The following is a 144,179-nucleotide window of genomic DNA, read 5'->3' on the forward strand; positions in this document are numbered from 1 at the left end:
TTCACAGAGTTACAAAATCTAAACTACATTCTACTGGTAGTAAAATATGTATTTGATTGATAGACAATAGGATTTTGCATGACATTGCTTATAACATAACATTTTCACTTTTGGAAGCGAGGTGGGTGTCAACATAATTCTACTTAAAATATTATTGTTACATCCACCACAACCTCCCTTCCGAGGAAGAAATCGTTATGTTACAAGATGTGTCATGCAAAATCCTTTTAATCATCAATCATCTTCTACAAGTAGTAAGTAGTTTGATTTTATTAAACAAATCTAACAAAACAGAATTTGGACCTGGGTGCCGAGAAGCTCGCCTGGAATCTATATGTATTTTGTTTGACACCGCATGTTACAAACTCCAGATATATGGCCGATGTCATTATAATCGATTATCGACCTACGATCAACAGATCGACATCAGGAGCATCAATGCACGCATGCAGTGTATAATGTCCCCGAGAGACGTGTCTCTGACTGCTGTGTATCCTCCTACTGTTGTGTAACAACATATCCCTGTATTAGCTTCTGGCATGGAAACATAGCGCATAAGGCGATTAGGTGCTAATGGTAGACACAGGTGCTTGTTCATGTTGTTTGTGATATACAGCTCAATAATGTGTGAATGCCATGAGCTCAATAAACACATTAATCGGAAAGATGGTAATAGGAAGAGCATTGTGTGTTTCTTTGTTATACACGGTTCAGTCTGTAACAGAAAGTATTATATATCTATTCATCAGAACAATTGTTATTGCTTGTTTTTTATATCCATCGCACAACAATAATGTAGACTGTAGAAAATAATGAGTTTCCAGTATATTATATTTGTGAACTTGAAGCTAAACGTTTCTTAGTGCCAATAATTCTACCTTACGAAGCAACAAGACGTAAGATTTCGTCAGCCCATTGATGAGAGGTTTAATGTTTATTGTGTAAGGCTTAAGAGGTTTGTGACCTCAATCTTACAGTGAGTGAGTGAGTTTAGTTTTACACCGCTTTTTAGCAATATTCCAGCAATATCACGGCGGGGGACACCAGAAATGGGCTTCACACATTGTACCCATGTGGGGAATCGAACCCGGATCTTCGGCGTGACGAGCGAACGCTTTAACCATTAGGCTACTTCACCAATCCCCCCACCACCGCTCCCAATCTTACAACGAATAAATCACCAACGAAAATTATGTCCATTGTTCTTGGAAGTGTTTTATCATAACTGATTAACTGGCCCTAGGCTATTAAGTCTATATAAAATGTACTTATTTTGGTAATCTTCATCATGTCTAATACATTTCTCGCGTATCAAATAAGTATGGCCCCCTTGGTGTAGGGCGTTTAATCACCCTCATTAAGGTGGTTATGTAAATAAACTCTGCGAGGACTTTGTTTATTTAAATAACTACCTTGAAATACGCTTTATACTGATTATTCACCACATCCGATACCGTTCCACGCCATTACATTAGCTCCTCGTTTAACAACTGGTCAACAACAGTTCCCCTATCATTCCTTATTAAGTGTAATGCAATTCTTACACCTTGGTCCTGCTTTTGTACCTGTAATACGGCCAATGTTACTTCAAATTTAAATTTGTCATTAAATATAATAAAGCATTATTTAATTTCACGTGTAGCTGATCGTTTGAGGTTTTATATCTTTTAAACACCAAATACATTTTTCTTAGTGATACCAGTGCTATGGTCGCTCGGAAACAACTATAGTTTAACCCTTCCATTTCCTTGCTTTACTGTGCATTTCATGATTTTCCTGAATATATATTTGGGCTTATGTATTATTTTGTGCTCTCATTATTTCTAATAACGAAGCCGACGTGAGTCTGCAAAAGGTATATGTTTTCTCAGTGCAAGGAGTGAGTGAGTTAATACTTAACGTCACATCGGCAATATCTCAGCCATATTGTGACGAGAACATTTAACATTTAAATGGAATGTATACATATATGTTAAACATCTGTCGACAAAGGACAGTAAATAACTAGAACATGACAGATATACTTAAACACAGATATGTAAAACTAGTAATTAAATATAAAACATTTAAGCTAGAAGGGACAGCACAATATAAAAAACAGGCTATAGATCGCCAACAGCTGAAGGTAGATCACCACACTAGGGATCATGGGGACTTACAGTGCCTTTGCTATCTGCATGAACCCTAGCTGGATTTACACCGTCCCTTCAGTCGCTGACGATGGTAAGAATCTTTAGCCAAAATTAAAATAACAAAAATACTACGTTTAAAAGTCCTGGTAAGTTTAAAGTTTGAATGTTTCAGGACTTATGTACCCTCTCAGGAGGACAATAATTTTACAATACTTCAACACCCTTTGAGGGTACTGCCACTAACAATCTCAGGTACTAAGCTAAACTACCAATAATAAAATATTTAATTATTTTCAAGTCATTTAATAAATCTAAGTCCTTTAAAAACGCAATAATTAAATGATAATTGGCATTATTAAAAAGGACCTTCATAGTTCTGGATTTGAAATATGTATCCCTTGTGATGGAATATTCAACACAGTCAAGCAAAACATGCTTGGCCGTGATTCTTTCATCACACTTTAAGCAAATATTCATGTGTACATCTTGTGTGGCCAATGCAACATCGTCGCATGATGACCTCCTCACATCTGGACTGACAACCCAAGTAGGTGTAACCGATATAGAGTTTTATAGCATGTAATTTATTGATACCTACTTGAGTGTCCCACTTCTTCTGCATCAGATCACGGATATACGTTCTATTGCAAGCTTTGCAATCTGAATATGGAATAAGAAGTGGTGTCACAGATTTGTTGGGCGCTGCTTTTGCTGCAAGATCGGCAATCGTATTCCCAGAAATACCAACGTGGCTGGGTAAGCAATAAAAGATGATGTCGCATTGGCCAATAGCAAGATCATTATATAATTCAATAATTTCAATTAAAAGTGGAAATGTTCATAATAAATTTTTAATCGCCTGAAGACAAGAAAGAGAGTATGAATAGATTATATATTGTTTACGCATAGGGTGTTTTTGAATATATTTAAGAGCTATTAATATAGCGTTTGCTCCAGCTGTAAAATTAAACTGTTATCTGGTAATCTAGAAGATATTGTTCTGGATCCAATGACAGTGGCACAAGCTACTGCACCACCATCCTTGGACCCATCTGTAAATAAAGATTTGTAATTGCTATAATAACCTTTTAATTGATTACTAGTAGTATATTCCTGTTTATATTTTAATTCGTTAGTTTCTGACTTTTTTTTAGTGTAGTTAATGTTAGGTCAGCTTGTGGCCTAACCAACTGCCAGGGAGGAGAAGAAAGAAGTCGGAAAGGAACTATATTTTCCAGCTCAATGCCAGCAGCAGTAACAAATGGCTTCATTCTGAGCTCAAGAAGCGGAACAAGAGAAGACCTTTTGTTGTACAAATCCTCATAGAGAGGATTGAAGACACAGGTAGACAAAGTCGTAGTCCTTGGTGGTGAACAGAATCTAATAGTTTTAGGTTGCTTTTACAACCTTCACCATAGACGATGGAGCCATAATCAAGTTTGGAACGAACCAGTGATCGATACAGACGGAGGATGGTAGCTTGATCGCCTCCCCATTTAGAATTTGAAACCACCTTTAGTTTTAAGGGATTTAATGTGAGGTAAAAACGTTAAGTGTGAATCAAAGATTAGACCCAGGAACTTAGCTTCCTTCACAACTTTAACTACAGACAGTTCAGGGTCTTTATGTGGTTTGTATTTACGACACAAATGTATGCAGTTAGTTTTCGATTTAGAAAATTTAACGCCGTTTTCAAGACACCGTGTATTAATCTTGTTTAAACACAACTGCATTTGCCGTTCAATGGTATGCATATTTTCACCATGACAAGAAATATTAAAATCATCCACAAACAACGATCCATCAATTGAATAGTTTAAAACTTTTGATAAACTTTTTATCTTTATACTTAAAAGTGTGACAGACAAAATACTGTCTAGTGGAACACCCTGATCCTGATTGTAGTGATCAGACAGCGTAGGACTTGAAATTGTCTGTTATTTAAAAAGTTGGTTATGAATAAAGGCAAACGACCACGCAAACCGAAATCATGTACATCTCTTAAAATGCCATATTTCCAGGTTGTGTCATATGCTTTTTCAAGATCAAAAAAGATTGACACTGCATGTTGTTTATTAATTAGGGCATTTTTAACTAATGATTCCAAACGCACTAGGTGATCGACAATACTTCTGTTTTTCCGGAAACCACACTGTATATCGGTTATAAGGTTGTTTGTTTCCAAGAACCAAAAAAGTCGATTTTTTATCATGCGTTCCATGGTCGTGCAAACACAACTAGTTAATGAAATTGGTCGATAATTGGACGGATCCTTTTGATCACGTCCAGGTTTAGGTACTGGTACTACTATAGCATCACGCCATGAGGGAGGAAAATTACCCGATGTCCAAATATCATCAACATATTTAAAAGAGTTTCTAAACAGGATTCTGGTAAATGCTTCAGGAGTTGATAATGTATGTTATCAGCGCCTGTAGCAGCATCATGGGCTTGGTCAAGAGTAGTGTGGAGCTCATGAATAGAAAATATTTCATTATAATCTTTCCCATTATCTGAATTGAAATTGATAGACTTCTTCTCTTGTTGTTTTTGATATTGCTGGAATTTAGGCACATAATTAGAAGAGGAAGAGTGCTTAGAAAGAGTTTCACCCAATTTGTTCGCAATATCCGATTCATCAGTAAGTAATTGATCTCCATGTTTAAGATGATGGACACTAGATTTAGTACCTTTACCTTTTATTTTCTGGACGATATTCCTTGCCTTGGGCATGGGTGTTCGAGAATTTATTTTGGATACATAATTTTGCCAAGATTGGCGTTTTTTTTCTGTTTAAACGTACGTCGCGCTTTAGCATTTAAGATTTTGAACTTATTTAAATTATGCACCAAAGGATGGCGACGGAAATAATGTTCTGCCTTTTTCCTTGACTTCCTAGCTTGTTTTCAGTCATCGTTGAACCATTGTTTCCGGATATGTGAAACTACGGTGGACTTTGGTATACATTCATCAGCTATATAATTCAGTTCATCAGAAAAGCAGTTGATAGCGTCAGGAACATCAATAAAAAGTTCAGATTTAAGTTTGTCAAGACACAGGTTTTCATATAAATGCCTGTTAGCCTTTTTAAAATTCCATTTTGATGATGGAGGAACATCAGATGGGGTTGCAGGTTTCAAATGAGTAGGAAAATGGTCACTTCCACAAAGGTCATCACGGATTCACCAGTCAAATTCATTTAGTAAGTTGGAGTCAGTTATTGACAAATCAAGAGCTGAATATGTTCCTGCACCAGGATGTAGAAACGTATCTGTGCCATGATTGAATATACATAAATCACTATTTAAAATAACATCCTCTAGAATTTTACCTTTTGTGTTTGTGGTCGCACTTCCCAAGAGTGGGTTGTGGCCATTCAAATCACCTACGAGTGCACATGGTTTTGGAAGTTCATCATAGAGAGATTGAAGATCAACCAGAAGGAGAGTCGATGATGGTGGAATGTACAATGAACACAGAGTAAGTGTAATGTTAAAAGTAAGTCGCACTGCAACTGCTTGGAGATTTGTTTTGAGCGTCACAGGGCTGTGGATAACACCATGTCTTACAAGAATAGAGGGCCCTTCAGTGGTTTTATCACCTGGAGAATAACAATGATATGTGTTGAACTGACTTAAAGTTATAGAATCTGTCTGCTTCAGATACGTTTCCTGTAAGCAGATCGCAGATGGTTGAAAATTCTGGTCTGGTAGATGAAGTTCATGAATGTTATTTTCAAGGCCTCTGCAGTTCCACTGTACAATGGTCGAAGAAACTATTTCTTCGGGGGATGTATTGGGAATCTACCCCTTGCCTTTCCAGAGGGCGACATGCTATGTGGCCTTTGGGGAACGTTTTCGGACACATCCATGCCCTCCAATGATCCAAACTTGTTAAACAGCTGGATTTTGATTGTTGAAACTTTCGAGGCTCTGCCACTTTGACCTTTTTGTTTCTCCGGGTGTTTTGCACTGTCTTTCACATTTGCTTGAGGATCAGATTTAGATTGTGAGTGAGATTTAGATGCATCCTGAATACGGGTTGACTCTGGGAGTACATCTGCAGTCTGAGTGGATATTTCAGGTGACAGAATCTGGAATGGGGGCGGGGGGAGGAATCGGTATTTATCCATGTCCAATTGGTTTGACAGCTGATAGACATATTGGTTATTTTGTCTGTATCAGATGGTGGTCGAGATACGGAAGCATAAGTTTCCGTGAGTTCAGATTTTTGGACTTGTTTTTTGGCTTCAGCAAAACTAATGTCTTGAGATAATTTTATTTTGTTGAGTTCCGTTTGCTGTTTCCAAATGGGACACTCCTTTGAGCAGGATGAGTGCTTTCCCTCAGAATTGGTACATTTTTGAAGGTGCTGTTGCAGTCATCCGTCGTGTGAGTTTTCTCACTGCAGTGAGCACATGTAACAGATGATTTACATGTATTGACACCACGCCGTCTCTTTGGCATTTAAAGCATCTTAAAGGATTAGGAATTTAAGTATCCACACTGATGTAACACTAGCCAGCCTTTATTGATTTGGGAGCAATAGGACACGAAAAGGAAAACAGGTATGTGTTTGTTTGAAGGGTTTCATATTATTTCTACGAGCTGTGAATCGCTTAACATAAGTCACTCCTTGATCCTTCGTCTCTGACACGATATCGAATTCTGTCATGTCAGCAAACAAGTGATCACGGTCTCGCACTATTCCTTTACTGGTGTTCAAGATTCTGTGTGCTGAGACCGACACAGGAATGTTAACAAACGATTCAGTCGCCATCAGGTTCGTGGCTTGCTGTCGTTTACTACATTCAAAAAGTAGAGCAGTGAACGCAGACGTCTGATGTTTTTCACTTCACCCGCAATTCCTTGCATTCTCTTAGATAACGCAGAAGGGTTCAATTTTAGTAAAAGCAGCGTAAAACTAAACCCACCCACCTCTTTCACTGTCTCTTTTACGGAAACCTGCGCATCTGCCTGCATGTCTGCTAATGACAACATGCAGTACACAACTTCAATCACCGCAATTCATTCATTTTGAATTAACACCTATCAGGCTATACACCATTGACAGAATACAGTGATGTATGGCTCGTGCACCTGGGTTCTATCACAGAGTCACACAGACAGACAGGTGTGATACTTGTTCACATGACATGTTATTATATCTGTGGGTTGCAAACAAACTGCATCCATGTTCCTCAGATGCACGGATCGGACGAAACTGGTGCAAACTCAGACTGTCAGTTTCAAGTTCTGTTTTGTAATTGCTCGAACGACAGTTTCCAGCAACGCAGTAGTTCACAATCTCAGTATTTGTTGATTGGATCGAACGGAAATGAAGAGAGTATGTATTTACAAAACCCACATTATCTATACACGTTGTTTACGGATAACAACTTCTTCTGTTGTCAATGATGCGACTCTAATATCGCTATCACACTGGCTTGACAAGGGTATATGAACCCATACCGAAACCATATTTTATTGTGTACAATGAAAGAAGTTGTTATTCATAAACATCTTACGTTCATATTACTCGTCATACTTCTGAAATGCCAATCAAACAGATCACCTCTATTTACTCACAATGAGCCTTCTGCCTATCATCAAATGAACCACCCAATGAAAAGTCTTCGTTACACTTGAGTGCACCCCCAAACCCCCACCCGCCTCCTGTCTCTGATCGGGCTCGGTCTCCCGGATGCTTCGTTTCGAAGGAAGTAGACCCAAGTACAAACTACTGCACTTTTGATTCGCGATTGTACGTTTATAATATTGTTTATTTGGGTTTTTTTCACAACCAGTAATGTATATTATATATCACGAATAAGTGATGATTGTGTTTTCGATTTGTTTGATTGGCATTATTAGAAGCTGGTGAGTAATAGGAGAGTAAGATTCTTTATGGATAACAACTGCTTTATTACATATGATACGACGTTTCGGCGATGATAAGTGTTTTGGATTCTGATGTTTATGGGCCAGGAGGTTTCACCTACATATGCCTCGCCACAGTCGCACTTGATTTTGAGGACGACACATTTAGGTAGCTGATGTTGTTTAGAGGTGCCACTAATTTTCAGGAGCGTTTTCAGCGCGTTGTAGGACTCTTCTACAACTAAATCAGATCGAAAATCAGAAATATCAGACCACATCATCAAATGTCCCAATCCCAGCATAATTTGGGACAATGTAGAGATAGGATCCATAGCGAAACGTCGCATCATATGTAATAAAGTAGTTGTTATCCATAAAGAATCTTTCTCTCTTATTGTGTTTTCATTAATTTGTTTTGGTTGCAAGTGTCCTTGCAAGTGGTTTGTCCTTTAAAATCCCATTTGGGTAATAACGTATGATCTTATCTTATGCCATCTATAGCCATTGCTAAAGTGATAGCCATGGCGCTTAATCACATTTACGTGCATCGTTTCCGGGGATAGTATCTGTGTAATGTTTCAAATATATTGATATTTAATTTAGACATGATGTGTAGCGAGTTATTGGCTGTCTACAAACCTTTACAAATCTTGGAGTTACACAAGGGAGACGTGACAATCACTACTGACGTCACACAGGACACCTATGGAGATAATAGGGAATTGGTGATAATAAATATATTGGCATCATTACGTCATTGTTTTCATTAAACCACTGGAGATATTTGATGGATGGTGATAATCAACCGTTGTTATGTTATGAACATGAATTTTCCATATTCAATATTCTGCCTCATGGAAGATGATTAGAAAGTGGCGATAATGCATTGATTGTTACATTTGTAATAAAGACATCATCACGCCAGTGGTTCCATCGAATTTGATTCAAAGGTTTTTGTTTCGGTACTAAAACTCTGTAAAAATATCACCTTGTCGTCGGGCTTGACCATAAAACCATTTTTCGCTAGATACACTCCACATGCTTGTTTTCGAGGCGCATTTTCTCTTCTGGTCTTGATACTGGAGGGATGTATGCTTGTTTTGAGCTGAGTATTATGTGCCAGCTTAAAACAATTGTTATATTGTTCACGCCACTGAAATATCATATAAGACGCTTGTGTTTACAATTAACTTGTGGATTGACTGGAGAATCACAATATTGATTGTGGTAAGCAATAACTCATTTGCATGTTATTGTCACGTGACGCCCATGGATGACGGGACATCCGCGATTTTGATTTGTCAATGGTCTGGATAAAAGACGGAACTGACTAATGTCGCAGACAAAGCTGGCAACTGGAGCAACGTCGACGAAGAACGAAGACGTTATCCGTCCTTTGCAGAAGTGATTGGTAAGTTAAGAGCAATAACCTCTCGCTTTTTCTATTTTACTATTTTAACTTAAAAGTACATAATCTGTTCAAATGACCAATTGACGTCCCTCCGTATTCCGTTCGTATATTCAATGTAGCGTCACATAGCAACAGTTAAACTGGAATTATTTTTGTATTAACATGTACTATCACTTGATTCCACTACCTGAAGTCAACAGAATGTCTATCCATATAATAGCACATATATATATATATATATGAATTATTCATAGTGAATAGTGAACATGTCCAGTAATAGGAGCATCAAGGGTTCGAATCCAAGATTCGCCTAAACCCTAGCCAGTGGATTTCGTTAAAGTGACCCGCATTACATCGACACGTCTTCCCACAAAGATCGTTGGAATGCTGTCAAAGAGCATTAAACCAAACTCAGTGATGATTGGTGTTATTATAACATTTAGTGGATTTAAACGTCACCCTGCAGCCTTTGGGAAACTACGTTTTACAACCATGTATATTTACAACTGATAAACTGAGTTTTTAAAGTTGGAAGCAGTCCCCTTATGCGAAAACATGTGTTGTTTTTGTCGTGTATACATACACAGAGCACTGTGTATAGACGTGATGATACCCATAGTTACGTTCATCCATGCCAGCGTTTCTTGTAACGTTTCTCTTGTCACTTGTCTCCACATTATTATTTAATTAATCTTTCACAAACACTTGGACCTAATATATATGTACAAATACCTAACCAGCAGAAAAAGAGTGTTTTGAGGGGCATTTTTGGCCCAAGGTGATTAGAAAATTTTGCCGAATCTGCCGAACCAAAAAGGAACCGAGCATATGATCAAAGCTATATAAAGCCTAAATAGTCACACCAAGTGATATCTGTATATACCCTTCAAAAAAGTAGGGGATCTTCATATTTTTTTATTTACGATTAAAAATATTTAGGAGATTTATAAGAGTCAATCAATGTTGATATCATATTATTGAATGATTTGAGAGTGCATCACCAGTATCAGTACTTACACACCATAAAATGATTTGCAATATGTCTTGCAGTCTGGTTGACATTCAGTATTTCTAAAGCTTGGTCCCTCTGTTCCCTTGATAATCGTGCACGATTCGGTGGATGTTCGGTGGCTCTTCCTATAGGGATGACACCTCGGGATGCTCGTGCATTGACGTTTTCATGAGACACGCGAGACACGATAAACGTCCAAATGAAAATGTCGAAATCTTAACATTGTCGTAATTTTTAAAATATTGCTATGAATATGACCAGCCATATTACAGTGTCATCTATCAGGCTGTTTTTCTTTATGCGCCATGTATCATGTGTTTATATGTTTGTAAAATATATAAGGCTTATATCTAGTTTTGTCGTACAACAAAAATCCACATTTCCCAATTTCGAATGGTTCGATCCCCGATTTGTCCCATTGTTCGTAGGGATATCACAACCAAATCTGCAATAAGCTGTGTGCATCACTTTAACCTTTATTCCAACTTTTATATAATATGTAGTGATACACAGGAATCCCAGGCGCCATGGAACATCACACATTACACAGCTTTTCTGGAATAATAGGATTATAATAATAGGATTACAGAGAATGTAGGCTTCCTCCTACCAAGGACAGTGGGCTCCAGTTATTACTCCTTTCCGTAACACGGGCAGTTAAAATCATACTTATTCCCACTTGCACGTGGATGTGTTTACAACACGTGGCGAAACATTATGATGGGCTATGAAACGGCACAAGTGAAGTCCTTATGTCTTGGGTATAGACCTGGCGCATTATCGTTCTGTGAGCACAGCATACGTTTATGGGGGAGCCTGACGAATCAGTTGTATAGATGACTACTTCTTTCACGTTGCAAAGGTGTCCTTATCAAATACCCGCTGTTATCTGCCCTAGTATCAGTATCTGCTATATCAGCAATAGAAAAGATCAACGTGAATATTCTGAATTACCCAAGTATTGATTACGGCCTAACTAATGACCCTCCACAGTTGACCCTCCACATATCGGAAGGTGTGATTGATCATTCTTTCCCATGTTTTTAGTTTCAACAGATAACCTTCTCGAACACAATAATTGAATATCTGTAGACGGGTAGTTATTTATATGAATTAAGTACATTTGAAGTCAATGTACACTCAATCTTCAGTTAAAGCGTTCCCTCTTTTTCAGACTTTAGAATAGTTAAAGATGTCACACACAGCTGCGTCTATCGCCAATGTAACTGCATCCGTGCTGGTCACAGGAAGTCACGTGATCGGAGAGATACTCGAAAATGTTACCCATGCAATGGATCACCACAAGGACCTTGATCATGGACACCATGGCAACCATGGCAACCATGGTGACCACGTGGAAGTCGCGGACGACCATCACCAGGAACACACGGACCACCACCATGCCGTGTCCTACATCCCATGGAACAACCCCGACAACGTTATCACAGCAGAACAACGAGACCTAGGTCTAACTATCATTGATTGTGGCCTTGTGCCACCCGTGGTATTGTTTGGTCTGATTGGGAACGTGATAACTTTGATGGTATTTATACGCCAGGGTATCAAGGAGAAGACCAACATCTGCCTCTTCGCTCTGGCTGTCTCTGATACTATGTTCCTGTTCACTACTTACATGGAAAAGGCGTCATGTCTCGTGACAAGGATGGACGAGGTAATTGGTAAGAATTGGGCCGCACTACTTCATCCGCAAGGACACTTCATCTCTGTGTACTTCGGTCGCGTCACAAGCCTTCTCACTATGGTTATCGGATTGGAGAGATGTATCGCAGTTCTGAAACCGTTGAAGGCGAAGACGTGGTTGACGGCAAAGCGGATGAGATCCTGCGTCATCAGCGTGTATGTTATCATTGCTCTACTAATCACGCCGATGTTCTGCGTGTACAAAACACGCTGGGAGTATGACACAAGCATTAACCGCACGCGCATCTATCTCGAGACCACACAGATGTTTGAAGAGAACCACCGAGCCTTCGAATGCTACGGTGACATCGCCCTCAGTATTGCACTGCGACAGATCCCCTGTTACATGGTTGCACTATCAACGATTGCCGTCATTTGTACGATTCGAAGGCAAAAATCTTGGCGATCTGAAACCAGAACCGGAAAGAAGGACTTCTCCGCACAGGAGAAGAAGCTGACAAAGATGCTCGTAGCCATTTCTTGTCTGTACGTATTCTGTCTGACCCCAGGAAACATTCTCATGATCGTTCGTCACGTGATCACTGATATCCATGTTGGAAGAAAGAAGCACAACCTCGCTATCCTCCTCACCGCCGCCAACGTCTTCACAGAGATAATCAACTCATCATGCAACTTCGTCATCTACATGGTGATGAGTCAGAAGTTCTTAGCCACAGCGAAGAACATGTTTGGCTGTGATGAGAAGAAAGCTAACCCGAGTACATCTGACAAACCTTCATCCACAAAACAAACGGCGGTCGCAGAAGTATCTTCCAGAGTAGCCACTTAAGACTTAAGATATTCAGACATATGTGAAGCTGTCCGTGAAGTGTTCCCACGTTTATAGAAGCACAAGCGTCAGTTATTAACTGAAGTGATCTACCCATGTGAGGTTGCACGCAAACACTTACAACGTCAGAAATCCCATTACTACTACTACTACTACTACTACTACTACTACTACTACTACTACTACTACTACTACTACTTCTTTCATCTGGTTCCAGATTGGCTGTAACACAAATAGTTTGTGATTTTGTGTTAGTGTTTATTGTTGTCTTTGTGGATGTGACGATGGAGCTGTTTGTTGATGTCATGGAGATTGCGGTGGCGATTGTGGTGATCGCGGAGGCGGTGATGGTGGTGGATGTCGTTGTTTGGTGTTAATTAGTGTCTTTGTATGTAGCTTAATCACCGCATCTAATGCTCAATCAGGAGTCAATTCCGGGAACCAGGGCCACTGTGTTCAGGTTGTGTGAGGCAGTCAGGGTGTGTGACGGTAGCCCATGGATCACATGAGGGGCTACTGAGTTGAGAGGTTGGTTGGTTTGTTGTGTAACGAGACATGGAGCATTATTCTACCTATGAGCATCGATCAACGCAACTGGGATGCGATCACATGTAATAACCAAGTCAACCAAGTCAGCAAGCCGGACCACCCAATCCCGTTTGTCGCGTCTTATGTCAAGCATGGGCCGCGAAAGATAATTTTTGACACGGATCTTCACTGAGGCCCAACACACCTCACCGAGAAGATATGATTTTCACAACAAGATCTGTAGCTATTGACAATGGATACGTGGCTGGAAATGATGAAAACGGCGATAAGCGGAATAGCATCTATAAATATATGTGTTGTCCATGACACTATTTTCGTACTGGTATGTCTTACTTGAATTGTGAACATCACTGTTTGCAGTGAATTGATACCAGAAGAGGATGCAATGGAGGTGTTAATGAGCTGGCAAACATGTGTTGTATATTTTATGATCCTTATACAAAGTGTCCACTAAACGTGTGAAAATTGTGATGTGGAGGCGTGCCCTGACAATATACAGTGTCTGCTATGTAAAATCGAATACAGCAGTGTCCATGGTTATTTGTTAATAAAACTAAGAACTTTCACGTTATAGTTTCTTATTTGTTCAGCTAATCAATGATATTCTCGCCTCTTCAGTGTAATGTTCAAACTTGCTGGTCATACCCAGTTTAAAAAAGCGAAAATTAAAATCAGTTCATTCAGTAAAACAACGGGAATTTGAACGATCTGATGGCGAGAGGGAAATTTTGATTAGGCAATAAGAAATTGACGCTAGGAAAGATAAATACAGAGAGAGAAAATTACAAATTTAACAATTCGAAGGTCAAGCTGAACCTAATATATTCACAGACCTATGTCTCATCTCTTATCTAAGAACCTGAAACATTGATAGATTGTTTGATCTGTCCATTAGAGATTTTATACCCTTCTTCATTCCTTTCGAGGGTTTGTGACAGTTGAGAAATATGGATGTGACTTGTGTGTTCTGGTAAGACTAATCTCGTCTGCTTCACAGATGGTATGCTTCACAGATGGTATGCTTCACATGAGAGGATAGCAATGCTAGTTTGTTTTGATAGGTGCATGCTGTTGAATTTGTGTCCCTTGAATATTGTGTCCGTGAGAAAGTCCGTGATTTATGAGTTAATATTAATGAGGCAATATTTCAACCGTATAGTGACGGTAAATACTGTAAATACATAATGTCTATTGCAAATAGTTAACAACAAGGCATCGAGGGACTGTGAGACAACAAGAGTGTCACAAAAAGAGTTACGACTTGCTAGAATGTACTTTTAAAAGTAGAAAACTACTTTTGACAATGCATCATAAAAATATTGATCGCCAACAACGGAAGGTAGATCGCCATTCTCGGGACAGTGCCTCTGCTACCTACATGGACCTTAGCTGCATGTACACCATCCCTTCAATTGGAGGCGAGTGTACGCACATTTAGCCACAACATTAGTATAATAGTACGAGTACGAGTACGAGTAAAAAAGTGGATGGTTGAATTTTACTTCGAATGTTGAGGATTGTGTGAAAAACGGTTCGGAGTTCCAGATGAACAGAAAATGGATCCGGTACACCAGTGACGTGCATTGGCCGATTATTATTCGCTTCGGGGTTAGTTTTAAGTCGCCAGGCGTCAGGGAAAGGAGACTTCACATTTTCCATGTTCCAGTTCAAAACATTTCTGTGTCTTAGTTCGGTTTCAGGTACTTTTTGATTTGCACTCCATGTACTTATAGATATTTTCATGACATATGAAACATAAGTGTACAACCCTCTCTCCCCAAAAACCTCTTCCACTCACCCCTTTTGAATGTGTGGTTCGGCCAGTGAAGAGGTAGCTATTGCAGGCACGTCATGAAGTCTGGCGTGAGAGATGAGTTTTTCCTGCCATCGTAAAGGCGACAGTTCCATTATCTTTCATTACATCCATCACAGCTGAGGACGGTGTTGCTTTTCAAATTGTGGATGATATCTTACCAGTTTCTGAGGAATCACAGCAAACCGTGTGGTTTTGTTAGTAAATTCATGTTGTTTAACTCCATTTCGACAATGTGAAGACTGATATAGTGTCCGGGGTGGTTTAGGGGTAGTATACTCTAAAGGGAAAGCATGTCCTGACCACCCGTCACGACAAAAAAAGAAATACTCATAATCCAGATCTTTCAACGTAGCACCGATATTATGAGGTAAACACTTTATGGCATACAGAACACAGATCATGAGGGACGAACATGTTTATCAGATATTACACGGATTCAAAACCGAAATGGCATTATTTTAGTATCTTAATTAAGATGTTATTAATTCAAATGATCAAGATTTAGTAAATCATTCATCACTAAACATTTAGCATCTCGATGATAATTTCAATCTTATCTCCTTGTCCGCTTGCAGGAAGTTGGTGTTCTTAAACGTCAAAACCTCCTGAAAAATACACATGCATACAATCACAAGCATTTCAAAACACTATAATGGCATGTATACCATGCTGGAAAAAACAGTTCACGTCATATTCGTACGGTTTTAATATACCGTGAGGTAATATGTCAGGAAGGATCGTAATGGATATGATAGGCAGAAAAGAATGTCGTAAACAGGTCATGATGACATATAGCGATTTGATGAAAGCATGTCACGAATAAGATGTCATATAGAAGCATAGGATACATATTTGATGATTAGATGAATATATGATTAGATTAATAAATGGTGATAATATGAGTATACAAGATGAATATATACAGGTACTACAAACAAAACGTATGGGAACACCTTACAGTTTGATAGGCACATGTCACATTAATCGTAGTGAGGTGATGTGTACTCTGCGGTAAATGCAACATTGTGTGTGCTTAATGAACACTTCAAGTGACATGTTAGAACATGCAGTAAAGCAACTGATTCAATATTCTTTGAGTTTGAGTGAAGTGAAACATTGCTAAAACAGCGACAAAGAAGGATGTTGGAACACATCAGCACCAAGTTTGACTAAAACTCCCAAACAGTTTGAATCAAACAGCCAAATGAATGTAGAAGACACACTTCACCACGATTACGTTTATATATGACTATAACATTTTAGGGTGTTCGCATATTTTTCGTTTGACGTATATCATAAGATGAATACATGATGATGAAATGAATACATGATAGGATGCATGGATATAAGAAAAGATGAATATATGATTAAATGAATGAATGATGATAATATGATTATAGAAGAATATGTAATGATATGATGACTATGTAAGATGAATGTATGATAAGATGATTACATCATGATAAGATTAAATCGATGTTGTCATATCTAATCGCTGCATCGTATTCTGTAAATCCTTTGCTGATTTGTTTTATGGGGTTACGTCATGCCATCGGTCTTCCCACGAGGGGTAGTTTGTGAAAATGGTGACGAAATGCCTTAACAGTTAGATAAACCACATAAAGAGTTCCCCCACAGCAATGCAACAGTCAGTCTTCAGAAGTCCAAGTTTGCCCTTGATTTAAACATATTTTATTCACAAATGTAAACGGGATTGGGGACAAGTTATCCAACTTAAAATACCCACTCCCTAATATTTACATACGTACATTTTTAATTGTATACGTCTTAGGAAAGAACAGAGAGAAGAGATAGGAACATGAAAGAGAGGAAGGGGCGCAATTTATGTAATCACACAAAACGTTTTGATTGTTGAATATAAGTTTGCACACATATAAAAACGTATTCGTTTTGTTCAGTGGTCATATCAGGACTTCCATATAACGACAGTGTGATTGGAGAATCACGTTTTACAGTACTTTTTAGATTTAACATTAATATCTCTCTTTGAATTTTGTACAATTTACACTCCAATAGGAAGTGATGAACATTTTCACAAGCATTGTTACAGTAACAAGAGGCAGAATCTTTCATTTTGAAACGATACAGATAATAATTTAGCTGACTAGTCATATATCTCAACTTTGTATGCATAATATTAAGTTTTCTAATTCCAAACGAGTAATATGATGAAGTTACAGGTTGCTCGCACTCTAAGTACGACTTGAAACTTAGCAATGAAGGTCGGACTCTTTCGCTCTCGGGAATATTATTCCACATTCTTAAAGTTGATGGAAAAAAGGAATCATACGAAAGTAATCTTGCAGAAGGGACGATAATATTGTTAGCACTCCTAAGGTTATAATTAGATCTTGATCCCACACTATCAGGAGTAATATCTTTTATGTATACTGGAGCCAAATTATTTTGAATTTTAAAGAATAGACAAAGTTTTCTTCTTTTTCTTCGTTCATCCAGCTTTTCCCATCCTGTCTCATAATACAGACTTTGTCATGAGGTATATCTAGGTAGTCTTGTTACTATTATGGCAGCTTCTAACAGTAGTTTCTCTAGTTTTCTTTCTGTTGTACAGTACAACCATCCCATAATTCACAAGCATAAGTGTCGTGTGATAAATATCTTATTGATAGTGTCGATTGTATTTCTGTTTAGTAAGTATTTCAGTTTCCATGATATCGTTATTGAGCACGACTTGATAATTTGATTAGTGTGACAAGACCATTTGCCGTTTGCTTCAAATGTTACTCCGAGATGTTGATGATTGTTTACCAAATTAATTTGCTTTCCGTCAAAAAATAATTTCAATGGTTCAGTTTCATCAGTCATGGAAAACAACACTGCTTCAGTTTTTTTCAGGATTATATGAGACCAACCAGTATTTGCTCCAGCTATATAATATGTTTAAACTGGCATTGAGAGAAGTTTCAATTTCTCTAGTACTTTTCGATGATTTTCCAAGCGAGGTATCGCCAGAAAAAGTCTTGTTACACAATCTAATTTATCAGCAATATCGTTAACATAGACAACGAATAAGAGGGGTCCCAATACTGATCCCTCTGGGACGCCAGCTGTTAAATACCTGGGCTTGGATATAGCTCCGTTTACGAGGACGTGTTGACTGCGATCACTTATGTAACTCTATAGCCATTGTAAGAGCTGGCCTCTAATACCATACATCTCTAATTTACGAACGAGTTCTTTGTGCCACACACGATCAACAGCTTTGGATACATCGCAAGATATCATACAATATTTTTCTTTGCTGTCGAGGGATGTACAAATATGATGGTAAAGTTCAATTAATTGATAGACAGTTGAGTAACCGGCTTGAAAGCCTGATTGATACTTATATAAAAGTTTGTTAACATGAAAATAGTTATACAAGTGTTTATATGCCACTCTTTCAAACAGTTTTCCTATACAACTTATAAGAGAAACAGGTCTATAATTGGAAACAATAGAGTGATCACCTTTCTCATACAGAGGCATGACATATGCACTTTTCCGTTTGTTTGGATACACACTATATTGCAATGATAGGTTAAACAGTAACCACAGCGGTTTAGATAGGGAATCAACGGTGTTCCTTAATAATTTATGACCTATTCTATCAGGCCGTGAAGCTTTATTTAGGTGCAAACCTTTCATAACATCAGATACTTCCTTCCCAGAAATTACTATTTTCTCTAACTGCATGTTGGTCCTTGATGGAAAATGTGGTAATGTACATCTTTATCACTCAAACGACATATTGATTCGAAATATGTATTAAGTTTTTCAGCGTTTTACAGATCAGGAAATAGCGTTGGAAATTCATCATCAATATTCTGCTTGAGAGGGGGAATATGCGAAGTAGAGCCCGAGTTTTGTACAATATAACTTAATAATTTCCAATATGAAGATTTATTTTCAGACTATAATTCCAATAGTAGGCCATTAATATTGGAATAAAAGTTTTCTTTCGCACAACATTTCATGTTGTTTACTCTATTTCTCTGGTATTTATAAGCTTTTTCATCGCTCTCTTATTTGTTTTCTTGGCCCTTCTCCATAATCGGTCTCTTTTTCGGGATTCCCTCCTCAAATTAGAGCCATACCATGGTTTGTCATTTGGACGAATAGTGTAAATGCATGAGTTGACATTTGGGGTAAATTTGTTATAAGTTTCACCTTTGACAAGTCTCAGCGGAACGTCAGCGCTGAATATTATGTACTTGTTGCCAAAACAACGCAGATGTCCTTTCAAGTGCTGTGAAGGAATATCATGAAAATCGTGATTTTGTCTAGCGCCAACAGTATAAGACAAGGTCGACTGTGATTGTTAGTGCTATATGAACATACCAAGATGCCAAGCTAATCAACGGCGGAAGGAGAGGCGAGCCATTGGAATGTCGCAGATTGGGGCTTTTACCGACCCTATTACTACAACGCACAAGACAGACTATCATCAGACTAAAGGGACGCATCAGCCAGGTCAGACATCTGACAGTCCTCGAACTGCAAGGCTGAGACTGACCACCCGGCAAGATGTCAATTACTTGCGCACTTTCCAGCTTTGCGACCGGATGCTGACAGTGACGCCATTGGCATCAACAGTGTTGAGTCTTCGAATCAGAAGCAATACAGTGATGAGACGACTGCGTATTCTGGGCATCAGGACCTATCGACATTTACCCTTCAACATCGACGGAACCGTTTACATCTGGCTGGGAGGCCATGGCAACTTCGCACCTGAGTACGATATCTTTCGGTGTTTGGGGAACGTATACACAATGTTTGTAACTGCTACCCCTTTTTCAAGGTTTACGTATGTCGTGTTTTCACAAATACTTTGACAGAACCAAGCGTTTACTTTCATTCATTTATATCAGACGAAGTAGTATTTGATTTTGTCCATTCATAACTGCATGCCTAAGAGGGCTTTCGAAAGAGTACGTTGTGACGTTAGGGTAGTCTGATGTTAAACTGCTCAGTGGCATGAAAAACGTTAGTAGTATGATTGATATTCACTTCATTCTCCTCACTGCACATGATGTCGTGTTGAAGCACAGGTAGGGATGAGTATAGTAAAGTAGCAGGCCCTCGGTCAGATATTGAAAACTAAACCAGGAGAATAGACATTCAAGATGATAGTACGGAAAAGTCATACAGGAGCTTAATACCTTCTCAACGATTGTCTCAAGAACGCGCCAACTGACACTGAAGCGCCTTGAACATGTAGATGTTGTGTGGATATGTCATCATCATCATCATCATCATCATCATCATCATCATCATCATCATCGACAACACCATACAAGGTGAATGTTCGGGCAGCATGACTACGTGTTGCAGGTACTGGGGTCTAAGGGTTACAGAATCGGCGAGGGACCTCAGTTTTAAAGAGACAGGGTTACAATGAATATCTCAGTCTCTGATTCCGGGCGATTATTCTCACAGCTGACAATGAAGGTTAAGGAAAATGAGTGATGCTGTGACTGGAATTGTAGTGCTGAAGATGATGAATGGTGTCAAAGAAGGTAATCATACCTGTGTGCCTGGCAAACATTCTAACTTCACAGTTCTCAGAAGATGAACCAAGGCTATTTTAGCCTCAATGAGAGCTAGACGCATCCCAATACATTTCCTCGGACCATACCCAAACGCTAGGAAGGACAGCGGATGGGAGTGTTCATCATGTCTGGAAAGTAATAACGAGAAATAACCTGAGACATCATTGACAGGAACTATCAAATATCACACGTAAGTCGTTACATGTAAACTGGACACCTCAACCCCCCCCCCCCCCCCCCCCCATCGTCTCATACTTAGCGTAATCATGATGAATGTTGAATGTTCATGGTAGCCGAGATAAGGAAACATGAGCACATAGAGAGATGATGTCTTACAGGGACACCACAGATTCATCCTAACCTGGAGAAATCTAGACTTCCTTAAGGGCTTCAACACTGGAGGACTATGGAAAGACTGTAGGGAAAACAATGTAGGACTGTGAGTCAGACTAGGAAAGAAGTCCACCAGTCTGTGTCATCACTCGTTTACACGGACGTCAAGTAATTGCTCCATTTGATGAAACAGGAAATCCACGGGAAGTACTTAAGTCTAGCTCGTTGAAACAATGAGGACAATACAGTATGAAGTCACACTACACAGCGTAATAACATGGCACGTTTAGCGTGGGTTGTAGAAACAAGACATTGAATCTAAGTCACTGCGATAAGCATTCGCTTATTACAAATAGAATGATATATGCGCTCAAAATTATAAAGCATTTAAGTACTCCCACGGTTAACTGTAAACCTTTTTCTTTGCCAAACTGTTGGAGTAAGTAATAAAAGTACGAAGGCTGCTGGCTTCACAGTGGCCATGGTTTCCGAACGCGAATGCTGATTCAGTAACGCGTTCTCTGAATGCCATTTACGTGCGATGATTTTCTATAACAATGTCCCTTGTTCGCCATGGCATTACCTTTCTGGTCGGAAGGAATCTGGCTTCTTGAAGAACTCCGGGTCTCTTTGCATAGCGAACACGGGGATAAAGATGGTATGACCCTTTTGAATTGTCAATCCCTTGATCTGAATATCTTCAGACGCCCTGCGATGTAACCTAAAACATAGAATTCATGAAAGCGGCACGTCGTTATGTGTGGAATGGCACTGGGTAGTTTTATTGATCAGATCATTCTATCGCATTTGCCCCTGATATAGTCATGTGGTACTAAGGTATATTAGTGAAGTCTGAATGACACTTTTTCATGTATGTACATGATATAAAGGTTATACAATCATAGGAACAGTTAACAGGATTCCTTCAACCAGGTTTGTGTGAGAGACAAGGTAGAGTAGGATATGCTGGTCATTTTGGCGTCAGTTTTATTTTGTCAATAATACAGGTGATAACAACTATGAACACATCAACAGAGTACACTTATTCAGCGTATGAGACTCATCGGTAAGAAGAACAACTGTATGTTGCAATTCTATAAACTTACGCAATAACTGGTGGGTAGAGTCTGAGCGTCTCAGTGATGACGTTGTCAAGATACTTCAGTTTCCCAATATTGTCGTAGTTTGGTTCTTCCTGTTAAAAAACAGGCCATGTCTGACTGTTACCTAGTTCTCCAAACAGAATCTCATTTAACGGTCGTATACATGTAAACCAACTGTCGCGTTGCTTTGAAAAGGTTTAATAGCCACAATGTATTTGCTGTTCAGTCTAGCGCTGCGTCATGAACTATGACGTCACGATGATGAATCAGCTTAGTGTTGAATTAATTGGTTTGATAGTGATATATATGATACATAAATATGTCTTGTCGAATCATACAATGAATCATACAATGAATCATACAATGGGCTTACGTTTCTGTTGATTATGGAAATATTCGTCATTATTCTGATATTACGATGGTGTCAACAGCTATTATCAGGTCTGCCCAGTTGCTGGTAAGAGACTTCTACTAACATTTCCAATCATTTCTTTGATTTCATTGTACACCTGCTCTTGGATATCAGGATTCACGGCGAGGCTGTGCGACGCAAATGTTAGTGTTGACGCTGTTGTTTCGAATCCAGCAGCGAAGAAATTTATGCCTTGGCCAACTACTTCATCTGTCGATAGACCTGAAAATGGCGACGATAGTGTCACTCTTCTATTACAGAGTAGATAGATGATGTCATGTCATACAAGGTTATTGGGGACATTTCTGGAGTAGATCCTACAATCAGTTACAGACACGAAGCATAGGATATATAGTGAGATGTGTGTTGATTCTCGAGTTGAAAGGCAAGTTCAACCGTTATGTGTGTTGATTCTCGAGTTGAAAAGGACAGTTCAACCGTTATCAGTCTTTCAAAGAATTAGTTGTGAAACAAACAATAAAGTAATATGATGTAATTAACAAATGTATTCTAAAACTAAGTTTACGAATTGATAAATGGAGTATACTAGGGTAGAGAACGATCGCATAAAATGATGGTCATCTTGTAGTTTGAAATATACAAGGAATTTAGCAGCTCCCCCCTTTGTACCTAAAAACAGATGCCATAAAATTCTATACCAAGGCAAATAGTTCAGGAATAAGCTCCTTATATCATATTCCAGATATTTCTACACTGCTCTCGGCTCATTTGGACACTGGTTTGAAGCGCAAGTCTACATATAGTACAATCTAAATATATCACACCACTGACCTTAACTGGAATCACAGGTAACATGTTTTAACTTGGAACATTGCTACACACTTAGTTCCACTGCACCATTTTTCACAATGGTGTTACCCAAGTTCCTCGCAGTGTCGTACGTCTCTACTTACCTCTGACTGTGCCTTTCTTAGACTCTCCATTTGCTGTGTAATCATTGTCATCTCTAATTGCGATTTGGGCTGGGTCAAGCAGTCGTTGTAGAATGTAGTTTGTCTGTTTTTGATACAAATGTTTTGTGTTTTAATCAGTGAAACATCTGCCTTGTGGCCTGGGATGTTTGACCTATAATCCTATAGATGTGCTGCATATATGATACAGGAATCACATGGAACTGAGTAACTAGTTAACTACAATGGAACTAATCTGCACTTGTATAGCCAGGCGTGCTAGTCTCTAAACCAAGACCAGAGTTGGTACTCAAACATGTTAAGGATTGTCCCGAAACAAGATTTGCTGTCGCGATGACAACACTATCATCTGTAATGTAACGTTAACCTTTCGCTTTTCCCTCGTTTGTTGTTTCTGCTCATCTATCATCTCTGTGATGTTTCTTCGGAAAAATGTCATGACGCTTTGTGGATAGATTCCAAACCCGCGCTTCCTTAAAGCCCGTGCTAGCCTCGGCATCAAACCTGAAACAGAAGGGGAAGGGCCGTTACTACATCCATAAATGAACATTGAACATTGACGGAACACCTGTGAGGAAATGCACAAACCCTTTCTATTGCACCACGAGAAAACAATCACATGCATCATTGAAAGATGTGGTAGATGAACTGATGTACGTATCAGCCTGCAGGCATGGTCGTCGTTACAATGGTAAGACAGTCTTTCTTCAACAAGGTAATGGGCACAGTACCTGCTATTATCGGCAATAATCTTCGCGCACTGGTATGTTTAAATATTTCTTTAGCATTAGCAACAAAAGGGTTGTCGAAGTCGTTTTGGGAATCAACCTTTACACCAAAGGCAGTTCGTGAAATGACATCCATGGTGTAAGCCCCAAAGTATCTGAAAAAGATTATGTTAACATAAGTAGTGATTATGAATATGGGATTTATAGTATCGATGATAATTAACTGTACAAGTTACAGGAACTCGTTGCTTTTTGTGACGCATGATAGTCTTAACCAAGGTGAAGATGACCTATGGAATGAACGAAGGGGTAGTATCTAGGGTTGTAACGATGCATCTCACTATCGATTAATTGCAATTATGTCCGACAGCAATTACTCAATGGTAGAAAAGAACAAAACTGTTGATGCATCTATAGTATGTGTGACTGTCTATATAATTGACTTCTGTGATAAATACAAGATGTTTGGGTGCAGACTAGCAGCTTCATTGGGTTTATGTTTTAACTGTTTACTTGATCTGGATTTCAGGTTTCTTGTCAGTTATTAAAGAGACTGGAACTACTTCGATTTGATGTTACTTCATATAAAAAACGACTTTCAATTAGACAATAATTCAAGGAGAAACAAACCCTACTGCCCAATTATTGCAATCGTATGTTGCAATAGAGTATCGCTATCGGAATTGTTCCCAATCAATAGTCACCGCTAGTATTTACACGGTCACTCGGTCGACGTCAGTCCAACAGTCTGATAACAGTCCAGTCTGAATTTTGTATACCAGCGACTGGCTTGGACAACGACCCAACCCTGTGGCCAGTCACGGAGGGGAACCTGATATCTGAACGTCAGCTCTTTAGTGTGAAAACTGTGTGGCACCACTATGCTGATTTTGTATCCCCACAAAACTGTTCATGCTTTCAGTCCTGTGCTTAACCAAATGTTGAATGTATTGATATTCTGTGGTACAATATGACAGTTACCGTTACATACAACGTACCGTCTATCTTATACAAAGACACATTGTTTAGAACAGAATTTTGGTTGATTGTTCGTTGGGTAACGTGGCAGGTAGCAATATTCCACTTGGCAATATGGCGCCTGTCTCTAAGAATCCAGTGGCCAACAGCATGGGCGCCGATCTACGCAACTGGGATACGATTACATGTGTCAACCATGTCAGCGAGCCTGACCCACCGATCCCGAAGACCATATCTAACCTGGATCTTTACGGGTCCTATTTATTCTGGCGTACGAATGTTGTTTTTTAATGAATGACCGTTAGCTGTTGTACTACTCTGCATTAGAAAAATCTGTTCTTCTTTAATGTTCTAATTATAAACAAATAAAGTAAAAACGTTTACCGTAATCACAAGAAATGTCCTTTAAAAGCAGTTTCCTTTGTACATTATTATAATCATGACTTTATGAATCATTGTAACATGATACTGACAGCAGATGTTTGCAAACAGTAGCGTGTATTTGGAGCATCACTGGTACCCGTCACAAACACAATCATAGCCAGTTGTTAAACACCATTAGAATTAAAAAGATACTGTATCTTGTAAACTGTATTCCTTAGGCAAAGGCAAATGTTTCTATGGATTTCCTTTCAAACAATAAAATCGTTTCCCGAATTAACAGTACAGCTTACAATGTCTTCACGATACTTACTCTTTCATATTCACCGCTTTATTATTCCCAACGACCTTTGAGAAGTTTTTCACGAGAGTCGTTGCACACTCGTTGATGGCAACACACATCTACAGAACATAAGAGAACTTCTTAGAAAGTATTTCGACCAAACCGACGACCTATCGAAACTTTATCACTTCAAAATGAAATTACAAAATGCAAAAACACAAGATCAAATTAATCAATACGAACACAGCAATGGTTTATGCAGATGTTCAGCAGGTGTTTGCACAATTTAGTAAGAGGAAACACTTCCTTGGGCATCAGAAACTGGATGTGCAATGACAGTCTCGTAATTATTGTGCAGCAGGTATGTGAGACTGAAAAGGGTACCCCTGAAATAGCACGAGTCTTGGTATGATACAGACGGGAATCCCAGTGTCCTCGTTGCTGAAACGTTGCATTGCTCCCGTGTTGCTGTAGCTACCTTGATTCCATGTAGCACGAAGACCGGGTAGACATCAGAATAGTCAAGAATAAGCAGATCCATAGTACCTCCGTCCAGTTGAGACAGGTACTTGCACAGTTTGTGTGTCCGGAATCGACTTCTTACTGTTATGTCATCAGCGACGAATGCCTTTGGGACATATCTTAGTGACCATACAGTGACAGGCGACTCTGGGCTCAAGGAATTAGGGCTTACAGATCTTGCAGCGCTTCATCGTCGTCTAAAATGGTCCCACAGTATAAGATGACAGCAACGTGACTGGCAGAGGGGAGACATCATGGATGACTGCCGGTTGTTTTCTGTACTGCGGTGACAGATCACAGCATTGCGAACCTTGTGACCATGTTCGGGAGAGTGTGCTGCATGACGGAGGGGGTTCCTCACAGATTCGTGGTAAGAAGAGAACAAAACATCGTTTACAGCTCAGCATGACATTCTCCAATATCCTGCCATTCAAGATCTGAGAGAATCAGGGAAAATGGTGACGTACCATACATGACCATACCATACATGACCATACATGACATTTAAATTTCCTTGAATGTGTTTAGGAACTACATCATACAGAATAAAGAAAGTATGCCAAACGTTCTAAACTTACTAGTTTTCTGTTAACTGCTATTCCTGATCGCAAATCAACATGGGTCTTTACGAGTATTTCCACATAGAATGGCCTTCTCATGTCTCAAAACTAGAAAGGCCCCAGAGAGATCAACACACGGGCATGGTCGATGATGATCTTTAACTTTCGACGATAGATTCTGAAAGTGTTTTGACATGCATTGAACGAAAGTCTAGTCAATGAATGCAGCGTGTGCCCAGTCACGATTCAGTCACGACTGAAAGAATGTGAAGGGCTTCACAAAGCATCAACCCTAAAAACACTAAAAACAGAACCGAAAGAAATGTTCTATAGTAGGTTTTGCTTTAGCTACGTCCTAGCCAGTTGACCCTAATTATTGAAAAATCCATTCACGGTTGTTGACTGGTATTTCGAAACACGAAATAATAAGGAATTGACACTGTTGAGCTTGGACAACTGATTAGACCCTCCCATACAGACACTCGCCCTGTTTCCGACACTGATGACAAATATTGACGTAACTCCATGGAAAACATCCGACCCAACGTCTGTCGCCACCACCGAATTTTACGACGGGTCACTGACTTTTTGAAGGTTCTCCAGTTCTTCAAGGTTAATGATCTCCTGAATTGTAAACTAAGATCATTGACAAGTCCTGCAGGCGAAGGCCCAAAAAGCTGTCATTATAAACAAGCCAAAATATGGGATTGAACAATAAGTTTTCAGCTTGTATATGTCGCAAAGCATGGCTGGCCTGGAAGTTTATTTCGTGTCACGTGGAATGGAATTCAGCACGATGATGCGTGACGAATTGTCACAGCTGTTCATGTGAGAAGGACTTTGATATCACAAGTGAAATAGTATGATATAATTTACCTGACATGTGTATGTCTTTCGGAATCTACAGATACAAAGGGAAAGCCTCACCAGTCTAAGTTTGCTGCTGCTGAAACCAGGGCTGGTGATACTTCTCACTCTCTTCCATTGGGCGTCGTCCAGAAAAAACAAACCCAAATTTAACGGGAAGGGTATCATTGGGACTTTCTGCAAAAATTAAGAACACTATTGTGCAAGTCTTAACATTCTTTGTTGACATTATTTCAGATGTTACGTCTTGAGTGCTTTGAGAGCAACATAATTGACTATAGTTTCGACGATTCCTTCTCTTTTCAGTCTGTACCATCACAGCGTAAACGTCGCAAGGAACACGGCATTTGTTCGATGTGAAAATATTTAACAAGTAACATTGCTTACCATCCGGTTCCTGAAAGTGTTGAAACTTTTGACCAAGACCTCCTTCAGAATATCCGGATCGGATATGACTAAAGCTTTTTGGTTCCCCATGAAGATCCTAAATAAAGATATAAAACGTAATAAAGATAACAAAGAACATTTCTTTGAATACTGTATTGTCAGGAGGGAGACTTTCAAGCAAATAATCCTATACAATCCTTCAGGCACATATTCCAATCTTATCGTACTTCACAACAACACGTAGAATTACGAGCCTCGTATAAAATCAACCACGTGACACGTGATGAAGATAATGGAGTTATGTCTTTCTTCCAGGGCGCCCTTAGGCATGCCAGCACCCTGTTATCACCGGTTTCAATTCCAGGATCACTGCAGTTTGTCAGTCATTGTCATGGCTTTCATCTAAACGGTAAACGTCTAATACCTGCATCACTGAGGTTTCCTCACACATCCACCAACGATGTGTTCAAGACGCACACCAATATCACCATGGTCACCCAGTACATGTAAGATATATGTCTGTGTTGGTAAATTTCCGAACTCTCTGTTTCGCCTATACGCCTTTTGTTTCTGAACTGAACATTGATAAATTATTTTCTGGCCTACTTTGGGCTTAACAAACTTTACATTCCAAGAGCTTCCTTAAGTAAAGTGGATGAACCACATGTCACTTTGTATGTGTACGGGGTAATGTACATAGAAAGGTTCTAGCTGTGTGATGCCTGCCATATGTACGTGAATATGGAACAGACAATCCAGAGAGTGACCATCGACCTTCATGTACACAAAAGTAGCACGATGACACGCATTGACCTAATCAGCGAATCTGGCCCACCCAATACCGTTAGTCAGCTTCGGTTGCTGAGGACCTCTTTAAACACTGAAAATCACGGGTGGTATGAGATAATGAACATCCTTAGTACAATACACCTACCCAAATACTCTTCCATACTTCTGTTTCCAGGAGGGGAACTTCGGGTAGAAGGACTGAAAGAACAAAACAAATGGCGATAATATTTTTCCATTAGGTTTAGAGGAAGCGTCACCGATCAGCTCAGACTAGTCACGCGTTGATGAGCCATGTTTCTTGCATGTTCAAGGGCCAGGTGTAGGAGAAATGCCAGATGTTCTGGCATCCTTATGTTAAGTACTCTTACTGGCCATCAGAGATGACATCTAATGAAGAGTGACATTTTCATGTGAACGCTTGACTGTTGTTAAAGAATATAGATATCTAGGGATACCGTTTACACATACACTAAACCAAAATAGATCTATCAGTAACTTGGCAATTGAAGGGAAAACGACCCTACTCCAATTGTTCTGTGTCATAACATAGTTGGGGGTTGTTGGTCGCAACATGTTCTTCAAATTGTTTGATTCCCAACTACAGCCTATTATTCTTTATGGGTCTGAAATTTGGTGCGATAAGGAAGTTTACGTCACAGAAAAAGTTAACCTTCTTGCTTGTAAACGGTTTTGTAAATGTTGGTATACACCCCAAATATAGTGTACGTTGAATGTGGGTGGCAGATTTCCTTGTACATAATTTCTTACTCTCTCTGTTTAAAGTACTGGTGTAAAGTAACGAAAATGTCAGAACATCGTCTGCCACAGAAAACACCAACAATATGATTGTCCTTCGTGATGTCAAACATTTTCGTACCAGAACTACCGATATCTTTAAACAAGACTGACATTTATCTTTATACGAAAGGTCAAGATATGATTGTTTTCGTGAGTTTAAATCTTTACTGGAACCTGAGTTGTATCTATACAACCTACGCAATAAAACCCTTCGTAAGGCTTTCAAAAGACAGAGACTCGTCCTAAATGATTTATCTGTCAATAAAAAAAGATATTCATCTATTATAAAATCACAAAGGTTCTGTCCATTTTCCAATACTGTAGAGGATGAATTACATTTTTTATTTCTTTGTCCTGTATATAATGATTTAAGGCAAATGTAATTTCGTCAATGGCTGCAGTCAAACATCAATGCTACGAAACTGTATTCAATTCTCCCCTGTAAAACATCCATATTTCAATATAAGCTAGTTCTATGTATCTATTATGCGTTTGTATTGAGAAAAAAATCAATATAACGTCTGTGTCTTATGTTGTACATCTGCATATCATATATTTACTTTGTATATGGAACTATGGCCTTAAATTCTCAACATGAGATTTAATACAAAAATAATTAGATATACACCGCGTATGTAATTCATCATCCTTTTTCACAGCCACGTCGCTCTAGAATCAACTTTCGTGCGGAAATCAATATAGGTGGTTTAGCATAAAGTGTCTTATCGTGAGCAGATTGAAGACGTTTCTCTGTCGAGCGACTCATTGAAAACATCACGTTGAAGTAACACGAAGTGATGGCCATATTTAAGATGTACGGTCCTGACGCACAATCAAACCACTCGCGACATATTAAAACTGCATCTGTTGTCCCTGAGACAATCACCGTAGAAAATATTCTGAACTGCATTCTCAATCATTTTCCAATATGCCATGGGAAAGGATAGGACGGCGAGTAGTGAGATGAATGCCCCACAAAGCTGTTTATTCGTTTATGCTAATTTGGTCCAGATTTGGCCCACAAACAAAACCCAACTAATGACGTGACGTAGTGTCTAAGCTATGGGAAGACACACTAAAACGGCACGCTGGCTCGCTTTGGGCGAAATTCTAAACCACACTCACGATCTCTTAAGTTTTACACGAAATCACCTTTCCGGTGAGGACGTCAGGTACAGGTGTCATCAGTAGCATTGGGAAGACACTTTTGCCGCAGTTGTCAGCATTGCGCTGAGAATAGCTACACACAGCCCTGTAACTCCTTTAAGTCTGAGAGGCCTACTTTTGCGCAAATGTAAACCGTAACATTCACGAATATTCAATAACGTTATCTACGAAAATGAACGGGCCCAGCTGAAAAGATTATTACGTAGTCATGTAATGATTGATTATCATTGCTTTCATCTGTCGTCATTTAAAAAGCTTACAGAACTGCGTCATTTAACTAGCACTGCCATATACATCCGCGAAAGTCATGTGTGTTTGGTGTGTGTTTGGTGTGTGAGTGTGTGTGTGTGTGTGTGTGTGTGTGTGTGTGTGTGTGTGTGTGTGTGTGTGTGTGTGTGTGTGTGTGTGTGTGTGTAGTACCTATTTCATATACATGAATTTCATGATTATATCTGCACCTACAAATCCAATGCTGCATCCGATAAGAGGGTAAGGTTTCGGTCCAGGGATGCCCAGCTTCTTGAAGTAATCATAGTCCCAGGTTCCATATCTGTGAAATAGATACCAATTGTACAGAATGCAGCTTTGAAAAAGTATAAACCACTGTGGTGTTTTGCTTGATAGTATTGCCCAAATGAGTGCCAGCTCAAAGATTGTTATTTAGGGCGGATGATGTGAAACACAACCCCCCGACTGTAGTTGAAGACGGTAGATTTTACCCTATATTGGTTACTAACTGTAAAATGGGGGCGTTTAATTTTAGACCTTACCCTCGCTTTGTGAACGTTCATTGGACCTGCAAAGAGTGTTGTCCAAACCATACCAATCCGAACGTTTACAATTTCGACAATGTCGTTCGTTGAAATCGCGAACAAAGACACCTGTCCAGATCCGTAATCACCAAATTGTGTCACAATTCAATGTTCACTAGATATATCAAAGCTGAGAGACAAGCAATAAAGTCGCCGGAAGAAGAGACCGCCTGTGCTCAGAAGTTTTGTTATGCCTTGTGCTTTGCTAATTGCAGTGCAAAATCGCCATCTGATGACGGGGTGGAAACCACCTATCTGCCCTATGGCGGTTCCTTCATGTTCAGCTAACCTCTTGTGTTGTCAGTAATATGATTTCTGATGTTGTGACGACACTTACCTTCCTCCTGTGTCCTGGCATTGCAGTTTAACTGGGGCGTTTTACAGAACGTCAAAAACTCTAACCCTGGCACTCTTAGTATTTCTGGGGGTACGAAATTTGTTGTTGTTTTGGCTTGACGCTTCATTAGGCAATATCCCAGCGATATTTAGTCAATCTGTACATAATCGAGTCTAGACTCGGAAATGCAATGACTGACAACTTAAGTATGGCTCTGGGTTAAGATGACGTGCTTCAACCTCACCAGCGAACCTGACCATCCCATATATAAACTTACGTATAGATCAGACAAGCCGCCACAATGGTGAGAAGAAGATTCAATGGCAAGTCCACCTGCCCCAAGATCTCCATGTTGTTGTGACGGATACACGTCAATCTTCTCAACTACACAATAACCTTTGAAACAACGGTCTGTTTGCTCCGTAAACCAGTGGCTACAACATGTGCTCTCAGAATACCTGACTGTGATTACGGTCACAGTTGGGGTTTACAACCAAGTTGTGTTTGATGATGGTTGTACAAAGGCGTACATTAATTAATGCATGTTTGAGATGAGCAATTTGGATCTATTTAATTGAATACTCCATGGGCAGCCTATATGTATGTCGTGTCCCTGGGGTGATCATAATTATTTCATCAGTCACCAGTACATAGTCCATTAGACACGCCGGTATTACCAGGAAACAGTAAGTGCACTCAAACAACGAACATTTACATAAGATATATAAGATATCTTAAGTTATATAAGATACAGCGAGATATATGGTACGGGATAAACTCACATGAATTTCAGTTTGTATTTTCAATAAATATTTCCAAGTGTATTGGTTTGACACACTTGTCATTTTGAATAAACTGACAAGGCGAAAAAGAGTGACAAAGCCTTTTCCATATTCACAAGAAATATCTGCAGAAAAAAAAGAATCGAGTTTATTAAAAAATATAGTTACACATTACACGTTAGATATATGTAGCGCAAAGGCAGGCACAACGTTCAGTTTTTGTCAAGATATGATTTGGATGAGATATTGACAATTTATTCAAATCATAGCTACATGTAAGACAAACACGTTAAACAACAGTAGTTAATATGACCTGTATGTATATACTACGTGATATGCACTATGCTTACAGGGTAATGACACTAGAATGTGCATATATTCCATGTGTATTTCATGTTACATCACACGCTAGATGTAAGGAGAAAAACATGCCAAACTTTTCGCTTCTGTCAAGATATGTTATGGATTATAATTTGGAACCTATACGTCTTCCGCTTAGCGTCAATCAATGTTCCTAATACCAAATCTATCATTAGCACAGGTGATACAACGATATCAACTGCTTGTAACTACAGCTGTCATTTCGACCACTGCCAGTAGAACATTGAATTGCAGTCTGAAGAAAATGGTATGTGACGCAATATTGTATGGGGAAGATGGATGGATTATCAGTGGATTACCACAAAGAGAAGATCTGATCAACTCACCCAAAATGTATTTTATCTGGCCGATTATATCTCGAGAAATACGACACCCATGCTTTATCATGATATTTACATGTACATTTACATTGTGTATTATATAAAGAAACCAAACGAGTTCTTCTTCACAGTCATTGATAACTATATGATGAAAACTATATTCAAATTGAACGTTTGGATGAGAATGCAATGTTTGCAATGTTGCGGTGTAGGGCAGACTACTTACGAATGTGTAATGTTATTGTTCTTTTATTATGTAATTCAGCTGAAAAATACCAGACTTACCCATCCTTTCATGTTGTGTGCAGCAGGAGCTGTCATTTGTGTAAACAGGTCATGTAGAATATCAGGGATATTGTAAAGACAGGAGGTTAAGAACGTCATTCATTGATTCATTGATCCAAGGCATGTTTGGGTTTTATATATAAAAAATCACATTTCTGTTTAAACCTCTTGGAAATAAATAGATATCTCCTGTAAAATACACAAACACTTAATATTAAGTCCGCACTTAATTTAAACATCAATTTTAGGATCAGATTCCACCTGCTGTAAACAATCTTCATATTTTCTCCATTACAATGTATACAAGCATTAGTGAAACCTGGATATGACAGTACAATCATGAAGGCATGTGATCACTTCACAGGTTTCTCTGAGGAGAAAAACTCTAGGAAGAAAAGTGGAGTGAGTTTAGTAAAACGTTGAAACTGTTGTTGATCAGTCATGCAGGTTTGAGACGATTATTTTTACAGGTTTCTGGCATAAACACTGAAACAAATCCTCACAACAAACTACTGCGACTTGATTCAGTGAATCATGCCACATCTAATTTTGCAACAGTTTTCTCTATCTTGTTATCATAACAGGACTGCTGGTGCCTCTTCACCTTGCTTAGCATCTTGGAGATACTTTCAGCTTGATGTCCTTTTCTGTTTGAAGAACGTTGGCCATCTTAAACGTCAATACTTCCTGTAAACAAACCATTTATGCAAATATTTGTTGACCTTCACATTTAGTCACGTACGTACGCACGTAGGGCCGTCTGTTTACTATACTGAATTTCATTGTCAGTGTTTTGATTAGTGAACTACTTAACGTTATGACTATGTCACAGAGGCGTATCAGACAGGACAACATGACGCTGGTGTCATCAAGTCAACTGTGATAGTCATACTACTAATAAGATCCGGGTTGTTTATGTACATCCTAGCATCATGTTTTTATAAACTTAAGTAGACCCTTGAATGTCCCGGGGTAGAATAGGCCTTCAGCAACCCTTGCTTGCCATATGCTTGTCGTAAGAGGCGACTAACGGGATCGGGTGGTCAGGATCGCTGACTTGGTTGGCACATCTCATCGGTTCCCAATTGCGCAGATCGATGCTCATGTTGTTAATCACTGGGTTGTCTGGTCCAGACTCGATTAATTTACAGACCGCCGCCATATAGCTGGAATATTGCTGAGTGCGGTGTAAAGCTAAACTCACTCACTCACTCACTAAACTTAAGTAATATCATGCTTATCGTAAGGGGCAACAAACAGGGTCTTTGATGCATGTCATAGTATCCCAATTTCGTAGGTCGATGCACATGCTGTTGAATACTAAGCTGTCCGATCCAAACTCGATTATTTACAGACCTCCGTCATGTAGTTGGAATATTGTTGAGTCAGCATAAAAATATACTCACGCATCCATACAATTCATCACATATGAATTGTACAACGATATTGCTTTCGTTGCTACATTGTTACTTGCCATTAATTGTAGCATCTGTAAATTCTTAACGGGGACAGTGATGCATATGACAACCTCTGAGATTACGAGAGATATGATTGGATATAAAAATGCACTATACCTGTGTATCCGGCATACGCTCAAACTTCACAGTTCTCAAAACATGAACCAGCGCTATTTTAGTTTCAACCATAGCCAGACGCATCCCAATACAGTTTCTGGGGCCGTATCCGAACGCTAAGAAGGACAGTGGGTTAGATTTCTCATCATGTCTGAAAAACCACAGTAAATGAAATAATCAGAATAAACTGTTGACTGTGTTGATTAAGATTCATACTTCTGTCATATTTTACACACAACCTACATTTGGCACAACCTGTATTTGAAAATGGAAAAGCATAATTGTACTGCTATGTTAACGACAGCCATTGCTAACTCAGTCAGATAGCAAAGTTTGTTATTCAGTTGAGAGACAACACACTGAAATCTGAAAGGGAATTTGTTATACACAACACTCTGAGGTGGGACATATTTTAAACAAAGCACGTGTAGCAAAAGAAGCAAATCTGTTTAAAACACACTTTACCACAAAGGGAATTTGTTGAAGAAAGTACACTGAGCTAATATACTGAACAAAATAAGTTAGGGATATTGGTATTTTTAGGATTGATATTTTATCAGTATGTCAATGAATGAATACATCATTATTCATTTCAAAATTCACTTAAATCCCTAACAATTTTTGTCCCGTATACATATGACCTGTTGATGAAAGTTGAAGAAACTCGGGTGTTTCTATCAAGAGGATGTTTACTGACACAAACTGTGAACAGCGTCGTGTGTGCATGCGAATGTATGCCATGTCGCATTGCTGGTGAGATGATATGTGAGTCACTACAGCAGAACGATTTCATAGGTGGAATTACCTTTCAGGTTTGAAGGAATGTGGATCCTTGAAGAGCTTAGGATCTCTCTGTAGTGCAATTGTTGGCACGAAGACAGTCTGACCCGCATATATCGTCAAGCCTTGTATTTGAATATTCTCAGATGCTCTGCGGTGTAATCTGGAATACACAATCATTTTTGTATATTTTCTAAAGGGAATTTGTGTGGTCGTGCATATGACTATCACACCGACGGTAATAAATGCGTGAAAGACTTTCCATGTTCTCAACGGGACTGTATTATTGGTGTAACATGTCTTCCTTTCCGATGAAATCCCTGGTAATTCCCCAACTCGAATAAATGACCTTCTTGATAATTTTGATCCTAGAATACTGAAAGTAACGTTTCAGCATGCACTGAGATAAGTGAGATAGTTTGATTGTGTGTTTGTTCACGAATACCTTCCCATCCAAAATGAAACGACAAATGTAAATCCACACTTTGGAATCGAACATTGTTTCAGTTAACAGGCAATGGGTGGCTATACCCGAGAATCCATATCCAACGTTCATAGCATTCGGCTCTCATTTTATGATAGCGTATAGTTCAATAAACTCACAGAAAATATAAATCCATTCGCAAATGCTGTTGTAACTAGTACATATTGCACTTTGTCACATATAACAATTGTTTGTCAAACAATAACTCTCAGCTACCTTTTACAATGTCCTTATGATGATTTGACAGACATACCATTGAAATCTTGTTGATACACATGTATATATAAAATTCACAATGGAAGACATTGCCTGTCGTTACAATTATCTCGGTGTAACCATGATCTAATCGCAGAACAGAACTTGACCACATCGATAAATATATTAACTTTAGCCATACATACCCAATCTGAAAGTGCTTCTTCAGTGACTTGACAGGTTGGCCTCATGAAATCAGCTGTAGCCTTAGAGATTGTTTTGAAACTTACGCAATAACCGGTGGGTAGAGTCTGAGCGTCTCAATGATGACGTTGTCCAGATACTTCAGTTTCCCAACGTTGTCGTAGTTTGGTTCCTCCTGGGGTAGAAGTAAACCTTGATTATCTCTTCCATTGACGTTTTGCTTTATGTAGAAGTTATGAGTTCTAGCAAAATGTCTTTTAACATTAGTTCTTCTGTTTCTGAACAGGTATACCTGTCGACGAGCTGTTTTATGATTCACCAATGTGTCATGTGATACAACGACCTAAAATCCCACACTGCAATATTAACTTATGACAGGTACACGTTTCAGTTCAATTTCTTGACACGATTTTAACTATGCACATTGTCCTTTGCTATGTTACTTACAATTGTCTTTACATGACACAAGGATAATAATGTTTTTGAATGTATTCCGCAATAGAGGGTGTACTAGTAATATATAATAAGGTTACATGTGAACTGGGCACAAACTGACATCTCCAAGCATATCTTTGATTTCATTATAAGCCTTCTCCTGTACATCCGGGTTCATGGCCAGACTGTGTGATGCAAAGGTCAGAGTAGAAGCCGTTGTTTCGTAACCCGCAATGAAGAACACTATCCCCTGGCCAACAATTTCATCCGTTGTTAAGCCTGCAAAATAGTCTTAAAATGAAACATACATACGACAATATTATCACGGTGTAGACGTATGTAGACGACGTACAAACGCGAAGTCTCACATCATGAGTGAAATACTGTTCGAAGCCATGTTAACACTCAGCATGCTCTGAGATTTGTACTCACGTCTGACTGTTTGTGTCTCTGAGGTCTGACCATTGGGTGTGTCACCGTTTTCTTCTTTATCTGCATCATCCGCTATCTCAGCGTCCACCAAGAGTTGCAGAAAGTCGATTCTCTGCTGTAAATATGACATGCTCTCTTGTGTAAGTCTTAAAACAGAAGTGTATGAATTAATGTTTATAGATCGTTTTTACAGGTTTGAATTAATGGATAATGATACCCGCATGCCGAAACCATGACAAACCATGTTGTGTAGAATCACTGGATAGGAATTATCTTCGATTAGAAAGTTCAAAGTAGGACATATTATACATGTGTCTATTAACGTCATAGAAAGCAGTTTATATCAGCTATTATATAGTCGGCTAAGTTACCCATTCCTTATCTACCAAATGTCCTTGGCACGTTATTATTGGTTTGAGAAAAATAATATCTAATCTCTTTGCTATCAGCACAGCTTATAAGAAATAGACCACATCAAAGAGACAACGTTTGACAGTATTGTCTAACCTCTCGATTTTCCTTTGAGTCGTTCTGTCGTTGTTTGATCATTTCCGTGATATTTGTTTGGAAAAAACTCATGACGCCATTTGGAAATATTCCAATTCCAATTTTCCGGATAACCCACACCAATGGTGGGCAGAAGCCTGCAATAGAGGGAGACCATTGGATTCTGTTTCAACGATTGTTTGATTGGAAAATCGTTATGACGACGTGACAGCTTGTTGCGGGAGGAGCGTAGTGATTAAGGCTTTCAGCAGCCCATGCTTATCGTGAAAGGTAACTGACGGGATCGAGGGGTCAGGTTCGTGAACTTCTTGGTGCATGTCAACGTTTACTAAGTGTGTAGATCGATGTTCATGATGTCAGTTACTGGATTGTCTCGTCCAACAAATATGTACATAACGTTGTCATACAGACGATGGAACATGTCTACGTAGTACTAAGTGAAACAACAAACAAACAAAGCAATAATGTGAACAGTTTGGTTGAAATGTAACACAATTCTTTTCATTGTCTTTCCATAACCGTGTGCAAAAAACAGAACCCATCATACATTTCTGTCGATGGTGAGAATACGAGGCATGATCCCTTTTTCAATACAATAAAGATTCAAGTAAAACAGATATCAAAAGTATTGTTATATTATTTACACCGCATTCTTCAATAGTTTAAACATATAAAATGTGGTAGTGTTCGATAGGAATGTATAGGAAGTGTTGTTAAATTAAAAGATGTTTCTGCAAGACGTAAGTAACGTACGTGCTATCATGGGTAGTATCCTCCTCTGCTTTGTTTGTATGAAAATCAGCTTCACATTAGCGACAAATACATTGTTGAAATCGTTCTGAGAATCGACTTTTATACCAAAGGCAGTCCGAGAAATCACGTCCATGGTGTAAGCTCCAAAATAGCTGAAACAAATATTGCAATGTCGTATTACAAGAGCTGACTACAAGTCCAAATAGCATTATGATTACTTCATGAACTGCCAAGTCTAACACGTCCCTGTAAATAAACAACACGGATGAAATAGCGTACATAATTTTACAATGAAGATTAAGTGTGCTGGACGATTGCAAGATTCTTCCCGTTAACATAGAGTAGGCATTCTTGAAACATGTACGCACCCCCAAGAGGAATAGAGACATTCAGAATACCAAAACTTGCAATATCAAAAAGCATCTGTGCTTAGGAAAATGTAATACTAGAGAGAAAGAATATGCATTTCATCGAACATAAAGTACAGTTCGACATGTCAACGCAATACCTACTCTTTCATGACGACCCCTTCCTTTTTCCCAATGGCTTTAGAAAGGTTAGCTGAGAGAGTCTTTGAGCACTCGTTGATGGCGGAGCCCATCTAGGAATCCAAACATACTGGTCGTAATGTTGTAAAGCACGATGCACATAGAAACTGTGTAAATCAAACAAACACAGGACTCACACTCAAAGAATCTCACAAATTTAGATAAATTCCGCATCCCTGAACAACAAACAAAGGTTACTGATTACGTTTTCTAATCCGGAATCTGTACATGTTATATGTAGCCTACGACAACGACGAAAGAGACTCACCTTCCTCAGTTTGCCGCTGCTGAAGCTCGGTGTTATGATGCTTCTCACTCTCCGCCAGTGCTCATCGTCCAAGAAAAACACACCCAAATTAAATGGGAAGGGAACGAGTGAGAATTTCTGGAAACATATTGACAAGACTTGTTTGTAGCATTTAGTTTGAAGATTCCCACCACCAGAGCGAATTTAACAGATCTTTTTTTAACAGTGACATTTCCGAGCTTGTCCTTAACAATAATAAAACATTTGCGTCTGTAAACAATGTCATGGGTAAGATACTTGGAGGTACTGCTTACCATCCGATTTCTGAAAGTGTTGAAGCTCTTGACAAGCACCTCCTTCAGGATGTCCAGATCCGAAATAACATAGGCTGGCGTCCTTCCCATAAATATCCTTAAATAAAGGAAGAAGGTTTGAAAGACACGTAACAATTTATTCTACATGAAAACCAGTGACTTGGCGGGCGTATTATTCTTTCTTAGGACAGCTAGGACCAAAGGAGTTTCTAAATAACCAAATAAGTAGCTTATCTCTGATCGCCGCACATGCAAGTGTCAAGAACAGGATTCTGCTGTGTAGATCATCCGGAAGACGTGTATAAAGTCATTCAGTCGATGTATGTTATGAACCTACCCATATACATTTCCGTACTCTCGGTTCCATTCTTTGAATTTGTGGAAGAATGACTGTAAACAGACAACACATGTTTCTGCATTTAAGTCATTTCAAAAGGATTGTGGCACAATCTGGATACAAATCAACAGTCTAAATGTCAATAAGGTGACTCACGAAACGGATGTTGTTTTCACCGTGGATATGCATATAGTTTCATCATAACAACAAGGGTTGGAGCAGTTTCAACTGGAAGGTGATTTCTGTTGCCTTGTGGCGATGCCTTTCTAATCCTGGTAAGACATTTCTTTAAATCAACATTTTCAGGTAACATGGAGCTTTTACTTGTGCAATTGTGTAAAATCATGTTATCAACACTTTGGTTACATAGTTTGACGATTGTTTGAACACAATAGGTAATTAATAGATTTTTAAAAAATACAAATCACCTATACGTTTCTTTTGGGGGGATAGTAGAGTTTGTACGATGAACATACAAGCACAGATCTCTCAGGCTACACGTGACATTCATATACACAGGATTTCAGATGGAAGTATGATTTCTCATACTTTAAGCATCCGGATTTGCTTCTTTTCAAATTTCAAAGTCCTCAGATGGAAAACAACTTCTCCAATTTCATGACTACACCTGATCGTCATTTCCTGACATTTTTATTGCTTAATCTGGTCAGTCAAATAAAATAAATGTTTCGTATATACATATATAACCATACATCAATCACATGGGTGGCGTTGGGGTGGCCTAATGGTTAAATCGTTCGCTCATCACGCCGAAAACCCGGATTCGATTCCCCACATGGGTACAATGTGTGAAGTCCATTCCTGGTGTCCCCCGCCGCGATATTGCTGGAATATTGCTAACAGCAACTCACTAAACTCACTCACTCAGTAATGACACGTGGCACATAAGTAACTGAACCTACAAATGAGATACTGTTTCCAAAAAGAGGGTAGGGTGTTGGTCCAGGGATGCCCTGTTTCTTGAAGTAATTGAAGTTCCAGGTTCCATGTCTGAAAAATATGCATCACTGTTCTGCACGAAGCCCAAGTGTGAAAAGTTCTTAAGTGTTTCGGACACACTGTCAAATTTTGAAATTATATTCGAACATCGTGTGTAACTTCAGGCGAGACTCTTCACGATTGTGTCTACGATTCCAGGAACACTGCCACTCACAATAACTATTCAAATGGCATGCATTTCTATGGAATAGTATAAGACGGGTGCGATGGTCGAGGTGTCTATCCAGCGAGCTTGGAAGTGCCGGGGTCGAAGACCACCTGTTACCGGGTTAAAACATCTTACTTTGTGCGCAAACTGTTTCAGTGTTGTCACAAAGAATAGTGTGCAGTACATAACCCTTAACAATCACAAGAACCCAAACATCCGTTCCTATATGGCCAAATGCTGGCCACATACTCCAAAGGGAGTTGAAAATACGATTTGCCACTGCGATGGACATTCAGTGATCGGGGAAAAACAAACTGCCTTTGAGCAGTTGAACTGAATATCGGCGCTATACAAATATTTAGTATAATGCCATTCGTGCTACGTTCTTAAAGATTTCCTCTGCACAGATGATCCCTGTAAACTCTAGCGAGCATTTGTTCTCGACCCATATTACAATTCTAATATTTTGTAGTCATACTCTATCGTGCTCAAGCGTTCCATCAAAGTCTCTGTCTCTATGGCAGTTTTCCTGCATCCTGCGTCAAGCTAGCAGAGCCTATGGCAAGCACGCCGTGATATAACTCAAGTGCTATTCAATGCTACATCGTATATAGTGTAAATGCCAGTGTTTATCTCCACTGACGTGTTATTTCGAATGAACTCGAACCGGGCAACAAAAGGCACTCATATTGTCGATGCCTTGTCCGAGCCGTCTGCATATGTATTAATTAACACACCCATTCGTCTTGAGATAAGTAGTCTACCTAAAGTAATACATGTATCGTCTACTCACATATAAATCAGCACAGCCACAGCAAGGACAAGGAGGACATACATCGGGACGTCAAGGCCCATGATCTCCATATTGATGGGTGGACAGATATCTTGCGAGCGTTTTCTTATTTCGCAAAGCTGTCAAAACACAGAACGGGTCAAACGTCAAGTCACGCGCCACTGTTCCGAGTCAGTCACAGCGGTCGTATAGAGGTCAGTTGTACGAAGACCGCTAGACTTACATCAGGTATCTTAAACTAAACTAAGCTAAGCTTAAGCTAAACTACACTAATGCCGAAAAGAACTATACAGCGCAATATATTACAGAAAATTTCGCAAAAATAAAAATGAAGTGATAAAACCATACTGAGCCGTGTCGCACACGTACAGACCCATCCTTTCCATGAGCAAGCGGCGAAACAACTTAAAGACAGGTCTTATAACAGCTGAACATGGCTGCATCCACATAATATAATTTAGATGTGAATATTTCCAAATATTTTTATAGGAGTATAATATGTATTATAACAATATAATATGTTAACAATATATTTTGCAAACGGATGTCCCTGTTAAAGTGATTTGATAGAATTTATGAAAAAAAACACAAACTTCTTTATAACATGAGAAAAATACACGATATAAAGCGTTTCTGACATACATTATGGTAAAAATAAGATCTCGACACACTTGCCAACAATATCACATCAGTGGTCTTGGATGCGGACGAGGTTTTAGTCGACACCCTGAGATTTCAAAAACTAGAAAACACCACTCGCGGTCTTCCCTCTAGGTCTGTTTTTTAGTGAGAGATCGGAAGGCGCTGTGAGCAGGGACACGGTATACATCATTGTCATCAAGAGCAATATACACACTGAACATCAGGAACTCTCTCTCAGTCTATCTGTCCACACAACCGTCCAGCAAACGGTTTACATCCTCACTGACCCTCGTCCAAGAGTGCCGATAGTAGTGACACTCAATGACCACTTGGGCAAAAATTCTACTCGTTCAGCAAAAGCTCTTGGAACTCGTTCGAACTAAGTGTTGTCTGATTTCGAAAAGCTGAGAAATAGTTCACATCCATAGAGGGCATTTTGCTAATTTAGTCGTTTCCAAATATTGGCGCTTACAGTGGTATTGAGACCATTAGGTGAGGGCCAGAAGTATATTCAGCGTGCATGGCCGTGGAACTTCTTTCACATTATGTCTTAGTTCGATATGTGACATTTCCATTTGAGGTGAATAAAACCCCTGCATGTTTCTTCAACTTGTTTCACAATGGTTTGTCCTTGTTTGCATTTAAATGTATGTGCTGCTGCCTCTGTTTTAGCTTCACCTAAAAGAAGTCGAGGTATCTTCACATATCTATATCATATGTCGAGGTCTTCAATTCTTTCATGAGGCCATCAATAAAACAAAAACAGAAAAAGCCATGCAGACATAACTCTACCTTGATCGACACGTCAAAAAAATATGGAATAAATCTAACAAACATAATTGAAACACAACATATGCTTGTGATGTACTGTATGACTGACGGCTAAGTCGACAACACTTTGAGTTTATGCCCAGATCCAACAATTTGCGAAACAAACCGTCGTGTCATATTCGTTCGAACGTTGTGTCGGCATCAACAAACGCTACGCAAGGCGGAGAGTTTGGAAAGGTAAGGCCGTTTTGTCAGTCCATTGCTCTATCTTATTGATCTTTTCATCACCTGAGGAAGGGGCAAGCATTAGCAGAAAAACGTCGTGTGTCTATAATAAATAAGTTGCCCATCCATAGCAATTGTATTAACCTATCAACTTCTAAATTTTATTAGCCCATGAACGCTGTGTTTAAATAATAAAGACGTTGCCCATCCATAACAAGTGCCTTGTATGTCAGGCTACCATATGGTCGATCTACTCTGCTAGTTAAATAATGCAAATCGTACATGCAGTGCATATGCTTGTCCCCACAACGTCATAAACGTGTGTCCTTCATTTATTAACACTAACATAATGTGTCGTGGAGCATCAGCCTTCACGCTTTAGTCTTCCTTCATATTCCTTCATTTTGAAATCTCATTGTACACAAAGGGCACATATGCTGTTAATTTCTGTGGCCAAGTGACGCAGCAATCCTTATCCATCTCTCGTCAGAGGGGAAAGCGCTGCTGTGTGTCATGGACGTGAACAACACCCCTGACCAACCTGTCGTCAGGGTTAATACAGATCTTCATCTATCTGTCGTAACATATAACTAAGCGTGAAAACATGTATCGTAAAGCGTGAACAACACCCCTGACCAACCTGTCGTCAGGGTTAATACAGATCTTCATCTATCTGTCGTAACATATAACTAAGCGTGAAAACATGTATCGTAAAGCGTGAACAACACTCCTGACCAACCTGTCATCAGGGTTAATACAGATCTTCATCTATCTGTCGTAACATATAACTAAGCGTGAAAACATGTATCGTAAAGCGTGAACAACACCCCTGACCAACCTGTCGTCAGGGTTAATACAGATCTTCATCTATCTGTCGTAACATATAACTAAGCGTGAAAACATGTATCGTAAAGCGTGAACAACACTCCTGACCAACCTGTCGTCAGGGTTAATACAGATCTTCATCTATCTGTCGTAACATATAACTAAGCGTGAAAAAATGTATCGTAAAGCGTGAACAACACCCCTGACCAACCTGTCGTCAGGGTTAATACAGATCTTCATCTATCTGTCGTAACATATAACTAAGCGTGAAAACATGTATCGTAAAGCGTGAACAACACTCCTGACCAACCTGTCGTCAGGGTTAATACAGATCTTCATCTATCTGTCGTAACATATAACTAAGCGTGAAAACATGTATCGTAAAGCGTGAACAACACCCCTGACCAACCTGTCGTCAGGGTTAATACAGATCTTCATCTATCTGTCGTAACATATAACTAAGCGTGAAAACATGTATCGTAAAGCGTGAACAACACCCCTGACCAACCTGTCGTCAGGGTTAATACAGATCTTCATCTATCTGTCGTAACATATAACTAAGCGTGAAAACATGTATCGTAAAGCGTGAACAACACCCCTGACCAACCTGTCGTCAGGGTTAATACAGATCTTCATCTATCTGTCGTAACATATAACTAAGCGTGAAAACATGTATCGTAAAGCGTGAACAACACTCCTGACCAACCTGTCGTCAGGGTTAATACAGATCTTCATCTATCTGTCGTAACATATAACTAAGCGTGAAAACATGTATCGTAAAGCGTGAACAACACCCCTGACCAACCTGTCGTCAGGGTTAATACAGATCTTCATCTATCTGTCGTAACATATAACTAAGCGTGAAAACATGTATCGTAAAGCGTGAACAACACCCCTGACCAACCTGTCGTCAGGGTTAATACAGATCTTCATCTATCTGTCGTAACATATAACTAAGTGTGAAAACATGTATCGTAAAGCGTGAACAACACTCCTGACCAACCTGTCGTCAGGGTTAATACAGATCTTCATCTATCTGTCGTAACATATAACTAAGCGTGAAAACATGTATCATAAAGCGTGAACAACACTCCTGACCAACCTGTCGTCAGGGTTAATACAGATCTTCATCTATCTGTCGTAACATATAACTAAGCGTGAAAACATGTATCGTAAAGCGTGAACAACACTCCTGACCAACCTGTCGTCAGGGTTAATACAGATCTTCATCTATCTGTCGTAACATATAACTAAGCGTGAAAAAATGTATCGTAAAGCGTGAACAACACTCCTGACCAACCTGTCGTCAGGGTTAATACAGATCTTCATCTATCTGTCGTAACATATAACTAAGCGTGAAAACATGTATCGTAAAGCGTGAACAACACCCCTGACCAACCTGTCGTCAGGGTTAATACAGATCTTCATCTATCTGTCGTAACATATAACTAAGCGTGAAAACATGTATCGTAAAGCGTGAACAACACCCCTGACCAACCTGTCGTCAGGGTTAATACAGATCTTCATCTATCTGTCGTAACATATAACTAAGCGTGAAAACATGTATCGTAAAGCGTGAACAACACCCCTGACCAACCTGTCGTCAGGGTTAATACAGATCTTCATCTATCTGTCGTAACATATAACTAAGCGTGAAAACATGTATCGTAAAGCGTGAACAACACTCCTGACCAACCTGTCGTCAGGGTTAATACAGATCTTCATCTATCTGTCGTAACATATAACTAAGCGTGAAAACATGTATCGTAAAGCGTGAACAACACTCCTGACCAACCTGTCGTCAGGGTTAATACAGATCTTCATCTATCTGTCGTAACATATAACTAAGCGTGAAAACATGTATCGTAAAGCGTGAACAACACCCCTGACCAACCTGTCGTCAGGGTTAATACAGATCTTCATCTATCTGTCGTAACATATAACTAAGCGTGAAAACATGTATCGTAAAGCGTGAACAACACTCCTGTTCTATTCCTTGTACATCCTTCACCTACTCTCACCAGTGCTGTTATATATCGACAAGGACGAACCTTCCAACGTGTATGACATAGATGGGAAATAATGCTTCCATTGCAGGAAGAAGGCTTTCAGGATGTCGATTGTCAAGCGTGATGAACACTTCCGATGTGTTTGGACTGTTTGCCCGTTACTGAAACGACTTAAATATAGAATCTCAGTGCAGCAGTATACATAGTTGGCTAACCTCAGAAACAATGTCTATTTGATGTACAGGGAAAATTAGTTGTGAAAATTATAAGAATGAAACGCCGAACATTAGTTTCACCAGAGACCATATAATCTATTATATGGTCTATGGTTTCAACCGCCATCCAGCAATCACAATTCTGCATCAGTTATCAAGCTGAACTGGCAGGTTCCACACTTACAACACATAACAATTTTGTGTGGACAGTTAAAACATGTAACACCCAGTGACGCATTATCAAGATCATGGTTACTTTCATGCATTATTTGTCTGGAACTTTTAACTCCTGTGATTTAAACCCATTGCTACAGTTGTTGTTGAAAAAATGTATACGCTTATTAATCATTCTAAACAGAATATGAATGCAGGATGTGTGTAATACGATCAAAACATACATCAGTTTATAAATAACTAGTATTTTGTGGAGCTTATGAATGTTGTTTATGTTTTGCACATTAAAATAAGAAAGCAACATAGGGGATTCGAGTGAACCTGGCACAATAAGGCTGGTAGGACTCAACATTAGCTCACTTGGCGTAGATCAGGAGGTACCAAAACCAAGGGCACCGAGAACAATGGAGAACCTGACGAAAGTGTACTTGGGATGCAAGCAAGACATTTCAAAAACGATGTCCGCATATTTAGCATGTTTTTTTAACCGAATCTTGCTGTCTCAGATATGGCAAGGTTAGGTTTTGGGGCTGGGATATGGACATGTTCAGGATCGTACAGTGTATCAAGCTTATAGCCACAGTCAATGCGAAGACGGTAGTTGAAGCAACAAGCCATGCCATCATGTCTTCCAAGATATACTGTTTGTGCCAAGTAAGGGTATCCACTGACAAGGTGTATTAATATTAATTATTTATTAAAATGATTAAAAACTCTACAACTTATTTTCGTGTGCAAAGTCACGGATGAAAAGGTCAGTGTGTATACAGCGCAGATATCATTGTGATCTGGCTAAATCTTTACTTTTCCAGGGCTGGATGACACATTGTTGAAAAAGGTGTGTAAGCATGTGAAGATAATGTCGTACCGGCAGACAGGTGAAGTCACTTCAAGCACGTCGTCTTACAACTGCCTCGCATAGGGCGTTCCTCTGTAGACAGCTATTTTGATGTGTTCCACCAGAAATACCATACTGTCAAATATTAGTTTACTCAGGATATATAAAAATGTTACCATTACTGTGTCAGAGGTGTCGAGTCAAGGTAACATTCTCGATGACCTTCGTGTTCGAATGCAGAATCAAACTGTCAAGAAGATCACTGGTCATCCACCCGAGGCGCACGTACAATCTCTCGCATCCACCACTACATATTCTATGTAAATATCCACCAGACTAAAATATCCAACCAAACTATACCGTGTCATATATTCCAACCGAAATAAAATGGTTCTTTGCCCAGGGATTTACAGTGACTTGCCACTGATCTAAGTATGATTTAATGCCCAGACAGATACATATACATAATTTCAGTAACTGATCTGAGAGGTCCGGAAATTTTATCTTAGGCGACTAAAGACTACATACGCTGTCCGAGAGGATGAGAAATTCAGTGCTAAAGACAAAATCGATTTTTCGATAGTAGTATAGGGAATGATAGTTCTGGCTCACTTTCAAGAAATGTCTCTACAAAGCCTTGTTTACTAAATAAGGCTTTGGTTGGGTCATTAGCTCTTGCTACTATTACCCCTACTACAAAAAAGTTGGCGGTAATTACTGTGCCTTGGTAGGAGGTAACACTGTGCCGTACGGTACGATCAATAATTCTTCTCTTACAAACCCCCTAGCCGGCCCATCCCTGAAGTAGTATAAGTTAGGTTCGTCGGCTTTCATATCCACTTTATCTATGTTGTAAGTTTTAACTGACCATATAGGATCGGTGGCTCGCTTACGGCTATCACCCTCGTGTTCCCCTATGTTATGTTTATATCGATGAAACAGTTTAACGTGAACCGCCTACGATCTCTTTGGTGTTCATAATAAAGGCTTGCTGGGCTTTTTGTATCCCCTGTTCTATGTACTTTTTTTTCTCGTCCTCGCTGATAGCAGACTTACGAGACTTGGATCGAATATCTTGTTTCATTCCGTTATATTTTTTGAGTTCAGAGAGGATTGAACGAAACTCCTCTTCTGAGATCTTACTGTCAGAGAGTGCCGTGGAAATACGCTCACTCACTGTGTTCAGCTTTGCTTCGGCCAGAACCCTGATCTCGTCGTGTTTCAATGCCTTACGATTAAGTCTGCGTGATACTAATTTAAGCGCCAATCCTGCTAACCCTGCCACCCCTGCCGTTATTTCAATACCTAGCACTATAGGTGCAGCCACGATGGTAGCCAACAACCCAACGCCTGCCGCCCCTAGTCCCATGCTGGTTGCCATAAGGGTAGTGTCAGCCCCGTCCACGATATTGAAAGCTCTATTGTACTTTTTACATAGTGCTTTCCGCGTGTCACGGTCTTGTTCTAGTTGGCGTTTCACATCACATAACTGCCTCAAGCGGAACCCATCTACGGTTTCCAGCGTCTTCGCTACTTCCTCTACGACTGGGTACAGACCCATCCTATAATGTATATTTTGAAAGATATTTTAATTGGGTTTCAGTTAAAAATCTATCAATGAATTTGAAGTCTACAAGTTCTAGACTACTAGTCAGGGCAATAGGTGAGAGGCTAATAGATTTTTCTGTTGTAATAGAAACCCCACGGAGGTTTATTAAGTGGTTTATAGGACCCGTGGTATCCTGTTGTATAACAATACGACAATATTGGTCTATGTAATACCAGCGTATTGAAACCCCGGGTAAAATTTGGTGTACTATTGGGGGAGCTCCATCGAATAAAGCCGTAAAGAAGACTTCTATGATGAGGGTGAAAGGGGAGGATATTCTATCAAGATTACTGCTAAATATTAATTTATTGTGTGGATAAGCACTTAACCCCTTTTTTTCGTAACCAGTAGATGGTATGTGTATTAATGTCCTCTCCGGAATGAAATCCCCGGCCCAGATACCGTTGTTCTTAATCTTAGAGACCAACCTATTATTTAATGTGATATAAGGTGAGGTGAATGTTAAGTTGATCAACCATTTAGGCTCTTTTAAATCTGATAACGGCACCAGTCTGTACACGTTGTCTTTGAAGTGTAGGACGTATAATTCATCTTCCTCACCAGGCTGATCGAATCCCTCCGTATCTCCTAGGTCGTTAAGTGTAGTGTTGGGATGATGACTGGTCATTATTATACTATTACGATATAATTTCCAACTGGTTTTCTGATAATAATTCAGGGGTTAACTTCATACCCATAAAGTGTATGTTGTCAGGCAGGAAGATATTGATTAGTGATATCTTGTTTTCCACGATCACGTTGACCCCCTGCAGACTGGTGTTGGAGTCGACACCCACCCGCACGTAAACGTTGCAAACTTGATACTGGTGTCGTTTCACCCACCCGAGTTTGATCCCCTTCACGATCTCGACATCATTCCCCGATGGTTCCCCTAGGTAGACTTTGATGATCAGTGTTGAGTTTGCCGGTAGATCCTCTAGTATAGTGACCACACCTTCGAATTCAGACACCAACTGCAATTTCACGTTTTGTATGGCTGGTTTACTCGATAGCATGTGGGCTGCTATAGTGTTGACTGGGCTGACGACTATGCTACGTCTCTGAGTTGGGACGTAAGCCACGAGCAGGGTTCCATTGTTCACGACTTTGTTTAGGTGGTTGTCTTTGTTATCAGTGAACACGTAGGGGGAGACGAGTCTAATATTGATAAACCAGTTGTTATCGGGTAACAACACCCACTTGTTATCTTCGGTGAAGACGAGCATATATGGCTTGTTTCGGGCGACGGTAGTGCTCTCAACATCGTCTAAGTCGAACAGTTTACCTCCGAACGATGGGTATATTACCCAATTATTATCACCGGTGTTGACAAGGGCGTACTTAGTGTTGACTGTTGCTCTTGTGGTATCTATCATATCACTTAGGGTTCCACCGGAGGGGATTTCAACGCGTTTGTAAATGTTGTTTTTCAGTTGCAAGGCGTACGATTTACCATCTACTCCGGGAGCGTCGAAACCGCGCGTGTCTCCAAGGTCGGAGATCCCGATATTGACGCATTTTTTCACTCCGGGCCCTTGTGCGCTGGTCATTTTACATGAAGCGTTAAGCTGAGGTATCCTATATTTACAGGATTATGATTTATATCTAACACCGATATTGTCAGCTCAGGTATGTTGCCCTGGGTTAATTTCTTATACTGCCGTGGTGAAAACGACTCGGTTCTACCGTCGTTGTATTTCTCAGTTTTCACCGGCACTGCTCTCAGTAAAGTGGAAGGGTGACCTCCTTGAATGTTGTACGTTGTGCTCACCTGATCGAGATGAATGTACAGCTCTCGGTACGGTACTAGGTCGGGTAACTTCGTGCCTGTGACGGTTGTTGTTGGTTTTATTTCGTCAGGAGACATACCGAGCATCCTTGCTAATGGTCGGCCGAGCCTCAAAGGGTTTCTTCCATTGTTGATTAACACCACTGTACCGTTTGAGTCGTTCATCTTGAGTTCGGCTCCCAGGGGTTTGAAGACCTCGTCGTTTAGAGAGCACACGCTGTAGTAGCCGTCAGTTATCTGGCTGCGAGTTCCACTGACGAACAGCTTATTGTTGCTGATATTGATGTTAGTCCATTGCGGTAGGTAGGTGATATCGCAGAGTGCGACTTCGAGTTGACCTGACGTGTTATCGATCGCGTGCGTCAGCTGAACGGCCTCACCGCTCGTTATCCCTGGAAGTGTTATGTACATGTTAGAGTATATATGCTCATTATATAATAGTTTTAAAATGTATTCCCCTGGTGTGTTTTACCCTAAACTGGACGTAGATTTCTCCCCCATGAAGATCGTGGTTGCTCCTGAGTTGTATTTCAATGCCCAGCTTTTAGATGTGTTCGATAAGTATAAGCTTTCGGTGACTAACATCAAGGCAGTCCACGCTTGGTTCAACAACCCAATGCAGTTCTGGCAGAATCAATTAAACTTTGCCGTGTGGTGCGCTACAACGGGGTGTGGTGTGACATTGACCGACACTCGGCGTGGACCGCTGAGTCAGTCTGTGTTCAAGTTCCACGTGTACTACCAGGTCAGACGCATCATTAAAGAGATCAGCGCCCCCCTCCCACAGGACAAAGCGTGGGACGCAACAAACAACCCGTACGATAGACGGGTCTACGAACGTATTTGCAATGAATTCGAAATAAATCCGAAGACGGATTGGCGTTTGCCGGGGCCGAACCACGGGTTGGGTATTCCTTACAGCGATGGGCTCTCAGTAAAAGCATTTAAGAAAGATTTACTAACAAACTTTATGAAACGAAAAATGTTTAGTCCTGAGAATTTTTTCCGTGAATTAGATGAAATTGTTCCTAAACCTACCAAATATGGGCCAAAACCAGTGAAAGATGCAAGTGATGATTTACTGAAACGAGGTATACTTAGGCAGGACTTTGCTTTGTCGAGTAATGAATGGAGGGATGATCGTATGGACTTTAAAGGTGGTGTTGCTTTCACAATCCAGAAAGTGGAGCAGTCAACCGCAGACGGGTGGAAAATGTTCATGCTGGACACGTCGAAAGGATTCACTCGTGCCGGGGTAGTCAGGTTGAACGACTCGATTCGAACGTACGTGTGGGCGCTGTTGGGTGCTCAGTCGATGACGCGTTCCAACATCATCGGTAAGGGTACTGCTTTCGACGCTCAGAAACAGTTCGTTGCCAACGTTGAGGATGCTATCAATTCTCCAGTTGATCTCCCGCGGGCCATCAACCGTTACCAAAACGTGTTAGAATACGCCAGATCGAAAGTCAACTACGTGTTCGGCGTGGGGTTGTACATGGCTCCGAGTGATATGCAACTGAGAGTAAAAAAAGTGGTGGGTTATAACAACAAAATAGTCATAGCCACGAAGGATCAAAAGTTGGGTATCAACCCCGATATTAACACCCCCTATATCCCACACATCCCACCACGTGAAAAGGGTATAGTGGCGCCGCCCCCGGAGCCTAAAGTTCATGTGGAGGTACCCCCCACACACTCTCATATTCAGGCTCAGCAGCATATTGATAGTAAAACGGCCCTGGTGGTTGGTGGGGTAGCTTTGGGACTTATTTGGTTAAAGATTTCTTAGCCGCTACGTACACCAGACCCGCCACGGCGACGATGGCTGCCCACATGTTTTGACTGAGCCACATGGCAGTTTTAGACAGAGCGCTCAACAACCACGAGACGATGCTACCCAGGATGCCGGGAAGGGCTTCGGCGGCTTTACCAGCCAGTTTAGCTAGGCCTTCCCCGAGTTTTTTTATCCAGTCTTTAACACCCCCACCGCCAGGGGGTGTGGGGGTTCCCCCCACAGGGGTTCCCCCCACCAGTGACACCACCAGGGTTGATATGATGAAACCCAATGCAGTTAGAATGCTGGCGATGGTGATCCCTTGCTCCCGGAACAATATCCGAATCCTGTTGGCTAAAGTTGTATCCTCATTCAGTATTCTATCGATTGTTTCCCGAATGCGACTGATCTGGGATCGAAGCTGTTCACGATTCGAGGAAGCGGATTCCAATCGTGTACGTCTCTCGTCTTCTAAATCGCGTAGTCGTTCATTGATACGACGCTTCATATCATCGTTTTCAGTTTCGTTGAGTTTGGTTTTTTCCCTAGCGATGTGCTCGTCGATTTCGTTCAGTTTCCCCATGTTGTTCACGAGTTCTCCACGCACGCGTTTCACGGCTTCGTCTAAGCCGCGCAGTTCCCTTACCGGAAAGTCAAACCCCGGTAACGGTTTGTCCCAGTAGGTGCTCAACAGTTTTTCTATGCTGTCCGAGGCTTCTGTAGCACGCTGTGGTGTCATTTCATCTCTAGTGGTGAGGTGGGATCTGGTAGCTTGCAGATCTTCTTTAACGGCCTTAGGTATTGCACCACCGTAATCATTCATGTTTAGATTTTTACGGATAAATTCAACACCATAGCGGCTGGCTAGAGTTGACAAGGCCAGTGGTTTTTTATTGCTCTTGTTAAAGAGGTCAACCCCTGGGTCAGACTTAAGGCGTAGAACACCCTTTGTATCAATAAAAAAATCCTTATGGTATCGACCCTGTGGTTCAACGTAGTTTTTATCTCTTCTTAAACTTTCGAAATAATCATTTACCGTTGTTTCCAAGAGTTCTTGGTTCAATGGTGAACTAGTAAATGAGGTCTCCTGCTCATCATCGAATGCCTGGGCACTAGCGCCCGGCATCTCATCCATAGGTATGTCTTCATCCATTAGTATTAAAAATATATTTCATTTATATAACAATGTACGGCAGAAAATTAGATCCTTTCAGAAGATTGAGAGAGCCATTAGGAGCCAGAGCCGTGCGCCAGTCGGTGACCATCACCAACAATCCCAGCAAGATAGACCAGAATCAAACTCTGCTGGTTAGATTTCCAAACCTTGGTGAGAATGACCTCATTGTACCAGGCACTGTTCGACTGGCGTTCAATATCACGTTGACCTCCGACAACGACAAACGCGAGCTAGTGCGGAACGTGGGTCGAGCTATCATCAAGAAAACGACCGTCAAGATCAGCGGTAACGAGGTGCTGAGCATCGACGACAGCGACGTGTTTCACTGCTACAGGGATCTCTGGAAAAGCGAGGGAGAACGAGTCAATGATGTGTACCAGGGTATCAGCAAATCAACCCGGGCGCGCATAGGATACGTCTTCACGACAGACCAGCAAGACAAGCTATCGGCCGGTGAAAAGGCCATCGCTCTAGCATACGGGAATCGATTCTGCGTGCCGCTCGACTTCGAGTTGCTCACGGGACACGCGCCGTTTTACCAGGCCGCGCTGGGTGATAGGCTCGAATACGAGCTCACGTTTAACGACTATAGCAAAGTAGTGCGTACGCCGAACGGTGATGAGGCCAGTTATGCCATAGACAACATCTCTCTGGAGTTCGACATGGTCACTAGCCCGGAGCTGGCCAGGCAGGTTCGAAGTCAGTACTCTGGGAAGATGGCTATCCTGTACGATCGCGTACTAAGGCATAGATCAGTCGTGCGAGATAAGAGTGACACTGTGTGGAATATCAACCTGAACGTGCCGGCGCGATCGATGAAAGGTATCCTGGTCGTCCCCGTGGAGGATTACGAGCCATTCCGGAGGGACAGCGAGAAGTTTTTCAACCCCGAGATTGAAAAGGTGGAAGTGACCATCGAGGGCGTGCCCAACCAGCTGTTCAGTCATGGTATGAGACCACACCAGCAGTGGGATGAGATAAAAAAGCTACCAGGGACAGTGGGTGGGACCCAACATTATATAACAAAGGACCTGGACCTCGGCTCCGTGCAGATCGGTGAATACCTGACCACCAAGTACGCCCTATGGTTGGACATGCGATCCACGGATGATGATAAACTGCACGGTAGCGGGCGCCGTATAGATAACGGCAGCGAAGGGATAACCATCCAGATTACTAAGAAGGCTCAAACCGCTGGTAAGTTGAAATTATATCTGTACGTTATTAAGGACGCGCAACTTAATATAGACAATGGGAGATTCGTGCAAGCCATCTACTAGTGGGGGAGACCCCCACACCCCCCGGGGGTACCCCCACCTCCCCACTGACCCACACTGCGCCATAGTGTGCGGGCAGACTGGCTGTGGGAAGACCGTTTTCGTGTTGGATATGTTGGAGGGTTACTACAAGGATGTGTTCGATAACATCGTTATCATGTGCCCTACTCTGAGCATGAATAAAACGTACGCGCGACCTTGGGTGATGACGGACCCGGACGTACACAAAATCGACCCTGGGACACGCCTGCAGGACTGGTTGAAAGCTCTTCACGAGAAATTTAAAGGGGAACCGACGCTGTTCATACTGGACGACTGCAGCGCTAATCGCGAGATAACAAAAAAGAGAGACATGCTATCGTACCTGGCCTTCTCCGGCCGGCATGCAAATCACAGCGTCTGGGTGCTAACGCAGAAGTTCAACTCTGTGTTGAAAGACCTCAGGGAGCAGACGCGATGGGTGGCCTTATTTCACTGCAAGGACAGGGATTCGTTCGAAGAGTGTTTGAGAGAGAACGATGTGATGAGTAAATTAGAACGGGAACGGGTGAAGAAACAGCTCGCTGAAACTAAACACGCTAAGCTCGTGCTCAAGACCGACCAACCAGTAGCATATATAGTATGCTAAGCAAAGCTAAGCAAAGCTAAGCAAAGCTAAGCAAAGCTAAGCAAAGCTAAGCATAGCTATGATATTTGAAGTATTTGTCGTGTGCAACTTAACCTTCATTTCTCTGTGTTTTGTCTGCATCGGGTATTATATAGTTAAAACTAAATCTTACTTGTTATATTATAAGATGGAGTGTGAGGAATTGCTCGAACAGTTGGGGGTCTCCCCAACGCCGCCGGCAGGCTCCACTGTGGGGGATTCCCCCAAGCGAGAGAAACTGGTGGCGTTGGCTGTTGGTGGTAAAGCCAAACATTACTTTGGAGACTACACTCCAGATAAAATTCACAAAATGTCAGCCGAAGAAATCGATAAGCTGTACGCTAGATACGAGTCCCGGCTCGGAGCAGAAATGACAAAGACAATAGGATCGGCTATGACCCAGATATACACCGGTATTGTATCACACTTCCTTCCCATTCCACCAGAGCGCCGACTTTACCTGTGGGAAGACCTCGAGAAAGACCCTTTTATCGAACACGCCGTGAGCTCTATCAGCTGCGGGCTGTACCACAAATATGGTATGTTGTTGGCTCCAGTGACGGCGGCGATTATCACGGCAAAACATTGTCAATTTGAGAGAAAAAATAATAATAATAGTATAGATGTCCGAGGTGACGGAAGTGACACAGGAAACCCCAGTGGAGGTACCCCCAACAGTGATGGAGGAGACCCCACCCCCAACAGTGACGGTGGAAACCCCTTCAACAGTAACCAGGCAGAAGAATCCTAAGAGAGTAGCTGCCGGTAAAAAACGGTGGTGTAACCAACATAAAGTGACCAACCCAACCCGACTGTTGTTGGCTGTAGGCGTAACTGCTGCCGTGGTTATAACATGGTTATACGTGGGGGTACCCTCCCACAGTGAGGGAAACCCTGGGGGTGTGGGGGTACCCCCCACGCCGCCGGCAGGCCCCACTGTCGACCCGCATATCATGTTATAATTTTAATATTTTATATCATATACATAATGTCTGAGGGGAAAACGTTCGTCAACGACGCATACCACGCCACAGTGGTCGCCAGTCTAGCCGTAGGGTACGCTCGGTTGACTAAAATGGTGCTTAAACAACCAACTATCAAGCTAGATTTCAACCTGCAGGATATGGGTATGCTCATAATGAACCTTGGTATGGCGATGGCCACAAAAGACATCCTAGTAAAACAAGGAATAATACCTGAAAATATAATGAAATAAATATAGGGATGGCCACGATAGCTATGATGGCCGGTGGGGCGTTAGTGAATGCCCTGGCATTTTCCGGGAGTAATTTCCTCCCGACACGATCTCGCTATTGAGAACTTACAAAAGGCACAGGCCGAGTACGCTAAAAAACGCCTCCAGAGGATCGATTTCATTAACGAACAACTCAAGCGTGAAAACCATGCCGTTCAAACATTCAACGATGTCGATGAAGCAATGAAAGAATACTACCTACTAACTGGTAAACAATTGGAACCGCTCAATAAACCCACACTCGCTCAGTACTACACACCATCCAAGGGACAAATGAATCGTGAACTGGTCTTCATAGTGTTGGGTATAGCAGCTACTGCGTTGGTTGCGAAGCAATTAAACTAAAATACCCATATAAGTAAACATGAGACCCGCTCCATACCGATGCGAATACATACTTATGGGGAAGACCGAGGCCTGTGGTAGGAAATGCAGGAATCAGGGGTTCTGTTGTTTCCATATGGGAAGTCCTAACTACACGTGTTCTGTGTGTGGTATCGGGGTTAAAGGACACTACTGTCTATGTAAAGCTCACGGAGCGAACGTAGTCAGACATCAACTCATCTACGAGAATAAAAAAGGCTACATAAAAGAACGTAGGCGACTGCTCAAGATAGACTCCAGTGCGTGAAAGGGTTACCTCCCCTTACTGTGAACCAATTAGACATTAGTTCTCTTAGGTGTAAACACGATGTCTACTGTAAGCGAGCTCAAGCGGGTCGCAAAACAGAGAGGTGTCATCGGGTATTCTCGAATGCGGAAGTCAGCATTGTTGAGATTACTAGGTTTAGAAGCCCCTCCTACGGTAAAACAATTAAAAGCTCAAGCAAAACAGCTTGGACACACGGGTTATTCAAACCTGGGGAGAGCCGGGTTAACCGCATTGTTATCACATGCCCCCGTAGCAAAACCTCCCACTGTAAAACAACTGAAAGTCGAGGCACACGATTTGGGTTTAGGCGGGTATTCCCGTATGAGAAAACCACAGCTTGTAGAATTATTACGACAGAATAGAGCTATTGACCTACAGTTCGTGCGCACCGAGCACGCCGTAGGCAATTATTTGAGAGGTTGGCGCATGCGCGTTGATAGAAACATAGACATTACAGATATCAAGCCTCTGATAGCTGATAAGGTCAACCAGGAACTAAATAACCTAGGAAGTATCAAGTTTCAGATCACAGTGAAAATGTCGCTCGATAAGCAGGTTGGGAGTACCACTGAGTATGTTCAGCCTTACTTCCGAGGTAAACAAGAGGTCGTCACACATACAGAGACCATTGACGCATCAATCGATACAAGTTTTCAGCAGATACGAGAATACCTAGAACGCTACACACACTTAGGGTCCGGGTGGGCTGTAGATAAAATCGATAATGTCTATCTAGACATAGCTAACTACGTGCCGTTCAGAGGCGGGTCATACCTAGCCTTGCCTCCCTACTATAGGAACAAACATGCCATAGTAAACGTTAAGAATAGAGGAAACGATTGCCTGAGGTTAGCTATCAGGTCAGCCTTATTTCCAGCTGGCAAGAATTCAGATAGGCTTTCTAGCTATCCCCAAGACGATGGGCTTAATTGGGATGGTATAGATGAACCCACCCCAATATCCCAGATCACTAAAGTAGAAAAACAGAATAATCTGGCTATAAATGTCTTTGGGCACGAAGGTAACACAACAATAGTACACAGGGTCAGCCCGGTGAAGGATCGCCAAGTTATCAATATATTCATGATCCAGCGAGGTGAAAAGTATCACTACACGTGGATAAAACATCTCAGCCGGTTGTTGCACGACCAGTCGAAACACGTTGGGGAAAAACACTTTTGTGTACGATGCCTACACGGTTTCAGTCGAGCTGATTTATTAGAATCCCACCGGGATGATTGTCAAGGTGTGGGGCAGACGGCCATACGAGTCGACATGCCTAAGGAAGGTGAAAATATCCTAAAATTCAGTAACCACAAGAACCAAATGTCTGTGCCTTATATTATATACGCCGACTTCGAAGCCTTAGTGGCTGCCGCCGGCGAGGCTCCCAGTGGTAGCTTCACCCACAAGACACAAGAGCATAAAGCCTGTTCGTTTGGATACATTGTCGTCCGTTGTGACGGGGAAACGAAAGCTCCGGTAGTGTATAGGGGCCCTGACGCGGCTGAAAGGTTTCTAAAGTGTTTGCAGGAGGAAGAAAAAATTATTAGGAATGCATTGTATAGAATCGCCGACAGGCTAGCTCACGCTAGTAGCACTAACTGTCACGTGTGCGACTCACCACTTAACGGTGATTCGGTGAGAGATCACTGTCACATAACTGGTAAGTATAGAGGCGCCGCTCACAACGCGTGCAACCTCAAGCTTAAAATCAACCCTAAGACAATAAACATCCCCGTTGTCTTTCACAACTTGAGAGGGTACGACTCACACTTGATCATGCAGGCCATCGCGAAAATCGATGGTAATATAACGTGCATCCCCAACAACATGGAGAGATACATCTCCTTCAGCTTAAACGGACTTAGGTTCATTGACTCGTTTCAGTTCCTCCTGTCGTCACTCGACAGTCTGGTCAAGGCCAACAATACCTTCCCTATCACCGATCGATACACAGACGCCGAGACTAGACCCATGCTTATGAGGAAGGGTGTGTACCCCTATGAGTACATGGATAGTTGGGCCAAGTTCACCGAGACCAGACTACCCCCTATTGACTGCTTTTATAGCAAGCTGAATGAGGCGTCCGTCTCACGAGATGATTACTCGCACGCGACTAACGTATGGAATAAACTGGGTTGTAAGAACCTGGGTGATTATCACGACCTGTACTTGAGGACAGATGTACTGCTGTTAGCCGACGTGTTTGAGACGTTTAGGCGGACATGTTTCAAGCAGTATAAACTCGATCCCGCATGGTATTACACCAGCCCAGGTCTGTCGTGGGACGCCTTGCTTAAAAAGACCGGAGTTAATTTGGAATTGCTCACAGATTACGACATGCACCTATTCATTGAGAAAGGCTTGCGAGGTGGGATTTCCATGGCATCCAAACGATACGCTAAAGCAAATAATCAATACGTGAAAGGTTACGATCCTAACAAACCAACCAATCACATTCTCTACCTCGACGCAAATAACCTGTACGGCTGGGCCATGAGCCAGTATCTACCTACAGGGGGATTCGAATGGGTACCCCACGTTGATGTTATGGGGGTTGCACCAGATTCGAACAAAGGTTATATCCTTGAGGTTGATTTAGAGTATCCCAAGGAATTACACACATCGCACAACAGCTACCCCCTGGCCCCCGAACGTATGAGGGTTAACCCAGACTGGATGTCTGAGTACCAACATAACTTGTCAGGTGGGCGTGTGACAGACGTTGAAAAACTCGTGCCTAACTTAATGAATAAGACCAAGTACATCGTTCACTATCGCAACCTACAGCTGTACCTGTCGTTGGGTATGAGGCTGACCAAAATACACAGGGTGCTCATGTTCGACCAGAGCCCATGGATGGAGCCCTACATCAGAATGAACACAGACCTACGAAAAAAAGCCACCAGTGATTTTGAGAAAAATCTCTACAAGCTCATGAACAACTCGGTGTTTGGTAAGACTATGGAGAACCTGAGGAAACGCGTGACCGTGAAGCTGGTTAGATCTAGTGAGGAAGACAAGCTCAGGAAATTGATAGCCAGTCCGGCATTCAACCGTAATAAAATATTTACAGACAACCTGGTTGCCATACACATGAAGAAAAGCCACATAAAATTCAACCGGCCTGTTTACGTGGGGATGAGCATCCTCGATTTATCCAAACACCTGATGTACGACTTTTACTACAACGAGCTCAAGAAACAGTACGGCGACAGGTGTGAAGTACTGTACACTGACACGGATTCCCTGCTGATGGAGATTCAAACCGAGGACGTGTACGAGGACATGAAAAAACACCTCGAATTATACGACACCAGCGACTACCCTAAGACCCATACCCTACACAGTACGGTAAATAAAAAGGTCCTAGGTAAGATGAAGGACGAGTGTGCTGGCACGCCCATAGCCGAGTACATAGGTTTGAGACCTAAGATGTACTCCATACTGAAAGCCGACAATAGTGAGATCCGGAAGGCTAAGGGGGTTAAGAAGTATGTGGTGAAACAACACATCAAACACGCCAGATTCAAGGAAGCCCTGTTCAAGACCCGTACCTTTAGACATAAAATGAACACACTTAGAAGTGATGGACATAAGATATACGGACTGACTATAAACAAGACGTCCCTGTCGCCTATGGACACGAAACGTTGGATAGCTATTGATGGGATAAACACATACGCGTATGGACATGAAAAAATTTGAGGCTATTTACTACAGCCCGCGTGGGTACTGGAAAGGAGCTAACGCAGTAGATAAGCTAGCTAAAATAGCGCGAGTACCCCCGGAGGAAGCCAAAGCGTGGCTTGAAAAACAAGCCCTGTGGCAGATCTATTTGCCGGCACCACGCTACGTGCCTAGAAGGAGGTTCGGTATTAACATACCTAATAGCATTCACCAGGCAGACCTACTGTTCCTACCCCACGATAAGAGGTACAAGTATGCCTTAACCGTAGTGGACGTAGCCAGTCGTTACAAGGAAGCCGAACCCTTGACCACAAAAGATTCGACCCAGGTAGCCAGAGGATTTGAACGCATATACAAACGCAGCCCACTGACGTGGCCAACAGAGCTGCAAGTTGACCCCGGACGGGAGTTCATGGGTGCCGTGTCACAACTGCTAGCCAAACACGATACAAAGGTCAGGCGTGGCACGGCCGGAGCCCATCACAGCCAAGCCATAGTTGAGAGATTTAATAGGACTTTGGCTGAGCGCTTGTTCGGCTATCAATATGCTAGGGAGATGACCACCCCTGGAAAACGATCGACTGAATGGGTCACGAGGTTACCCAAGGTGGTGTCGGCAATCAACCATGAAGTCACCCGTCTCACCGGTAAGAAACCGGCAGACGCTATCAAACTAAAATCAATAGTTGCAGAGTCGGCCGCTCCATTGCGTGGGAAGGAGAAACAGATACCAGATAGGGCCCTAGTGAGGTATCTATACCATCCGGGGGAACACGAGGGCGATAGCCGTAAGCGAGCCACCGATCCTATATGGTCAGTCAAAACTTACAACATAGATAAAGTGGATATGAAAGCCGACGAACCTAACTTGTACTACTTGAGGGATGGGCCGGGTAGGGGGTTTGTAAGAGAAGAATTATTGATCGTACCGTACGGCACAGTGTTACCTCCTACCAAGGCACAGTAATTACCGCCAACTTTTTTGTAGTAGGGGTAATAGTAGCAAGAGCTAATGACCCAACCAAAGCCTTATTTAGTAAACAAGGCTTTGTAGAGACATTTCTTGAAAGTGAGCCAGAACTATCATTCCCTATACTACTTCGATTCTGACTATAACTATGACATGTGTTTATTTAACACCCTCAGACAGTGATCTATTTTTGAAATATCGGAAAGTACGTGCAGATGTTAGATAACATATATTATATTTGAAAGCTCAACAACATCCATTCATTATTCGCAGGTACATCTAATGACTGCTATTCATCAAATAATTGCCAAACTGCAACCTTGCCAGCTCGTCCTTAACACAGCGCTCCATTTGATAGAACGTTGCATTCTCAAGTTTCTCTATGCAGCTTAACCAACTGTTCCCTGTAATGGTTCCTCAGCAACTGATAGAAATTGTTGAAATTTTCTCTTGAACATTTAGAAGAGTCATGAGAATGATCCATGACAGCGTCAGCCAAATGACAACTGGAATCATAACAAAAATTACCTTGCTGTATCACATGTGACAACTCACGATTCTCCCTGCCGAATCATCCCCAATATTAGTAAGTCCATACATGTGCTTGTGAGATATTCTCCATCCACCATCAAACACAACCGAAGTGTAGATCGACAATCATGATGTTTATCACTGGATTGTCTGGATCATACTCCATTTACCGCTGTCATAAAATTGCTACACACAAACACAATATAATTCGTGAGTTATATCTCAATATATATATTTATTACCTACGAGGGCGAACATTTCGGGATTCATAATTTTCATACGATGCTCTAGGGCAAAACATCAATTTGTCATGGTAACTAGACATCATGAAAAATGTCATGACGACACGGTTCTTGTGTGACGTTGCGTTCTACATGCGGCGACGGCGGGTAGATAACCCATGTTTTAAACCAGATTTGAGTTTATTTTCCTCAATTTAACGACTTCGGTAATAAACAGAATATTATATTTGTGCCCATAACATACTATGACACGATACTTATGCCTAAATATCAGCATATCCTTCGCTGTCGCTTGGGAAGTACCAACTATTAGACATTTAGGCAGAGAGTTAAACAAGGCAATTGCAACATTCAGAACCAACTATTCTATGCAAAAAATCGATTTTATTCAACTTATCATATATATACTGAGTCAAGAAAGAAACTTCACATTCCTTCTTCAGGGCACAATAAAAGAACAAGAGATGGTAGAATGGTTAAATTGTTATTATTCCATTGCTGAGATCTGTGTGATGTACTCGATCCCATTTCGGATACATAAATGTATCATCAGAGAAATGTTAGTCATTATTTTTAAGAATTACATTTTGTGGAGTTTCTTTTTGACTCTGTATACTTATATGTTGGGTAAACACGTTAACGTCTGCATGTTAAAGTTAGGGGAAACATACTGAATGTCACTGCTATCTGGCTGGCATTCAGAATACATACACTGACTCTAGAATAGTTTGTAATGTTGTTGAATAATGTATATATGAGGCAAACGAAGATTTCAAGATATACTGTGATTTGTAATTTGTCTAAGGACTGACACTACTCCTTTCTAATACTCAACACACCATATATTCATTATGATACAAAGGCAAGTTATATTTCAATACGGACAAATGAGATATGACGCCAGTTGACATCAGGTGTCATAATCACCCCTGAGCAACAATATGTAATTCAGTGTATTTAGCTCTGGAATATATACATTTGGTTCTAGTTGCTACATCATAACAGCTGAACTACCAGTCAATACAAGTTTGTAATTTCACAATACGACTTGGGGTTTATATGCAATTACGTTTCAGCATGAACATTTCTGACAATATACATAAGTATTTATATTTATATTATATGTGCTTCTGTTGATCATTTATTTGACCACTAAAAGCTGCATTTTCTTGCACAAAAAGAAATATGTTTCATCACAAAGGAGGACTGCAGGTGCCTGTTCTCTTTCCTCAGCATCTTGGAGATACTTTCAGCTTGATGTCCTTTTCTGTTTGAAGAACGCCGGATTCATTGAACGTCAACACGTCCTATAAGAAAAACTTACATGTAGATATATTTGAGGATTCTAACAAAAACCATTAGTCGCGTAATTATGAAGAAAGGGTTGTTAATGTTGTGACTGTGCCAGAGAGGTGTATTTTATAAGTAGGGCAATATGACAATGAGGTACGTAAGCAGACAAGGTTCATCATTATGAACACACTAGCTACGTTCATTGTGATGAAGAGACTAGGTATGTACATTGTGATGAAGAGACTAGATGCGTACATTGTGATGAAGAGACTAAGCATGTACATTGTGATGAACAAACTAGGTATGTGCATTGTGATGAAGAAACTAGATACGTACATTTTGACTAGGCACGTACACTTGGAATATAGCACCACACACCACGTTAACAATCGTTTGCAGAAGATTTTGTTTAACCGTGTAATGAATGAATCAGAGAGTTTGGTATATATGTACCAGTCGTCAGTGTGATAAACGTTGTAGGTTGTTATGTTTGATAATCATACACGGCCTGTAAAGCTTTCCAAATGTCAGTTGTTGTTTGTTGTTAACCCTTTTCACAAAACACAACCTACTTGGAAAGCCTTGTGGTTGAAACAATGTGTCAAGCACAATTTCAATTCCCCGCCATAATATTTACTGGAAAATTAATCTAAGCGACGAAAACACACTAACTTAAATGCATGAGGACCATGTGTTGTCTGTTTAGACCCCAGAAAAGCCATCTATGTTCTTCTTTAATTCAATGCATCAAGAAAGCTTTTGGGGTTCATTGACAGTACTTCCGTTCCCACATTGTTACATGCCATTAACTGTAATGTCTGTCAACTCCAGTAACGGGTACAATGTTTGTCAATGAATTGTTTTCTGAAATCACGATAAAACAGTTGCCTTTCATAGTATGAAAAGTCAGAGAATAATCAGTCTGTCTTATTTATCGACACAGATTGTAACCAACGATAAATTGCTGAGCCCCACAAACTTCGTGTATGCATATGCATACCTTTATCTGCCTTCTGAGTTTTGATTATAGTGCAATGTAGATGCCAGTAATGCAAATGACAGTCGTTGAAATGCCGAAAGAGATGATGATGATGATGATGATGATGATGATTATGAATACGGTATATCCTGTATAACCTGTGTGTCCGGCGCACGTGCAAACTTCACAGCTCTCAGAACATGCACCAAGGCTATTTTGGCCTCAACCAAAGCCAGACGCATCCCAATACAAATCCTTGGACCGTATCCGAACGCCAAGAAGGACAGTGGGTTGGATTTGTCATCATGTCTGAAACATGTCACAGTAAATGCAATATTAAATAACCTCTTTGCAGGCAGAAAAATGAAATTAGTATCAGGCATTTCAGTCTAAGAAAGGAGATGTGTTGAAGCACATTGAGCTATGGTGTGTGTGAAGGGTAGGGTAGGGGAGTGTGGGGGTGGGGGTGGGGGTGGGTTAAGAAGGTGGGGGGAGGCGGAGGGGGAGGTGTCTGCATTGTAAAGATCCAATACAAACTTTAAACAGCGTCGTGTGTGTATACGAATGAATGGCGTGTCACTTTGCCAGTGAGAAAATAGGTGAAGTCACCAAAGCAGTACCATTAGATACGTTTCATGGATGACATTACCTTTCAGGTTTGAAGGAATGTGGATCCTTGAAGAGCTTAGGGTCTCTCTGTAGAGCAAGTACAGGCACGAAGACAGTTTGACCCTCATAGATTGTCAGGTCTTTGAGATGAATATTCTCAGAAGCTCTGCGATGCAACCTAAAAATGGACAGTCAATTCTAAATATTGTTTTAATGTGAATTTCACACGATATTCATTTTATCTCCATTGGACGAATGTGACCATAACGCATAATTGCATGGTAAACGTGGACACCCCTTGCAAAAGAATAACGCCATCTCGCGTTTATGACACAGCGTTATTTTTTTCAAATATGCAAACTTTATTTGAAATAACTTTATTTGAACATATATATCTTACAACGTTATGATGTCTAAGATCAATATATCTCCCTCATAACCCATGTATTTCTGTGCGTTGTTCATGTCTAACGCATATAGCACTTGTCTCGACTGAGCTTCATTGTTCATTAATTTTTCCAAACTTACGCAACAACCGGAGGGTACAGTCTGAGCGTCTCAGTGACGATGTTGTCTAGATACTTCAGTTTCCCTATGTTGTCATGGTTTGGTTCCTCCTAGGATAGAGGAAAAAACGACTATGTCTGCTACTGACTGTTACCGTATGCAGGAGATTAACCCAGAACGTCAAGCAGATCCTCTTTTTTATTGTATATGTCTGTTTCTGAAGACGTATTTGTAACGGGAATGTTTTATGCAATACTGACTTACGAGAGGTGCTCACACATTTCTGAATTCTCATATCCCTGAGCCTCTCCTAACTTTTTAATATTTCTCGGTCAATCGCCGCTTCGATGTCATGTTTACAATTGTTATTCCACTTCGATATCATGTTTACAATTATCTTTTCACTTGAAAAGAACAAGAATGTTTCCGGATTAACGCTCTAGAGCGGGTTTGCTCGTTGTATCATAAAGTTAAGTGTGAAAGTATCAAAACGCATAAGCCTTCATACTGACATTCCCAAGCATCTCTTTGATTTCATTAAAAGCCTTCTCCTGTATATCCGGGTTCATTGCTAGATTGTAGGATACAAAGTTCAGCGTGGAGGCCGTTGTTTCGTATCCAGCTATGAAGAACAATATTCCTTGGGCAACAATTTCATCCGTTGTTAGACCTGTAACAGTAATCTTAAGGTGGAATATGTACATGCAGTTTTCAAACTGTTGACCCTGCATCACCGTGTCGATTCGTGAGGGTATGCAACATCAAGTTAAAATTGTTATCATAAGAAAGATCATAGGCCTATTACATGAAGTGCATATGGTACTGTGTGGGACAGCAAAAGATCCATAATCCATTTCAATTCGTTTCTGCTTATATCTGAAGTACAGCAAATTGGATTTTAAGTCTTAAAGTTCTATGGTTGCCTTACTACGAATAAATTGTTGTACTGAAGGTCGAATATATTGGCATTTACTGATTCTTTTAAGGATGGGCATATAAGGGTGAAATGGAACTGTTATTCGATATTGTTTAAGTTATAATATACCATATCTTTTCATACTTGGCAGTTTTATGGCATCAATATTGAGTCCTGTGAACGAGCAATGTATATTTTAGCACGTATATTTACATATTTATAATACATAAAGTCACTACGACTGAGGTACTGTTCGAAGCCATGTTCACACTCAGCATACTCAGATGTGTACTCACGTCTGACTGTATGTTTCCCCGAGGTCTGACCATTGGCTGTATGACCGTTTTCTTGTTTAACTGTATCATCCGTTATCTCAGCGTCCACCAAGAGTTGCAGGAAGTCTATTCTCTGCTGTAAATATGACATCCTTTCTTGTGTGAGTCTTACAAAAGAATGTGTGCGAATTCATCTTTATAAATCCAATGCAGGGTTTGAATTAATGGATACTAGTACCCACATTCGGTAACAATGAAAAGCAGACTGTGAAATACGATCACTGGATAATAATGATCTACTATTAGAAAGTTAACGTCATGGATATTGTCTTTTCAAACATTTTATAGATGTTTCTATTTACTTAACAATTCTTTATTTAACTCTTGACGTACCTTGTGTTCTAGCGAAATCGATAGTTAACTGACAAAATGTGTGAAGAAATGTTTCACTATTTTACCAGAATTCATCATACTTCTCGATCAGCTACAACACTTGACCAAAACAGAAATATCTAGGTTCTGGGGTCAAGAAAAAAGTCCCATTTGTCCGCCTGTATATTAAGAAACGTTATAAGAAACAGACCAAACCAAAACGCAAGAGTTCGACAGTTATAGCTAACCTCTCGATTTTCCTTTGGGTCGTTCTGTCGTTGTTTGATCATTTCCAAGATGTTTGCTTGAAAAAAGCGTATGGCACTCTGTGGAAATGTACCACCAACTCCAATCTTCTGGATAATCCAAACCAATGGTGGAAAGAAGCCTTCAAAGGATAAAAATAATGAAATTCTGTCACAACGATTGTGGGCTTGGAAAAATATTTATGTGACAGCTTAGTTTCGGAGGAGACCGCGTAGAGATCATGTTTTACCGCAACCCATGGTGGGCGTATAAGTCGGGTGTTCTCGACTCACATGGTCAACCGTTTCGCAGCTAGGTATATCGTTGATCGTGGTGTCATTTACTGGCTATTCAGGTCCAGACGTAATTATTTATAAGCCACCATCACATAGAAAACAATGTGTCATATAAAACGGTATGGCAAACAAAAAAACAATAATATGGAATCTCGAAAAAATGATTAGGTCGAAATGTAAGCGACAAAGCTCTAGCCATAAAAGTAAGACATGTGTAATAAGAGTATAAGCCTAACACGTTGTACAAAATTTGTAGATATCTACACGTTATGTACTTCTGTTCAACATATGATGAAGGTTAATCAGTGGAAGTGAATGGACTAATTTAAATTGTTGAGAGTTTTCTGGTCATCGATGATCTTCTAGCTTAAGCATGGCCATATCCTCGTGTGCTGATTGAACACATGGTAGTGGTTCCATTTGCTGGAAAGGCTTGTGTTAAGGATATCGATTTATCTTTGAAATGGACTTTTGGTGTTACATTGGATGATCCCAGTAATATCTCTCGCCTTGTTTTGGATCGATTTTTATATATTGTTACGAGAATGTATTATCTGTAAATTGAATTAGTAATTAAGTAGTAATTATTACTAGGTCACAATGTATATTGTTTTGAATAATAATTATTACGAGTCACATTTCGTATCATAAATATTCATTACTTTATCGGCAGGTCTTGAAGGAAGTGCTTTAGAGTTACCTCCCCTTTGACCTTTATGTTTTGAATACCTGCATACTTCCGGGAGACTTCTAGAGAATTCCACGTTAGTGGCGATGGTCGTATGTGCTCGAACTTTCAGGAAGTGACTGAATGTATATATAAATGTTAGTTGCCCGTGTTGTCGGTACGGAAATACACACAGATAACTGGAGTATGCATAATCAATATCCGTCAACGCCTGATCTACATAAATGCTGCCTGGCCGCTCGCTGTGTTACATTCTGCATAACTGTTTCTCATTCTCACATCAAGTGACCCGTTACTGTAGATGTGACTCATTTGCATTGTACATGAAACCTCTCTTGTGAATCTTTATATTTTGCCTTTGTTTGGCTGAATACAGTATTGAAAATATGAGACTTCTCAGTGTTGTATTTTGCTGGTTCTAAGGGGACTTCTGACACATTTTGTCATGGCAAATTTGTAACCGTAACATTATCTAAGGACATCAAAAGGGCCAGGGAGATGTCTTCAGGCTTTTCAGGAAAGTTAAATTATATTTTAGAAGTACTGCTACATTACTTTTACTGATTTATTTTATAAGATAAGCATTTTCATTAATTGTGACAATGCTTCCTCTGTCTCTTATAACAGTTATCAAACGTACCACTCCTCCATTTCCTCGTCTTACAAATGGGACATCGTTATATGCGCAGACCCACTCACCTCATGTTAAAAATAGATATAGTTATAAGTGCATGTCCACACCATCGTGTCATCATACGTGCATATCCACTATCCTCGTGTTAAAACAGATAACGTTATAGATACAGATATCGATTTAAGTGTGCATACCATACCGTCGTGTTCACAACATAGATTGTTATACCTCATATCCTCGGGTCAACAACAGACACTGTTATGAGTAAATCCCCTACTTCCCTGTTAACAACATAATATTGTTATAAGTTTATATCCTATACCCTCGTGCTAACAACAAATACTGTTATAAGTGCATATCCACACCTCGTGTTAACAACATATATTTTTTGTAAGTGCATACCCCATACCTCGTGTTAACAACATATAATGTTGTAAGTGTATATACCATACCCTCGTGTTAACAACATATAATGTTGTAAGTGTATATCCCATACCCTCGTGTTAACAACATATAATGTTGTAAGTGTATATACCATACCCTCGTGTTAACAACATATACTGTTGTAAGTGTATATACCATACCCTCGTGTTAACAACATATAATGTTGTAAGTGTATATCCAATACTCTCTTGTTAACAACATATAATGTTGTAAATGCATACCCCATACCCTACTGTTAACAACATATAATGTTGTAAGTGTATATACCATACGTTCGTGTTAACAACATATAATGTTGTAAGTGTATATACCATACGTTCGTGTTAACAACATATAATGTTGTAAGTGTATATCCCATACCCTAGTGTTAACAACATATAATGTTGTAAGTGTATATACCATACCCTCGTGTTAACAACATATAATGTTGTAAGTGTATATACCATACCCTCGTGTTAACAACATATAATGTTGTAAGTGTATATACCATACCCTCGTGTTAACAACATATAATGTTGTAAGTGCATACCCCATACCCTACTGTTAACAACATATAATGTTGTAAGTGTAGTAGTATATACAATGGGGGTTTTAAAACACTTTCAAGAAAAGTCTCTACAAAGCCTTATTTAGTAAATAAGGCTTTGGTTGGGCCCTTAGCTCTTGCTACTATTACCCCTACTACTTAACGTGTGTTGGAGGTAACACTGTGCCGTACGGTACGATCAATAATTCTTCTCTTACCCGGCCTATGTCACGTTTACCTCGATGAAACAGTTTAACGTGAACCGCCTATGATCACTTTGGTGTTCGTAATAAAGGCTTGATGGGCTTTTTGTATCCCCTGTTCTATGTACTTTTTTTTCTCGTCCTCGCTGATAGCAGACTTACGAGACTTGGATCGAATATCTTGTTTCATTCCGTTATATTTTGTGAGTTCAGAGAGGATTGAACGAAACTCCTCTTCTGAGATCTTACTGTCAGAGAGTGCCGTGGAAATACGCTCACTCACTGTGTTGAGCTTTGCTTTGGCCAGAACCCTGATCTCGTCGTGTTTCAATGCCTTACGATGCAGTCTGCGTGATACTAACTTAAGCGCCAACCCTAACACCCCTGCCACCCCAGCTGTTATTTCAATACCTAGCACTATAGGTGCAGCCACGATGGTAGCTAACAACCCAACACCTGCCGCCCCTAGTCCCATGCTGGTTACCATAAGGGTAGTGTCAGCCCCGTCCACGATATTGAAAGCTCTATGGTACTTTTTACATAGTGCTTTCCGCGTGTCACGGTCTTGTTCTAGTTGGCGTTTCACATCACATAACTGCCTCAAGCGGAACCCATCTACGGTTTCCAGCGTCTTCGCTACTTCCTCTACGACTGGGTACAGGCCCATCCTATAATATATATTTTGAAAGATATTTTAATTGGGTTTCAGTTAATATTCTATCAATGTATTTGAAGCCTACAAGGGATAGATCATTACCAATGATAATAGGTGAGAGGCTAATAGACTTTTCTGTTGTAATAAAAACCCCACTGAGGCTTATTAAGCGGTTTATAGAACCCGTGGTATCCTGTTGTATAACAATACGACAATATTGGTCTAAGTGTTCGGTATACCAGTGTATTACCAACCCGGGTAAAATTTGGCGTCCTTTCGAGGAGTTTACCTGGTCAAAATACGTAAAGACGACTTCTATGATGAGTGTGTAGGGGGAGGATATTCTATCAAGAGACCCCGGGATAAAAAAATTACTGCTAAATGTTAATTTATTATTTGATCCAGAACTTAACCCATTTGTTTCGGTATACAAAAGTATCGGAGATGCTAAGTGATTCTCCGGAATGAAATCCCCGGGCCAGATACCGTTGTTCCTAATCTTAGAGATCCACGTATTGTTTATTGTGATATAAGGTGAGGCGAGTGTTAAGTTGATCAGCCATTTGGGCTCTTTTAAATCTGATAACGACACCAGTCTGTACACGTTGTCTTTGAAGTGCAGGATATATAAGGCGTCTTCATCACCAGGCTGATCGAATCCCTCCGTATCTCCTAGGTCGTTAAGCGTAGTGTTGGAACGATGACTGGTCATTGTTATACTATTACGATATAATTTCCAACTGGTTTTCTGATAATAATTCAGGGGTGAACTTCATACCCATGAAGTGTATGTTGTCAGGCAGGAAGATATTGGTTAGTGATATCTTGTTTTCCACGATCACGTTGACCCCCTGCAGACTGGTGTTGGAGACGACACCCACCCGCATGTAAACGTTGCAAACTTGATACTGGTGTCGTTTCCCCCACCCGAGTTTGATCCCCTTCACGATCTCGACATCATTCCCCGATGGTTCCCCTAGGTAGACTTTGATGATCAGTGTTGAGTTTGCCGGTAGACTCTCTAGTATACTGACCACGCCTTCGAATTCAGACACCAACTGCAATTTCACGTTTTGTATGGCCGGTTTACTTGATAGCATGTGGGCTGCCATAGTGTCGAGTGGGCTGACGACTACGCTACGTCTCTGAGTTGGGACGTAAGCCACGAGCAGGGTTCCATTGTTCACGACTTTGTTTAGGTGGTTGTCGTTATCGGGTAACAACACCCACTTATCATCTTCGGTGAAGACGAGCATATATGGTTTGTTTCGGACGACGGTAGTTCTCTCAACATCGTCTAAGTCGAGCAGTTTACCCCCGAACGATGGGTATATTATCCAGTTATTACCGGTGTTGACAAGGGAGTACTTAGTGTTGACTGTTGCTCTTGTGCTATCTACTATATCACTTAGGGCTCCACCGGAGGTGACTTCAACGCGTTTGTAAATGTTGTTTTTCAGTTGCAAGGTGTACGTTTTACCATCTACTCCGGGAGCGTCGAAACCGCGCGTGTCTCCGAGGTCGGAGATCCCGATATTGACGCATTTTTTCACTCCGGGCCCTTGTGCGCTGGTCATTTTACATGAAGCGTTAAGCTGAGGTATCCTATATTTACAGGATTATGATTTATATCTAACACCGATATTATCAGCTCAGGTATGTTACCCTGGATTAACCTCTTATACTGCCGTGGTGAAAACGACTCGGTTCTACCGTCGTTGTATTTCTCAGTTTTCACCGGCACTGCTCTCAGTATATTGGAAGGGTGACCTCCTTGAATGTTGTACGTTGTGCTCACCTGACTGAGATGAATGTACAGCTCTCGGTACGGTACTAGATCGGGTAACTTCGTGCCTGTGACGGTTGTTGTTGGTTTTATCTCGTCAGGAGACATACCGAGTATCCTCGCTAATGGTCGGCCGAGCCTCAAGGGGTTTCTTCCGTTGTTGATTAACACCACTGTACCGTTTGAGTCGTTCATCTTGAGTTCGGCTCCCAGGGGTTTGAAGACCTCGTCGTTTAGAGAGCACACGCTGCAGTAGCCGTCAGTTATCTGGCTGCGAGTTCCACTGACGAACAGCTTATTGTTGCTGGCGTTGATGTTAGTCCATTGCGGTAGGTAGGTGATATCGCAGAGTGCGACTTCGAGTTGGCCTGACGTGTTATCGATCGCGTGCGTCAGCTGAACGGCCTCACCGCTCGTTATTCCTGGAAGTGTTATGTACATATTATAATATATAATTTATATATTATAATATGGACTTAGCACACTTGAAAATCGTGGTGGTAGGTAGTACGGGGTTTAAAACAACCTTTATTAATATCTTTGAAAACTATATCGTGTCCGTTAATAACGCGCAGGCGGTGGTAAACTGGAATCAAAACCCAATGCAGTTTTGGCAGAACCAACTCAACTTTGCTGTGTGGTGTGCGACGACAGGGTCGGGTGTGACACTAGACTACGGTATAGACGAACTGAGTAAGGCAGTCATTTTGTTTCATATTTATTATCAAACGAGACGAATATTGAAGGAAATAAGTGCTCCTCTTCCCCAAGATAAAGCGTGGAGTATGACGAATAACCCCTATGATAAACGCGCTTATGAACGTGTTTGTGGGGAGTTTGAGATTCCAACGAATAAAGACTTTCGCCTTCCTGGTGTGAACCATGGTCTCGGTATAGTTCTCGTGTACTTCTACAGGTCCGGAACATATATGGCCGGTTCTAAAGATGGTACATACAACCCAAACCGTCATACATTTACAGGTCCCACAACGAATGAAAAGATCCATGTCAGCTGCATAAAGCAAACCAATCCTGATGCAGCCACAGCCTGGACTAAAATGATCTCAAAAACATCGAAAGTATTCACTCGTGCTGGTACAATACGCTTGAACGACTCGATTCGAACGTACGTGTGGGCGCTGTTGGGTGCGCAGTCGATGACGCGTTCCAACATCATCGGTAAGGGAACTGCTTACGACGCTCAGAAACAGTTCGTTGCCAACGTTGAGGATGCTATCAATTCTCCAGTTGATCTCCCGCGGGCCATCGACCGTTACCAAAACGTGTTAGAATACGCCAGATCGAAAGTCAATTACGTGTTCGGCGTGGGGCTGTACATGGCTCCGAGTGATATGCAACTGAGAGTAAAAAAAGTGGTGGGTTATAACAACAAAATAGTCATAGCCACGGCGGATCAAAAGTTGGGTATCAACCCCGATATTAACACCCCCTATATCCCACACATCCCACCACGTGAAACGGGTATAGTTGCGCCGCCCCCGGAGCCTAAAGTTCATGTGGGGGTACCCCCTCATATTCAGGCCTCCTATCAGCAGCATATTGATAGTAAAACGGCCCTGGTGGTTGGTGGGGTAGCTTTGGGACTTATTTGGTTAAAGATTTCTTAGCCGCTACGTACACCAGACCCACCACGGCGACGATGGCTGCCCACAGGTTTTGACTGAGCCACGTGGCAGTTTTAGCCAGAGCGCCCAACAACCACGAGACGATGCTACCCAGGATGCCGGGAAGGGCTTCGGCGGCTTTACCAGCCAGTTTAGCTAGGCCTTCCCCGAGTTTTTTTATCCAGTCTTTAACACCCCCACCGCCGCCGGCAGGTGTGGGGGGTGTGGGGGGAACTCCCACAGTACCCCCTGTCAGTGACACCACCAGGGTTGATATGATGAAACCCAATGCAGTCAGAATGCTGGCGATGGTGATCCCTTGCTCCCGGAACAATATCCGAATCCTGTCTGCTAACGTGGTGTCTCGGTAGAGGACTTGATTGATGGTTTCCCGCACATGGTTGGTCTGGGATCGAAGCTTTTCTTTGTAGCCGGACGCTGTCTCCAACCAGGTCTGCCTTTCATCTTCCAAATTACGTATTCGTTCCTCGATGGTGGCTTTCATAGACTCGTCCTCAGTTTCACCGAGTTTTTCCTTTTCATAGGCGATGTGGTCGTCTATCTCACTCATTTTGGCCGTGCTTTTCCAGAGCTGACCACGAATGGTTTGCATCAACAGGTCCAACCCCTTCAGTTCCCGAAAGGTAATTTCGAGGCCCGGGAAGGGCTTGTTCTTGTAGTCGGCCAACACCTTTTCAATATCATAAGTCATGTTTTGATCCGATGTGGCGTCCCTGATGCCTTCCAGACTTTGAACTAACTTCGGAGGATACTGCTTAGGTCGCGCGCCACCGTAATCTATGAAGCCTAGTTCATCGCGGACAAAGTTACTCCCATGTCGACTGCTCAGTGTTGATAAAGCAAGCGGTTCTCTCGTGCGTTTATGCACGAGATCGATCTCCGGGTGAGCCTTCAAACACAGCGTGCCATTGCTATCGAGGGTAAACCTGGAATAGTTCCTTCCCAACGGCTTGAGTTTGGATTTATTTTCAACTGCGTTGTAATAATCGTCGACGGCGCCCTCCATGAGTGAGCCACCTTGCGAGAATGAGGTCTCCTGGTCATCATTGGATGCCTGGGCACTATCGTCCCACATATCATCCATAGGTATGTCTTCATCCATTATTTAGTATCAAAAATATATTTCGTTTATATATAACAATGTACGGCAGAAAATTAGATCTTTTCAGAAGATTGAGAGAGCCATTAGGAGCCAGAGCCGTGCGCCAGTCGGTGACCATCACCAACAATCCCAGCAAGATAGACCAGAATCAAACTCTGCTGGTTAGATTTCCAAACCTTGGTGAGAATGACCTCATTGTACCAGGCACTGTTCGAGTGGCGTTCAATATCACGTTGACCTCCGACAACGACAAACGCGAGCTAGTGCGGAACGTGGGGCGAGCTATCATCAAGAAAGCGACCGTAGATCAGCGGTAACGAGGTGCTGAGTATCGACGACAGCGACGTGTTTCACTGCTACGGGGATCTCTGGAAAAGCGAGGGAGAACGAGTCAATGATGTGTACCAGGGTATCAGCAAATCAACCCGGTTGCGCATAGGGTATGCCTTCACGCCAGACCAGCAAGACAAGCTATCGGACGGTGAAAAGGCCATCGCTCGAGCATACGGGAATCGATTCTGCGTGCCGCTCGACTTCGAGTTGCTCACGGGACACGCGCCGTTTTACCAGGCCGCGCTGGGTGATAGGCTCGAATACGAGCTCACGTTTAACGACTATAGCAAAGTAGTGCGTACGCCGAACGGTGATGAGGCCAGTTATGCCATAGACAACATCTCTCTGGAGTTCGACATGGTCACTAGCCCGGAGCTGGCCAGGCAGGTTCGAAGCCAGTACTCTGGGAAGATGGCTATCCTGTACGATCGCGTACTGAGGCATAGATCAGTCATGCGAGATAAGAGCGACACTGTGTGGAATATCAACCTGAACGTGCCGGCGCGATCGATGAAAGGTATCCTGGTCGTCCCCGTGGAGGATTACGAGCCATTCCGGAGGGACAGCGAGAAGTTTTTCAACCCCGAGATTGAAAAGGTGGAAGTGACCATCGAGGGCGTGCCCAACCAGCTGTTCAGTCATGGTATGAGACCACACCAGCAGTGGGATGAGATAAAAAAGCTACCAGTGGGGGATTACATAACAAAGGACCTGAACCTCGGCTCCGTGCAGATCGGTGAATACCTGACCACCAAGTACGCCCTATGGTTGGACATGCGATCCACGGATGATGATAAACTGCATGGTAGCGGGCGCCGTATAGATAACGGCAGCGAAGGGATAACCATCCAGATTACTAAGAAGGCTCAACCCGCTGGTAAGTTGAAATTATATCTTACGTTATTATGGACGCGCAACTTAATATAGACAATGGGAGATTCGTGCAAGCCATCTATTGACCTCCCCACTGACCCACACTGCGCCATAGTGTGCGGGCAGACTGGCTGTGGGAAGACCGTTTTCGTGTTGGATATGTTGGAGGGTTACTACAAGGATGTGTTCGATAACATCGTTATCATGTGCCCTACTCTGAGCATGAATAAAACGTACGCGCGACCTTGGGTGATGACGGACCCGGACGTACACAAAATCGACCCTGGAACACGCCTGGAGGACTGGTTGAAAGCTCTTCACGAGAAATTTAAAGGGGAACCGACGCTGTTTATACTGGACGACTGCAGCGCTAATCGCGAGATAACAAAAAAGAGAGACATGCTATCGTACCTGGCCTTCTCCGGCCGGCATGCAAATCACAGCGTCTGGGTGCTAACGTAGAAGTTCAACTCGGTGTTGAAAGACCTCAGGGAGCAGACGCGATGGGTGGCCTTATTTCACTGCAAGGACAGGGATTCGTTCGAGGAGTGTTTGAGAGAGAACGATGTGATGAGCAAATTAGAACGGGAACGGGTGAAGAAACAGCTCGCTGAAACTAAACACGCTAAGCTCGTGCTCAAGACCGACCAACCCAGACTGGATGTCTGAGTACCAACATAACTTGTTAGGTGGGCGTGTGACAGACGTTGAAAAACTCGTTCCTAACTTAATGAATAAGACCAAGTACATCGTTCACTATCGCAACCTACAGCTGTACCTGTCGTTGGGTATGAGGCTGACCAAAATACACAGGGTGCTCATGTTCGACCCGTACCTTTAGGCATAAAATGAACACACTTAGAAGTGATGGACATAAGATATACGGACTGACTATAAACAAGACGTCCCTGTCGCCTATGGACACTAAACGTTGGATAGCTATTGATGGGATAAACACATACGCGTATGGACATGAAAAAATTTGAGGCTATTTACTACAGCCCGCGTGGGTACTGGAAAGGAGCTAGCGCAGTAGATAAGCTAGCTAAAATAGCGCGAGTACCCCCGGAGGCAGCCAAAGCGTGGCTTGAAAAACAAGCCCTGTGGCAGATCTATTTGCCGGCACCACGCTACGTGCCTAGAAGGAGGTTCGGTATTAACATACCTAATAGCGTTCACCAGGCAGACCTACTGTTCCTACCCCACGACAAGAGGTACAAGTATGCCTTAACCGTAGTGGACGTAGCCAGTCGTTACAAGGAAGCCGAACCCTTGACCACGAAAGATTTGGCTCAGGTAGCCAGAGGATTCGAACGCATATACAAACGCAGTCCGCTGACGTGGCCAACAGAGCTGCAAGTTGACCCCGGACGGGAGTTCATGGGTGCCGTGTCACAACTGCTAGCCAAACACGATACAAAGGTCAGGCGTGGCACGGCCAGAGCCCATCGCAGCCAAGCCATAGTTGAGAGATTTAATAGGACTTTGGCTGAGCGCTTGTTTGGCCATCAGTATGCTAGGGAGATGGCCACCCCTGGAAAACGATCGACTGAATGGGTCACAAGGTTACCCAAGGTGGTGTCGGCAATCAACCATGAAGTCACCCGTCTCACCGGTAAGAAACCGGCAGACGTTATCAAACTAAAATCAATAGTTGCAGAGTCGGCCGCTCCATTGCGTGGGAAGGAGAAACAGATACCAGATAAGGCCCTAGTGAGGTATCTATACCAGCCGGGGGAACACGAGGGTGATAGCCGTAAGCGGGCCACCGATCCTATATGGTCAGTCAAAACTTACAACATAGATAAAGTGGATATAAAAGCCGACGAACCTAACTTGTACTACTTGAGGGATGGGCCGGGTAGGGGGTTTGTAAGAGAAGAATTATTGATCGTACCGTACGGCACAGTGTTACCTCCAACACACGTTAAGTAGTAGGGGTAATAGTAGCAAGAGCTAAGGGCCCAACCAAAGCCTTATTTACTAAATAAGGCTTTGTAGAGACTTTTCTTGAAAGTGTTTTAAAACCCCCATTGTATATACTACTAGTGTATATACCATACGTTCGTGTTAACAACATATAATGTTGTAAGTGTATATACCATACGTTCGTGTTAACAACATATAATGTTGTAAGTGCATACCCCATACCCTACTGTTAACAACATATAATGTTGTAAGTGTATATACCATACGTTCGTGTTAACAACATATAATGTTGTAAGTGTATATACCATACGTTCGTGTTAACAACATATAATGTTGTAAGTGTATATCCCATACCCTAGTGTTAACAACATATAATGTTGTAAGTGTATATACCATACCCTCGTGTTAACAACATATAATGTTGTAAGTGTATATACCATACCCTCGTGTTAACAACATATAATGTTGTAAGTGTATATACCATACCCTCGTGTTAACAACATATAATGTTGTAAGTGTATATCCCATACCCTACTGTTAACAACATATAATGTTGTAAGTGTATATCCCACACCCTACTGTTAACAACATATAATGTTGTAAGTGTATATACCATACGTTCGTGTTAAAAACAAACGTATTTGTTCAGTGCCCAAAATGTAAACAGAAGATTTATAGTTGTTAAAGGAAGGGAAATGTTTGAAGCATATAACGTACGTGCTACCGCTGGCAGTATTCTTCTTTGCTTTGTTTGTACAAACATCGACTTAGCATTAGCGACAAATACATTGCTGAAGTCGTTTTGAGAGTCGACTTTTATACCAAAGGCAGTCTGTGAAATCACGTCCATAGTGTAAGCTCCAAAGTACCTGAAACATATACCAACACACTAATGTTTTTTAGGTATAAAATCGGTCAGCAACAAGTTACATCATAAACTGCCAAGTCCTCGTTCTCCAACAGTTACTTATAGTTTAACAACGGGGTTAAATGGCACCTTTAGTTGTAAGAAGAAAACCAAACGTTTTCATCGTTGGCACGGATGTTCGTGCTCAGGCAAAACTATTTGTTACCCACATGATCAACGTATTGGTGCGTGCATACTAATCTCGAACCTCGCACGAGTGTCGTATCGCGTAGACCCATCGTCGTAACGACTTGACCTGAGATTCTAATAATTTGATTGGATAACTAATGACTACTCAGTTACGTCACGTTGTGACGGAACTTCGTTGTCATTCATGAGCAACACGTGAATTTATTTATTCAGCAACTTATGTGCATTGTAGGAGAGTAAACATTGCGAACGTTGCCGTGTCGCTGTTTGACTGTGAGCGGAATAGAGACATTAATGAGTAGACCCGTGAGTAGACATAAACAAAATGTTTCCCCCAGTAATGTTAGCTAAGCGATACACGTGCAAACAAAGAAACGGGCTGCTGTAGGAGGCTGTTCGAGGCAGTGACACCTGACATGCATCGTGACCTCGGCTTCCAAGGATGTAGTGACGCCATTACAGTGTGACGTCATGCAAAACGTGAACCGGTTTCGGTTTGAAATTATAAAAATATCAAAACTACGCTATTTTGTCACGTTAATGCATGTAAAACGTGGCTTGTACATAAAATACCACACCCGGCCTCATTACACACGAATTATACGGAACTCGTGACCTTCCTAAGGTAGGTGACATCGTATAATTCGTATGTAATGAGGTTTCGTGTACTATTCTCTATGGACGCACGTCCTAGAAAAATCCCGAAAAAAACAAGCTTGCAGTATTAAAAGGTATTTGTCCTTGAGGGAAGTATCATCAATTTCTTGACCGAACATAAAATGGCCTTCGAACTGTCAACACAATGCTTACTCTTTCACGACCACCCCTTCCTTTTTCCCAAAAGCCTTAGAGAAGTTGGTTGTTAAAATCCTTGAGCAATCGTTGATGGCAGTGCACATCTAGAAATCCAAATTGATAGCCATATATCAGCATACTTCTCGTAATGCTGTAAAACCGGAACATATTCAGAATGTATTACATCAGACAGACACTGCTTGTGTGAAAATGTTACGAATAATATACCTGGGAACGAAAGGACAGGTCCGCATTAGATCTGTGTATAGTGTGACAGGTTTGTTTAGTCCTCAACCCAGTAGAAAAGAAAAGGATAACAAGCAAAGGGTCTTGGTTAGTAATACGTTTTCTAATCCGGAATCTATACATGTTATATCTACTCTATAACAACGACTAAAGAGTCTCACCCTCCTCAGTTTGCCGCTGCTGAAGGTCGGCGTTATGATGCTTCTCACTCTCCGCCAGTGCTCATCGTCCAAGAAAAATACACCCAAATTTAATGGGTAGGGGATGAGTGAGACTTTCTGGAAACAAATTGAACAGCAAGTTTTATGAAATATATGAACTGGTATGTAACACTAAGTTGTTTAAAAGTAGCATATTTAAAGAGAGATATTTTTCGTGCTTGTCCTTAGCAATAAATAACGTAATTGCTTTGTCACAGGTAAGATACTTGAAACCATTGTTTACCATCCTGTTTCTGAAAGTGTTGAAGCTCTTGACGAACACCTCCTTCAGAATGTCCAGATCCGATATAACATAGGCTGGCGTCCTTCCCATAAATATCCTAAGATCAAGAAGTGACGTGGTATGAGAAAATGAGAAATAGTAATATTACATTCAAAACAAAATCAGGTGCAGATTGTTTTGATTGTTTAAAATATTGGATAATTCTATGCCATTCCAAAAATCTCAGCTTTAAGAATATGTGGACCAGTTTTGACAGGAGTCAGTTGTTTCATGCCGCACCGCAACTTATCACATATAGCCACATGAATCAACGACCAGAAACGACACCTAAGGAAGATGTCATACAATGTGGCACATCACAAAACCAGACCATCAGATTCACCTTTTCTCGACTTGCAACAATCATAGATTCCTCCATGCGTAATAATTCCACCCAAGAATCTCTACTGGTAGTGATGGTGGAAAGGTTTGTGTCTGCCTTCAGTTACATGTAACTGATGACAGAAGTAGATGAGACCAAGACATAATATACATATTTACAGTCTTAATTACAAATTTAAAACATCATAATACCACATTCAAAAACAGGGAACGCACTATGTAAACAACAACAACAACATATTGATCTCCGAGAACCCTCAGTGAGTGAATACAGGCCCTGTTCTGTTAAATTGAATCCCAAATACATCGTGAATGGAATTAGTGCTTTATAAGCACTGTGCTCATGATCTTGATCATGATTTTGAAGTTAAAACGTCTTATCATGAAACACCAACTTGGATAAAGGAGGGTTTTTTTCTCTATGACGAAACCTGCGAGCATTTGTTTCAATTGTCGTGGAACAGGATACTCATTCTGCTGTCCAGATCACACTGTAAGCAATATCATAAGTGAACGAGATGAACCTACCCATACACATTGCCGTACTTTCGGTTCCATTCTTTGAATTTGTGGAAGAAAGACTGTAAAATAAATTAAAAACACTTTTGAATTCTGTCATTTCTTAAAACTAGTGCCACTGAATGCAGTTCTTCTGTAAAATATAAATCAACAGATGATAATAAGGTAAGACAAGGATATTCATATTTCCAAGGACTAGACACAACATTCATTTTCAGATGGGTTTAAGGACCTAGGTGTGATTTCCCACACGGGAAATATTTTGTTTTGCTTCTTTCTATACACACAGATGTCACCTTTTCCTGCAGAAAAAAATAGCCAACTTAACATCTTGTTATTCAATCGAAAATATATTTCACATAGTGTATGATCATAAATCAATCGATGGCAAGTAATTAACTGAACCTACAAATGAGAGGGCGTTTCCTAAAAGAGGGTATGGTGTTGGTCCAGGGATGCCCTGTTTCTTGAAGTAATTGAAGTTCCAGGTTCCATGACTGAAAAATACGCATCATTGCATTGCATGAGGCCCAAATGTGAAAGGTTCTTAAGAGTTTGGAAATACTGGTCAAAATGAGTACTTTCAATTCAATGCAAACATCGTACTTGTGATTTCAGGGGAGGCCCTTAACGACTGTACCAACGATTCACACTTAAGGGAAACTAATAAATGACGTACATTTCAGTGGACGTGTGTCCAAATACTATCAATATGGATGCTCATTCCCTTGTCTTTCGTGGTCTGTTTAGTCTACATCCAGCGTCATGATATAACTCATGCACTATCCAAGTCGATAGAAAATCCCAGCACAACACATACCTAGAGTACACACTCGTGTTTACTTCAAAACCTCTATTAACAGACACTTGTTATGTCAGTTTTTAATGTATAATGTTCCAGAGCTCAAATCATGTATAAGCCATTGCTTTTGTCGAAGCCTTGTACAGGCACCTATTGCCATACATGCAATTCGTCGTGAGATAAGTGGTCGACCTAGTAATACATATTTCATCTACTCACATATAGACGAGCACAGCCACCGCTAGGACTAGAAGGATGTACAGTGGGACGTCCACGAGGCCCAAGATCTCCATGTTGAACGCTTTTGATAACTACCCCAAACTGCCAATATACTCCTCAGATTAACCACGAAGTCACCGCGATTGCACAGTCTGTGTTGCGGAACTCCCAGAGGCTGTGAATATAAGTGTTGTTAAAACAGCGCAGTCACGGGGGTCATGCAGGGGTCTGAAACTAGTTCGTTTTGAGACGAGACGACAAAAGCATGCGATAATCAGTATGTTGTAATCGTGGGGACTGACATCACTAGAGTAACATTGATTATCTTATCAAAAATAAATGTCTCTTGAAAACACTCAGTACAATCCTCCTAAATGAGCCCGTACGTAGCCAACAATCCCTGACTGAGATGGACTCCTCTTAATCATTCTCTTGGGTCCTGGAGACCACAAGCAGTACTCCTTTCCTCTTATATTTCAAGTCTACTATGATAACACAACTTCATGTGAATATGTCCAACTATTTTCTGTTTTTCCACATGCAATGTTTGATGACTTTTAATCGTGGACAGAGGACTGCAGTGTACATCAACTGTTTGTAGGCCAAATATCATTCACTGCAATTATCTACCGCGGAATTGTTTGACCAGTTTTAAAACATTTAAGTAATCAAGGTTAAGTGAAAACGATCTCCATGGCCACCTACATTATTTTGATAGTATTTATGAAATGTAAAGTCGCCTCATGACAGGAGGAATGAACTCGGAATAAAGTGAGTGTAAGTGAGTGAGGTTTTCTTTCTCGGAACCTTCAGCAATATTCCAGCAATACCATGGTGGGGACACCAGAAATTGCCTTCACACAATTTGTCCATGTAGGGAATCGAACCCGTGTCTTCAGTGTGACGTGCGAACGCTTTAACCACTAAGTCTGTATTCTGTACTCTGTATTCCATTTAGTGCTTTATAAACTCATATAATCAGAGTTCACAAAATATTTACGACATGTACACACTGCACAGACGTCAGAAAAGGTTTTAGACGTATGAGATTTTAAAAAAACACACTTGAAAACCAGATCCGAGTATGTATTGTAAGCGAACGAGTACAAACAAACGGTCGGGTTATCTATAAACATGACCCAGTGAGACGATAACGCATCCAAGCGACTTGACTAATGCGAAGTCTCTGAATATATATAATTTTGATGGTTGCAAACTAACCCATATAAATTGAAAAGAAGCCCCACGGTGACCAGAGATTCCTGAACCTCTAGCACTGCTTTATTTAGAGCTTTAGCTTTGTAGAGAGGACTTGGCAGTAGTGAAAATGATGTGGTTCAGGGACTGTGAGACAGCCTACCAAGCGACGGTCGTACAAGCAGGGTCAATCTAGCAAGAGTTGTCTACAGGAAAGCAGGCAGGGTTCTCCTCACAATTCATGGGTACGAGTGAAAGTTCAGAAACTGTGTACAGTACAATTTTGCCCATGAGTCATGAGCAAATATGTATAAACAAGAATAGGAAATAATGGACACCTATGTTTGCAGTCACGCCTTCGAATTGTTATCAGAGCATTATCGCCCTTTATCACACCAGCATCGCACCATTGTTAACCTGTGTCCTGTCTTGACGGTCATGACGCAATCCCTATGTATTACGCTCGGTATTCCTATTAGAAAATGTAGTTCCAGTAGTTTGCAGGTTACCTGAAAGTAAAGATACTTTTCAGCGTATTCCAAACATTCATTGTGTGATAGAATATTGTCACGACATTTAAGTTCCATGCCTATTACCCAGCTTGAGAAGAGCACATAGGCGGTTCCAGAGGGCTTGTGTGTGTGTGACCTTTTGTTATGAAATTTCAATGACTATGGAAACAAGAGTGCACCCCCTTTTCTCAATAGTGTGTCCAGTAATGATATGAAACTACTAATCTGTTGCCTAGGCAGGTGGGTATTTGTTCCATTGTATCATTTTGACCTTTTTTCAAACTTTGACAAGAAAACTATTAGAAGCCAGTCAAAGGGAGAGTGTTCCGTACAGTTAATCATATGGAATTATACACGCACCGTTGGGAACTCTAGTTGATTCGTTGTATTTTTCAAGCGTATTCATGGAACCCATCCCCAAACCATAAGATATCGTCGTTTCCGAAAGTCTCTGTAAATCTTGACATGTAAAATAGGTGTTAGACAGTGTGTGTCCTTATTTACTGAACGAGAACCAAGGGTCCTGTTTCACAACGCTTGACTTAGATATTGTAACGTTTCCCGTAGTATTCGTACTTCTTATACTACAACACAGACTTACGATAGTCGTAACACGATGAGAGCTTTGTGAAACGGGGCCCGGGACTCTACGTGGCAAACCATGTCTCGGGCGACATGACCCTCACCAAATGTACTGAGGTGGAAGTTCAAAAACCGTGTACAGCCCAAGATTTGCACTTTCCGGAGCTAGTCATGTAGTGTTAATAGACATGCATGGCCCTGTACCCTGGAAAGAGGTCATAGTCTAGTGTATTTTGCAGTGTGCACTAAGTTACGTTGCGATTACATCCTGTTATCGGCTTTGTGAGCTTCAGGCGTCAACAGCCTGTTGTGTATCATCTCCATGATACACTTCCCAACACGTCTTTTTGTAGATGGTGAATAATATCTCTAATTATTAATTAATTGTAATGTATGCTGTGAGAATTATTAAAGTCATTGTGAAAGTTCACATTAATAGTTAAGCAGGATCTTGACAAGGTCGTGTCTATCAATCGGTTTTGCATACAATACAATATCAGAGTATTCATAAACTTGTAAACATGTGAACGCAACACATACATCATGACTCTTGCTTAACTCTATTTAATTCCCAAATTATCTCAATGTTTATGTTCTATAACAGAACATGTTAGAGCATAGTTATATGAATCACTTGAGGAAAGTGAGAAGTGAATTAATCATTATCGGCATAACATTCGTCTTGAAGGAGAGCATCCAGCTCACTATAGATGTGCAACATGGTAACCTCACTCCATTTTCAGTGTATACATCCTGATTAGCTAATTCCCCATTTTAATGCACGTGCCTAGACAACCTGACCTCCACTTCAGTGCATGTGCCTAGACAACCAGACCCCCATTTCAGTGCATGTGCCTAGACAACCAGACCCCCACTTCAGTGCATGTGACTAGACAACCAGACCCCCACTTCAGTGCATGTGCCTTGACAACCTGACTCCCACTTCAGTGCATGTGCCTAGACAACCAGACCCCCACTTCAGTGCATGTGCCTAGACAACCCGACTCCCACTTCAGTGCATGTGCCTAGACAACCAGACCCCCACTTCAGTGCATGTGCCTTGACAACCAGACCCCCACTTCAGTGCATGTGCCTAGACAACCCGACCCCCACTTCAGTGCATGTGCCTAGACAACCAGACCCCCACTTCAGTGCATGTGCCTTGACAACCAGACCCCCACTTCAGTGCATGTGCCTAGACAACCCGACCCCCACTTCAGTGCATGTGCCTAGACAACCCAACTCCCACTTTCAGTGCATGTGCCTAGACAAACCCAACCCCACTTCAGTGCATGTCTCTTGACAACCAGACTCCCACTTCAGTGCATGTGCCCAGACAATCAGACTCCCACTTCAGTGCATGTGCCTAGACAACCAGACTCCCACTTTCAGTGCATGTGACTAGACAAACCCACCCCCACTTCAGTGCATGTGTCTTGACAACCCCACCCCCACTTCAGTGCATGCGCCTAGTCAACCCGACCCCATTACAGTGCATGTGCCTAGAGAACCCGACTCCCACTTCAGTGCATGCGCCCTGACAACCAAACTCCCACTTCAGTGCATGTGACTAGACAACCAGACTCCCATGTCAGTGCATTTTTTTATCCCCTGGACTCTCAAACCTTGACTGCTGTTTGAAGCTAGTTACTTCTGTTTCGTGAAAACAATGACATTAAGAGCAGATATCACTTTATCACTTGTCTTTGCACGTTTTTCAATATCGTAACCATGTCTCAAAACAGGTGACTGTATATTATGTTTATATCATCAAACACAATACAACCTTTTAATCATGAAAGAATAACATTATAGTACAAGATTTAACCTATTGGTCACATGATCAAAACGGGTCCGGGTAATGAGACGGGTGCTCTGGTCAATTCATAACGCACCCGTCCCGGTATCCGGGTTACCCGCCCCACACCTAAATCTCAGTTCTCTTCCTCGAAAATATGGATTGGTCATGAGATTCCTCTGTGAACATGCCAACCAAATCATAATTGTAATCAAACTCAGAAAAGACTACCTAGCCATAGCATAAGTACCAGTACCGGAATGGGAAATATCAGGAAGGTTTTTCTACAGTCGCCACCTCAGTCACTTGAAGTGTAGGTCGATGCTGATTGTGTGTATCACTTTGTTGCCGTGCCCAGACTCGATTGTTTAAAGACATCCGCCATTTAGATAGAAAATTGCTGAGTACAAGAAGTACTTGAGTACCTTACTTGAGGATGGGATCCACTTTCTTTTTATTTTGCTCGTGATATATACCATGACATTGGGGCTCAAGTACTGAACTTACCTCAATACATTTCAGATGAAAAGAAGTTTATATAGTCTGGTTCATAATTATTGAGAATTTTTCTTCTTACTTTGAGCTATCCTAACACCTCAACTGATACTTAAAACTAAGTAATGGTATAAGGGAGGTAACTCATCTTGGCCTACTGATTATAGTACAATTAGAGTTACCTCCCCTGAATTTGTAGCAGACGTCATTTTCCACTGTCAACAATGTCTGCTGAAGATAAAAGCACCAATTCTCACGAAATGTGCACCAATGGTGTAATGTCGTGTCGATGACATTTAAGTTAATTATATGTGCTTTCTTGGGCTTTACTATGACTTTCATCACAAAGTTACACGTAGAGCCACTTATTCATACTCATAGGGTACGTAGATTTAGTGTTTAGCACAATACTTATCATTATAAACACCTCATTTCACTCATTTTACCCATGTCGCACAATGGGGGTAGTCTAATAAGTCCTTATCGCTTGATCACTATATTCACTGTACTTCAGGGGAGACTGCATCATGGAGACCTTCGGTGCATGTAATATTGACAGACATATACCTCTTTCAAACACCTCACCACAAGAAAAAAATGTGTGCGTTGACATGTTGTCCCCAATTTTCTGTAATCTTCGATACATTTGTTTTGTTTTGAACTTAAACATGTAAAAAGTACAAAGTAAAAGATACATAATGGTCAAAGAATTTGCAAAATGCTCAACAAATTCATATGTAGGCTGTAATTTCATCCCTTAAAGATGCTTTTTTTTTTTGCCGCTGTGCCTATAGTTACTGGAAGAGAGGTTTGTTTTAAGCCTGTAATCTACGATACTGGCCTGCTGTCAGTATCGCACAGTCTGCAGGTGTCTCCACCCCATGTATGGAATTGATGACCAATATACACATACCTTATGCCCTGATTGGAGTCAAATGACACATTATTTGAAAATGTTAATTTAAGTTAAATAAATTACAAGTGTAATTTTCGTGATGTAATTTTCGTTACCACATTTGAGACCTTGTATCCAAGATCCTGGTTTATGATGGTATGCATGACGGGAATGTTTCCTTGTGCAAATGGGAGTTACATCCCTTTGTGAAAATCGCGGTTTAGAGCGGCCATTACACTTTTACGTGAAGAATACGATTTTGAAAAAGTTGAATGACGGAAGGTGTTCTCTGATTGACTATCAACCAACGAAACGGTATGTAAAGTTGTCAATGTATATCTGTATACCATCATAGGTTTTTTGTTCATACATAAAGTCCTTTCCTATTTGTAGTTTTTGGAAATATTAAACAGTGCACCAAGCACACTGATGGTAACGTGATTACGGATGACTGGACTTTTGAAACAAACTTACATCTACACTGTTGAAGGATTATTGTTGAAAGTCCCTTGGTTGTGGTTTCGTATAGCCCTTTATGCAATGAACTTAATGTTTGTATATATATGCGGCACAAAGAAGGCGTTTATTTATACTACACAGTGTAGTAAGGATGAGTAACGAAGATTACAAATATTTCAGAATAAGGTATTCCCGTCCAATTCCAAAGCTGCAGAGACATGTACGTCCATATTTCTAAGCTGGAACACGTCCTCCAGGCTATTGTCTGTTTTCATTGACGATATTTAGCCTTATATGTACGAAACCTATCAGGTTTTGTTTTGCGTTTTCTAAACAACGAACATTACATGCATGGTAACGAAGCTTACACTTTCGATTGTTTATTCCTTTTGAGTACACAATGACACAAAGTTCACTTAATGCTTACATCTTTGCAGAGGGAACATGGGAAAGACAAGGGCCGAGATTCAGAGAGACTACAGAAGGAGGAAGATAGAGAAAGAAGGGGAGAATTATCACAGAAAGGAGAGAGAACGAATGAGAAAATATTATGTTCCAATATCGGAAAGATCACAGAAAGATGTAAGAAAGAGACGTCAAGATGTCCTGAGGTGGGTTCAGAAGCACAGACAGAAGAAAAGAGAAGTAAAGGAAGGAGATACTGCGGGTCATAATTCTACTGTGAGATCAGAGTTAGAAGAGGATGAAAATCAAGTGAGCAGCACGGTTCCCACTCCAAATCCACTAGTGGTACGGTTACCCTTTGTCTCTCCAGACAGGACCAGGACAAGAACAAGGATTAGCAGGATATCTGCCAGACAGAGGAAACAAATCAACAAGCTCACAGCCATGAATAGAGATTTGATGAGAAAGTATAAAAGGGTCAGCAAGAGGTACGAGAGGACGATGAAGAATATGACAGCTGTCCAAATCGATCCAGTTGCAAGCAAGTCATCTGAATCTTCATCTAATGTTACACCTAGGAAGAGAACTGATGGAGAATTAAGGAACAGCGGCATTAGTCCATCAAAACTGCCTAAGGTTATTGTGTGAAAAAACTACTCCTGGCCAACGTTGTAAGTGATGAGCTTAAATGTGCCAGGCAGGAGACTGGCATAAAGGGAAAACAAGTGATTAACCAGATTGTCTCAGGCGAAATTGTGAAGAAATACCGAATGAAACGTGCTTTTAGTCGGAATGTAGGCATGAACAGAAGAACTCTTCGTATTAGCTCCAAAACTTGCTTTGTTCAAAAGAAACGGCGCTTGCAGGTCCTGCATGAAAAGGCAAAGATGTCAGTTGAACACTTTTTGTCTAGAGACGACAACAGTCGACAGATGCCAGGGAAGGCAGACAAAAAGAAAATTGATGATGAAACTAGACAACGTAAAGTATTGACAGACAATCTGAAGAACTTGTTCTTGAAGTACACATCAGAATCACAGGAATGGAAAATGTCCTTTGCTACATTCTGCCGCCTGCGTCCCAGACATTTTTCACTCACAAAGTACACATAAAAAAACAGATGCCTGTGCCAAAAACATCAAAACATGGCTCTGCTTCTGAAAGCTGCTAGAACTGCAGGGGTTGATGTTCCACCTAATCCAGAAGATTATGCCAGAAAGGTTAAGGAGATTGATTTGAATTCTCTCTTGTCCTGTATCCAAGAGAGAGATGTTGCCTTCGAGCAGTGGCAAAAAGTTGATTGTGGTGATGGCAAGAAGAGGATGAAAGTGATTGAAAGGCATCTTAGCAAGACAGACTTTTGTTCCTTTGTCCACAAAAACACTGCTGAGTTTCTCGAACATTCAGTCAGAATAAAGGAGCAGTACAAAGCACTAAATGATCTGAAACACGCACTTCGTTCGGGACATGTTATTGTCCAGATGGATTTTGCAGAGAATTATACCTGTTATAACGCTGATGAAATCCAGAGTGCTTACTGGAATGCCTGCTCTATCACTCTGCACCCAACTGTGGTATATTACAGATCAGCATCAGGGGAACTGAAACACACGAGCTACATGTTTGTTTCAGATGACATCGGACACAATGCAGGAACTGTCTTCTCATTTCTGAAACGTTTAATTCCAAAACTCAAGAAGGATACTGGCGATCTTCAGTGGATCCATTATTGGACAGACAGCCCGTCCTCCCAGTATCGCAACAAAACTGTCTTCTTCTTAATATCTGACCACCAAAACTTACTTGGGATACCTGCAACCTGGAACTACTTTGAAACAGGGCATGGGAAGGGTCCATGTGACGGAGTGGGGGGAACTGCAAAGAGGATGGCAGAGTTGTCTGTTCGACAGAAGAAGTCTGTCATCCAGGATGCCGACGACTTCTTTAAATGGGGATCTGAGAACCACAAAAGCTGCACCTATGTCTTCGTTAATAGTGACGAGATCGGTGCTGTCAGGGAGGAACTTAAGGAACTGACTAAGGATACAGTCCCGTTGAAAGGTACCATGAAGATTCATGCAGTCATTGGAACATCAAAAGGAAACATTATGGCTAGACCCACATCTTGCTACTGTTCTATGTGTCTGGATGATAATTACCACACTGACTGGTTACCTTCCTCCATCTTGAAGACCACAGCTCCACGACCAGGTGTTGTTACACCAGAACCTTTAGTGATACCACCGGTAGAACATACAGCAGAGCCTTCATCAGAACATCCAACATATCTGGAACACACTGATCCTGAGCAGAAGGAAGCTACTGCTACACATCACCCTCACACAGTCGTACCTAACAGTGGTGACTTCATTGCTGTTGTGTATCAAGGAAATTGGTATCTTGGAGAGGTTAAAGAGGTGGACCCGGACGACAGTGATTGTCTTGTATCATTCATGCAGAAAACTGGAGGATCAAATCATTTCAAGTGGCCACAACGTTTGGATGAAATCTGGGTGTCCTTTAAGGATATTCTTTGCACAGTCCATCCCCCTCAAGCCATTGGTCGTTATCGGCGCACGTATAAACTAACATCTCTTGATGAAGCAGACATTACCAAGAGTTTCAGAAATGTGTTGTAATTTACTATACCATACCAAAAAACAGTTAATTTGACTTTTTCGGGATATTTGACAGAACTGATTAGATGTCCTTTACAGCATGATTCATTAGTTACTTGATTACATTTCCTCTTGTTGTCTCGTTGTATTTCAGAAACCTGAAATTTTCGTTTCTAACAGTGGAAATCTACAAGACATTTTCAGAATTGTCGACAAATTGTTATTTTCATTATTCCGCAAATGTTTTTTAAACAATGTTTTTGTTGATGCGTTGAGATTTACCATTATATAAACGTTTGTTTGGTAGATATATGTAGGCTCGGGCTAACTGAAGTGAAAGTGATGCTATCCATGCACACAACTTCTTGAGAACACAAGTTGTTGTTTTGAATGAAGCTGTGTCCTATCTCCGATGACAGAACACATATTCACATGTCCTGTTCATATATCCTGACTCCAGGTAGTTAGGAAGACAGTAATGTCACCTGTGTAATTGCTTTATACAGAAATTACCGGCATGTGAATGCATTCGATGTGCGTAACGTAAATTACTCTAAGAAAAATTAGGGGTCAGCTATAACCAACAGCACAGAATTTACTTTCAGAGTTTGAGTCCTGAATATTCATATGTTTACTTTTAGAATGGTGTACTTACACCATGTTAATTTACAAAATAAAATATTGTAGTTGACTTTTCACAAGTTTGTTATGTTTAATGGTGCACATTTCGTGAGAATTGGTGAAAAGAAGGTTGATTTTTGAGTTGTGTAATCAAGGAATTGATGATGTAAATACATTGGCAGAGAGAACAGGAACTCCTCTTTCTACTGTGTATAGGATTAGGAAGAATTTTAAAGAGGGAAAGGATTTTGGGCACCAGAAAGGAGCAGGGAGACCCAGAAAATTGGACTTCTCAGATCGCGTCCGGCTGGGAATTTTAGCGTCTAAAAAGCAAAGGGCAAGCATCTCCAACATCAGGTATGAAATGATAGAAAGGGGATCAACAGTTGTATCAAAATCTACAGTTAGAAGAAATTTGATTGATCTTGGATGGGAGAAAAAGACTGGAATTCCTTCTCCTCTCATGAAACAAGAACATAAAGACAGGCGTGTTGAGTGGTGTTTGGCACATGAAAACTTTGACTGGGAAAATGTGATTTTTACTGATGAAAGCTCCATATGGGTATATCCCAATAATGTGAAAATATGGACAAAGTCTGCGTCAGCACCGTTGTATCGACGACCTAAATACAGCCCAAAGTTTCATGTATGGGGAGGGATATCCTTATTAGGAACGACCCCGCTGTGTGTGTTTGAGGGAAATCTGACAAGTCAACGCTACACTAACATATTAGATAATTTTCTCCTTCCAAGTGCACATGTGTTTTATGGAAATGGCTGGATTTTGCAGCAAGATAATGATCCTAAACACACCGCAAAACATGCCAAGCAGTGGTTTCAGGAGACAAATGTGACTGCATTACCATTTCCTGCATATAGTCCTGACTTAAATCCTATTGAGAACATTTGGGGGATGATGAAGGAATGTGTGAATCAAAAGGGGTTGACTAAAATTGAAGACATGAAGAGAGAAGTGGTCCAATACTGGGACAGCATAACTCACGAGACACTAACCTCTCTGATAGGAAGTATGCCTACCCGTCTTAGACTGTGCCGGGAAACTCAAGGAGACTTGATAAAATATTAAATTGTTACCTACACAACATGAAAAGGTCAGTTCACTTTCACAATACATTCAATTTCATCTGATTTGTTCTCGTTTAATAATATGAAATGCTTTAGCTATTCTCAATAATTTTGAACCATACTGTACATATAATGAATTGTGAAAATAAGTTTTCATTGGCAGAATATATCTTTAAGGCCTCAGCTCTGAGACAGAAGTACTGCTTCCCCTGAAAGAAGGGAGATAACCCAGACTCATTCCACATTGTTAACTGTTCATCATTGTTTCATTATCAGTCGCTTTCTATGTTCAATGTATCATGCAGTCTATATCATAGAAACTTGTGTAATATTTATTACATATTCTGTACACTTTCCCACTAAATGTGTATACAGTTTGTGTCCATTCGCTTAAGGCACCTAATTTATTAGTGCATACTAAATCGAGCAATTTCAATATATATAAGGTCGACAAAGTAATTACCACCTTCATAAGACAAGGCCTCCGTGTAAAATCGGGTTTATTCAAAATAAGCATATGTAGTTACATGTACGACAAACACGTTAAACAATCGCATTGTTTAAATGCAGCTTTAATATGTGTGTGTATAATCTTACCTGACATTCATTCAGACAGACAAATGTTTTATTCAGTATGGAGGACAAAGGTCCATAATGAAAATACATTACAGAGACAAAATAAGCGCATACAAAAATGCTTATGTTTTGGCAGTTGCAGCTGTAGCGGTATGCATACAAATTAAAAATGAAAATGTACAAACAGTTATGATAATATTTTGTTTAACATTTATTTAACACACACACACACACACACACACACACACACACACACACACACACACACACACACACACAACACTTTCAAGACATGATTTGGTTTGTTACGTGGCGGAAGAACTTACACTCGAACATAAAGGCAAACCAAGTTTTCGTTTTTCTTTCAAGGTATAATAAGTTTAGCATGGCACCGAAACTGTTGTTATACACTGTGAATCATCGCGAGAGGAAAACCAAAAGTGATTCAGGTCTCAAACCATTATGTGTATAAGTTTCTGATATAAAAATTGAAATAATCCAACACACCGAAAATGATTAATTGAATGAATAACGACACAGCTGCTTTAACAACAGTTTCTCTAATGTGTTCTTATCATAACAGGACTGAAGATGCCTCCCCCTCTGACTCAGCATCTTGGAGATACTTTCAGCTTGATATCCTTTTCAGGTTGAAGGAAGTTGGACACCTTAAACGTCAATACTTCCTGGAAACAAACGATATATATATCTATATCTATATCTATCTATCTATCTATCTATCTATCTATCTATATATATATATATATATATACCTGTTGATCATTACCTTTAACCACGTAATTATGAAGAAAGTGTGCGTATTATGTTGAAGGATTTCAGAATTAAATTTGGGCTATTTAATGTTATGACTGTAAACAAAGACTTATCAGTTGGACATGAATATGACAATATGATGCTTGTACAGGTTCGTCCGTCTTTACAATTAGATTATGTACCCACACCGTGTTGAATAGATTAGGTTCAATGCTTGAAACAGACTTCTGATAACCCGAAAATGTATTACTAGTATTTTCCTATAAGCGACGTAAACAACAAGTAAAATCACGCGAGGAACATATAGTGAACTGCAAAAGAAACGCCACCTTTCAAAACCAAATTTCCAATTTTGTCCTTACAAGGTGGCGTTTGTATTACGATTGTGTCGTTGTGTTAACAGGTTTTTCACACCAAACTGACAGTGACATGTTATCAGTGTGTTTCTTGATGAAAAAGCATATCGTCCAAACGCATCTATAAAGGCAGACGTCATGAAAGGTTTCGAATGACATTCGTAAAAATGATGCGAACGGATAACGTGACAACCCTACCAATGAAAATGTGACCAAACCCTAAACTGATCATTCTTGTTTTGATAGAGAAATTAAGCCATGGAACGATTGCAAGTTCGCCAGACTGTACGGAGGGTAGGCAATCATTTTGATGTTCACGTTAATGTTCATATTGTGGTTCTGTCCTCACCGGTCGTCACTGCCCAAACCGATTGCAATGGACAATTCAACATCGAAATTGGCGTTATCCAGATTGGAGTACCATGTTTTTTCAGATAAAAGCCGACATCGTGTTTCGGCATGGCAAGATCAGAGCATGGCAAGATCAGAGCATGGGAACAGTTTCCAACGCGTGTATAGTTGAAAGAGTCTCGTGGAGCGGCCAAAGCATCATGATTCGGTGCAGTCGGTCTAAGCCAGAAAGGTGGCCCCTGAACCTCGGTCACGGATGAGGAAATGGCGTGATAGTTGTTCGCTATACTGACCAAGACATGAGACCCCACATTGTACCACATTTTGGACGTCACAGAAACCTTACCTCCCAGCAACACAACGCATGTGCCCACACTTCGAGAGCAACATTGGACTTTCTCATGCAACATGACATCCAAACCCTGCATTCAGCCAGAATGCATTCAAGTCCAATAGAACACCTTTGGAACGAGATTCAGAGACGACTGAATGACCTCCTTCGTCAACCGGCTACTTCATTCCATGTACAGCCAATACAACGCCGTCATCGATGCCCACGGTAACCACACACGGTACTGAACTTTAGGTATCGTAATGATACCGGTCTTAGTAATTCTGTTTATGTGAACTTTAATTGTAAGTCCTGAAAGTGTGTTAACTCTAATAGTAATTCCCGAAAGTGCGTTAACCATAATTGTCAAGTCTGAACGCATTTTTCTGTTTTGGTTGAAGGCTAATGAAGGTATTTGCGTTATGAATACAATATTTCAGTGAAAGGATTATAGTGATGCCTTAAGTAAGCAGTGCGCCCTCCGAAAATATTTCTATAGGATGGGAAAGTTGGTCATTAAATGGCAACTATGCAACGTTTTACGTCAAGGAATGTCTGTATGTGGATATACTTTAAGGATTTGTCTACAACATGAAACATGTGTAATCCCGAACGCTACGTGAGAAAATGGGCACTGGTAAAATGTCTCAGATGAGATGAGATCATTATTTCTGCTTGCCTTCTTAGTTTCATTCCTTGTGCTGACGATGCAGATGGCAATCTTTGAAATGACGAATAATGTAGGTGCCTGCATCGAGATGAACAGACTAAGTACGCACATCGTGATGAACAAACTAGGTTCCTACATCGTGATGAATGCGCACGTACATTCTCAAGAACAGACTCAGTAGATCGTGTAATATATCATGATAATGATACCTGTGTGTCCGGCCTACGTTCAAACTTCACAGCTCTTAGAACATGCACCAGGGCTATTTTGGCCTCAACCAGAGCCAGACGCATCCCAATACAGTTTCTTGGACCGTATCCGAACGCCAAGAAAGACAATGGGTTGGACGTTTCTTCATGTCTGAAAAATCACAGCAAATAAAAGGTTGAATAATGTGCGGACTGCATTGATTACGTACCCTCAGGCATTCGGTCTGAAAATATATAAATGCTTAATTTTAATATTTTTATGTTCATGTTTTGCTGAGAGATTCCGAAAAATTAGTTTGGTATTCAGTGTTTCTGTCTTGTTCTAATTTGAAACAGAACTTGAAGCTAAGAAAGAGGATCTGTTGAACCACACTGAGCTGAGAAAGGAGGTCTGTTGACGCACGTCATGTCGGAAGAATGCCACAGCAAATACTGAATAAACTGTGGACTGCATAGATGAAATATCTTCAGTCATATATTACACACAATCTGCCAGGAAATGAAAAAGCATAGTCTTAAATGTATTTGATTTTAACGACATCCTCTTTGTTGATACAATCAAATAAATGGAGTTTTTGCCGTGGCACATTGTTTGTGAGAAAATGAATGAGCACATGTTCAGTCTATACGCGGGTCATTACAGCAGTACCATTAGATACATATCGCGGGTGGAATTACCTTTCAGGTTTGAAGGAATGTGGGTCCTTGAAAAGCCTAGGGTCCCTTTGCAGTGCAATTGTTGGCACGAATACAGTTTGGCCCTCATAGATTGTCACACCTTTGATCTTAATATTCTCAGAAGCTCTGCGACTTAATCTGAAATAAACGATCAATTCTAGATCTTTCATAATATGAGCTTCACAACATATACCGTTTTACCACTTGACATGTGGCCGATAATATGACACATAAGTGTATGCAGGACATGTTTTGCCATTCACAAGGTTTTACGAGACTGTCGGAAACACTTTCGAACTACTGTCGCTTTCCCGAGGAAATTCCGAGGTAAGAATATATATATATGTATGTGCCCACTGTCAAAATGACTCCACACGCATGCAGTATGTCTCACGGTCCCTGAACCACATTATGTTCCGTAATGCCTAATACTCCCTGCAATACTATGGCCCTAAATCAAGAAATTCTACATTTCCATGTAAATAGGTTCAAATGTATGTATGTATGTATGTATGTGTGTGTGTGTGTGCGTGCGTGCGTGCGTGCGTGCGTGCGTGTCTTATGCATACATGCAAGTTTTGGGATTAGAGCGTCTGATCGCTGCTTTATAGATAATAAAAATGTCCCTTTCATGCTTTTCATGTTTGCAAGTAGACATACTTCATTTGACCATCAACAATGTCTATATTATTAATCTCCCTCAAAGTCAATACTTTGTGTCCAGTGTTCATATCCAACACATTGGGAACCTGTCCTGACTGGCTTGAATTGCTCCATGTTTCGTACACTTACGCAATAACTGGTGGGTAGAGTCTGAGCGTCTCTGAGATGACGTTGTCCAGATACTTCAATTTCCCAATGTTGTCATAGTTTGGTTCCTCCTGAATTAGAGGAAACAAGAGGTTTGCTGCTGCCCAGCACCTGATATGGAAGATTCATCGAGGGTTTCAAAACGCAGACCATTATTAACATTGGTTTTTCTCTGTCTGAGCAAGTATACTTATATACCGCGAGTATACCGTGAGTATACCGCGAGGTACAACGCCCATAAAACAAACAGTGACTTACGAAAGATACATGTGAACATGCTCTCATTCTCAAATTCCTGTGACGATCCTAACTCTATGCCTGGAGACATCGTCACTTTGGTATCGTATTTCCAGTTGTCACTGTATTTGGCAATGGCAGTAATGTTTTCGAATGAATTCCTTGAGAGCGCGTGTGTTCGTTATATCATACATGTAGGGTTCATACTGACATTTCCAAGCATTTCTCTGATTTCATTATAAGCCTTCTCCTGTACATCCGGGTTCATGGCGAGATTGTAGGATGCAAAAGTCAGAGTGGAAGCCGTTGTTTCGTATCCGGCAATGAAAAACAATGTCCCTTGGCCAACTATTTCATCCGTTGTTAAACCTGTAAAAGTAATCTTAAGGTGGGATATGCATACAGAGTTTTCTATCAGACACCGAACGCCACTCTCAACAGACTACATTACAGGTATAACTTAGAACCAGCCAGTGAACAGTCTAGTCCGGATTGAAGATTGATGATGATATGCAATATATTACGTCACTCCCCGCCACCTGATATACTGTCTAAAGCCACGATCACATTCAGCATGCTCAGAAGTGTTTCTGTACTCACGTCTGACTGTATGTTTCCCCATGGCCTCACCACTGGCTGTATCACCGTTTTCTTGTTTAGCACCATTGTCTGTTATCTCAGCGTCCACCAAGAGCTGCAGGAAGTCGACTCTCTGCTGAAAATACGATCTCCTTTCATGAGTGAATCTTATCAACATTCTTAACATTGATGTTAATAGATCTGATATAGGCTGAATTAATGGAGAATGCTGTAAATACCATATGCTTTCTGGGTGTTGTGAATGCATATAAATTGAATATAGGTTTTGTTAAGGCATAATGATATCATGAGGCGATACGCTGACGAGACAATCAGACTGTGGAATGGAATCACTTGATAATCATGACCTACTATTAGAACGTTGAAAGCAATTTACATATATGTATTATCTTCATGAATGTTGATTTGACAAACATAATTTTCATAGCTGCTTCTATTTAGGCAACATTGTTACTTACTGTTTATTCAGTACGTATATCCGGCATGTTTTTACGATACTTCAAGTGAGCAAATGAAGATTTCACTGTCTTACGAAATATGACTATCATGCTACTCCATAATGTTTATCATAATTTTTTTTATAAGAAATGATTAGGTGGTTCTTGGGTCAAGTAAAATATTTACTAATCTATTTGCACACTCATATATCTGGACCACAGGGAAATAGACCACAATAAAGAGACGGAGCTCGACAGTTATACTTCTCGAATTTCCTTTGAATCGTTCTGTCGCTGTTTGATCATTTCCGTGATGTTTGCTTGAAAAAAGTTTATAACGCTGTTCGGAAGAAATTCAACTGCAGTCTTTCGGATAACCCATGCCAATGGTGGAAAAACACCTGTGAAAGAGAAACATGATTGAATTCTGTTTCAGAGATTGTGGGCTTGGAAAATATTTAGTGTGAGATGGTTTTCCGAAGCCAACGCTTGTTCCAAACGTCGACAGGCGGGTTCGGGTGTTTCTTTAAAGTATGTCAGTGTACGCCAGATGTGTAGATCGATGTTCATGATGCCAATCACTGGCGTGTCCGGTCCAAACACGATTATTTACAGATCACCATCAATGGAAGAAATATTTAATTTTTTTTCAGTGCGACGTAAAACGCCAATGACAATGTCCTTTCAAACCTTGCCATATTGGAAAGACAGAAGTACCAAACGCCTAGCTCATCGTCGGGATGTATGAACTCTTTTTGATTCTTCAAACGTTCGAAAATATTTACAAAATCTGGATGCGATGGATGTCCTCTCAACAGCCAAAGAAGGTTCATCACTGGAAGGCTGAACCGTCGGAAGTTAATCTGCTAATTATTGCGCTCTTTCTCGTCCCCAATAACCTTCTAGCTTAAGTTTAAACACATGATAATGATTCCATTTGACGGAAATATTTTCTGTAAATGTAAGACCGTTCTTCCCTGTTCCGTGATTTTTGACACGATCTTTTGACATTATATTGGTGACCCTTGTAATGACCCCCTCCTTATGTTTACGAAGCTTGGAAATTACAAAAGAGCCATGAAGATTTCTTCATGTCCAATCATTACTTTTACTGTTACATTATTCACTGTTATGGGTTAAAACACTTGTGTAAATTGTGTCAATGTCTTATACGTTCCTTTAGTAAACATAAAACAATCCATTCCCTCGTGCTGAAATTAAGCATCGTTATAAGTGCACATCTCATACCGTTGTGTTAAAAAGAAATATCGTTACACGTGCATATCCTATACCCTCGTGTTGAAAACAGATATCAATTTCAGTGCATATACCACAGGTATATAAGTGAATATACCATAGCCGTTTGATCAAAACTGATACGTCATAATTGCACATCCCATACCCTATACTATACGTGTGGTAGAACGAACTGTATTTCTTAATCATAGCCATGTATGTCATATGTGAATAACCTGATCAGTATGACTTTGAGTGAATAAAGGTTCTGTTCTGTTGGTTTATATCACATGACCCAGATAGTACGTACGCTAAAAGCGTCTGAGGTCTGCATTACCTCCGGGTCACAGGGGCCTGTAATCATCAAGGTATGTACTGTCACAGACGGGGTCTTAGCACTATGAACGGAAAGGGATATAACGAGGTCGACACACCAAGTTCATGTCAGGGCGAATTTAGCTGAAAAAAGCCAGGGAGTTCGTGGCTCATAGCCCCTGACTCATTTAAAAAGCAGCCGGGATGAAGGAACAGTTTTTTATGCATAACCAAATCAATACCTTCGAAGATTATTCCCAACTAGTGCCCAGTGACAAGAACAGTCAACTAAAGACATATCAAGTAGTGCTCAAAAGAAAGTATACCGCAGTGTGTTTGGCCACGCTCAAACGAAAAAAACAACATATAAATATGAACATCTGTTTAATTTCAATAAGAATGTACACATTTCATTTCATACAAATTCGAAAGTACCGTTTGACACTGAAACACACGTGGTACCTTACTCTGAGCATTTACACAGATCAGCAAGGCGGTTTTCACTGTAAAATGTCATCCAGTGTTGAATCAACAGTAAATGGAAGTGGCTTCAGTACTCCAAAACCTGTCAACGCATTGATGACGTAAGAAGAGGAATGACGTCAGACCTGATCCATTCCCATTCCTGACGGTGACATTCTTGTGTCTTCCTCCATGAGGCAAGTGTCGCTGGTAGTTTTCTGATGTGACGATCCAGGTAGTCTCTATCGTATTAATGTCGGGAGAACATGCTGGCAAGAGCTGAACAACGTTAGTGTTGTGCAGAAAGTCGTTCGCCAGTTGCCTGCTGGAAGAAGCCTTCAGTTATCTTGTTGGTAGACAATGCCACGTGGTTGTTGCTGGATACATTTCAACCCATTTGTCTCAAAACTTCACTCCTGGAAATTCGAACATTTAGTTTGCCATGAAAAGTCACAAGTCTCGTTTTGCGATCGCCACAGATCTCTCACTACACCATCACGCTACCGGCTCCGAACGTTTGGACTTGCTACTTCGGCGCTAAATGCTAGCCTACTCGTCTGTAAACACGATCCCGGCCGTCAGATGAATTGATCATCACCGGCCGTTGTCGCACGTGGTGGACCACTCTAAGGCCAGTCTGACAAATTGCCTGTTTGTCTTAGTCGTTGCATCAGTCTGATGACAGATGCTTGGGTGCAGACGAAGGTTATAGCGATGGTGTGGTTAGCTCCTCGTTGGGAGACTTTCTCTCCAACCTGACATATTGTTGACTTCTTGTTACTACTGTGCTGTTAGGCTGTTTTATACCGCCACTGTGCACGAGATACATGACAAAATGTCCTTTTGGATTTTTTGCGACTTTTAGGCGATTCATTTATTTATTTCGCCGTTTCTTCCAGGAAAGCATGGGTCTGTCTGACATGGCTCAGTATAGTCACTTCATTTCTATTTTTTTTGTGACAGTTTATGTAACATTTTGCGATGTGTAGTTTCTTTTGAGCACTAGTATATGTATATGATCACAACTTAATTTGATTGTCAATGTTATACAAATTATTTACTCAACCCACAAAAGAGAAGGTGTTTCCTAAAAGGGGGTATGGTGTTGGTCCAGGGATGCCCTGTTTTTCGAAGAAATTGAAGTTCCAGGTTCCATGTCTGAAAAATATGCATCTTTGTATTGCACGAGGTCTAACTAAATATGAAAGGTTCTTAGAAACATTGGTGATGTCGACATGGGGCCTTTCGATTCAAGGCACACTCACAGACTGACAAAATCACAAATAACATTCAAATTTGTATTTCTACTCTTTAAAAGATACACTGTTAAGATCACACAATATGGGACTCATGTAGCGGCACATTATATTTCTTTCCAAAATGTCATCGTTGTGTGATTGTAAACAGCTTCAGCGCCAAAACGCTTTCCCTTGTTTTAGATGCGTTTGAAGAAATATTCGCCAAAACGTCACCAAGAAAAAATACAAAGCAACCTGGACGTGAAATTAAGTGGGAAAACACGCGAAACTGATCACTATGAAAAACAAACGTTGTGTCTAATTTTACCATTCGGGTTTGTCCTGGAAAAGAGGAAATTGTCATGCTACGATTGGGTACCACTAATCGAAACATTAGTATAGGTTGGCTTGAAGCTAAACAGTCGCAATCTGCAGTTGTTCGACATTTCAAGGTTAAACAGAGCACCATATCTCCTTTGGGATCGTTCCCCGTAGACCAGTTCCGACAAAAGATCGCCCGAGAAACAGCCTTCCAAAAGTTACCACCCAAGCCCTGAACCGCTACATCTGTGCTGGTCACTTGCCACAGTCGTTGATACTACACAACACATCCACGGTTTTAGAAGAATTCCTGACCAAACTTCCTGTAATCGATTGCGTGAAGAAGGGATTCGACCAAGAAGACCATTTGTCACCGCTGTTTTGAGAGACTTCCATCGGCTCAATCGTAATATAACTCAAGTACTAATCATGGCGGTAGAAAATCCTAGCTCTAAACATACCTAGTTTACACACACGCGTTCACTTCTGTGCCTCCATGAACGGTTCATATCAGTTAACTCGAATCATGAATAAGAGACTCGTATTGACGATTGCTTTGATTACAACGCACGCAACAACGTGTATTGTAATACGTGTATTGTTTACTCACATATAGACCAGCATAGCCACCGCCAGGGCTAGCAGGACACACAACGGGATGTCAACAAGGCCCAAGATCTCCATGCTGATGGGATGGTAGATATATTGCGGGGCTTTTCCTATTTTGCCAAGCTGCCAAAGCACAGAATAGCTGAACCGCTGGTTATCCACGAGTGTTCCTTGTGCAGAGCAAGTGACAGTATGCGTGTCGCTAACGCCTCAGTCACAGTGGGAAAGGGCAGAAACTAGTTCGCTTTCACAATCATTTGCGCTCACCACACTAGACCTACGTGAGTGATCATATCTAAAATAGATATATACCGAGAGAAAGAAAAGGAGGATCACAGGAAAATTCACGCGTTCCTTTAATATTTTCCAGTTTTCATCACCAGCTTTGAATAGTGCTGTGGTGATGAAAATTGGAAAAAAAATAATAAAAATACACATGTGACAGTGAGATTTTCTGTAACGGCCACCTCAACTAAACAAAGCGAAGATCGACTCTACTGACTTGTTGAACAACAAACTCAATCCAATAAATCAGTGCATGCTGAGATGAGCAGTTGAGTCCTTTTTCAATACATTCGTTGTTCCTTTGAAATTGACATGGTGAAATAGAGCAACAAATCAATTTCCACCTTCATTGCAAATCTCTACTAAACCCAAAATCGAGTTTATTAACACAATAGCACATTTAGTTACATGTACGACAAATAGGTTCACCAACCCCATTTTAAATGTACCACTAACATTCAGTATATATATTAAATATTCTGTATGTGGCCCGGAGGCAAAACTGCAATGACCTTCTTCTTCTTTACCTTGTATGACGTACAGGACACTGACACTAGATCGTGCAGGATTTCACGTTTATTACATTGTCTGTGAAGATATGATTTGATTTGTAATATAGCTGAATAATATTTGAGCATAAAGGTAAACAACACTTTCATTTTTTCAAAGCACAATGTGGTTCGTAGTCTGGCTGAGGACTGACATGATACTCTTTATAAAATACTTTACACATCAGTTATTGTTGTTATACGATGGCAGTTTTCGATAACACGTGGTTCGTTAAAAACAGATACAGGAGTGGAGTAGAGTGTCACACGCACGTCCGTATGAGTATACATATTGCTTGTAACAAATATACCCTTAATGTTCAGCCCAAATTCGATCACTTCAACCGACCCAACACAATATATATCATGCATACAATACATACAACAAGGTACATGACATTCAAATGAAGACAGATCGTATGGAACAACCCATTCTCTGTCTGTCCATCTGTCGGCCTGTTTCTCTCAACCCACTGCTCCAAAAATTGATTCGTTCTTCAATACTACAATCATTGACAGCCAAATTGATGTAGAAAAAATATAAAGAAGAAGAAAAAAGACAAGAAGAAATTACGGAAACAGAATGACTGACCACTCATAATCATTTTACATTTCGCGAAAAAATATAAACGAGCGAGGAAACGGGATTGAATTCTGTAAATAGAAACGACAAAAGCCTTTCCCTATCCATAAGAAATCCGCGCTAAAAGCAGACTCTACTGTGTAAATGTGACTGAGTCATGAGTATGTATCGTCTACAGAGTATTACAGCTGTTGTTTGCAAACATATCACATGTGGACCAGACATTCCATTGACTATACTATAGGATGCGATGCACAGCATGAGTTTATGAATGACTTGAAATAGTGATCATATCAGGTGTTCCAGGTGTTCTCGAAAAGGTGAGCCGTACCTTACGAAATGGTGGCACCTGTCATAAACATACGCTGAGCGGAAAGCAAAAGTGATGCAGTTTCCAGGCGATTATGTGTTAGGTTACTGGCACAAAAGAAAGTGAGTCAATTCACCACAGTTATCGACTGAATCATGAGACAATATAGTACAATAGTTTTCCTCTCTTTGATCCTATCATAACGAGGCTGCAGGTGCATCTTCCTGTTACTCAGCATCTTGGAGATACTTTCAGCTTGATGTCCTTTTCTGTTTGAAGAATGTTAGCATCGCTAAACGTCAACACGTCCTGTAAACAAAGGAATTATGTATATAGTTCTGTTGATCATATAATTATCTAGTCACGAAAATTTGAAGAAAGTCTATTATGCTGAACGTCATTGATTACTTAATGTTATGACTGCGCCACAAAAGCGTATAACATGCTATGAATAGGACAACATGACACTGGAGTAGGTAAGGCCATTTTGATAATCAGACAAGGTGCACACATCGTCATGAATAGACTACGTACGTACATCGCGATGAAAGGACTAAGTTGCAGGATTTACCCTTCTGACAGAACACAAAATATAATAAAATATTAATGAAACTTGAAATTCAACAATCATATATAAAATAATATGTAAAGAAAGGACACAAATCGCCCCACACTGATAAAAAGATTCTTTGAGTTTGGAACTTAATCTCTGTAGTACAATTTGAAAGGATTTTAGTGTCACTGTACGTAAGAGCTCCCTCCGAAAATATTTTTAAAGAAGGAATAAGATCACCATTAAGTGTACAAAGTTTCACCTAAAGTGGTTTGCGTGTAGATATACTTGTGAACACCTTCAACCATTTGTAATCCCCAATGCCATTAGATTGCAACTACAATGTCTGACATCACAGAATGTTGGAGTGTGGATATATTTATTTGTCTAAAACATCCAACAGTTGTAATATCGAGTGAGAACCGAGTATGTTTAAAAGTATGAAACACCAGAGAATAATCAGCCTCGACTATTAATCGAAACAGATTCCATATGTCTGAGATCAGACGCGATATATCTGCTTGCCTTCGGAGTTTTGAATCTCATGATGACAATCACGCAGATGAAAAACGGTGAGGTGGCGATAGATATGATGACGATGGTGATGATGAATACAAACATGCAGTATACCTGTGTGTCCGGCATACGTTCAAACTTCACAGCTCTCAGAACATGCACCAGGGCTATTTTGGCCTCAACCAGAGCCAGACGCATCCCAATACAGTTTCTTGGACCGTATCCGAACGCCAAGAAGGACAATGGGTTGGATTTTTCATCATGTCTGAAAAATCACAGCAAATACAATGTTTGTGGTCTGTATTGGTTATACATCTTCAGACAATCGGAGTGAAGATGAAAATGCCCGATTTTAATATTTTTATGTTAACGACATCCATTTTGCTGACAGATTCAGGAAAATGAAGTTTGGCATTCAGTGTTTCAATCTTAGTCTTGAAGCAAAACATATCACTAAGAGAGGGGATCTGCTGAGTAAAATGGAAAAGAGGTCTGTTGAAGCCACAGAACTCAGAAAGGGCATGTGCTGAGGCAATCAGAGCTGTAAAAGGGTCTTTTGAAGATATGACACAGACTGTGAACAGCATCAGTGTGTGTACATGCAAATATATGTCATGCCACACGAAGCACCTGCCTGGTCTTTACGTGAAGTTGCGAAAGCAGAACCATTAAATTCCTTTGATGGGATGCATTACCTTTCAGGTTTGAAGGAATCTGGATCCTTGAAGAGCTTAGGGTCCCTCTGTATTGCAAATGCAGGCACGAAGACAGTTTGACCCTCATAGATTGTCATGCCTTTGATCTGAATATTCTCAGAAGCTCTGCGGTGCAATCTGAAACACGCAAAAAATTCTGAAGATTGTTTTAATGTGAAATTCATCCTATTTACAGTTGTTTTTTTCCATTTGACGATTATGGCCGTGACCAGGGACACTCCCTCCAAAACAGTACTCCATCTTGTGTCTAATATATACCGAGAATAGCGTGGAAAAACGCTTTATTGTACTGTAGAGGAATACAGGGTAAACAGAGGCACATGTCGAGGATTTGATGTCGACATGCATGTGATCAGGTTCTGAAATTTTGTTTGGTTCCTTTTTAGATATGTTTTTGAAGATCTAACATACAATGACACACTTGTAGCTATTTTCAACACATCTCCCTCAATTGTGTCTGGTATTCATATCGAACACAAATGGCACATACCGCCACTGGGCTTAATTTTTTTATTTGTTTTTTGAACTTACGCAACAACTGGAGGGTACAGTCTGAGCGTCTCAGTGATGACGTTGTCCAGATACTTCAGTTTCCCTATGTTGTCGTAGCTTGGTTCTTCCTAGGACAGAGAAAAAAGACTATGTCTGATGCTGACTGTTACCTTATGTCAGAGATTCGCCAAAACATATTTAACATTGGAGTTTCTGTGTCTGAACATGTATACCAATCATCGTGTTGTTTCCTCAATGTACCGCGAGACGAGACGATTATAGATCCCACATTGACTTACAAAAGGTACACGAATAAGCTCTAATTGTCAAATTCTTGTGACGATAATAATTCTAACTACATCAGGAGAAATATCCACTTTCATATCTTATTTACAATTGTCATTTTCTTTGACAGTGACAATAATGCTTTAAAATGTGTTTGCTAGTTGTATCATATGGTTCCTACTGACATTTCCAAGCATTTCTTTGATTTCATTATAAGCTTTCTCCTGTGTATCAGGGTTCATGGCGAGATTGTACGATGCAAAGGTCAACGTGGAAGCCGTTGTTTCGTATCCGGCAATGAAGAACAGTATCCCTTGGGCAACTATTTCATCCGTTGTTAGACCTGTAAATGTAATCTTAAGGTGGGATGTGCACACAGAGTTTTCTATCAGACACTGAACGCTTCTCTCAATTACAGGTATAACCAGCCAGTGAACAATCTAGTCCGTTTATGATGATGTGCAATATACTACGTCACTTCCCTCCACCTGATACACTGTCTAAAGTCACGTTCACACTCAGCATACTCAGAAGTGTACTCACATAGTTTTTAGTAGACACTGAACGTCTTGCTCTGTGCCGTAACCGGTATAATGGAGACCCAGCCAGTGGGTCAGGCGTGTCTAGATCTCGTTGTCGATGCATTATGATATGCAATGTACAAATTCACTACCCACCATAAGTTCACACTCAGCATGCTCAGAAGTGTTTCTGTACTTACGCCTGACTGTATGTTTCCCTGAGGCCTGACCATTGGCTGTATGACCGTTTTCTTGTTCTGCAGCATCGTCCGTTATTTCAGAGTCCACCAAGATTTGCAGGAAGTCGACTCTCTGCTGAAAATACAATCTCCTTTCATGAGTATATCTTATAAACATTCTTAACATTGATGTTGATAGATCTAATATATGTTGAATTAATGGAGAATGCTGTAAATACCATATGCTTTCTGACTGTGTTGATTGCATATAAATTGAATATATGTTTTATTAAGACTGAATGATACCATGAGGCGATACCCCGACGAGACAATCAGACTGTGGAATAGAATCACTTGACAATCATGACCTACTATTAGAACGTTGACATCAATATACATACATATATATTATCTTCATAAATATTGGTTGATTTAGTATCTATCTATCTATCTATCTATCTATCTATCTATCTATCTATCTATCTATCTATCTATCTAGTAGTATATCGCAACATCATGGAAGTTGTCTTTTCAAAGATTATGTTGCTGGTTTATCTAGATCCAGTGTACTTAGTTATCTGTTCTATTTACATATATCTAACGCAGAGTTTAAACTTTGTTTTACCGATATAGATGATCAACTTACAAGATGGGCAAATGAATGACTCACTAATTTAGCTAAACATGACTTACATGTCACAAAAAAAAGACATAACTTTCCTCTATAAATGTTATATGAGAAATGTCTAGGTTCAAGACACCAATGCCACTAACCTATTTTCACACTATTCCTATTTCAATATATATTTCAAACACATCATGAGAACTAGACCACAACAAAGAGCCAGCATTCCAAAGTTATCACTAACCTCTCGATTTTCCTTTGATTCGTTCTGTCGTTGTTTGATCATTTCCAAGATGTTTGCTTGAAAAAAGTGCATTACTCTGTTTGGAAATATTCCAACTCCGATTTTCCGGATAACCCACACTAGAGGTGGACAGAAGCCTGCAACGGATGAAAACGAATGAATTCTGTTTCAATGATTGTGGGCTTGGAACAATATCACTACCGTCGTGCTAGTTTAGTGTGGGATGGACGGCTGAGCGCTATCAGACCACCGATAGTCTTCTGGATGTTTGCTACGTCACTTATAACGGTATCAAACGCCCAACCATTTTCTTGTGTTAACGATAGAAATCGTTATTGGTGCATATCTACTCCCCACGGGTTAAAGACAAATAATCTTATTAGTGCATACCCCATGAAAACAGACCGTGATGTAAGCGCATATGCTTTACCTTCGTGTAGAAAAATGATATCTATATAAGTGCACATACTACACGCTCGTGTTAGAAACACGAGTTACAGATACAAAGACCATAGCATCATGATGAAAATAAATGTTGTTATCGATACAAAGCCCCATAGCCTCCAGATACAAATCGTTGTTCATGCAAATAATATACCTTCCCGTTAAAACCAAACATATTTGCCTCGTGCCCAAAATTCCAACAGTAGAATTTATGACAAGGTTGTTGAAGGAAGCGACATGACTGTTAGACGTAACACTGTTACCTACGTGCTATCATTGGAAGTAGTCTCCTTGGCTTTGATTGTGTAAACATCAACTTAGCATTAGAGACAAATTCATTGTTGAAATCGTTCTGAGAATCGACTTGTATACCAAAGGCAGTCCTTGAAATCACGTCCATAGTGTAAGCTCCAAAGTAACTGAAAAATAACATTCCAATACATTTATGGGGGTTTTGTTTTGTTTGAACGAGAGAAATACAATGGCGGACAGCAACATGTTACAGCATAATTCGCCAACCCCATGTTCTGCAACAAGCACTTTTAGTTTAATAACTGTTGCAATCACAGTCATGAAATGACGTACTTAGTTCTATGATGAAAATTTACTGCTTTAGGCGTTTGTACAGGTGTTTGCATTAAGGGAGAAACAAAATATCCATAGTAAACAGCTTGCAATAATAAAAAGCAGATGTACTTGAAATTGCAATGCTTCAGCAAAAAAAGCATTTCTTCTCATTTGATCGAACATGAAGAACAGTTTAATATATGTTAACACGGTACTTACTTTTTCATGATCACCCCTTCCTTTTTGCCAATGGCTTTAGAAAAGTTAGTTGTGAGTGTCCTTGCGCAATCGTTGATGGCATCGCACATCTGTTAAGCCAAAGTAATGACCCATATACCAACATACTGGCAGTAATATTGTATGACCGCAAGATATGAAGAACGTATCAAATCAGACAAACACAGCATTACGAATATGAAATATACCAAGTCTAACAACAAACTTGATAATCATACCTTATATCATATACAAAAGAAAGCACATAAGAAACTGGTATAGAGCTTATCATGTGTTTATAAAGGTCGATGGGATGAACTGAGAATAATCGCAATGCCAAAAATCGGTTCCATTTCGTTACAGAATTTATCACTAAAAGGCATGATCAAAGTGTCGAGTCACAAAAATTTAAATCTGATGTGTTAAACGTTCAGTAGTGTGTATGACCACCCCGTGTATTCACAACCGTCAAGCAACGTCTCCTCATAGACTGTCTGATGCGTGCAAACACATTATTGGGGAGATGGCGCCATCGTTCCTGCACCAAGTTGCACCAAAATCCAGCAAAATTCTGGGGTTTTGTTCCTGAGGATGCTCAGTCCTCTTCGATGAGCATCCCATGTGTGCGTGATTGGATTGAGGTCAGATTTGACGTCCCGGTAAGAACGTTGATTCCTGTTTGTTGCAGGTGATGCCTTGTCAAGATGGCTGAGGTCGTGATGAAAGTGCAGACTTCGATCATGTGCTAGCACGAATGGAATACGTTTAGGGGCTAGCACCTAGTAGTGGTAACCTGCAGCATTAAGTAATGCCGAAAATCAGAAATAGTCTGCCGGCTGCGCCTCATTGTCCTTGCAACTTCACTTTTTACTGACATTCCAGCTTCCATCATGCCAGTGGTATGTACACGCTGCACATGGCGAGGCGAGGCATAAGTACTGGCTATCCAGAATAGTGCAATGGTAAGATCATGTGACCAGTGGCACGTGAACAACGTGTTTTAGCACGGTGTTTGGATTTACATAAATGTACTGTGTTGAACCTTTTTCATGAGTCGGTACTGTGTATTATGATACCTAAACACAGTCAATTCACACTTTACTTACAAATATGAAATGTGAAGTTTTTACACCTTTGAACAAAAGACCAGATCTGCATCAGGTCCGTGACAATATTTGTTCGGTCTGTCATACAGCCAATGGTCAGGCCTCAGGGAAACATAGAGTCAGGCGTTAGTACAGAAACACTTCTGAGCATGCTGAGTGTGAAATTTGACATTAGACATCCTCGCATAGCAAGCGAAAGGTGTTGGGACATTTTGTAATCTCAACGTATTGTATTTACCCTACAGTCATAACTAAAATGTCTCACCTTCCTCAGTTTCCCACTACTGAAGCTCGGTGTTATGATATGTCGTACTCTCCGCCAGTGCTCATCTTCTAAGAAAACAACACCCAGATTGAATGGGAAGGGCACGAATGCCAATTTCTGGAAATATATTAAACAGCATATGTATGTAACACTCACTTATATTAGTCCCGGCATCATAGTGGGTTTGAATACCTGTTTAAATTCAGAGAGAGAATTTTTAAATATGTTTTGTGATACTTGTGCTTGACACTAATAACACAAATGCCTTTGCAACAATTTCATGGGTAAGATACTTGAAAGCATTGTTTACCATCCGGTTTCTGAAAGTGTTGAAGCTCTTGACAAACACATCCTTCAGAATGTCCAAATCTGATATCACATAGGCTGGCGTTCTCCCCGTGAAAATCCTTCAAGGCCAAACAGCAACACATTATGAGAAAACATAATGTTACATTTAAAATGGTGTTTTACAGGGAGTTTTGCTTTTACTGAATATCCTGGATAACTCTTTGCTATTGCAAAAGTCACAGCTTCAAGGGTAAGCGGGCTTCTATGACAGTAACATCTTGACTGAGGGAGAGAGTGGTGTGCAACAGTTGTCATGCAACATGTCACACTATCTGCCATGGCACTAAGCTAGAATATTCGATCTATTTTAATAAACCGGAGTATGCCAGGGAGACAAATTTCACCGCAGAATCCCAACTGGTAGTGAGGGTGGAAAGACATCTATCTACCTTCACCACTAGGTAACTGATAACATAAGTGGATGAGACTAAATCATAAAACTTCAGATGCATTTCCTTGTAAATGTAACGTTGCTATAGAGACAGACCAAATTCAGCAGACGCCTACTAGACTATGTGAGAGAGTGAGTGAGTTAGAATGTGGCGTTGAATTGACATTATTTCAGGCATATGGCGACGACATCAAGTCTGCACACATCAAAGTAAATCTTAAGTACAAATTTTAATTTTGTCTTGAAATACATAATTAAGTCTTACTTACAGATTTAAACCTTCATTATATCAAGTTAAATACAGGCAACACATTGTGTAAACAACAGCATATAGCCACATAATGCTTGTACACTACCTGATCTCAGAGACAAAACAACGAGTGAATAGAGGTCCTATTTTGGGTGTGTGCATTCCTGATGCATCCTGGTTGTAATTAGTAGCTTGTAAGCACTGTGCACGTGATCGTGAAGTTTTACCCACATGTAAGCGTCTGAGGTCGGCATTATGTCGAGGTGACATCTTACATTTAACCAACATGTTAGCATCTTTCTAAAATACTGAAAAATCAACTGGGATTTCTGCATTACCAAACTAGTAGCTTCGAGCATTATTACCGATTGTCCTGGAACAGTATGCTAATTCTGCTGTCCAGATCACCCAATAAGTCAAGTAAGGTGCACCTACCCGTATACACTTCCGTACTTTCGATTCCATTCCTTGAATTTGTGGAAGAAAAACTGTAAATAGATAAAATAGGGAATTCAGATAAAAGGGGGCAATGAGATGCAGTCCGTCATGGTGTAACATCAACAGTTTAGATGTTAATAATAAGAGACAATGATATGTTTTTGCTTTTTGTACTTTGTAAAAGGGCTGGATATGGTATTCATAATAAATCAATCCGGTGGCAAACAATAACTGAACCTACAACTCACTAAACTCACTCACTCAGTAATGACACGTGGCACATAAGTAACTGAACCTACAAATGAGATACTGTTTCCCAAAAGAGGGTAGGGTGTTGGTCCAGGGATGCCCTGTTTCTTGAAGTAATTGAAGTTCCAGGTTCCATGTCTGAAAAATATGCATCATTGTATTGCACGAGGCCAACTTCTGAAAACATCTTGAGTGATTGGAAACGTCGTTCAAGGTGAGCAGTTGTGTCTACGATTCAAGGCACATTCACATGTCATACAAACTAAAACTGACCAGCATTTCCATAAATAAATCAATGTGGATGCTAATTCTACCTATACGTAGATGATCCCTATCAGTTAAGAGTAAACACTGTCATTATATTTCTTGTGTTTCAGTTCGTTCTCTATTCGTAGTATACATCAAGTGCCAGGTTAAGTGGTTTGCCTAAAGTAATACATGCATTGTCTACTCACATACAGATCAGTGCAGCCACCGCCAGGGCTATAAGGACATACAACGGGATGTCAACAAGGCCCAAGATCTCCATGCTGATGGGATGGGGCTTTTCTTATTTCGCCGAGCTGTCAAACATACAACAGATGCTGTATAGGAGCCCCTATACAACAAACAGCTCCAACGTCAAGCTCCGTGCGACTGTTCCGTGTGAGGTGCGCTGGTTGTGAATATACGAATTACTAGTAGCTCAGTCCCTGAGGTCATACAAAGGTCTCAAACTGGTTCGTTTTGTGGGTCATTTTTAACTCAGCCTGTAAACATCATAACCATGCGCATAAACACCCGTGTGTCGCAAGCAGCGAACACCTCTAGATGTACGTGAGTCATGTTATTGAAAACCAACAGATTTTAACAACACTGTTGCCTATATTTTATGGCCACTGCAATGACTATTTAAATCACGCAAAAACAATGTCGAATTTGTTTCCGACATAGGACCAATATTCTAATATAAACATCATGATTATACTGAACACATATACTGAACACATATGTCTGCGAAACATTGTAACAACTGGTGGGTTGTTAGTTTGATTTTTGGAAAACAGGCCGTATAACAGTTGTAAAAGACTAAAAGAATCCTCATTATGTGAGAAATACACCCGATAAGAATCGAGTCAGAACGTTTACAAAAGATTTAGAACCTCTCCACCCTTGTATTCTAAACCACATTCATGGTCAAGAATGTCACACGCTATGAGATATCAGTTAACTCGAAAACCATGCACGCAGTGTGCCCCCTTGCCCTCTGAAAATAGGCATGTATTTTGAGCGAGAGAGCTTAAGAGTGCACATCTACCCGTCATAATATGTTCTCTACGCACCACGCACGTGATCCATAGATAACACACACATGTGGCAGCTTTACAGCAGTGTCAAACAGCAACAGGCTACACGGCAATGGGTGCAGTAAACAGGTTATCGGGCAATGCTGTCCTCATTATTAATGGACACAAAGTTCAAAAAGTATGTACAGTTTACTCACTATTCAAGAGCAAACGTGTATAAGGTAAACTTAGGAGTGTGATGCACTGGCGACTCTGAATGGCTGTCAGTACATGATCTGGACTTGAACACACCAGGATCGCACCATGAATATGTTGGTTATCGCCTGTCATAATCTATTTATGACCCAGTTTTTTTATTAAACAATAAGATACAAAGTAGTTTGCACGTTTACCGAAAGTAAAGCATACAGAGATGTATCATTATATAGTTATGGCATGTAAGTTTAACTTTATTTCTCATCTTGTACAAAGTCAGCTTCTGAGAGAACACGTTCGTGAGTTGGTGTCACTGACTGTAAATTCAGATCAGTGTACTTAGTGTACTATTCATTTCAAATGCGGCTTTTGAGACATCACCTGTCAGTGCTCCACCGAGAATATACAAACTATACGAAGCGTACGAAGGAAAGAAATGTCGATTTTCTTCTGTGTTCATAAACTATTCAAAACCAATGGATTTGATTTGACGATGTTTCTCACGTAATCAATAACTTGTATAATGCACGAAAGCAACCTTTTCTAAACGCAACTTTATACAGCGAATCGCATGTGGCTGTAGGGAACAGGAACAAACAGCAAAACTGACGTGCAAGCTCTGACATTCATGTGCAGTAAAATAGAATGTCAGTCAAAGTTTTGTCATGTTCCTCGTACGCCTGGAAGAGATAATACTAAAGCTGTATGTTTCTAACATTGCCATGGGACGTGTTGCAACTGGTCTGCCCCAGTCTGTAGGTGCACAAATAGTGTATTAATCCTTTCTTCTTCATGGGCATGTTCTTTTCTCTTGTCACCTGAAGACTGACGTGATGGATCCTCGTCAACAAAATGTATGTGACTTTATCTATCTAGCTCACTTGACGCACAAAGTGACATTTTCTTCAAAGTTTACACTCACTATTTATGTTCATGTTGCTCATGGCTCGGCATTCTTCTAGAACGTGTTTTCCTCCATAGAGGTCTTTACTTTGCAGTGCCTGCCTGTGAAAGGTCAACTGAATATTGAATGCTGAAACAACATGTACTGTTTGTCTGAAGGAAGATACACCATACAATAGTCAAGAAGCAATGTATGTTCACATACTTTAGGTTGTTGAGCACCGGCCTTCCCACTTAATTCTTCCCTTGTCTACTCTTGGATGTTTTCCATACGCTTACAGCAATGAGCACCGGTATGTTTACGTATAATCGGTTAATAACTTTATGACTCTTAATTCGGCAAATAAGATAATTCAGGGAACTGGTGTCACAACTCCGCTCACTTTAATCATATTTACCATCGTTTTTAATCGTAGAATATAATCGACAATCATTTACACGTTGTATCTCGCATAGTTCATTATTAGCATGTGGTTTTATTTTGCTTCTATCTAACTATATCAAATCGGTGATGACTGGCTATTTACTGTCCTTCGTTGACAGGGCTTTATAAATCATATATGTATATCATGAATTTTGAACTAGTTTTAGTCACGATATGACTGTAATATTGACTTACAATCCCACTCACTTTGGATGATGTATTTGTTCCATGCTACAAAACATGAAGTGTAAACTATTGGATTACATAACTTCTGTACTCAGTGCCATCGGCTTATTTGTGCGATCTTCATTTTGAAATCTTATTCCACATAAAGAGAACATATGATATTGGCCTCTCTTTCGCCAAACGCTCCGTAGAATCTATTGTTAAAGAGGGGAAAAAAGTTCTCGTGCATCATGGAGGTGAACGACAGCCCAGAGGAACCTATCGTCAAGGGTAGTACAATCCATGACCTATCCGTTCACAAACAACGCCTATCGTCTATGTGTCGTCAGGTGTAACGGACGTTCCTGTTCTGTCGATTTGAAGTGGGACAACAGCCTTCGTGGGTCTTTGGTTAGGCTGGTGTTCCTCATCACTGCTGCTGTCGGCACGTGGAGACAAAGGATCTTATGTGGATCATGTATATTGGGAATAATGTCTCTAATGCAGGTACAAGGCTTTCAGTATGTCACCTCAACATCGTGGCCAACACTAACGATGAGTCTGGACTGCGTGAACGGTACTGAAACTACTTATACATAGAATGTGATTGAAACAGAATATCTGGTGGGTTATCCTCAGAAAAAAAAATCTTCAGTTGGGTGTAAGGGGGAAATAGCTGTGGGTGTATCAATGAAAACTAGCTGCGGCCTCCATCTACCAATTAATTCTGCGCCAGTTATGTTGAGCAACTGGCAATCTTATGGCAGCTAAAATGTGTCACCTCCAGTGACATAACAAGACTCGATAACAGTGTTTTATACATTGCCTGAAACCTTTCACTTTTGACTGCAAATGCAATCCTAAGGTTAACAGGGTGGTGCAATGCGTATACATCGATTTAAAACAAAACAAAAAGAACCACTCAAATATTTTATGGAGGTTATGGATGTTTGGATTAACGCTAATTTTATAAAAACCTATAAATTATGTTTTCGTGTAGGAAGTGATGGGTGAAAGGTTAATGTGTATGGTTAATTTAGGTTTTGTATTTTATTTGGTTTAAGTAACATGATGAAAAAGTGTATATCTTTACAACCAGAAGCCCATTTCAGTGTATGTATCCTGGAAACTTGACTCTCTATTACAGTCTATGTATCTCAATATCTGACTCCCATATCAGTGTGTGTCCTGACAACCCGGTCCCTATTACATTGCAAGTATATGTGTCTTGGAAACTTTACTCTCATTCCAGCATGTGTATCTTGAGATCTGACTCCCAAATCAGTGTGTGTATCCTGACAACCCAATCCTCATTTCGTTGTATGTGTGTCTTGGAAACTTTACTCTCATTTCAGGATGTGTATCTTGACATCTGACTCCCATATCAGTATGTGTAGAAATAGTTACTTATCCAGGGTTGAATGAGACACTGTTGAGCGTGGGTGTAAACATGTGAAAGTAATATTGACACGGCAGACAGGTGACAAAAACAAGTGATGAACGTCAAACACCCGCATCGTACATGGTGTTTCTTCTATAGTGAGCTATGTCGATGTCTTGCAACAGAAATCCCATTCATAACTTTGTGAAACACCATCAAATATTAGTTACTCAAGATGTAACAAAATGTTCAAATAAAATCTCAGAAGGGTTCATGTCAAACTTTGCTAATGATGTCAGTATGTCATATATACCATTTCAGTGACTTTTATGAGTACTTAGATTTCATCACTAGGTTACTTAAAGGTCACATGCAACGTAAAAATACAACACAACAGATTCTGATAGCTGTTGGTATGCATTTACCGAAACAAATAATCAAAAATGCCAATTCAACCTATAAAGTTGAAAAACCCCGCGATGAAAAAAGCCCGCGAAATCGGAGTTCAAACGATTCTGTAATTTTCCCCGAGCGTTGGGGGAAAAGTGGTTTCAACAGCTATGTTGCGCTGCGCTCATGACGCATGCCCAGTGAATAGGTTCGCGGAGTTTGAAGCAGCATGCTTGCCCGGAGAATGAGGTCTTGAGCAGTAGTCTAATCTTGGTTATGTACAAACAAGTAAATAATCTACTCGTTACATACACATTTTGATTGCGATAAACAGACCAAGTGTCTGGTGTATTGCCACTTATATGTCTGCCTGTCTGTTTGCTAATGACAATATGCAATGCACAACTTCAATCACTGGTCACAGGCAAATAACACTTATCGGGCTTACCATAAACAAAGAGCCGGCTAAGCGTATCGGCAAATGAACCAGTGGCCAATGAAAAAGCTTGACTGCAGGCTCACCGGTTGTGACTGGGTTCGGTATCGCGGCGGCTTCGTTTCGAGGGAGGTAAACCCAAGTATCCTTCAAATAACTGCCAAACTGGAACCTTGCCAGTTTGATCTAAACAGAGCGCTCTGTTCGACAGAACGTTGACATCAATATTTTCTCTATCTTAACCATCTTAACTTATCTTAACCAACTGCTCCCTGTCCCGAGCTAGTTCCTCAGCAACTAATATAAACTGGTTGAATTTTCATTTGAAAACTTGGGTATGAGAATGAACCAATAAAGCGTCATCGAAATGATAATCCATCTGAGATTAAATTACCTTGGCGTAGCACAAGTGACAACATTGGATTCTCCCTCAATCATTCCCAGTGTCCATCAATGCTCATTGTGTCCATCACTGGATTGTCTGGTCCATACTTAATAAAAAGAGCCGCATATAGCTTGAAAATTGCAGAATTAAGAAACAAACAAACTCGAATTTATTAATGCATGTTGAAATGAGCAATTTCAGTATTTATATTTTAATATTCTTTGTTCAATACACTTGTAAGAGCGACAAAACAAGTCCACATTTAAAACAAATCTGTGCTAAACTGGACCTACTGGAGCGCACGTCTGGATACACATCTCCTTTAGACGTACAAGACGAGTATATGGATGACACCTTCTTCTTTATTGTATTATAACACGACGTATCTGAGCTACTTCTCCGGGAATTGAGGACAGGGAGGACAGGAGTGCAACACATAGTATGTATACAGAATTCACAGAAAGCCAGAGGAGAACATGTATATACAATGAATCAAAGAGGACTGATCAAGTGCAATTATAAAACCAATGATAATAGGAACACAGTAAAGCCACTTTACACAACCAATGACGACAAGGAGATGTGAGTATGGCTAATGCAGTGCCTCTCAAGAATCTCAAAATATAATGTGGTTTGTAATTTGGTTGAAGAGTGATACGCTATTCCTTTCAAATACTCTATACAGTATTGTCCTTTATGATACCATGGCAAGTTGTATTTCACACACGGCACGTGTAACACGGACAAATAACACATGACGTAAGTAGACATCAAGTGTCACTATCAGGCCTGAGCATCTGTATTTGTTATTCAATGTATTGAGGTCTGGGATATATATTTGTTCCAACTACATCATGGTAGCTGAAGTTCACTGATCATTGTCTTTACTATCATGGTTCTGTATCACAACACAAGTCTTGTGGTTTTTATGATATTACGTTTCAGCATAAAATCTCTCGGAATGATAGTATTTTCGGTAAGCCATCTGGGCTTTATATATATCAGTCCAACCAGCAGCTCCAGGAGACTTCAAACTTTCCACAGTGCAATGTATATCACACCCACAAGGCATACAACAATGCACATGTCATTCAATGCCATGATCACTTGGAACAACCCATTGTCGGTCTGTCTGCCTGTCTGCCTGTCTGCCTGTCTGCCTGTTTGCCTGTCTGCCTGTCTGCCATTCCGCAACTGTCTTTTTCTCCCATTACTGGTGTGTGGTTAATATGTATTCAGAACATCGTTCATCAATACTGCAACCGTTGATAGTCAATTGTCGAATAGTAAAGAATGACTGAAACATGACGGTTTCCGCGTATACAGCTGATAATCATGAAGTTATGAGCCAAAGTTTTCCGTGGAAAACTGTTAAAGACGTAGTCTTCAGGTTTCTGGCACAAAAAGAGAAACAAATCATCACAGCACTCGACTGAATTATGAGATCTGAAACATTTATCCCATCTTTCTTCTTAACATAGCAGGACTGCAGGCGTCGCTCCTCCTTACTCAGCATCTTGGAGATACTTTCAGCTTGATGTCTTTTTCTGTTTGAAGAACGCCGGCTGGTTGAAACGTCAATACTTCCTGTAAACAAAATATTCATGTATATATTGTTGTTGATTTTAACATTTAGTCGTGTGATGAAGAACGTGTTTTGTGCTGAATATCATTGACAAAATTAATTATTGACTACTTAAATGACTGCGTCACAAATGCGTGAATCGTGATGAACAGAGAAGGTATATTCGTCATGACGAACAAGCAAGGTAGGTATGCACTAGGTACATGCATCGTGATGACCAGACAAGGTGCGTCATCATGAATAGAGAAGGTGCCTACACAATGATGACCAGACAAGGTACTACACACTCGGTGCGGGCATCACGACTAACAGAGAAGGTTCATACGTCATGATAGACAGACTAGGTACGTATATTGTGATGAACAGAGAAGGTTTGTACGTCATGATAGACAGACTAGGTACGTATATTGTGATGAACAGTAAGATCCAGAGCAGATCAGAACTTATTACGCTGATGCCAATATCCTAGACACATGAGGTACAAATAACAATCAATGATAATATCATGGCGGAACAATCGTAGCAGGAAGATTTTACAATAAGCATGGTATACTTACAGAATTTACGCAGATTCTTCATAACAGATTTCATTTTACATGTAAACAATGATTTAAATTGTACATTGATCTCATTTTAATTTTCTAGAATATTCACATTTAAACATATATCATCACCCACATCAATCATGCAACATTATTTACATTTGTCTTTCTTTTTTATTTATTAGTATCATATTCCATCTCCCTTGTTCAACGTGTAAAGGGTAGTATTAATTATGGAAACGGGGTAGGGGATGACTTTGTTAAAACCCCTACAGTTTTTAACAACAACGTTCATGGTACAGTACACTGCTAATCTGCCTGCCTGGTCTGTGTTTGAGGGGTCGTACATTTTGGGAGGAAACTGGGATTAAAGACTCTAGGGGCTTTTGGGAACACCCTGATGAACAGACAAGTTTCGTGCATCATGATGAAGAGGCAAGGTACGTTCATCGTGACGTAACATGGGGCATTTTCCTTTTGCATTTGTCAGTTTTATTTCGTCAGACATTTGGGACTTCTTCTCGGCAACGTTTCAAACATTGTCTAGTTTCGCATGTCCGGTTTAGTGAGAGACTGTACCTCCCTTGAACCACGGATAAAGTCGTTTCGTCCAACGTTGGTACTTACCATCAACTGTTTGATGATGATGATGATGATGATGATGATGATGATGATGATGATGATGCTACGGTTAAGAATTTGCCGTGACAAACGATGCAAGAAATTAATTAACCACAAAATATACAGAAAGCACACACTCGTAACAATGATGATTACAGAAAAGCTTATACCTGTGTATCCGGCATACGTTCAAACTTCACAGCTCTCAGAACATGCACAAGGGCTATTTTGGCCTCAACCAGAGCCAGACGCATCCCAATACAAATCCTTGGACCGTAGCCAAACGCCAAGAAGGACAGTGGGTTGGATTTTTCATCATGTCTGAAAAATCACAGCAAATAAAACACTGAATGCTATGTGGACTGCATAAATTAAATATCTTCAATCACATATTACACACAACCTGTTTGTACACTTGAAATTGAATTGAATTGAAACCAAGCACCTTAAGGAAAGAGGTGGGGTGTGTTGAAGGACACTGAGCTCAGAAATGAACTGTTTTGAAACACACATAGCTTAGAAAGGAGATCTATTAAAGCACACTTGGCTAAGAAAAGGGGGACCCGGCGAAGCACATACACATGGATGTTTTGAAGATCTGACACAAACAGCTTTTATATGTGCACATGCGAAGAGTGGAGCCACTTAAGTAGTACCGTTAGATACGTTTCATGGGTGGCATTACCTTTCAGGTTTGAAGGAATCTGGATCCTTGAAGAGCTTAGGGTCTCTCTGTAGTGCAAATGTAGGTATGAAGACATTCTGACCCTTATAGATTGTCAGGCCTTTGATCTGAAAATTCTCAGAAGCTCTGCGATGCAATCTGAAATGAACGATTAATTCTAGAATATTTTTTTAATGTGAACTTCACATTAAACTTGATATAGATTGTATCCATGGGATGAATATATTGGGCAGTGATATCATTGTATGACAGACTGGGATAACTCCTTTCAAAACGATACCCCATCTCTACTGCAAACCGTAAATGACAGGAAAAGCACTTTAATGTCATGCAGATGAATGCGCGGTATACAAAGGAAAACGGCCGTTGCTTTATTACGATCATTTTATTCAAACCGGTTGTAGAACTTGAAAAATTGTTTGTAGCTATTTAACTATAATAACAAAACCATCACTTATGACTTTTCCCTGTATGTAAATTGGTATGCTTTACTTTACCTTCTAACATATTTTGAGACGCCTGTATTCAATATATCTCCTTCAAGGTCAAATGTTTGTGTCCGGTGTCCATATCCAAAACAAATGACTCCTGCAACGACCGGGCTTGTATTTATTTTTTCAACTTACGCAATAACTGGAGGGTAGAGTCTGAGCGTTTCAGTGATGATATTGTCCAGATACTTCAGTTTCCCAATGTTGTCGTAGTTTGGTTCTTCCTAGGACAGAGAAAAAAGACTACCCCTAACTATTTGCCTTATGTGGGAGATGTGTTTCAAGCAGTACTCCTTTAAACATTGTTTCTTCTGTTCCTGGACAGGTATTCCTATCATCGTGTTGTTTCCACGATGGTTCATGACACAAAACTACCATAAGTCCCACACCGAAAGTCATGACTCAGAAGAGGTAGATGAACATACTCTTATTCTCAAGTCCTTCAGACGATCCTAGCTTTGAATGTATCAAGAAATCGTGGCTTTGACATGATATTTACAAAAAATATCCCCCCAAAAAACCCCCAAACAATTACACTATTTCCGAATGAACTCGTCTGGATCGGATGTTTAACATCATAAGGTTAAGTGTGAACTTGTCAACACTCAAGCGTTCATACTGACATTTCCAAGCATATCTTTGATTTCATTATAAGCCTTCTCCTGTACACCCGGGTTAATGGCCAGACTGTGGGATGCAAAGTTCAGCGTGGAAGCCGTTGTTTCGTATCCAGCAATAAAGAACAATATCCCCTGGCCAACTATTTCATCCGTTGTTAAACCTGTAAAAGTAATCGTACAGTGGAATATGCACACGGAGTTTTCTATCAGACACTGAGCGCCTCGCCCACAATACAAATACAATGCAGTGAAGAATCGAGTCGGGATCACGTTCTTGATGTATGATGTTTTATTTCTGTTCAAAGCCACGTTCACACTCTGACACTCAGAACTGTGTGCCTGACTATTAGCTGTATGGCCGTTGTCATGTTTTCATGATTTCATGTACAATGTGTACAAACCCTTTCAGAGGTTGCAGCTTTATGATGTGATCTGGAATTCAATATTTAGCCTTGTACGAGCACGAGCACTGCAAATGTCCAAACGGTCGAATCAACTATACATTCTGCGCTCCATATGACTGAGATAACGTCCCCGGCCACGTTCACACTCACCCTACTCAGAAGTGTACTCACGCCTGACTGTATGCTTCCCCGAGGCTTGACCATTGGCTGTATGACCGTTTTCTTGCTTGACTGTATCATCCGTTATCTCAGCATCCACCAAGAGTTGCAGGAAGTCTATTCTCTGCTGTAAATATGATATCCATTCTTGTGTGTGTGTCTTGTAAAATAATCTGTCTTTGAATTGTATTTAATATTTAAGTCTAATATTGGATGAATACATGGTAGGGTGGGGTTATACTAATATTTTCGTATTGCGATATATTGCGATACGTTTTGGTGTATTGCAATATGTGCTGCGATATATTTTGAAAGTGTAACACATGGTTAAGGTAATGAAATCATTAAGTTGTTTCAAAGGCATTTAGAAGTTGGAGGAATCAAACTAAGGATAAGGTGGTTCCATGCATTGGGTAAGTAAACACCTCCGTCTCTGTTGATTGAGGGATTGTTCCGCTTGATTGCAATGGCTTCTAGGATCTTCCGTTTTTTAAGTCATTGGCGTTCCTAACTAATGTCCTGGTGTTGTCCCAAACAATCTTGTGATTGGGGTTGTGCATGATGTGTTCACATACAGCAGACTTCTGATCCAAATTGTGAACTGATGTTTTGTGTTCTTTTAACCTGATAGCCAGTGGTCCACCAGTTTTCACTCAGTGACTAATCTTTATCCAAACATCCTTACCTGTAACTCGTTAACCTAATCAACACAAGCCTGCACACCAATCAGTTGAAGCCTGTACATAAGTTGAAGCCTGTACATCAATCAATCGAAGCCTGTACATCAATTAATAGAAACCTGTATATCTTGTTACCCATTTGTTTTCAGTCTACTGTTACGTGTATATATACTACAGCCCTTTAGTTTTACCCTCACTTCACCTGAAGAAGAGACAAGAATCTGTCTCGAAACGTTGTGACCTTGTATAATAAAGAAGTTTAACCATAAAGCACTTTTAGTTTAATGAAATCATTCTTTCCTTTCTTTTGAAACAATACCACTGCCAGTGTCAGGACCCAAATGCGACTGTTCAAGATATCAAATGAAATTGTTTACAACTCGGAGACCGCACTCTAAAGTTTGGAACTCGTGGGTAAAAACCTCCGCTGAGGCATCCGCTATTGTTGTTTGTCTATTAACGGGTGCCGATATCAATCAAATTCATTTTATTCACACACTTTAAAAGTCACGGAAGTGAACTTGTATGACCAATAAACATTATCAAAACTATCATGCTATAAAAGAAATACATTATCACGAAAATAACTGATCATGGTCACTAAAATTGCCCATCGTATCGGGTTAACAGGTTCGCAAAAGTTGTACTGCAATTTATCGTATTTTGAAGTTCGTATTGCATTATACCGATCAACCGGTATTATCGCCCACCCCTAATTAATGGATAATGGTAAACATATGGGGTAACCATGACGAGACAAGCAGACCTGTATGCACATCTGTTTATCAAAAACACACTATGAGAAACAGGACGCAACAAAGAGCCAGCTTTCGACAGTTATATCTAACCTCTCGTCTTTCCTTTGACTCGTTCTGTCGTTGTTTGATCATTTCCAAGATGTTTGTTTGAAAAAAACCCATGACGCTGTTCGGAAAAAATCCAACTCCAAATTTCCGGATAAACCATACCAGTGGTGGACAGAAACCTAAAACAAAATAAGAAAACAGCTGAATTCCGTTTCAATGACTGTGAGATTCAGAGATAATTATGCCGACATATCCCATCTTATTGTGGGAGGCGACCTACGGGGTTTGTTGCAAAAGGCTGACGGGATCGGGTGGTTACTTTTGATGTCAACTGAGTAGACCAATGGTCATGACATCAGTCATTGGGCTGTCCGATCCAGACACGAATATTTTCAGACCGTCGTCACGTAAAGTAATCATTTTAATAGTGACGTTAAAAAAAGAGTTTATAGATGGTTTTAAGGTAACCGAGAAAATCTAACTCAGGTTTGAACACATGAAAATGTTTCCATTCGCCCTTTTTTGTTTCTTTAAATGTAAGATCCTTGTAATGTCTCTTTCCTTGTATGAGGACGTTTTCATGCAAGAAGATACAAAGATACAAAAGAAGATATAAAAGAACCATGAAGATTTCATAAGGTCAAATCATTTCATGCATTGTTACATTATTATGTTTCATTGGTCAGAACGCTTACTTAAACTGCAACAATGCTTTGCATGCTCCATGGTAAAATTTAAACAGAACATCCCGTCCATTTCCGGGTTAAAAAAGGATATCGTTATAAGTGCACACCTCATACCGTGCATATCCAATAACCCTATACTCAAAACAGATATCGTTATACGTACATATTGCAATACCGTCGTGTTGAAAACAGGCATCCCTGTAAAAGCATATCCAACGACCTCATATTCAAAACAGATATCGTTATAAATGCATTTGCCATACCCTCGTGTTGAAAACAGACAGCCTTGTAAGTGCATAACGCATGCGACTGTGTTAAACACGGATATCATTACACAGGTATAACCCACCCAAATCTCCTTAGATATGTACTTCCCACACTTTCCACTCAAGAGATATATTTGTATAAAATCAGTGTTCAACAGACAGAAACCAGAGAATTTATGACAAGGTTGTTGAATGACGTGACATGTCTGTTAGAAGTATGTAACGTACGTGATAGCATTGGAAGTATTCTTCTTGGCTTTGATTGTGTAAACATCACCTTAGCATTAGCGACAAATTCGTTGTTGAAATCATTCTGAGAATCGACTTTTATACCAAAGGCAGTCTGTGCAATCACGTCCATGGTGTAAGCTCCAAAGTAACTGAAAAAAACATACTTCAAAAGAAACGTACGTCTGGCATTTTGTCAAGTTTTAAACTGGAAGACAACCTATATTATATCTACTCATCCATTCTATAGAAAATGTTGTCACTTTAACCAGGAAAAGAACGTTAATCGCGTTCTGAGCAAGATAATCCATCGCCACCCTTGCTGCTCGTGAGTTGTAAACGTCGTTGGTGTGGTTGACGTGTCAAAACTGTCTCCACATATGGCCGTCGACAGTGAATTCCAGCCGCCAGAAGGCATTGTCTACTCTTATCGCTGGACACACAATGTAATACTCGAGGTAAAGGGTGTCCATGTCTCGCATTTGGTCGAACATAAAGTACACTTCGATATGTCAACACAATACTTACTCTTTCATGACCACACCTTCCTTTTTCCCAATGGCTTTAGAGAAGTTACTTGTGAGAGTCCTTGAGCAATCGTTGATAGCAGCGCACATCTAGAATCCAAATCGATAACCCATGTACCTACATGAGGTCGTATTGTTATTACACCGCAACGCTGATCTGTGACACTATAGTGTCATGTATCTGATTGGTCTTAAATCCAGTTACGACAACAAAGCCAAAGAGTCCGATAAGTTACGTAACATCGGACATAAAGAAGAAGATGCTGGGGACCTTTTCTAATATGGATTTTCTACAAGGGATATTTACCCTCCATAAAGAAGTACAGTTGCTCACCTTCCTCAGTTTGCCGCTGCTGAAGCTCGGTGTTATGATGCTTCTCACTCTCCGCCAGTGCTCATCGTCCAAGAAAAACACACCCAAATTAAATGGGTAAGGAACGAGTGTGAATTTCTGAAAACGTATTGAAGAGCAACTTTAACACAAAGACATATGAGGAGCATCCGTGTAAAACAATTCGAACCACCACAGTGAGTTTGAATATTACCTTTAACAGATCTCTGTATAAAAATGGGAGATATGTTTTCTAAGCTAGCCCATTGCAATAATAACAATGCAATTGCTTCTGCTACAACGTTCTGGGCAAGATACTTGAAAGTATTGTTTACCATCCGATTTCTGAAAGTGTTGAAGCTCTTGACAAACACCTCCTTCAGAATGTCCAGATCCGATATAACATAGGCTGGCGTTCTTCCCATAAATATCCTTTTCACAAGAAATAACATCGTATGAGAAACAGTAATATTACATTAAAAATGTAAAGTGTTTTGATTTCTAAAATATATTGGATTCAACAATACGTGGAAAAGTTGTGACAGTAACAGCTTGTTTAACAGAGCTAACATAGGCATGCGTCCTTCACATAAATATCCTTTGGTCAAGAAACAACATCGTATGAGAAATAGTAATATTGCATTTAAAATGTTTGATTTCTAAAATATACTGGATTCAGCAATATGTGGAATAGGTCTGACAGTAACAGCTTGACTGAATGAATAGGCGGTGTGTAATACAGCAGTTATCTCATGCCGCAACAAACTACATGTGGACCACGTGAATCAACTACCAGAAACGACACCTGAACATGATGCCACAATCTCTCATTTCACTAAGTCACACCAACGAAACCAGTTGCTTCGAGCATTGTTCTGGATTGTCATGCATGTCATGTCAAGAAGCGGACACTGGCCATCCGGAAATCAAATCAATAAGTGTACGAAATGAACATACCCGTATGCACTTCCGTACTGTCGGTTCCATTCGTTGAATTTGTGGAAGAAAGTCTGTAAATAGACAACATAGATTAAGTAGTAACTTCTGCCATGGCCCCTTGGAGTTTTACTTATCTGGGTTTCAGTGGATTATTAAGTCCGTGAGCAGAGATTTCAAACTTGCATGTAAAATGATATCGCTATACAACATTAACACATGGTACAGATCGCCAGCGACTAAAAGACTCATTACTGATCATAAAGATGAACGATGAAAGATGATTTATATTTAAAATGCATAGATTAAAACTCTTGTCTCTCGTCTTAATTAATTTCAGAGTTTAGAATTAGAAAAAACAACAACATAATTTTGTACGCTATCCATCTGCAGACGAACAAACGATAAACTAAGACAAAATCACTGACGTGTACATGACCGAAAAGAAATATATGGGGAGATCTACGATGTCACAACATAACATGCATTGTATTTGAGCATGGCAGATTTTACGGCAACGGCATAATATGCAAAGGGAAACCACTCCCATCTTGCGAATAACCTAAGATTAGCTGCCTTTGAGTTATTGAAAAGGTCATGGCCACTGCTAAACGCATGCAGACACCTTTCGTTACTATCCTTTGCTTGATTATCAAAAAGGTATGGTGTTCATACTTTTGCCAACACTGATTCGGGTGAGAATTGTACTTTATGATATCGACTCGATAATGATTTTGTTCACTACCGCAAATAACGATATTTCTGGCGTAAATCGGTGTTGCATTCTCCGTGTTGCTGAAATGTCGAGGACAATCATACAGTTTTATGCAAAATGAAAGCAATCCCCAAACGTAAAGCTAATTATTTGTGTGAAACTGACACCAACTTGAACGCCATTTTGCTACTGACTGCAATGATCTTAGCTCCTTACAATTGGTTCCGACCAATTGTAAGTTTTGATTGTAACTTACAATGATCTTAGCCTACAATCGCTTTGTGCAAGTGGTTGGCGATTGTATCCGAAGCCAGCGATCTTAAGGATTTACAATAATTGTAGCGCTAAGATCGTTTTGTGTAAGTGGGCCCTGATGTCAATAAGGAGAGGCAAATATGATCTGCAAATATTTTCACTACCACAACTAGGATTTTGGAATAAACACCAAACACGCAACTACTGTCCATAGTGTCATTTGGTTTGTGAGTAAACATGTTTTATCAACTTCAGTATGAAAATCTATGTATTTCGTACATTGCACATAGCTATGCGTGATATTCATATACACCAGAGCAGACGAGAACTGCAAGTATGATCTCTATGATCTTCCACCAATAATTCTTTTATATTATACACAACAATGTCTTGTTCTGTAAACAACCCCTAAGACCAAAACCAAAAACAAACACCTAGTATGTATGTGTGGCCATTTAATGAAATTATATATTATATATTATTATATATGGCCATAACACAATTTGATCACCGATGTTATACAAGTAATGAACTCAACCTACTAAATTGAAACTGTTTCCTATAACAGGGTAGGGTGTTGGTCCAGGGATGCCCTGTTTTTCGAAGTAACTGAAGTTCCAGGTTGAATGTCTGAAAAATATGCAGATTTAGATTAGATTAGATATATTACCTGACATCCAATTGTGAAAAATTCTTAAGTTTTGGGAAAAACTGGCGATGTTAGAATATTGAACACTTTGTATCAACGATTCAAGGTACACCCACACTGTAGACAAACTGTTCATTTAGAAGTATGGGAAAATATTTCTATGACGCTCTAAAGTTTCAGTCACGATGATATTTTCTTCCTTGCAGATGATCCCTGTATCTACAAAAGATAAACACGCGTGAGCCTCTTATCTCGCCCCCCACCCCACCCCCACCCCACCCCATCCCCATTTCTATGTCTGTTTTATGGTCTGTGTACACATAGTGCCGCGATATAACCCACGTGCTATTCAAGGTCACAGAAAGCGATCCCAGCATATTTAGTATATCTACGTGCATCCATGCAAGACGGTCAAGGTCAAGGCGACTGAAGACGATCCCAGCACATGCAGTGTGTATACAGGCATCCAACCATCATCTAAATATCCACCCATCTATCGACACACGTAGACGCGCACACGCACGTACGCACACACGCACAAACATACAAACATACACACACACACACACACACACACACACACACACACATACATACATACATACATACATACATACATACATACATACATACATACATACATATGTGTGCCACATTCGTCTTGAGATAAGTGGTCCATGGCCATGTCAAGTAAGAGATATATTGTCTACTCACATGTAGATCAACGCAGCCACCGCCAGGGTTAGGAGGACGTACAACGGAACGTCCACGATGCCCAAGATCTCCATGTTCAGGGGACGCTCAGCTAACAAACACACAACAGCTCAAACGTCAAGCCACCAGCGACTGTTCCGTGTGAGGTGTTGCTGGCTATGAATATACGTATCGCCAATAGCGCAGGTCGTACAAAGGTCAGTTGGTTTTGTAGGTCATTTTGTGACTCGGCAGTAAACAACATAGTCATGCGCAGATCCGGGTGTCACAGTCAGCTAATACCGCTAGAATTACGCGAAATATCTTACCTAAAATAGGTATATCTTGCAAACACCGAATAATATGCCAAAGGATGCCCGAATTACGCATGTACCCCAAAATTCTAGATTTGTACTGGACTCTGTTACGTATACACTTGGGACGGGGAGACTGACTTCGAAATCACATGTACAAATCCTTTCCAGGTATTCTTTAAGTCTATTGTAACGACTATCTGAAACACATGAAAACAATTTCAAAAGAACAGCTCCAGCTTATTTCTGATTTTGATATCGCCACAGGATTGCTGCGTAAACATGATTGTCCAGTATCATTCATGACTAATATTTACATCAGTCATATCGTGACTAAGAAAGTTGTAAATTTATAAATGAATAAATGAATAAAAGTGAATTTAGATAACATACCATACTTACCTGTCTTTAAAGGACAGTAAAATAACTTAAATATTACAGTTAAAAAAGTAATTAAAAACCCAGTATGAACATATATGAGTGAGTGAGTGAGTTTGGTTTACGCCGCTTTTAGCAATAGTCAATATTTAGCGACATCACGACGGGGGACACACGAAAATGGGCCTCACACATTGTACCCATGTGGGGAATCGAACACGGGTCTTCGGCATGGCGAGCGAACGCTTTAACCATCATGAGTAGTCGCTAGACGTCTGAATAGTACATTAGCTGTACATGCCAGTATTGCGCCGTGCACATATGGGTTATACCGTGCCATTCCATGATGTCTAGTGTGACCACTATTTATTACACTGGGTATTCTTGTTACGCAAAGAATGCCAGAGTAAAGATAGAGATTTTTCTGGGCTACATCGTGTTTTATTCTGTAGCCCAGAAAAAATTCTGTGTTCATCATATAGCATCTTGTAAACCGATAATCAAACATCAATTGCCAGAGTAGTTCGAAAAATTAAGTATAGAGGGACCTTTCACTAAATAACGGCCTATATAGCTTCGACATATAAGTTTGATTTCAGAGAGAACATAGTCAGGATAATCGAAGTTGGTTTCAAAGTTGTGATTCAGATTTATGTCATTTATGGATTAGTTTATGAAACGGTTTTGACACATCAGGTGTCTTATATTCATCATCCTCCGACACTTTATTGAGCCATGCTAGTGGGTAACTTCCAACACGCCCATAGACATCGTGTTATGATGAAGTGTTTTTGTTGGTTAAAATGTCTCATTAAGTAACTTTTAATTATAATGGGTCACAACATTTTAGAGCGCTGAGTATAGAATTGAACTCACGCCTTGACTATGTATTGTGACTTGTTAAGACAGTTAGCTGAGGAGGTAGAGTTGCATCCTCTTTGTTGGTGTTTGCTGCTTTCGACAACAGGCAAACTGTAGCGCAAATGGGACTGCGCGGCATAGAGAATATAACAAGTCCTAATATATGCGCGCGAGCGAGCGAAGGTTGGCAACGTACTTCCCTCGCTTCGGTTCGAAAAATATTTTTCATGTCAAAATAAAATATCGCCACCATCAAAGGTACACTCCCATTTCCTCACCTGGTTGTGCTCCCAGATTTCCTACTCTATGTTTAATAATTACTCACGTGAAATATGTTTTATTCAACATTTTAAGCGCCACTTGTGGTATTCAGATCGTTCTTCGCCTTCATTAGCCATAGCAGCTTCCGGTTGAACGGACTGACGGAACAAGAATAAGCAGAAATGAAAAGAAATACCATATTGCCTAATTTTATCACGAACCTATTGGAATGCATTTGTCTTATTTGTCGTCTCTATTGTTAGAATTTTCGTAACATCTATCCTACATAAAAACACTTCTGGCGTAGTGAGCGAATGAACCGTTGAACCGGAAGCTGCAAGGGGAGGGGGCAAAATGGGTCTTATCAAATCCCATTAAAAGTAACAAGAAATCTGAAATATCGCGTGCCATAGTGACTTATTGACATCTGTTGTTTTATTTACATACAAATTACAGCACTTTTACAACAGGTAGTCATGTTGAAAACCATGTCAATCACATTGTTTTAACCTCAAGGGGCCCAATAAGGGTTGCAAAACATTGTTAATTCAATTATTTGCCGATTGTGTCCCCAAAACTCACTCATTATTCACACCAGTTCTTTGCAAATGTAATCCATGGGTCAATTTTACTACATGTAAGCATGATAACCAACCATCTTGTACTAAAACTCACAGGGGCCTGTTTTGGGTAAAACTACATTTTAATTAGTAAGTGTTGCAGCCTTGCGAGTGCCTTATGATACTGAAAATGTTAACAAAGATGTTTGATATGTGTATTTCAGAGCACAAAACCATTCAAAATATAATGTATGATGGCATAGATATGGCATATGTAAATATGATGGACCGTTTTAAAGATGTTATTTTATGTCAATGTCTATTTTTTGACATGTTGTATGGGGCAATTTCATAAACCGAAAAATGTACTTTTTTAAACATTTTGAGGTGAGCAAAAGCGTGACCTACCACATTTTTTTAAGTGTGCATTCTAATTTATTCTCTTCATATTGGTGAAAAAATTGTGATGGGTCAAGCTTTTGCTCACAGTTTTCTATCACTCTGAAAATAAAAAAAATGTAGATTTCTAGAAGATATTGTAAAATATGTCAACTTTGAGATCTTCAAAGAAGAAAAATACCGACTCTAAAAACACAAAAATGCAATTGGAGGTAATTTCAACAATTAATATAGCCCTTTTAAAGCAAAAAGTATCATGTTGTAAAATTTTGATAATCATGGCATGTTGTGGGCCAATAAGGGCCTCTATCATACCTTGTCATTTGTTTATCAATACTCACGACGGAAACTTTTAGGGACCGTTTTATTAAATATCGACTAGGTTTATCAGACCTAGTCGAAAATAAGGGAAGAAATGTGTCCATTGCAAAATCGAAACGAACTTGTCAGTTATGCAATATAGAAAAAGATAATGGAATTCATTTTGTGTTCGTCTGTCCATTTCATAGTGACCGAAAGAAATATATTAAAGATCATTTGATAAAGATGCCGCCTTCGCAAGCTTTCGTATATATTAACTGCTAAGAACGAATCTCAAATATTAAACCTTTCACTATATATTAAACATGCATTAGTTAAAAGGAATGAATTGCTTATAGAACGTGTTTCTCCATGTGTGTAACTTTATGTTATATACATACTCTCTTGCATATGGGCCGGAGGCCTTTTGTACAATAAACCTTTTGACTTAACTTGACTACTGCTACTTTGGGTTTAGGCAAATTTAAGTGTATGCAATTTGGCAATTGCCTCCCATTTCAGTGTGTGTATCCTGATAGCCTGATCTACATTTCAGCTTATATATCGTACTTATGACACATATCGTAATTATGACACATAGCGTACTTATGAAACTCATTTCAGTATATCCATCCAGCCAACATGACTCATTTCAACGCACGGATCTTCACATCTGACTTCAATTTCAATGTATGTATTCTTACAACCTAATCCACATGTCAGTGTATGTATCTTGCCAAATTAACTACCGTGTGTGTAGCTCAACATCCTTACACCCATTTCAGTGTATGTATCTTGACACATGACTCCCATTTCAGTCTATGTACTTTGACAACTTGACGCTCATTTGAATATACGCACTCTGTCAAAGTGCCACCCATTTGATAGGGTATCTAGACACACTGACTCGTGTTAACGAAGACTCACTTCCATAACACACAGCACAAGTAACATTACGTTTTTTGGAAAATCGTTGCTTTCCCGGGGTTGGATGATTCATTGTAGGAACACTTGAAGCATGGGTTTGAACACGTGAAGGTAATGTTGTCACGTCAAGCAGACAATAGTGCTTCATCTGGGTGACGAACGACTAACACCTGCATCACTCAGGGCGTTCTTTTAGTAGTGAGCTCACTCGATGTGTTCCGACAGAAATACCATTCACAGCTATCGGAACTACAATCAGATGTAATATTGCCAATGGCATAAAGTTTGTTATTGCTCCAAAATCGATCAGTTGCTCATGATATAGCACAAAGTTCAAATTACTGTGTTGGAAGAGTCGTGTTAAGGTCTCATCGACAGAATCTAACTGTCGAGAAGATCACTGGCCATCCGCTTGATGGGCACGTAAATGTCTATGTAGATATCTACTAGTTCCACACAAGGGGTAATGACACACGGTACTGGTGACACCATGGTGCATGGTACTTTCGCGTGGAAACGTCGTTGTCTGGAGGTGTTGATGGTTTCTTTCATGTCTCATATGTCATTTCGATTTCATACTTTCTCCACCCATTTCTTTGCTCCCGGATTACACGTGATGCACGTGAACCATTTCAGTAAATGACTAGAGAGGTACTTAAACGCTTAAACTTTATCACTAGGCGACTGAACGCTTGCTGTCCTTCATATAATTCTCAAACTGGAATTTTGTTAAGGCTGTTCTATGGACAGCACTCTATTCGATAGAAGGTTTACTTCAGCGATTTCTCAAAGTAACTGAACCATCTGCTCCCCGTGGATACTTGAGTAACTTCTCAACGTAACTTAACCCTCTGTTCCCCATGCTGAGCTGGTTCTTCAGTAACTGAATAGGTTCAATATTCAGCACTCTCTTTGAAACTTTGGAAGGGCCAGAATGATCCATGAAAGCGCCAGCTAAATGATAATTGGAATCAATCCTAGAAGAAATGTTCTAGCTGTAGCACAAGTAACAATACCTGGAAGGAAAAATATCAGGAAGGTCGTTCAAGATTTTATATACTTCTGAAGTATTATACTCTTGACAAACAGTCGGATCTGAGAAATATTGTCTGCCTGTCGAACGATTCACAATTAGCAAGTCCTCACCGGTGAATAGGGAGATTTTCAGCTGTAGCAACTGTATTGTATTAGACATATGGTCTAACATTCACCATGTTTGCTTCTGTGCTATTATATAATTGAATATAACAGACTACTTTGTGTTTTACTTTATTGATGTAAGACTAAAGCGTCTTTTATTTCAGTAGTTTCTGAATCGTGTAGCTTATATGCTTATCACTGGATTGTCTGGCACTGACGGATACATAGCTGACTCTGTGTTCAATAGACTTGTCAAAGCAAGTAACTGCGACAAAGCAATTCCCATGCAATACGAAGTTCAAAATCAAGCTCATTCAACATGAGCACATATAGACACGTATTCGACAAACACGGTAAACAACGGAAGTTTAAATGTAGCATTGATATTCAACATGTTTACCCTATCAACGTAGTTTGTGGAAGAATTCATATTTATTCAGAACTATATTTCATTTTCTGTCCAGATATGATATGGTTGGGAAAGTCACTGAAGAATATATACTCGAACACAAAGACAAAGCCGAAGGAAGCTTTCATTCTCTTTACAAGATGAAATGTGGTTTGTAGTGATACGCGACTCCTTTGAAATACTATACGTAGCAGCATTTATTCTTTATGATATTATAACGATTTGTATTTCACATACGGCCCTTACAATTCAGACAATAGATACGTCAACAGACATCAAGTGTCACAATCACACCTTTCAGCATTATTTGGTATTCAGGGTAGCAATATCATAACCAGTGCCTCCTCTTCTTATTCAGCGTCTTGTGGGTACTTTCAACTTGATGTCCTTTTCTGTTTGACTCACTGTGAGTTATTATGAGGGGTAGCACAAAAGTGATGCTGTTCTCAGATGTTTAGGTGTTAGATTTCATTACAGTTAGCGACCGAATCACGAGACAACATTGTACAATAGGTTTCTTTCTTTCTGTCGGTGCATTGTCCCCTTACTCAGCATCTTGGAGATACTATGAGCTTGATGTCCTTTTCTGTTTGAAGGATGTTGGACGTCTTAAACGTCAATACTTCCTGTAAACAAACGATTCATGCATATTAGTGTATATATATACATATATATTTCTCGTCGTTTTCCTTTACAGAAGCGTAAGTATAAAGACTGTATCATGGTGAACACCATTGCCAAAAATAATTATTGATTGCTTAATGTTTCAGGATGCGTCACATTTTATGAGTAGGACAATATGACGCAGGTGATGAGAAGTCAGACTAGGAACGTACACAATGATGGATAGACTAGGTTAGTGTGAGTTAAATTTTGTGGTCACAATCACAGTGTTTCAGCCATACCGTGATTTATAATATACGGAACCACAAAAGAAACGGGAATCCACCGACAGCAAGAGTGGTATAAGGCCACTAACAGCATCCAAGACCGCCCACGCAGTGGGCGACCTGCAGTTACACTACAGAGTCAAGACCGACAGATTGTGTACAAGCATCTGTAGGAACTCTTCCGCAGAGAGACGAAAACAGCATGCCAGACCATTGGGACTCACAATAGATTCATCGGTGCCGATACAGTGCGTCGACATTTGCGCGGAAGACACTTCTGCCGTCACAGACCATAATGTGGTCCTGTCACCATCTCCAAAACCGAAAGCAATGGGCAACTCATGAAAGCTGTATTTCGACAGTCGGTGGCAGAGTGCGAGTAGGGTGAAGGCACAGGAAACTGTCGTGTATTGAGTGTATTGTTGCTCCAAACATCATAGTGCGGGGTGAAATCGGTCTGTGCAGGTTTGTTAACACCGTGGTGTTCCAGAATCTTGGTCCAGGCTGAGGAAATTAGGTGACAGCTACTCCATATATTGACCCTATAAGACCATTGTAGCACATTTTGAATGTTACAGAAATCATATCTTCCAGCAAGACAACGTTCGTGTCCTCACTGCCTCACATTTGACTTCTAAACTTAAAGACAACATGGCATCCAGACCCTTCAATAGCCTGCACTCAGTCCTGATTTAAGTCAATAGAACACCTTTGGTACGAGATTCAGCGAGGACTGAATGACCTCCAGCCAAGGCCGATAACTGCGGTTTAGTTGATAAGGCATTTCGCAGAGTATGGACACAAGAGCCAATAGTATTCATCAACCGACTCATTAATTCCATGTGCAGACGATACAACATTTTCATAGATGCCCATGAAGGTCACACCGTACTGAGTTTGGAGTATCATGTGGTACCATTTTTAGTGATTTTGATTGTGTGAACTCTAAATGTGTTAACCATAATTGTCAAGACTGAACTCAATCCTTTGTTTGAATTGTTAATTAGAGTGAATTAAATCTCATGATAGCGGACATCATCAACCTCTGGTATTGTATCATGCGCTTACTCAAGGGCGGTATGTAACTATCTCACTCAGTGAAACAAATTTGATATAATCTTCACCATTGTCTGAGGCTTTTTGTGTTCCTGTCCTGTTGTTTCTGGTGTTTTTGAAAGTCAAGTTCATCATTGGACCAATGGTAATGTTTGGCAAGAGCTTCCCCAATTCTATTTGTTATATTTAAGTTTATTTGCTAATAAATCATCACTGCCCTTCAAACGGTAGAATTTCGAACCCTTGTCTTCCATACATTGATCCATGTTCCACACGTTTGAAACAGTCCAGTATTGGCGATTTAAAGTGCAGGTCAAGCCTTGGCATTTTACGATTTTATATTTATCTGATGACTGAAGTATGTCTGCGAAAATATTTTTCAACTTCCTTCTTACTCTTTCTGGTCTGTTTAGTAAATCATTAGTAAATCATGGTTTACAAATATCTGGAATTGCAGAGAACTTGGCTATAGTTTAGTTTGCAATGTCATTTAATATACATGTATATATACAATTGTATAGGATCTTCGCTGTTTGAAAAATATGTTTCAGTGATCAGGATATAGTGACTTATATAATGACCAATCGGCCCTGGTGATGTTCCTTCTCGATAAGGGTGGAAAAGTTATCACTCCCACAGGTCATCGTGAACCATAGGTCATCATGAGCCACCCATTCAAATTCATTATATAAGGAGGAATCGATGAGTGCCAGATCTAAGGCAGAATATGTTCTAGTAGCTGGATGCAGATAGGCACTTGTATCATCGTTAAACATGAAGACATTACATTCTGAAAAAAGTCCTTAAGGATTTTACTTTTACTATTAATGTAGACACTTACCCAAAGTGGGTTGTGTCCGTTGAGCTCACCTCTCCTGATATTCGGCAGTCAGACCTTCAAAATCTACATGATCAGCTTCCGAAACCATGTATTACAATGGGGGAGGATATGGAAAACGTCAAATGTCAAAGCGGTGTGAGCAAAGTCAGACAAACAGCAGCATTTTGAAGGTTCGTATTTAGTTCCTCGATCTTCCAGAGGGCGAAGTAATGATAATCGCTGTATTGTCTTAAATTTATGGTACCAGTAGTTTCAGGTATGATACTGCAGTGATATTCTCTTGTGACATGTGATGTAAAAACGTGCCCTGTCTCGTATGATGAAACGGCAAGAATTCAGAGTTCTGTGCACGGACACAGGGACCTCGATACTGACAAATGGTTTAATAGATAAAACTTGTAGAAATCTGTCTCCTTGCGCAATGCACAAGAAGTGAACCACAACGGAAGCGGTTTTCCCTCAATTTCCTAGAAACAACCTTACAGATTTCAAAAGAGTTCAGATTGATTGGAAGATAGTCAGTTGCCTGAATTACAATAAAACAAGCCCATGAAGCGACATCTGAGGAAATAGGTTTGGTAGATTGATCGACATTTTCCAAACACCTTTTCTTTTCATTCTCAATGTACCAGTTGGTAAAGTGACATCGTGAAAGGAGAAAGATTTTGTAACCATGCCCCAAATCCACAACGGAGAGTTACCAAGGACACTGTCAAATAGAAACGGGTATCTAAGAAGCTGACACCGGGGATACAGGGGTGTTATACTCCAGAGAAAACGACACCAGCTCCATGCCTGATTGTTCGGCATAAGACAGAAATTAGAGACATACATCATTTGGAAGTTCTTATCACCAGCCGAAATATATACTCATGGAAAAATTTAAGAGAACGCATGTTTCGTAGGGCAATTCAAAATATCATTTTATTAAATTCAGCGCCCTGTATTATCGTTTTCGTGATGAGCAGTTCACCCAAAGTCACCATAATGCTTTCCATGCACGTGCACTACATGCTCCTAAAGTTACATGCTCTTAGATTTACACGTGACATATATGTGCACTGAAACACAACGGCTAAAAAACATTGTTAACATGGCGACACAGTACTTAACTTTGGCACAGAAATGGGAGGCAGTTGGCATGGTTAATGGTTGAAGCTCATTACGACAGGTTGCAACAACTTTTCACAAGTCTGTTAGCGTGATATCCAGACTTTGGAATCTCTATATAGCGACTGGTGACGTCAAAATGAGGCGTGGTCGGGGACGGAAAAAGAAAACCGCCTCGCGAGATGACCGGACCCTACGCCTTATTGCTCTGCGAGACAGGTTCAAATCCTCCTCCAAAATCAATACGGAATTCAGGCGAAGAACAAAAGTCAAAATTTGTTCACGTACAGTGCGTAATCGTCTTGAATCGGCTGGTCTAAAAAGCCGCCGTCCATTGGTTGGAATCAACATGACTGAGCAACACAAGCGCTTGAGACTGCAGTGGGCACGGAACCATGGAGGAAGAGCCGTACGTCAATGGAGAAACACCATGTTTAGTGAAGAGAGCAGGTACACACTAGACCATAATGACGGTCGAATTCGATTTTGGAGACGCGTTGGGAAACGTCACAGTGCCTGCACCATCACACAGCATGATCGTTATGGAGGGAGCTCTGTTATGGTGTGGGGCGGGTTTACCTTTAACCACAAAAACAAATCTTGTCCGTGTTGATGGCAGGATAACAGGTGTACGATATCGTGACGAGATCTTGAACCCGATTGTGATCCCCTTTGCGCGTACAGCAGGTCGAATGTTCGAGTTCCAGCATGACAATGCCCGCCCTCACATCGCTCATGTTTGTCGGGACAGACTGAGGGCTGCAGGTGCCCGGGTGTTGCAATGGCCGGATAAAAGTCCTGACCTTAACCCCATCGAACATCTTTGGGATGTTCTTGGCCGCAATGTTCGGGACGAACATCTTTGGGATGTTCTTGGCCGCAATGTTCGGGACAGACCTGTTCAACCTAACAATTTGAATGAACGTTCGTGGCTCTCCAGGAAGAATGGCGTAGAATTCCGATTGGTACCATCCGTACACTCATTCGCAGCATGCCATGACGATGCGAGGCAGTTCTCCAGAGACATGGGGGACATACCACATATTGATTTTCACTACTTGACATAAGCCTTTTCATCTGTATGAACTTTTCTCTTACTGTTTCAAAGATTAAAAGTCACAGCTATTTCATGCGTTCCGTTACTTTTTGTCATGAGTATATAATCGGCCTAATCTAACATCCGTCCTGATCAAGTAAAAATTGAAATGGTGAGTTGGACAATATAAAGGTTCCTGTGTTCTCTCCGACCAGACACCCGTCCTAGGCCGGCACGAAAGTCCAACCCAGGGCAAACAGGTTGCCCAATTTGGTCGAAAGCAATGGAGACACATTACTCCTCCTTGTCCCCATGGGGAGGAGCTATTAACGTTATCCAGCACTCACCACGAGGAGGTTGCTCA

At 40.5% G+C, this 144,179-nt stretch overlaps 7 protein-coding genes across 7 annotated transcripts; 1 reads left to right on the top strand and 6 right to left on the bottom strand.

Moving 5' to 3' along the window:
• Positions 1 to 11,626: 11,626 nt before the first annotated feature.
• LOC137298467 (allatostatin-A receptor-like) lies at positions 11,627 to 12,943 on the top strand. The gene has a single exon (XM_067830741.1). It carries the CDS (start codon positions 11,627 to 11,629, stop codon positions 12,923 to 12,925), a length of 1,299 nt encoding a protein of 432 aa, XP_067686842.1. The 3' UTR covers positions 12,926 to 12,943.
• A 2,874-nt stretch (positions 12,944 to 15,817) lies between these two features.
• Positions 15,818 to 32,603, bottom strand: LOC137299107 (cytochrome P450 3A13-like). Its single transcript, XM_067831610.1, has 14 exons — positions 32,530 to 32,603; positions 31,566 to 31,653; positions 29,284 to 29,336; positions 28,350 to 28,446; positions 28,023 to 28,139; positions 26,044 to 26,132; positions 24,375 to 24,526; positions 24,017 to 24,147; positions 23,626 to 23,737; positions 22,776 to 22,933; positions 22,303 to 22,391; positions 21,780 to 21,917; positions 20,841 to 20,991; positions 15,818 to 15,895 (listed from the first exon to the last, which is right to left on the bottom strand). Exons 1-14 carry the CDS (start codon positions 32,601 to 32,603, stop codon positions 15,818 to 15,820), a joined length of 1,527 nt encoding a protein of 508 aa, XP_067687711.1.
• Positions 32,604 to 33,160: 557 nt separating this feature from the next.
• LOC137299105 (cytochrome P450 3A8-like) lies at positions 33,161 to 42,988 on the bottom strand. Its single transcript, XM_067831605.1, has 14 exons — positions 42,792 to 42,988; positions 41,754 to 41,841; positions 40,831 to 40,883; positions 40,494 to 40,590; positions 40,201 to 40,317; positions 39,897 to 39,985; positions 39,385 to 39,536; positions 38,632 to 38,768; positions 38,125 to 38,239; positions 37,814 to 37,971; positions 37,344 to 37,432; positions 36,400 to 36,537; positions 35,595 to 35,745; positions 33,161 to 34,707 (listed from the first exon to the last, which is right to left on the bottom strand). Exons 1-14 carry the CDS (start codon positions 42,860 to 42,862, stop codon positions 34,630 to 34,632), a joined length of 1,533 nt encoding a protein of 510 aa, XP_067687706.1. The 5' UTR covers positions 42,863 to 42,988; the 3' UTR covers positions 33,161 to 34,629.
• Positions 42,989 to 64,073: 21,085 nt separating this feature from the next.
• Positions 64,074 to 85,179, bottom strand: LOC137299101 (cytochrome P450 3A29-like). Its single transcript, XM_067831602.1, has 14 exons — positions 84,881 to 85,179; positions 84,269 to 84,356; positions 83,869 to 83,921; positions 82,960 to 83,056; positions 82,677 to 82,793; positions 82,285 to 82,373; positions 81,135 to 81,286; positions 69,305 to 69,444; positions 68,706 to 68,820; positions 68,006 to 68,163; positions 67,515 to 67,603; positions 67,027 to 67,164; positions 66,536 to 66,686; positions 64,074 to 65,412 (listed from the first exon to the last, which is right to left on the bottom strand). The coding sequence occupies exons 1-14, from the start codon at positions 84,952 to 84,954 to the stop codon at positions 65,335 to 65,337; spliced, it is 1,539 nt and encodes a 512-aa protein (XP_067687703.1). The 5' UTR covers positions 84,955 to 85,179; the 3' UTR covers positions 64,074 to 65,334.
• A 10,852-nt stretch (positions 85,180 to 96,031) lies between these two features.
• On the bottom strand, positions 96,032 to 101,972 carry LOC137299108 (cytochrome P450 3A19-like). The gene is made up of 7 exons (XM_067831611.1): positions 101,842 to 101,972; positions 101,141 to 101,255; positions 100,752 to 100,909; positions 100,286 to 100,374; positions 99,494 to 99,631; positions 98,816 to 98,966; positions 96,032 to 96,810 (listed from the first exon to the last, which is right to left on the bottom strand). The coding sequence occupies exons 1-7, from the start codon at positions 101,881 to 101,883 to the stop codon at positions 96,733 to 96,735; spliced, it is 771 nt and encodes a 256-aa protein (XP_067687712.1). The 5' UTR covers positions 101,884 to 101,972; the 3' UTR covers positions 96,032 to 96,732.
• A 4,631-nt stretch (positions 101,973 to 106,603) lies between these two features.
• On the bottom strand, positions 106,604 to 116,452 carry LOC137299104 (cytochrome P450 3A13-like). Its single transcript, XM_067831604.1, has 14 exons — positions 116,345 to 116,452; positions 115,940 to 116,027; positions 115,638 to 115,690; positions 114,524 to 114,620; positions 114,214 to 114,330; positions 112,846 to 112,934; positions 112,327 to 112,478; positions 111,616 to 111,752; positions 110,768 to 110,882; positions 110,232 to 110,389; positions 109,801 to 109,889; positions 109,249 to 109,386; positions 108,668 to 108,818; positions 106,604 to 107,793 (listed from the first exon to the last, which is right to left on the bottom strand). The coding sequence occupies exons 1-14, from the start codon at positions 116,416 to 116,418 to the stop codon at positions 107,716 to 107,718; spliced, it is 1,536 nt and encodes a 511-aa protein (XP_067687705.1). The 5' UTR covers positions 116,419 to 116,452; the 3' UTR covers positions 106,604 to 107,715.
• A 5,170-nt stretch (positions 116,453 to 121,622) lies between these two features.
• Positions 121,623 to 133,584, bottom strand: LOC137299102 (cytochrome P450 3A13-like). Its single transcript, XM_067831603.1, has 14 exons — positions 133,355 to 133,584; positions 132,534 to 132,621; positions 131,043 to 131,095; positions 130,421 to 130,517; positions 130,089 to 130,205; positions 129,756 to 129,844; positions 129,228 to 129,379; positions 128,090 to 128,226; positions 126,574 to 126,688; positions 126,002 to 126,159; positions 125,514 to 125,602; positions 124,888 to 125,025; positions 124,373 to 124,523; positions 121,623 to 123,041 (listed from the first exon to the last, which is right to left on the bottom strand). The coding sequence occupies exons 1-14, from the start codon at positions 133,426 to 133,428 to the stop codon at positions 122,964 to 122,966; spliced, it is 1,536 nt and encodes a 511-aa protein (XP_067687704.1). The 5' UTR covers positions 133,429 to 133,584; the 3' UTR covers positions 121,623 to 122,963.
• Positions 133,585 to 144,179: the final 10,595 nt, after the last annotated feature.

This window comes from Haliotis asinina, chromosome 10 (genome assembly GCF_037392515.1).
Source record: "Haliotis asinina isolate JCU_RB_2024 chromosome 10, JCU_Hal_asi_v2, whole genome shotgun sequence".
Lineage (NCBI taxonomy): Eukaryota > Metazoa > Mollusca > Gastropoda > Lepetellida > Haliotidae > Haliotis > Haliotis asinina.

What these genes read in the sequence shown, in the direction of transcription:
- LOC137298467 (XM_067830741.1), top strand. Translation starts at nt 11,627, where the DNA reads ATGTCACACACAGCTGCGTCTATCGCCAATGTAACTGCATCCGTGCTG.
- LOC137299107 (XM_067831610.1), bottom strand. Translation starts at nt 32,603, where the DNA reads ATGGAGATCTTGGGGCAGGTGGACTTGCCATTGAATCTTCTTCTCACC. An exon ending in TCGGATGCAGCATTGGATTT is followed by an intron (nt 29,337 to 31,565) that starts GTAGGTGCAGAT and finishes TTGTTCTTTCAG; the next exon opens with TCCTTCTACCCGAAGTTCCC. An exon ending in GCAGCAGCAAACTTAGACTG is followed by an intron (nt 26,133 to 28,022) that starts GTGAGGCTTTCC and finishes TATGTTCTGTAG; the next exon opens with ATGTGTGTTGCCATCAACGA.
- LOC137299105 (XM_067831605.1), bottom strand. Translation starts at nt 42,862, where the DNA reads ATGGAGATCATGGGCCTTGACGTCCCGATGTATGTCCTCCTTGTCCTT. An exon ending in GAAGGGGTCGTCATGAAAGA is followed by an intron (nt 39,537 to 39,896) that starts GTAGGTATTGCG and finishes TATTTGTTTCAG; the next exon opens with CTATTTTGGAGCTTACACCA. An exon ending in AGAGACACAAACAGTCAGAC is followed by an intron (nt 37,972 to 38,124) that starts GTGAGTACAAAT and finishes ACTATTTTGCAG; the next exon opens with GCTTAACAACGGATGAAATT.
- LOC137299101 (XM_067831602.1), bottom strand. Translation starts at nt 84,954, where the DNA reads ATGGAGATCTTGGGCCTCGTGGACGTCCCACTGTACATCCTTCTAGTC. An exon ending in GTGGCTGTGCTCGTCTATAT is followed by an intron (nt 84,357 to 84,880) that starts GTGAGTAGATGA and finishes CGTATTTTTCAG; the next exon opens with TCATGGAACCTGGAACTTCA. An exon ending in ACCCAAAGGAAAATCGAGAG is followed by an intron (nt 68,821 to 69,304) that starts GTTAGCTATAAC and finishes TCATATTTACAG; the next exon opens with CAGAGAATAGACTTCCTGCA.
- LOC137299108 (XM_067831611.1), bottom strand. Translation starts at nt 101,883, where the DNA reads ATGATCAAACAGCGACAGAACGATTCAAAGGAAATTCGAGAA. An exon ending in GGGGAAACATACAGTCAGAC is followed by an intron (nt 100,910 to 101,140) that starts GTGAGTACAGAA and finishes TTACTTTTACAG; the next exon opens with GTTTAACAACGGATGAAATA. An exon ending in AACGTAGGCCGGACACACAG is followed by an intron (nt 96,811 to 98,815) that starts GTATCATTATCA and finishes GTTTGTTTCCAG; the next exon opens with GAAGTATTGACGTTTAAGGT.
- LOC137299104 (XM_067831604.1), bottom strand. Translation starts at nt 116,418, where the DNA reads ATGGAGATCTTGGGCCTTGTTGACATCCCGTTGTATGTCCTTATAGCC. An exon ending in GAAGGGGTGATCATGAAAAA is followed by an intron (nt 112,479 to 112,845) that starts GTAAGTACCGTG and finishes GTTATTTTTCAG; the next exon opens with TTACTTTGGAGCTTACACTA. An exon ending in TCAAAGAAATGCTTGGAAAT is followed by an intron (nt 109,890 to 110,231) that starts GTCAGTAGGAAC and finishes TCTCTGTCCTAG; the next exon opens with GAAGAACCAAGCTACGACAA.
- LOC137299102 (XM_067831603.1), bottom strand. Translation starts at nt 133,428, where the DNA reads ATGGAGATCTTGGGCATCGTGGACGTTCCGTTGTACGTCCTCCTAACC. An exon ending in GTGGCTGCGTTGATCTACAT is followed by an intron (nt 132,622 to 133,354) that starts GTGAGTAGACAA and finishes CATATTTTTCAG; the next exon opens with ACATTCAACCTGGAACTTCA. An exon ending in AATACTTCCAATGCTATCAC is followed by an intron (nt 128,227 to 129,227) that starts GTACGTTACATA and finishes ATTTTGTTTTAG; the next exon opens with GTTTCTGTCCACCACTGGTA.